Source organism: Halichoerus grypus, chromosome 3, assembly GCF_964656455.1.
Source record: "Halichoerus grypus chromosome 3, mHalGry1.hap1.1, whole genome shotgun sequence".
Classification (NCBI taxonomy): domain Eukaryota; kingdom Metazoa; phylum Chordata; class Mammalia; order Carnivora; family Phocidae; genus Halichoerus; species Halichoerus grypus.
Window position 1 is genome coordinate 59,707,497 of NC_135714.1, and position 144,179 is coordinate 59,851,675.

At 39.1% G+C, this 144,179-nt stretch overlaps 4 protein-coding genes and 2 long non-coding RNA genes across 13 annotated transcripts; 2 read left to right on the forward strand and 4 right to left on the reverse strand.

Moving 5' to 3' along the window:
• Positions 1-19,011: 19,011 nt before the first annotated feature.
• On the reverse strand, positions 19,012-41,679 carry RCHY1 (ring finger and CHY zinc finger domain containing 1). Of its 5 annotated transcripts, XM_036109349.2 has the most exons (9): positions 41,472-41,676; positions 36,166-36,285; positions 35,603-35,718; positions 25,609-25,687; positions 23,587-23,631; positions 22,731-22,789; positions 22,616-22,642; positions 21,159-21,279; positions 19,012-19,687 (listed from the first exon to the last, which is right to left on the reverse strand). In XM_036109349.2, the coding sequence occupies exons 1-9, from the start codon at positions 41,559-41,561 to the stop codon at positions 19,559-19,561; spliced, it is 786 nt and encodes a 261-aa protein (XP_035965242.1). In that variant the 5' UTR covers positions 41,562-41,676; the 3' UTR covers positions 19,012-19,558. The 5 variants fall into 5 exon arrangements, with proteins under 5 accessions (XP_035965242.1, XP_077924897.1, XP_035965245.1 ...); XM_078068771.1 differs by lacking the exon at positions 36,166-36,285 and having other exon boundaries at positions 41,472-41,679; XM_036109352.2 differs by lacking the exons at positions 35,603-35,718; positions 36,166-36,285 and having other exon boundaries at positions 41,472-41,609.
• A 7-nt stretch (positions 41,680-41,686) lies between these two features.
• THAP6 (THAP domain containing 6) lies at positions 41,687-68,346 on the forward strand. Of its 3 annotated transcripts, XR_013446382.1 has the most exons (6): positions 41,687-41,791; positions 42,696-42,798; positions 43,997-44,204; positions 50,922-51,047; positions 62,961-63,618; positions 68,256-68,346. XR_013446382.1 is itself a non-coding variant. In XM_036109354.2 (5 exons), exons 2-5 carry the CDS (start codon positions 42,719-42,721, stop codon positions 63,213-63,215), a joined length of 669 nt encoding a protein of 222 aa, XP_035965247.1. In that variant the 5' UTR covers positions 41,687-41,791; positions 42,696-42,718; the 3' UTR covers positions 63,216-65,752. The 3 variants fall into 3 exon arrangements, 2 of the variants coding, with proteins under 2 accessions (XP_035965247.1, XP_035965249.1); XM_036109354.2 differs by lacking the exon at positions 68,256-68,346 and having other exon boundaries at positions 62,961-65,752; XM_036109356.2 differs by lacking the exons at positions 42,696-42,798; positions 68,256-68,346 and having other exon boundaries at positions 41,696-41,791; positions 62,961-65,752.
• Positions 67,246-76,847, reverse strand: LOC144381352 (uncharacterized). The gene is made up of 3 exons (XR_013446384.1): positions 76,317-76,847; positions 69,368-69,496; positions 67,246-67,486 (listed from the first exon to the last, which is right to left on the reverse strand). It is a non-coding gene; the product is annotated as an uncharacterized LOC144381352 (long non-coding RNA).
• Positions 76,848-83,701: 6,854 nt separating this feature from the next.
• On the forward strand, positions 83,702-93,618 carry ODAPH (odontogenesis associated phosphoprotein). Of its 2 annotated transcripts, none has more exons than XR_013446383.1 (2): positions 83,702-84,313; positions 90,783-90,839. XR_013446383.1 is itself a non-coding variant. In XM_036109357.2 (2 exons), the coding sequence occupies exons 1-2, from the start codon at positions 84,699-84,701 to the stop codon at positions 91,118-91,120; spliced, it is 405 nt and encodes a 134-aa protein (XP_035965250.1). In that variant the 5' UTR covers positions 84,476-84,698; the 3' UTR covers positions 91,121-93,618. The 2 variants fall into 2 exon arrangements, 1 of the variants encoding a protein (XP_035965250.1); XM_036109357.2 differs by lacking the exon at positions 83,702-84,313 and adding an exon at positions 84,476-84,765 and having other exon boundaries at positions 90,783-93,618.
• A 7,976-nt stretch (positions 93,619-101,594) lies between these two features.
• On the reverse strand, positions 101,595-106,920 carry LOC144381353 (uncharacterized). The gene is made up of 2 exons (XR_013446385.1): positions 103,417-106,920; positions 101,595-102,271 (listed from the first exon to the last, which is right to left on the reverse strand). It is a non-coding gene; the product is annotated as an uncharacterized LOC144381353 (long non-coding RNA).
• Positions 106,921-107,645: 725 nt separating this feature from the next.
• On the reverse strand, positions 107,646-130,717 carry CDKL2 (cyclin dependent kinase like 2). Its single transcript, XM_078068772.1, has 12 exons — positions 130,481-130,717; positions 129,779-129,957; positions 128,148-128,260; positions 126,793-126,932; positions 124,047-124,135; positions 121,911-122,046; positions 120,124-120,422; positions 119,428-119,521; positions 117,021-117,144; positions 116,672-116,778; positions 111,080-111,168; positions 107,646-109,764 (listed from the first exon to the last, which is right to left on the reverse strand). The coding sequence occupies exons 1-11, from the start codon at positions 130,700-130,702 to the stop codon at positions 111,103-111,105; spliced, it is 1,569 nt and encodes a 522-aa protein (XP_077924898.1). The 5' UTR covers positions 130,703-130,717; the 3' UTR covers positions 107,646-109,764; positions 111,080-111,102.
• Between the last annotated feature and the right edge of the window lie 13,462 nt (positions 130,718-144,179).

Below are 144,179 nucleotides of genomic sequence, written 5' to 3' on the forward strand. Positions count from 1 at the left end.
GGCAGGACATATTCAGAGCACTAAATGAGAAAAATATGCAGCCAAGAATACTATATCCAGCTAGGCTGTCATTGAAAATTGAAGGAGAGATAAAAAGCTTCCAGGACAAACAAAAACTAAAGGAATTTGCAAACACGAAACCAGCCCTACAACAAATATTGAAAGGGGTCCTCTAAGCAAAGAGAGAGCCTAAAAGCAACATAGACCAGAAAGGAACACAAACAATACACAGTAACAGTCACTTTACAGGCAATACAATGGCACTGAATTCCTATCTTTCAATAGTTACCCTGAATGTAAATGGGCTAAATGCCCCAATCAAAAGACACAGGCTATCAGATTGGATTAAAAAACAAGACCCATCGATATGCTGTCTGCAAGAGATTCATTTTAGACCCAAAGACACCCCCAGATTGAAAGTGAGGGGGTGGAAAACCATTTACCATGCTAATGGACACCAAAAGAAAGCTGGGGTGGCAATCCTTATATCAGACAAATTAGATTTTAAACCAAAGACTGTAATAAGAGATGAGGAAGGACACTATATCATACTTAAAGGGTCTATCCAACAAGAAGATCTAACAATTGTAAATATCTATGCCCCTAACATGGGAGCAGCCAATTATATAAGGCAATTAATAACAAAAGCAAAGAAACACATCGACAACATACAATAATAATGGGGGACTTTAACACCCCCCTCACTGAAATGGACAGATCGTCTAAGCAAAAGATCAACAAGGAAATAAAGACTTTAAATGACACACTGGACCAAATGGACTTCACAGACATATTCAGAACATTCCATCCCAAAGCAACGGAATACACATTCTTCTCTAGTGCCCATGGAACATTCTCCAGAATAGATCACATCCTAGGTCATAAATCAGGTCTCAACCGGTACCAGAAGATTGGGATCATCCCCTGCATATTTTCAGACCACAGTGCTTTGAAACTAGAACTCAATCACAAGAGGAAAGTCGGAAAGAACTCAAATACATGGAGGCTAAAGAGCATCCTACTGAAGAATGAATGGGTCAACCAGGAAATTAAAGAAGAATTAAAAAAATTCATGGAAACCAATGAAAATGAAAACACAACTATTCAAAATCTTTGGGATACAGCAAAGGCAGTCCTAAGAGGAAAGTATATAGCAATACAAGCCTTTCTAAAGAAACAAGAAAGGTCTCAAGTACACAACCTAACCCTACACCTAAAGAAGCTGGAGAAAGAACAGCAAATAAAGCCTAAACCCAGCAGAAGAAGAGAAATAATAAAGATCAGAGCAGAAATCAATGAAATAGAAACCAAAAGAACAGTAGAACAGATCAACGAAACTAGGAGCTGGTTCTTTGAAAGAATTAACAAGATTGATAAGCCCCTGGCCAGACTTATCAAAAAGAAAAGAGAAATGACCCAAATCAACAAAATCATGAATGAAAGAGGAGAGATCACAACCAACACCAAAGAAATACAAACAATTATAAGAACATATTATGAGCAACTCTATGCCAGCAAATTAGATAACCTGGAAGTAATGGATGCATTCCTAGAGATGTATCAACTACCAAAACTGAACCAGGAAGAAATAGAAAACCTGAACAGACCTATAACCACTAAGGAAATAGAAGCAGTAATCAAAAATCTCCCAACAAACAAAAGCCCAGGGCCAGATGGCTTCCCAGGGGAATTCTACCAAACATTTAAAGAAGAATTAATACCTATCCTTCTGAAACTGTTCCAAAAAATAGAAATGGAAGGAAAACTTCCAAACTCATTTTATGAGGCCAGCATTACCTTGATCCCAAAACCAGACAAAGACCCCATCAAAAAGGAGAATTACAGACCAATATCCCTGATGAACATGGATGCAAAAATTCTCACCAAAATACTAGCCAATAGGATCCAACAGTACATTAAAAGGATTATTCACCACGACCAAGTCGGATTTATCCCTGGGCTGCAAGGTTGGTTCAACATCCGCAAATCAATCAACGTGATACAATACATTAACAAAAGAAAGAACAAGAATCATATGATCCTCTCAATAGATGCAGAAAAAGCATTTGACAAAGTACAGCATCCTTTCTTGATCAAAACTCTTCAGAGTATAGGGATAGAGGGTACATACCTCAATATCATAAAAGCCATCTATGAAAAACCCACAGCGAATATCATTCTCAATGGGGAAAAACTGAGAGCTTTCCCCCTAAGGTCAGGAACGCGGCAGGGATGTCCACTATCACCACTGCTATTCAACATAGTATTGGAAGTCCTAGCCACAGCAATCAGACAACAAAAAGAAATCAAAGGCATCCAAATTGGCAAAGAAGAAGTCAAACTCTCACTCTTTGCAGATGATATGATACTTTATGTGGAAAATCCCAAAGACTCCACCCCAAAACTACTAGAACTCATACAGGAATTCAGTCAAGTGGCAGGATATAAAATCAATGCACAGAAGTCAGTGGCATTCCTATACACCAACAACAAGTCAGAAGAAAGAGAAATTAAGGAGTCGATCCCATTTACAATTGCACCCAAAACCATAAGATACCTAGGAATCAATCTAACCAAAGAGGCAAAGGATCTGTACTCAGAAAACTATAAAATACTCATGAAAGAAATTGAGGAAGACACAAAGAAATGGAAAAACGTTCCATGCTCATGGATTGGAAGAACAAATATTGTGAAGATGTCAATCCTACCTAGAGCAATCTACACATTCAATGCAATCCCCATCAAAATACCATCCACTTTCTTCAAAGAAATGGAACAAATAATCCTAAAATTTGTATGGAACCAGAAAAGACCCCGCATAGCCAGAGGAATGTTGAAAAAGAAAAGCAAAGCTGGCGGCATCACAATTCCAGACTTCCAGCTCTACTACAAAGCTGTCATCATCAAGACAGTATGGTACTGGCACAAAAACAGACACATAGATCAATGGAACAGAATAGAGAGCCCAGAAATGGACCCTCAACTCTATGGTCAACTCATCTTTGACAAAGCAGGAAAGAATGTCCAATGGAAAAAAGACAGTCTCTTCAACAAATGGTGTTGGGAAAATTGGACAGCCACATGCAGAAGAATGAAACTGGACCATTTCCTTACACCACACACAAAAATAGACTCCAAATGGTTGAAAGACCTCAATGTGAGGCAGGAGTCCATCAAAATCCTAAAGGAGAACACAGGCAGCAACCTCTTCGACCTCAGCCGCAGCAACTTCTTCCTAGAAACATCGCCAAAGGCAAGGGAAGCAAGGGCAAAAATGAACTATTGGGACTTCATCAAGATAAAAAGCTTTTGCAAAGCAAAGGAAACAGTCAACAAAACCAAAAGACAACTGACAGAATGGGAGAAGATATTTGCAAATGACATATCAGATAAAGGGCTAGTATCCAAAATCTATAAAGAACTCATCAAACTCAACACCAAAAGAACAAAGAATCCAATCAAGAAATGGGCAGAAGACATGAACAGACATTTTTCCAAAGAAGACATCCAAATGGCCAACAGACACATGAAAAAGTGTTCAATATCACTCGGCATCAGGGAAATCCAAATCAAAACCTCAATGAGATACCACCTCACACCAGTCAGAATGGCTAAAATTAACAAGTCAGGAAATGACAGATGTTGGCGGGGATGCGGAGAAAGGGGAACCCTCCTACACTGTTGGTGGGAATGCAAGCTGGTGCAGCCACTCTGGAAAACAGTATGGAGGTTCCTCAAAAAGTTGAAAATAGAGCTACCATATGATCCAGCAATTGCACTACTGGGTATTTACCCCAAAGATACAAAAGTAGGGACCCAAAAGGCTACGTGCACCCCGATGTTTATAGCAGCAATGTCCACAATAGCCAAACTGTGGAAAGAGCCGAGATGTCCATCAACAGATGAATGGATAAAGAAGATGTGGTATATATATACAATGGAATATTATGCAGCCATCAAAAGGAATAAGATCTTGCCATTTGCAACGACGTGGATGGAACTGGAGGGTATTATGCTGAGCGAAATAAGTCAAACAGAGAAAGACATGTATCATATGACCTCACTGATATGAGGAATTCTTAATCTCAGGAAACAAACTGAGGGTTGCTGGAGTGGGGGGTGGGGTGGGAGGGATGGGGTGACTGGGTGTTGGACAATGGGGAGGGTAGGTGTTCTGGTAAGCACTGTGAATTGTGCAAGACTGTTGAATCTCAGATCTGTACCTCTGAAACAAATAATGCAATATATGTTAAGAAAGAAAAAAAGAAGAAGAAGAATGTAGCAGGAGGGGAAGAATGAAGGGGGGGAAATCGGAGGGGGAGAAGAACCATGAGAGACGATGGACTCTGAAAAACAAACTGAGGGTTCTAGAGGGGAGGGGGTTGGGAGGATGGGTTAGCCTGGTGATGGGTATTGAGGAGGGCACGTTCTGCATGGAGCACTGGGTGTTATGCACAAACAATGAATCATGGAACACTATATCTAAAACTAATGATGTAATGTATGGGGATTAACATAACAATAAAAAAATTAAAAAAAAAAAAATGAGGCAACTCTTTCTGCCCACGGGTCCTGTCCCCATGCTTTAATAAAATCACCTTTTTGCATACACACACACACACACACACACACACACACACACACACACAAAACACAAAGGAGTAAAATGAATAGGGAGGTAGGGGGAAGGCTCTTATAGATTAAAAGTAACATAAGAGACATATCAACCAATCACAGTAAATAGATCTCCACTGTCCAATTTGATAGTCACTAGCCATTTGTGGCTAGTCCAAATTGAGGTGTGTAACTCCCTGATTTCAAACTACATTACAAAGCTATAGTAATCAAAGCAGTATGGTACTGGCAAAAACAGAAACAGATCAATGGAATAGAAAACTCAGAAATAAGCCCATGTATGCAGGGGTGGTCAATATTCACGAATCAATCAACATGATACACCACATTAATAAAAGAAAGGATAAGAGCCATATGATCCTGTCAATAGATGTAGAAAAAGCATTTAATACAGCATCTATTCCTTTTTTAAAAAAGATTTATTTATTTATTTTAGAGAGAGAGAAAGAGAGGGGCAGAGGGGCAGAGAGAGAGGGAGAGAATCTCAAGCAGACTCTCACTGAGCACAGAATACAGCATCCATTCTTTTTTTTTTTTTTTTTAAAGATTTTATTTTATTTATTTGACAGAGAGATAGAGAGCACAAGTAGGCAGAGCGGCAGGCAGAGGGAGAGGGAGAAGCAGACTCCTCACCAAGCAGGGAGCCCGACACGGGGCTCGATCCCAGGACCCCGGAATCATGACCCGAGCTGAAGGCAGACGCTCAACTGACTGAGCCACTCAGGCGCCCCTACAGCATCCATTCTTGACCAAAAAAAACTCAACAAAGTAGGGGTAGATGGAACATACTTCAATATCATAATGGCCATATATGAAAGACCCACACTAATAACATCCTCAGTGGGGAAAAATTGAAAGCCTTTCTCCTACAGTCAGGAACAAGACAAGGATGTCCACTCTCACTATTACTATTTAACATAGTACTAGAAGTCCTAGCCTCAGCAATCAGACAACAAAAAGAAATAAAAGGCATCCAAATCAGCAAGGAAAAAGTCAAACTTTCACTATATGCAGGCATGATACTCTATGTAGAAAACCCAAAAGACTCTACCAAAAAATCACTAGAACTCATATATGAATTCAGCAAAATTGCAGGATATAAAATCAATGTGCAGAAATCTGTTGCATTTTTAAAAAGATTTATTTATTTGTTTGTTTTAGAAAGAGAGAGCGCACATGGGGAGAGGGGTAGAGGGAGAGAGAGAGAGAGTTTCAAGCAGACTCCATGCTCGTGTGAAGCCCAACACAGGGCTCAATCTCACAACCCTGAGATCATGACCTGAGCTGAACCAAGAGTTGGACACTTAACTAACTACACCACCCAGGTACCCAGTCAGTTGCATTTCTATACACCAATAACGAAGCAGCAGAAAAAGAAATCAAGGAATCAATCCCATTTGGAATTGCACCAAAAACAATAAGATACCTAGGAATAAGCCTAACCAAAGATGTAAAAGATCTGTACTCTGAAAACTATAGAACACTTATGAAAGAAATTGAAAAGGACACAAAGGGCGCCTGGGTGGCTCAGTTGGTTAAGCCACTGCCTTCGGCTCAGGTCATGATCCTGGAGTCCCGGGATCGAGTCCCGCATCGGACTCCCTGCTCGGCGGGGAGTCTGCTTCTCCCTCTGACCCTCCCCCTTCTCATGCTCTCTCTCTATCTCATTCTCTCTCTCAAATAAATAAATAAAATCTTTAAAAAAAAAAAAAAAAAAAAGAAAAGGACACAAAGAAATGGAAAAGCATTCCATGCTCATGGATTGGAAGAACAAACATCATTAACATGTCTAAACTACACAAAGCAATCTATACATTTAATGCAATCCCTATCAAAATACCAGCAGCATTTTTCACAGAACTAGAACAAACAATCCTAAAATTTGTATGGAACTACAAAAGACCCTGAATAGCCAAAGCAATCCTGAAGAAGCAAAACAAAACTAGAGGCATCACAATTCTGGATTTCAAGCTATATTACAAAGCTGTAGTCATCAAGAGAGTATGGTACTAGCACAAAAATAGACACATAGATCAATGGAACAGAATAGAAACCCCAGAAATGGACCCACAACTATATGGTCAACTAATCTTTGACAAAGCAGAAAAGAATATCCAGTGGAAAAAAAGACAGTCTCTTCAACAAATGGTGTTGGGAAAACTGGACAGCAACATGCAGAATGAAACTGGACCACCTTCTTACATCACACACAAAAATAAATTCAAAATGGATGAAAGACCTAAATCTGAGACAGGAAATCATTAAAATCCTCGAGGAGAACACAGGCAGCAACCTCTTTGACCTCGGCCGCAGCAACTTCTTCCTAGACACATCGCTGGAGGCAAGGGAAACAAAAACAGAAATGAACTATTGGGACTTCATCAAGATAAAAAGCATCTGCACAGCAAAGGAAACAATCAACAAAACTAAAAAGCAGCCTAGAGAATGGGAGTAGATGTTTGCAAATGACATATCTGATAAAGGGTTAGTGTCCAAAATCTTTAAAGAACTTATCAAACTCAACACCCAAAAAACAAATAATGCAGTTAAACAAATGGGCAGAAGACATGAATATACATTTTTCCAAAGAAGACATCCAGATGGCTAACAGACACCTGAAAAGATGCTCAACATCACTCATCATCAGGGAAATACATCAAAACCACAATGAGATATCACCTCACACCTGTCAGAATGGCTAATATTAACAACACAAGAAACAACAGGTGTTGGTGAAGATGTGGAACTTCCCACAAAAGGGGACTTTTCTTGCACTGTTGGTGGGAATGCAAACTGGTACAGCTACTCTGGAGAACAGAATGGAGGTTCCTCAAAAAGTTAAAAACAGAACTACCCTACAATCCAGCAATTGCACTACTGGGTGTTTACCCAAAGGATACAAAAATAGAGATTTGAAGGAATACACGCACCTGATGTTTATAGCAGCATTACCAATAGCCAAACTATGGAGAAAGCCCAAATGTCCATCGACTGATGAATGGATAAATATGTGGTGTATACACACACACACACACACACACACACACACACACAGGAATATTACTTAGCCATCAAAAAGAATGAAATCTTGGGGCGCCTGGGTGGCTCAGTTGGTTAAGCACCTGCCTTAGGCTCAGATCGTGATCCCAGGGTCCTGGTATTGAGTCCTGAGTCAGGCTCCCTGCTCAGTGGGGTGTCTGCTTCTCCCTCTCTCTCTGCCCCTCCCCCTTGCTCGTGCTCTCTCTCTCAAAATAAATAAATAAAATTTTAAAAAAATGAAATCTTGGGGCGCCTGGGTGGTTCAGTCGTTAAGCGTCTGCCTTCGGCTCAGGTCATGATCCCAGGGTCCTGGGATCGAGCCCTGCATCGGGCTCCCTGCTCTGCAGGAAGCCTGCTTCTCCCTCTCCCACTCCCCCTGCTTGTATTCCCTCTCTCACTGTGTCTCTCTCTGTCAAATACATAAATAAAATCTTTTAAAAATTAATTAATTAATTAATTAATTAAAATAAATGAAATCTTGCCATTTGCAACGACATGGATAGAGCTAGAGTATATTGTGCTAAGTGAAATAAGTCAGTCACAGAAAGACAAATACCATATGAGCTCACTCATATGTGGAATTTAAGAAACAAAACAAATGAACATATGGGAAGGGCGGGGAGAGAAACAAACCATAAGAGACTCTTAAAGATAGAGAACAAACTGAGGATTGATGGAGGTGGGTGGGGTATGGGCTAGAAGGGTGATGGGTATTAAGGCGGGCACTTGTTGTGATGAGCACCGGGTGTTGATTGTAAGTAATGAATCACTGAATTCTACTCCAGAAACCAATATTGCACTGTATGTTAACTAACTAAAATTTAAATTAAAAAATAAAATAATAAAAAAAAGAAAAGAAAAGAAATAAGCCCATGTTTGTGGTCAATTAATCTATGACAAAGGAGGCAAATGTATGCAATGCGGAAAAGACAGTCTCTTCAATACATGATATTGGGATAACTAGATTGCTACATGTAAAAAAATGAAACTGGACCACTATTTTCCATCATATACAAAAATAAATTCATAATGGATTAAAGACATGAATGTAAGATCGGAAACCATAAAACATCTAGAAGAAAACATGAGCAGTAAGCACTTTAACATCAGTCTTAACAATATTTTTTTGGACAGATCTCCTCAAGTAAAAGCAACAAAAACTAAAATAAATAAATGAGATTACATCAAACTAAAAAGACCTTGCACAGCCATCAACAAGAACAAAGGAAGCCATCAACAAAACAAAAGGACAACCTACTGAATGGAAGAAGATATTTGAAAACCATATATCCAGTAAGAGATTAACTTCCAAAATATTAACTTACACAATTAATATTTTTTAAGCCCAATTAAAAAATGGGCAGAGTACTTGAACAGACATTTTTCCAAAGAAGACATACAGATTGGCAATAGACACATGAAAAGATGTTCAACATCAGGAAATGCAAATCAAAACCCCAATGCAATACCACCTCACACTGGTCAGATTGGCTATTATCAAAAAGACCAAAAATCCCATATGATTTCATTTATATGTGGAATCTAAAAAACAAAACGAACAAACAAAACAGACTCAGATACAGGAAACCAACTGTTAGTTACCAGAGAGGGGAGGGCTTAGGGGAATGAGCAAAATAGGTGAAAGGGCATTATGAAGTACAAACTTCCAGTTATAAAATAAATAAGTCATGAGGATATCATTTAGAGCATATGGAATATAGTCAATAATATTGTAATTACTGTATGGTGACACACAGTCACTATGGGGATCATCATATATCATAATAATATAAAAATATCAAATCACTATGTACACCTGAGACTAATAGGATATTGTATGTCAATTACACTTCAACAACAAAAAAAGTGTGTAAAATATATGCCAGATTTCAAATACTGAATATGAAAAGAATGTATATCTGATTAAAATATTTTATACTGATAAATATGAAATAATAATGGTAATATTTTTGATAGATTAAATAAAATATTTAATTTCTTTTACTTTTTAAATTATCATTACAAATTCATATATAGATTGCATTATATTTCTATGGTGGTCTGGCATTATTTTTTTTTTTTAAGATTTTATTTATTTATTTGACAGAGAGAGACACAGTGAGAGAGGGAACACAAGCAGGGGGAGAGGGAGAGGGAGAAGCAGGCTTCCCACCAAGCAGGGAGCCCGATGTGGGGCTCGATCCCAGGACCCTGGGATCACGACCTGAGCCGAAGGCAGACGCTTAACGACTGAGCCACCCAGGTGCCCCGGCATTATTGATATTATCCAGATTCTGATTTAAACATAAAAGTTGTTACATAAATATATAATTGTTCATTTGGTCATTGCTTTAGGTGTGATAATAATATTGTGGTTATGGGTGGGTTTTTTTTAATAGTCCTTATCTGTTAGAGCTGTTTCTGAAATATGCAGGGACAGTATGATATTATGACTGGGATTTGCTTTAAAGTAATGTGAAGGGGGAAAGTGAGTAAGGGTATAGATATATAAGGCTGGCCATGAGTTGATCATGTTGAAACTGGGCAGTGAATTTGGAGTTCAGTGCATTAGACTCACCACTTTTGCATATGTTTGACATTGTCCATGATACAAAAAGTTAGAAGGGGCCAGCGTCGGGGTGGAGCTACGACTGTGTGCTTACTTTTAAGAAGAGCAAGATAAGGTGGTGGGGGCATGGGGTAACTGGGTGGTGGACATTAAGGAGGGCACGTGCTGTGATGAGCACTGGGTGTTATACACAACTGATGATGAATCATTGAACACTACATCTAAAAGTAATGATGTACTATATGTTGGCTAATTGAATTTTAAATAGATAGATAAAAAGAAGAGCAAGATAGTAAATAGTGTGCCATGTCACAGAACCCCGACCAGTCATGCTTCGTTAGAGACTCCCTTCATGGCTACCCCATGCTTGATCTCGAGTCCTCCTTCTGTACTCAAACTCCTTTCTGCTTTTAGCTCTTACTTTGGAAATGCATCCTTGACTTAACTCTCTTATCCCAGATCCTCTTGCTGATGGACCTTAATTTTGTATTTCAGTTGCTATTGCTGGGTACAAATCACCCCAAAACTGGATTAAAACAACAACAACAATCATTTTCTCATTATCTCTCATGGATTGAGCGGGTTGAGCCGGGAAGTTCTCAGTCTATCGCGTGGTTACAGTTAGGAGGTGATGGAGACTAAAGCCATCTGAAGGCTTCCTCCTCTCGAGTCTGGCAGTCAGTGCTGGCCGAGGCTGTCAGCCAGCACACCCACATGCGGGCTCTCCATGTGACCTCGTTTCCTAAGAGCATGGTGGCTCCAGCATCCCAGTAGTATCCCAGGTAGGAAGTCTATACGCTTTATGACCAAGTGTAGGAAACGACTTCAACCATAGTCACCAGCCACCCACATTCAAGGGGAGAAAAAGTAGGTCCCACCTCTTGCTGGTAGAAGTGTCAATGTCACATGTAAAATGGACATCTTGTTGCAGCCATCTTAGAAAATTCGGTCAGCCATATTTCGGATTTCCCTTGGTATATACATTTTTTTTTCCTCTGGCGTGACAAGTTTCCAATTATCAGCAAGCCAAAGAGCACTTCTCTGCTTAGAACTATCATCCATCTTGTCTTGCTCAGCTTGCAGAGTCCCCATGGCAAATCATTCCAGCACCAGTGCTGCCTGCTCCCGGACTTCTGGCTCTACCCTTTACCCCTCACCATGCCTCCCTGGTCTTTAACCCATTTCAAAATGTATAAGGACATAACACTGGCATATAATACTGCTCACATGGAACACAGCTCACATACTCTGGAAAATACTCCACCTTTACAAACCTGATCCAAGAAATACAAACAGGCAGATATGAAATATGGTGGTGATAGGCACGCTTAATTAAGTTTTAAAACTATTCAATGACATATTTGTGTCATCATTATATAATGGACAATAAGAGTCCTCAATGTCAGTAATCCCACGAAAGCTCTTACTTTTAAGTACCAGGTTGAAAAAAAAGAAAAAAATCATTCTGCACAGAAGATTCCTATTACCAGAAACATTGTGGCGCCCTCTGCTGTCAGGAAACAAAGTTTAAAGGTACCAGCATCCTTTAACCATAGACTGTCAATCATCTTATCCAGATGTAAAAGCAGAAATCAGAGGCGGTGGGAAATTATGGAGCTTAATTCAGGCAACAAAGTAAAGAATGAAAATCCAATCAGTGTAAGTAGCTTAATGGTAATAAGTAGGAAAGGAGCTAGGTAGAGAATCTCAAGAGGCAGCAGATATCAGACATCACAATATAGCTCTCTTTGTCTAAACCTTTTACATAAGTTAATCTTGACAAATTACCTATGAAACACAGAAAGGTTAAATAAGTTGCCCAAGGTCACAGCAAGTGAATGGCAGAGCCAAGATACAAACCCCAGCAAGCTGTCTCCAGAGCCTGTGACTTTAACCACTCTTCTCTACTGCCTAATAAACAATGATGATTATTAATGGGGAGGAACTTCTTCAAATGTATCAAGAATTATTATTAGGTATTATTGCTCTTACCTAAAAGAAAATGGACTACCAGGAAAATTACTTGCTCCATACTAAGCAGAGAAATTAGGCAGTAATCCAAGTCTCCCATTCACAATTAAGCCATTCTGAAGTTTGGAAGGTTCTTTTCCCTTCTAAATTTAGGAACAAATTCGTTCTTTTGTGAAATCAAAATGTATTACCATGACCCCCAAGGTAATGTCCCTCATCCCAAACTCACGAAAGTCTGTCAGGTGATTTACAAAGAGAATGGATTCCTCCTACAACAAGCTCAAGTCTTACACAACTGGACTGATTCATCCACCACCCAACCAGTCAGCTGAGCAGATAGTCACTCAGATCCAAAGACTGGTTCACTTGCCAAGTGAAACCTGTATGGAGGAAGGAGAGAAAAAGCCTTTCTTCATAAAGGACAGAACAATGGGTTCCTATCCTCCTTCAGGAAAAAGTGAGTCAAACAGATCTGGGCCAGGATGAAAAGTATGTCCAGGGGGTTGGAGAGCTCTGGGCTGCAGGTTAAATAGGACGGGACCAAATTCCTGGTATGGTGCTGGAAGAACCTCACGATCCAAGGCCCTCTAGGCAGAGCAAGGAGCAAGGCCTAATCTGCTTGAGGCCATGTGTCCCTGGGCGGACTCCCAAGCCCCCTTCAGTCAGCACCAAGGTGATAATGGTAGAACCTAGACCCTGTTCCAGTCTTGGAGACTTGGGGACACTGGTACCATTCGCTGGGAGCACATGCTGCATATCACCTAAATGCTGCAAACAAGAAGATTATGAGCCTAATGTCCACTGAGCGCTCAGTGTTTATCTTATTTAAACTTCACAACACAAACCCTATGTGATTATCACTATCCTTATTTTACAGAGTAAAATGTCTGGGTAGTGAAGAACTGACCCAAGGTCACATGCCAGTATGTGTTAGACTGAAAGAATCTGAACTTCCATCTCTGCTTCCAAAGTCCCAAGCTATTTCTATTATATCAAGCAGTTCATGCGACAAACAATTCATAACATTGAGTAACTCTGAGTGGCCCTTCCCTGACATTTTAGACTAGACTAGAAGCCCAAATGTTTGGATCTACAAATACACCTAGATTGCAATGCCCAGCTATGACACTGGGAAGTACAGTTTGGAGGAGATGCCTCTCTAATTCCATTATTTTAAACAAATCTATTAATCTTCACAATGAAATGGCCCTAAAGAAATACATCAACTTACAAAGAAAAAGGTCAAAAGAAAGGGATAGATTAATTCTAACAAATATTGCACTTTGCCTAGGACAACATGATTTGATTTAAAAAAAAAAAAAAAGTACACAGACTTACACCAGCCAGCACTGCTTCCCTCTTAAAATGACAGATGGGAAGGGGGTCTTGCTGGTGCCACAGTTCACACCATCCCTGAAGGTCAGGCCAATTTTACAGTCTGTACCAGAAAGAGGTTATTCACTCATCTCATCCTCTGCAAATTACATTCAGCCCACAGGGGTTCACCGGATCCAGATTATCTTCCATCCAAAGAATGCCAGGAACTAGGGCTGCCTCAGGGTCTCTGAAGGAGGATTTCTCTATATTCTTGCCTCAGCTACACAATTCTGCCCCCTTTGGAAATATTAGGAAGAAAGCCTCCATCCCTCCCTCCACGGCTTCCCCATTCACCCCACCCCACCAGAGGAGAGTCACCTGATAATGTTAAGATCCGAGAAAAAGCCATTGCACCTGTGTGGTCTAAGCCCTTTCTAGGGCTCTAGCCTTGCCCCAGGCAGCTGCAATATTTAGAACTCAATGCTCCTCTCCCTAGGACAGAGCCTCCTCTGGAGAGGGACGCCTGTAGCCTGTGACCTTCTGGGTAAACTCAACTGAGAACAAGGAAGAGCAAGCTCAGTTCGGCCTGGTTCCAAGCCACAATCCCCTTTCCAGCTTTAGCAGCAATATCTGACTCCCATATTTACTTCTCAATTGATTTAAAACTTGATTCAGAACTCTGGAGGAATATAACCCTTTAAAACTTTAAGAGAAAGCACAGATCATATGAAGTTCAATGTCAGACACTGTACGAGACGCTCTAAAGGAAACTGGAATTCGACAAGGGACATTAACATGTAAATAATCTAAGCAAGGCAGACTGGAACAAATGCCAACCAGAGATTTCAAGCAAATGTTGTTGTGATGCCAAGTGGGAGGTGTGGAGAAGGGGGTGGGGACAGTAGCCCAGGGCATTCAGGGCTGGATTTCTAAAAGTCCTTTGATGGATGTTGTAACCATGCCCTGGAAGAAGACCCAGAACCATCCCTGCCTTTCAGGGTTCTTCACGTGCCAGCAGGCAGGCTTAATTCCTCAGGGTCCCCACACACTTGAGGATGAGGAGCCAATGGCCAAGCCCCACCTAAACCCACTCTACCAGCAATGGTTGCAGTTCCAGGAGCCTCTAGACAGGCTAAAGAGCGGTTCACCATACTTAGCTCATTCTGAATTCTGACTCCAGAAAAACAGAACATGTGCACGTGAGACGAGGAAAAGGACAAAGGGTGAAAATGGGACAGAAGTTGGAAGCAGTTTGCTGATTAAGAAAAGTTTTGACTCCAATTTGAATATATGTTGTGTCTAGGGGGAAAAAGTGCAACCAGCCTGAAGCTTTGATCTTGATCAGAGGTTTACAAGAGTAGATGCTTGGCATGCCTAAGCAACATCATCTGGGCAGGGGCAATCCTTAATGAACTGAGGAATGGCAGGCATCCCACCAGGGACCCACCATATCACGTACCACAGACTGAGCCTCTATTAATTGACATCCACAGGAATCGAAGTTTAAATGCCTATTCTTAAAATAGAAGGCATACAAGTCACAGGCTTATGCACACCTCCCAAAGATCCTATTTTTGTGGTCCCTGTGTGGCAGAACCAAGCCAAAAAGTTGTCCTGAAAAGGTTGGTTCTCAGGACTCCCTCCTTATTAAGGCACTGAACAGTCAGGCTAGAATTCAGCCAAGGCACTCCTGCAGCGTGTTCTGTCAGTCACACATCGGCCTCCCCCAGGCCAGGAACAATTCAAGGTCATTTACTGTCTTGCTCATTCTTTTTATAATCCAGCTCTACATACTGTGTCTGGCACATAACCAGTGCAAAATAATTTTTGTTAAATGAGATAAATGAACAGATGGACCTAACAACCAGATTCCAATATGACTTGATTTCTGTCTTCTAGTTTGAGAAAGGTATACCATCACACTTCAATCAGTATGTCCGAGTGTTAAATACTTGGGGGGTGGGGAAGTCTCAACCAATTTTTGTATATTTGTGTACACACACTTCTATCAGATTCTTATGTATGATGAAAACTTAGGAAAAAGATTTTAACCTCACGAGAAATTCAACAAATTCTTATGAGCAAGATATGAGATGAAAACCCTATCACTGTCCTCAGAATGTAATACTCTTTCTCTCACCCTGACCCTGATCAGTTCATTGCTTCCTGTTTTGTCTTGCACGAGTCAACTGCTAGAAAGCTTTCAGTAGCTTTAGTTGTACCCCCACCCAACTTTATAAACTGTTTTATAAACTGAAGTTATAAACTGTTTCATAAACAATGTTGAAATGAGGGGAAAAGAAAAAATTGAACTATAATAAAGGAAATGCTAAGTACTTTAAAACTGGTAAAAAGTGCTTATTGTTTAGAAGAGAGAGAGATTACAAAAGAATTTTGGATATTAATTAGCATTCATGGAAAAGGTAAACTTTGAGCTGGACTATGAAGCAGCAGCAGGCCTTTGACAACTACATTTTTCGAAGAATGATTGTTCCGTGAAGGAACCATATGCGCAAAGGAGCAAAAATTCAGAGGCTGTGTATTTTAAAAATATATGTAAATGAATAATAAAAATAAAACTGAAAAGATAAAATTGGAACAATATTGTAAAGATTTCAAAGTAAAGAATCTGGGCTTAATCAAATGAACATTAGGAAACTTGTACATTACTTTGGCCTAGACTGTAATGAGTCTAAGTTTAGGAAAAGTAATCTGGCAGGATGGATAAATAAGGGGAAACAAAGTGAAATTCAGATGTAAGATAACCAGGTAGGTGTAAGACTATTAAGGGACTGAAAAGGGGTGTGTTAGAACAAATGAAAAAAGCAGACCTGCCCAAAGGTGGCATATAATCTAAAGGATTAATTGGACAAACACAAGGAAAAAAATACACATGAAAATGACAGTAAGAAACAAGTCCACTTAGTAAGACATAGATTCAGTGAATATAAGGCAAACAGCAAAAAGTTTTAAGAGAATTTAAGCAGAGATGATTAAAGAAATGGAATAAAGAATGAACATTTCAAATTAATTAATTGATTTCAAATTAATTTATTCACTACTGACCACCTATTAAGTGCCAGGCACTTATAAAATAGGATCTTGGCTCCACAGTACTCACATTCATTTTGATTCATGACCGAAACTTGAAAAAAATTAAATGAAAATTAAACATGTATACATTATAAAAATGTTTTAGTGGAGAAAAGCTTGGTTTTAAAATCTATGATGCCATAAGCATTCTTCAAACATGAGCACAAGTTAGTATCATACAGAGTTCCCTGTACTAGTTAAGAAGATTCTAAAAGCTACAAGAGATAAAAATAACTTCATACACATTCTTGAGTGATAAAAGGAACCAAATGAGTTTCTGCGCACCAAGAAATTCATAAACGTATTGAATTATGGGCTTTTAAAATAAGTACACACTAGATACAAATTCTGTGGCAGGGCAACCTGACTTATTTCAGGGATGAGTCTGCTATACCTTATTTCGTGGACAATTCTAACATACTTAAAATCAGACTAAGGGTTTAACATTTCTCTAAGCTTTTCTAGTTTCTAAATAGAAAAAGAAAAAACAATGAAGTTATCTGTTAAAATGTTAACATGGAAAATGTTAACCTCTGGAAGATGAGATTTTGAGTTTTTCACCTTTTCTTACATATTTCCTACAATAGATATTTTTGAAATCAGAAAAAGCCAAAAAAAATTAAGATTACCCATTTTAAGTATTACATACTGAATGCTAAGGAGCTTCTAATTGTGAATGAAAACTGTAGGATTTTAAACATGAACTAACACGCCATGGACAAATCTTTGAAGAAATCCTGAGTACTACAGCCTAGAGACTTCATGGGCATCTGAAAACTGCTTCAAGCACATGACTGGATGTAAACAAGCGGTTACATATAAATCCTGCATTATTTTGGACAAATATGGATCCTGAGTTGAAGATTCACGTAATCAGATTTTGAATTAAAGTATCTAAAAATGGACAGTCTATCAAATCATGAGCTCCTCCATGTAGAGGACTTAGCTATTACACAAGTAGTTGAACAAAATGGAAGTCTGAGTGAAAGGCAGGGTGCTACAGGGTGTTTGGGGTCACAGACCTAATCTGATTCCCAGCTCCCAGCATTTAATAACTATCATTTACTCAAGCAGGTCATTTAACCTCTGAACCTCAGCTTTCTCATCTATAAATTGAAGACAACACTTACCCTACAGAATTATGATGATCAATACTAATGCATAAGCCTGGCACATAGCAGATGCTCAAAACATGAAGCTTGGTTACTTTTATACACTCACTCCTACTCAAGATCCAATGATTCTGTGATTAAAAGCAACAGGATTTAAATTAGTTTAACATGGTGAGATAACAGAACTAAAAAGTAGTACGTCTGGAAAATTAGTCTTTCCTTATCTGTATACTGACCGGTAACACCTGGCACGAGAACACATTCCTTCCCCAAATCAAGATCAGCACTGCTGCTCTGCCCGGGCCAAGGAAACCGACAAAGGGAGAGAACACAAGAAGAGTAGAAGACAGAAGACAGGAAGGCAGAAGAGAATAAAGATCTGGGCCCAAAACTGGAAATCAGTACTACTGCCTTTATCCAGGTAAACAGACTTCAACAGAAGAAATAAATGTACCAAAAATGTTAGGATTTCTAGTTTTAAGACAAACTTTATTTGCAGGGGACTCAACTAGTTCAAAATTACAAAACTGGTGTTCAATAAATACCCATCAACTGATATGTACACATTTTACTTCCTAACCTAAAGCTCTTTATAAAACAGGCTAAGTTGGAGACTGGAATACTACTGTAAAAGCTGTACAATCATCAAAGCATTTTTGTGTATTTTGTTCCTGAATTAAGAGGTATATTTAATTCCATTACATGAGCCCAAAAAAGTATTATAAAATCAGAGATCTTACCAGGAATATTCCATGCCCGTTTCACTCATCCATACCTACTCTCAAGCACTTCGGAAAGAAAGAATCCACCCATTTACACCAAAGACAACCATTTCATGCATAAAAAAGGCAAGGAAAAGGCTAGTCATGAGGCATATGAGGAATGAGGCAACACCATGAGGGCAGGGACTTTTGTCTATATTGTTCACTGTTGTCTCCATAGCCATCTAGAACCTTACCCAGCACATAGTAGTTGCTCACTAAATACTTGCTGACCAAATGAATGAATTATTCCTTGAAGAAATAACTTTGGGAAACCAAACCAAAATTATTTTCAGTGTTGTTTTTCTTAAGGCTTGGAAGAGTTCTATTATTTTTTTTCCCCAACTACCCTAACGGAAGAATACTTCAAAAGAAAAAAAAAAAAGGTGTTCTATAGAAATATATATGCACACATATACATGCATGCTTATTTGTATTTATAGAGAAATACATATGACTATATTGCCCAAGTTGAGCCAAAAATAGATAACCCTGAAAAAAACTTCCCATAAAACACTGTTTCAATATAATTTTATTAACAGTTATTACATCAAAATTCACATTTACAGGATCCAAAGGACTGTCTTAGAAAATTCTAAAGTATGTGTAGTAAGATTTCAACAGTAAGACAGAACATATTCTCATTATAGCACAGCCCTTAAAAAGTCAAGAATAATACTGAGAAATAAGTGCAGTTCTATCAAGAACTAGAAATGAACTCTTCGTGCATAGTGTCACTTAAAGCAAAGTCCCATGGAAGTACAATATACTTCTATGGATGTGAATTTCAGTGGCAAACATCATTGGCTTCCAAACAACTGACACTAAAGCAATTTCCAATCAAAACACAAGCACAGTGGCTTTCGTCCAATATAAAGCTATGATAATTCTATAAAGAGACCCTGAATCCTTAAGTACATGTAATATGATTTTATGCTGTGACACTAGTACAAAACACATCAACTCTAATGCATAGTTTCGGACACATTATGACAACAGAATACTAAAGATAGCCTTTTTCTAGATCAGAAGATGCTGTTTTCCAGTGTAGTATACACTGGTCATTGCTGATCTAGTGAAATTCTACATCCTCCAGCTTGAGCAGTATTGTAGGATTCACAAATATTACATTTCATGCCTAATATATGGAACTGGACTGTAGATCTCCCATTGCAATCATTGCAGAGAATCTGAAAAGTGAAGAGATGAATTCAAATTAAGTATATTAAACCTTATAGATGGAAAATGGCATTGTCTGCTCAAAACAATTCCTCAAAAATCATATCGAAGAACTGAAACACATATAGCTAAATCTAAACATTTCCCTAAATAGAAATGCCTTTTCTGAAAACTCTCAGAGACTATTAAGGTAACTTTGAATTTAGAAGATGAAAGTGTAGATTTGAGTCAAGAAGTCTTATTTTAAAACTGTTCCCAAATAGTATAAATAGTACTGAGCATAAAATCTAACATAGGCATAATCTGATTGACACCTATACTTAGAATTCAAAATAACATACATGATTTATTTTTCCTTGACACCTGCAAATTATCTTAGTTAATAAAACAAATCTTTACATAATTTTAATATTTTTGCTTATTCTTTAAGTTTAATATACTAAGTTCTTAATGCCTCAGGAATGAATCAAAGTCCAAAACAGTAGTTCCTAATTTAATAAAAAGAAGCTTTTGGCATATCCCCAAAATGACAATAAGACGTCACTTGGGAATTAATCTCTTCTAGTACTGAGGTCCCGAAAAATAAAAAAGGGGTTAACCTGAAAATAAATCAATGCATTACTATGTGAGAAAAGCATTAGCTTGAGAAGTCATACCCATAATAAATAGAAAACTTCCAAATTTGCTCAAAATTATAATCTGGAAAATTAAGAATACAATCTGAATGTAGAAAGATTAGTGATTGCCTAGAGCTAGGGAATTGGGGAATGGCTGCTAATGGGTATGGGATTTCTTTTGGGGCCAATAAAAATATCCTAAAATTGACGGTGGTGATGTCTGCACAACTCCAAGAATATACTAAATAGCACTAAATTGTACACTTTAAAAGGACAAGTTAACATGGCATATAAATTTTATCTCAATAAAGCTGTTATTTGAAAAAATTATCTACATGGAACATAGCACACTGAAGCCCATAGTAAAACATCACATAATTATCAATTAGTATTCTAAAAGTGATCCTTCATTGACCTTACTAGCAATTCAATTATCCACATGAATAAAAAGGGTAATGAACATTAAAAAAACAAATGTTTTTTTAATCAACAAATACGTATGCCTGAAATAAAATTTAAAATAATTACAAATAAAACATAATTAAAATAAAACATCAAACCAGTAATTCACCTCCACTCAGTTACATTACTGACTGGCTCTGACGAGAAAGGTGTAAATAATTCAGAATAAAGTTTTTGCCTGCCATCTAGTGTTGGGAAGAATTGCATAAAGGTATTCTTAGTATTTTTTTGGTCTGCTCCTGAATTCAAAGTAACTAAAATCAATTTTTGGTCCTTTCCATTAATCATCACATTGGTGTCTATGCCAAAGCAGTAATTTTTAGACAGATTTGAGCAAAAAGGCAAAAATAAACAAGAACATCAACCAGGAACCTAAAAAGTTCTAAGCACGAATTATACTCACATCCACAGTCATGTTCTGATACTCTGATGGCATAGGAGTCTGTGCTACCTCATCATCCAGCTGTCTCCAGTACCGAGTCATATCTAGAGCAGAGTGCATACATAATGGACATCTGTAGCCTCTAGAAGAGATAGAAAGGTTATTTTCCAAACATTAAACAAGGAGTATATCAACTCAGGTATACAAGATGATGCATGCTAACTGGCACATAAACCATCCAAAACAGAGCATTATTCTGTATTTCAAGATGACCTGTTACGAACCTGGGAACTTTTACACTATAAGTTTCTAATTAAATCCTGTAACCTATGGTATTTTTTACACCTTCTTTTTCCTCAGTTCTCTAAAGTGGGAAGGAATTCGTATTCTTTGTAGAATATATTTAATATATTTTTTATATGAAGTTTTTCTTTAAAGATTTTATTTATTTATTTGACAGAGAGAGAGAGAGCAAGAGCAGGAACACAAGCAGGGGAAGTGGGAGAGGGAGAAGCAGGCTTTCCGGCAAGCCGGGAGCCCAATGTGGGACTCGATCCCGGGACCCTGGGATCATGACCTGAGCTGAAGGCAGACGCTTAACGACTGAGCCACCCAGGCGCCCCTTATATGAAGTTTTTTATTTTAAGTAATCTCACACCCAACATGGGGCTCAAACTCACAACCCAAGACCAAGAGTCACATGTTCTTCCAACTGAGTGAGCCAGGCACCCCTATATTTAATATATTTTAAAAACCTGTTCATCATGGAACACTACATCAAAAACTAATGACATAATGTATGGTGACTAACATAATAAAATAAAATTAATTAAAAAAAAACACCTGTTCAGCTCCTTTTTTTAGCTAAATAACCTCAATTTCTTAATATATTCAGGCAATTCAGATTGTATCATTTTCTTTCTAAAAATTCTGAAGAATTCCCTTCTATCTGGCTCTTAAATTAAAAGTTCTGCTTACGAATTTGCAGGACCAAAATACATTTACACAGTCTCTTCTCTCCTATTTTCATTTCATTTTAACATCCTTCCCCCACAATAAAGTCTCTGCTTTAGATAATCTTGTTACCAGCTTTCTTTGCAGATGATTATCCTGGGCCAATGTAATGCTTTAAGAGAATTTTGAGCAACATGCCTCAGCATCTTTACAGCGCTACGGATTGCCTTTGGCAGCGCCTGCGCCCCTGGTAAGCACAGCCAGAGAAGAAGAGGTAGCTCTTGTGAGTTGTGGGATGAAATAAGGCATAATATAAGCATGGGGACAAAGATGCAGTCCTATATCCACAAGACACTTTGCCCAATTTAACACTATTCATTTACCCTACCCATCTCAAGATAAATATCTGCCATGCCAATAAGATGTATCAGCAATGTTAGCCCACTTCCACATCCCCGCGCCAAAAAAAAAAAAAATCAGACATCTTACAATTATAACTTCTAAAAATCCCATCAAACACTCACTCTTTCAACATTTCTTCATAACACGTTCTGAAAAAAATATATGACACTATTTTAGTAAAGCAAAAAGCATCTGCACTATTTTCAAACACTTCTGAGGAAAAAAGAATTACTTTACCTATGTAAAAGATGTCCACATGGCAAGACATGAGCAACAACACGGGATGTGTGAATGTCCTATAAAGGAAATAAATGTTAGTGTTTGCATGAAGACAATATAAACATCCAAGTACTTTAAATTCAAGAGGGAATATTTCCAAAAAAATGAAATCTTGCCATTTGCAACGATGTGGATGGAACTAGAGGGTATTATGCTAAGTGAAATAAGTCAATCAGAGAAAGACAATTATCATATGATCTCACTGATATGTGGAATTTGAGAAACAAGGCAGAGGATCATAGGCGAAGAGAAGAAAAAATGAAACAAGACGAAACCAGAGAGGGAGACAAACCATAAGAGACTCTTCAATCACAGGAAACAAACTGGAGGGGAGAAGGGTGGAGGGACGGGGTAACTGGGTAATGGACATTGGGGAGGGTATGTGATTTAATGAGCACTGGGTATTATACAAGATGAATCACAGACCTGTACCCCTGAAACAAATAATACATTATATGTTAATTAATTGAATTTAAATTTTTAAAAAATTTAATCTTAAAAGATGGAATATGTTTTAAGTTAGTAAGGCCTCACAAATTTGCTACTCCCGAATTTATTTTAATTTTTTAAGTAGGCTCCACGCCCAACATGGGGCTTAAACTCACGACCCTGATATCAAGACTTGCATCTCCACAGACTGAGCCAGCCAGGCACCCCTTTATTGCAATTTCAACATGACTTTTGCTAAGAAAATATTATTTCTCTCTCTTTAGATGTCCTCAGGTTTTCTGGAGAATAAATGGAATGTAATTTAAAAAAAAAAAAGAGAGAGAGAGAGGGAATATTTCCAAAGCAAATAACATTTTAAGCTTACCTCCAAACATATGGGACAATTCTGCCGGGAAACATTTTCAATACACTGTTTAAAAGAGAAACTCAAGTTACTAAAAGCTTAACTAGATGGAAATGACAGTACATATTAATAAAAACCAATGATAACGAAAACAATGATGCTAACTTACTAAAGATAATAATTAACATTAACACATGTCTCTTATATGTCAGATAGGAACTGAACAGTTAACTCACACAACTATTTCAGGCTTTTCATATTACCTGAAACAATGAAATTACTCAAGAAATTATCTTCATTTTACAAGTAAGGAAAATCAGTGAATCAAGATTTACCAAAGATGCAGAGGTAATAACGTTTGGAATCTTTTCAGCTTATATGTGTTTTGTTCCAAAGCTACTTAAGGATATCGACAATGATAACGGTTCATGTTACTGAAGTTTACTACATGCCATATATTAAGTACATTACCTGCATTAGCTCAATCAAGTCCCAAACTATAAATGCAGGGACAATTATTACCCCATTTTACAGATGAGGTATTTGAGGCCTAGAGAAGCTCAATAACTTCAAATGCAGTAGAACTGCATTTGAGCTCCAATAGGCTGCCTCCAGTGCCAGAGCTCTTAACTTGATAAGACAGGGTGATTAAATGCGGGAAGGTAAGGGGAAGCACCAAGCTATAAATGATGCCCAGGTTTTTTAAGTGAGCACCTGAGTATATGATAGGACAATTTACTAAAATACAGACAATAAAAAAATAACTGACAAAGATACCATAAGAGAAAATGTGCATATAGTTTTTGAAAGACCACACAGCTATCACCCCCCAAACTCAAGTCTATAAAACCAAACTCAATCTTTTAATTCCAGCAAATTCACCATCCATTAATCAAGTACTTAAAGCAAGGGCTAAAAACCTTAAGAATCATCTTTACTCAGCCCCATTCTTTTTCCCTTCTACCTTGTCACCATATCCCAAATGCTCATTATTCAATTTCTCTTAACACTTGACTATTTTAGGCCAGCATCTATTTAAAAATCCTCATTAATGTTACCTATATCAAATCAAAATAAAAAATTTAATTTTTTAAATTAAAGGAATGAGGAAAAAAATCCTCATTACTCTCTCTAATCTCTGATGTTTTTTAGATTTTTTCTAAATAATGAAAAATAATTTTAAAGGGCCTGGTATCATGTTATAATTAATAGATCCAAAATTTAAAATATTTCTAACTATGAAAGGAAATATAAAAATATTTTCTGAATTTTCTTGAAGTGCTGTTACATTGCTATTGCTTCTTTATTATGCTATTTTAGTTATTCTTTTTTTTTATGATTTCTTATTTATTTATTTGACAGAGAGTGAGAGAGCACAAGCAGGGGGAGTGGCAGGAGAGGGAGAAGCAGGCTCCCCAATGAGCAAGGAGCCCCATGCGGGGCTCGATCCCAGGATCCTGGGATCATGACCTGAGCCAAAGGCAGATGCTTAACTGACTGAGCCACCCAGGCACCCCTCATTTTTAGTTATTCTTAAAACCAGTACCAATGAAATGAATCCATAAACTTACTTAGAAGTTGTCAACATTATGCTAATAACTGATATAAGGATTCTTACACCCTATGGGGCACCTGGGTGGCTCAGTCAATTAAGCAGCCAACTCTTGATTTCGGCTCAGGTCATGATCTCAGGGTCCTGGCATCAAGCCCCGCATCGAGCCCCATGTCAAGCCCTGTGCTCAGCATAGAGTCTACTTGAAATTCTTCCCCCTCCTTTTACCCCTCCCCCTGCTTGTGTGCTCTTTAAATCTTAAAAAAAAAAAAAAAGTGTTCATATACACTATACAGAAGAAAAAATTGTAGATCAGATATTCTAAGGCATAGGTCTTAGAACACCTACTTAATAATGCTCAAAAATAAAAAGTAACATAGTTGTACTTGGTAATATCTGAAAATTAGCATGCTTCCAAACATATTATGATTTAATCTGGTTTTCAAACACAATATTAATACTTCTTAAATTATGCAAACTTAATTATATACCTTGTGCTTTCCTTGGAGATTCATAGCTAGGCATAAGTTACATTTCAAACAATGGAAAAAGTCTTCCTTTGGACCAATCCTAAAAATATATGTGAAAGCCAAAAAATTAGGTTCATTTTTACTACAATGGCAATTTACTCATTTTTATGTTAAGTTTAGTTTCACCGTAAAGTTAGTTCAAATCACAATGACTAACATGGGGTAAACCCCCACCTCCCCAATGTCACTCCCCAAATGTAAGCACTATGAACAGAATGGTATCTATCCACGTTTTTTCTATAAAAGTATATACACAACACATACACACCTTTTGGGTTTTATTTTTTACATAAATGGATTCTTTCTATATATCCTGTTCTGTGACTTTTTTTCACTGAACAACATATCCTGAAGATTATTCTGTCTATATAGAACCACACTTCATTCCTCTTCATAATTACATAATATTACATGGTATGGACAGATCATAATTTTTAAAAGTATTCCCATATATAATTTACTACCTTGAGTTAATACAATGATATAAAATAAATATGCTTATACAGGGACACCTGGGTGGCTCAGTCGTTAAGTGTCTGCCTTCAGCTCAGGTCATGATCCCAGGGTCCTGGGATCGAGCCCCACACAGGGCTCCCTGCTCAGCGGGGAGCCTGCTTCTCCCTCTCCCTCTGCCCCTGCTTGTGCGCACTCTCTCTCTCTGACAAATAAAAACAAAATCAATCAATCAATATGCTTATACAGACATCACTTAGCCCATCTGTTGATAATTTTTGTAAGATGCCTAAAACTGAAACTATGGGATCAGAGGGTATTACACATCACTGGTTTTGATACTGACAAACTGACCTCCAAAAAGACAATACTAAATTATGCTCCCACTAACAATCTGTGACAACACCTATGTTCCCCACACCACAGTGAACACTGGTTACCTAGATGATAGACAAATAAAAGGCGTCATTTTAATTTGCATTTCTCAGGTTATGAGACAGGAAATATATTTTAATGTTTATGAACTATATGGATTTCTACTGTGGATTGTTCATGTATGCTCTGTTCACTCTAGGGTATCTTTTACCATTTTAAAACAACTGTTTATATATCCTGAATATTAATCTTTTCCATTTGTATATTTACCATATCCTGGTATGTCACATCTTTCTTGATTTATATATTTTGTCATACAGCCATTTTAATTCCTATGTACTAAAAGCCATTGATATTTTCCTTTATGGCTTATGCTTCTGCCTCTTGTTTAGGAAAGACTTTTGAAACCTATAGGTTATAAATATATGTATACCTCTAAGACTTATGATTTTTAATTTTTATATTTTTCTTTCATCCATTTCAAATGTATTATGCATGATAAAGATAAGATAGCTAGTTGTTCCCAAATTTTTATTATTCCTTTCTTTCACCACAACAAAACACTTAGCTAGGCACAAGGGTGTCCTGAATAAAGACTATTTGCAACTTCTCTGGAAGTTGTGAACAAAAGAGATAGTGAAATTTTTGTGTCGTGCCCTTAAAAAGGAAAGCTCAACAAACCCTAAACACAAGCAATATGAAAAAAACCCTATCATGGAACATCATAATCAAACTGCTCAAAACCAAAGATAAAATCTTAAAAGCAGCCAGAAAAAAAAAAAAGGTCTGTACGGAGGAACAAAGATAAGGATGACACCAGACTCCTTACTGCAAACAATGCATAATATATTGTACAGAATACAGTAGCGGAACATCTTTAAAGTATTGAAAGAAAAAACTGTCAGCTTAGAATTCTGTATCCAACAAAATATCTTTCAAAAATGAAAGCAAAATGAAGATGTTTCTAACATACAAAAGCTAGAACGATTCATTAGCAGGAGATGCTGTTTAAACAAATCAGTCAATTTGGCATCAGTACTTGGAAGTCACAGTTAGAGGTGATCTGGCAGGCTCTGCAGCTCTCAAACTTCACCCCAACACACAGTAAATCCTTTTACATCCTAACCCAGTTCTCCCTTCCCCTCTCACACATATATACACATACTCAAAATGCTAATAAAAGTTCCACGGAACAATACTTATCCTTACCATGTATTTATCTATTTTTTAGTATTTTTTTAATGGTGGCAGGACTCACTAGATCCGCTTCAGTTTAAAATTCACTACTCTATATAATACATCCTCTTTACTTCCATCCTCAATTCCAGTCTCTACCTCCACCTCCACTGTCCCTCACTCCGTTCTTTTACTGCCTTCTCTCAGGCTTGGTTATTTATTTACACCCGGGACCATTCTGATCTATTCAGCCTTGGCCTATCTCTGTTAAAACTTTACTCAAACTTTCCTCAAATTAAGACCACTCTAATCCATATAATCTGACAAACACTATAGTAATGACTGCTTATTAAGCCTATTCTTTCACAAACAGAATATAAATTTAAGAACCAGAATCATGCCTTCTATCCAGTCGTGCTCAATACATAACAAAGATTTGTCTGATGCTTATTTAATAACCTGCAGAAATGTGAAAACACATCCTTCCCTTAAAGTATCATTTTATCAGATGTTTTATTTCCCCACTGTAGTTACAAATTTATATAACTTTTTCAATTTTAAAAGTAATACTCATTCATTATTTAAAATGTGTAAAACCAGGGCACCAGGGTGACTCAGTTAAGTGTCTGCCTTCAGCTCAGGCGATGATCCCAGAATCCTGGGATCAAGCCCCACATGGGGCTCCCTGCTCAGAGAAGAGTCTGCTTCTCCCTCCCCACCACTCGTGCAGCATGCACGCTCTCTCTCTCCCTCTCAAATAAGACCTTTAAAAAAAAAAAATGTGTAAAACCCAGAAGAACATGAACCAACAAATATACCAACAAATACCAAATTTAATCATGATCCCACCACTCATGGGTAACTACTGCTACTATTTTGGTATGTATGATATCCTGACAGACATTTTGTACCAATCATTCTCTCGATTCCCAAATATTATTTAAGAACTTACTTTTAATATGGGTTTGTAAATTTAACAATCTTCCAAGATACAGGCTGGTTCTCATTTTTCATTATTATATTTTTGTTCTATCGGTACAAGACATAACACGATATATTCTACACACAATTCTTGGTACATATCTCAACTTCCTTGGGATAATCTAAAAATGGAATTATACAAAGGGCTGAAACATTTTTTAAGATCAGAAATCAGAACACCAAAACCACATCTGCCATAGCATACTCTCATAAGTATCCTGGTGCTTATTTTATAACAATAAGAAATTGTATTTCCCCATTTAAAAAAAAAGAAAAAAGCTCATTCCAGTACATTTCAGTAAGGATATATACACCCACTGCCAAAAATTCAGTGTCTGCCTGAACACTGTCTGCCTCTAATTAAAGAAAAACTGAAATCCTATCTTTAGGGCACATCACACTTGGAGAGACTTACTGCCATAGTCAAAAGATTATCTATCATGGAGCTATTTTAAAATATAAAATCAGGAATAACATACTACTAAACTCTGTTAAGAAGCACTGATTTCCTTATAGTGATTATTGCCTAAAGATAACAATTTTCAAGCCCAGAGACCAGAGTCAAGCTTAGAGGTGTTTTAAGTACCAAGCACCAGTAGGAGAAATCTGATTACCTTTACCTTGCAGATGTTTAATGGACTAAAAGCAATAACTAAGTTTCATAATATACTTAAGACAAAAAACCTGTCTTTAATATCCAAAAAAGGGCTCACTGTAAAAGAGTATCAAAGAAGGTTCAACTACAAAATAAGAAGACTGATATTTTAGCAAAAATATAATAATTCATGCATTCAAATGACATGAGATTTTTTAAAATGTCATCATGACAGGGTAAAGAGTTTCCAACAACACTGCTATTGCAAAAACATTTTTTAACTTTAACTCTTTTGATATTTTTATTGTTTAAAAAAATTGTCATTATCTGATGGCCATGTCATTTCTTTTTTTTTTTTTTAAGATTTTATTTATTTGACAGAGAGAGAGAGAACACAAGTAGGCAGAGTGGCAGGCAGAGGGAAAGGGAGAAGCAGGCTCTCTGCTGAGCAGGAAGCCGGATGTGGGGCTCGATCCCAAGACCCCAGGATCATGACCTGAGCCAAAGGCAGCCGCTTAACCGACTGAGCCACCCAGGCGCCCCTGGCCATGTCATCTCTGACTAAACACAGTATTTGCCAATCTTATTTAATAAAAGATTTTGCTCCCAATATCTTTTTCTTTTTTGGAGTGGGAGGGGGAACTGGAGAGTGGCAGAGGGAGAGAGAGAATCTTAAGACAGCTCCACACCCAGCATGGAGACTGACTCAAGGCTTGATCTCACAGCCCTGAGCTGAAATCCAGAGGTGGATGCCTGGGGCGCCTGGGTGGCTCAGATGGTTGAGCGTCCGCCTTCGGCTCAGGTCATGATCCCAGGGTCCTGAAATCGAGCCCCACATCGGGCTCCCTGCTTGGCAGGGAGCCTGCTTCTCCCTCTCCCTCTACTGCTCCCCCTGCTTGTGCTCCCTCGCTGTCAAATAAATAAAATCTTAAAAAAAAAAAAAAAAAGAGCTGGATGCTTAACCGACTGAGCCACCCAGGCACCCCTACTCCCAACATCTTTTAGCAAGTTTTAAAAAAATAAAAATGAATACCTCTGAAAATCCCCAAGGGGAGTGAATTTTCAGTGTGCCATAGGCACTCTGAAGAACTGTAAAAAGACATTCCAAAGATTTTTGAACAATGACAACAGACATAACGCCACCTAAAATACCTACCTGAAGTGATCATAATCATCTGTCTATAACACATACCCTAGATGAATGACCCCACAAGAAAATGAATGAACAATGTATTTTTTTTAAGATTTACTTATTTTTATTTGAGAGAGAGCGAGAGAGCAAGCGAGTGTGGGGGGAGGTGCAGAGGGAGAGGGAGAGAGAGAATATCCAGCAGACTCCCGCTGAGCATGGAGCCTGACGCAGGACTCGATCTCCTGACCCTGAGATCATGACCTGAGCCAAAATCAAGAGTTGGATGTTCAACCAACTGAGCCACCCAGGTGCCCCTGAACAATGTATTTCTAAGGAAAAAAAAAATGGATTCCTCACCTAGTTATTTAATAGGAGGGACTTCAATTCACAGTATTTTGTTACATGAAACCAGACCATCCCATTTTGCTCAAAGGATCTAACAGCATTCTTCCATCTTTTATGTTGTTTATACACCAAAATTTACTTGGTATGACTCCTAAATGGAGAAATGTTGAAAGGGAAGTATGTGTATAAAGTATGTGGAAGAGGGGCATGTGGGTGGCTCAGTCCATTAAGCGCCTGCCTTCAGCTCAGGTCATGGTACCGGGGTCCTGGGATCAAGCCCCTCATCGGGCTCCCAGCTCAGCAAGGAATCTGCTTCTCCCTCTCCCTTTGCCCCTCCTCCCACTTGTGTTCTCTCTCTTGCTCACTCTCCCTCTCAAATAAATAAAAATCTTAAAAAAAAAAAAAGTATCTTAAAGAAAACAGATGATGTAAAAATTGAAAAAATTTACAGGATTGATCATCCTAAATAAGGTGTTTATAAATCTAAAAATAAAAAATATTTTGTTATATTGAAACTAAAAAGTCACCTTTAAATACAATTATGAGCTCTAAAGGTTTCAAAAACATTGAATTTGACAATGCATAGACAGAAGTAATGATAAGCCAGAATCTATTAGTGATGTATTTGAGATCTGGAATCAATATTATATTTTGATGGTATGAGTGCAGGAACTGAATAAATTTACAGGACTGTAAATTAATTACAAGCTAGAACCTACTAGAATTGTATCTAAAACCTGGAATCAGTTATTAACAAGATGGACATGTGCCAGACATTCAAAGGATATTGTCAAATGTCGTACATATCCCTTTAGAACTAGAAAAATATGGAATCAAAATTTAGATTTGCAACATTTAAATTCTTATTAAAATTTCTAATGAAGTTGTTTTTCACTGCCTTTATTCTTCTGTCATTCACAATAAATATATAAATTATATAAATAATAAAAAATATTGTTATTTGTAAAAGGATTTAAAAATAGACGTTAAATGTTGATGACAAATTTTCTTCATATACAAACAGAAATCATAACACCAAAAACATTGTGCTAAAGATACACAACCTACACATTACTAAGTACCTACTGTATACATGGCACTCCCAGGTATACAAATTTAAAGTTTGAAAATACCTTGATCTCACGAAGCTTAATATTTACCAGGTAGAGGAATTTAAAATTTGAAAACATCTTAATTTCATGAAGCTTAATATATACAGGGTAAGATGAAATGTCTATTCTGCAGTCTCAACAACTTGAAAGTCAATAAATTAAACATAAAATGTATTGATTCCTTTGTTATAATAGTGGTAATTAAAAACTGTGTGCAGATCTGACATACAAAATAACTCAATATAACAGTGAAAATGAATTGGAGCTCATGAATCAAATAGGATGAACCCTAGAAACGAAGTTCCGTTAAAAAAAAATAGACAAATATATAGAACATGAGTTTAAAAATAAGCAAACCTAAACATGTATTGTAAACTTCCACTCCACAAAGATAAAGTAGCTTGTATAGGACCAAAGCTCCCACTGACAACTACAGAGGCTAGATTCAAAAAAAACAAACAAGCTATTTAATAGCAGTAAAGAACAACTAAGGGCTTAAAGGGTCAATACCCCAGAGAGAAGGGAAATACCCTGAGGCAAAGCCAACATTCCCTGCTTCTTCCTCCTTAGGGAACTTGCAGTCCCTACACTATTCTATTAGAAGCTAAGAAGCTAAGCAGTAAGCAGTAGGTAAGAGGATAGGAAACCAAGTAAACCCTCTGGCAATTTCTCTGCTAGGGAGGCAAAAAACTGAAGGCCAGGTCCCACCACAAGAGATGCCCTGGTAAACACCCCTGGCTTTAAGTCAAGCCCCCTGAGGAACCATGTGCTAGGAGCCTGAGTGTTAGGGAAAACAAAATAGAACAGGACTTAATAAATGAAACTTGGCCTCTAATCATCTCAATCTTTAATTGGATCAATGGGATCTGTCTCTAATTAACTGCTTGCCAAAAGAAAATCTCTTTGGAAAAAATTAGCATCCAGAGCTTATACAATTTTGTCCAACAACCAACTAAAAAAAAATATGAAGCATGCCAAAAGGCAAGACTAAAGAACCAAACACCAAAGGAAAAAAAATACAGAAATCAGAACTGACCCACAGATAATCAAGATAGTGGATTTCTCAGACACTGCCTTTAAATTACCAGTGATTAATATGTTGAAAGAAAAAAAAAAAAGGTGAAGAATTTCACCTAAAAAATGGAAGGTACAGAGAGTGGGGGAGGATTAAATGTAAACTCTATAATTTTAAGAAAAAAAAAAAAAAACCTAAAATGAAAAACTCAATAGATTAAATAGAAGATTCAACACAGTACGAGAGACCTGGAAGATAAATCAGTAGGAACTACGCAATTTAAGCATGAAGGGGTGGGGGGGAAGATAAATACAGAAAAAAAAAGAGACATATGGGACACAGTGAAAAGGTCTATACCTAAAGTCTCAGAAGAGGCAAAAGCAGGGGGCAGAAATACTGTCTGAAGAGATACTGGCCAAGAATATTTCAAAACTGACAGAAAACATCAAGCCACGGATTCAAGAAATTCTACAAACTGCAAGCTGGGTAAGTATTTCACAAACCTGTACACATCATGGAAAAACTGCTAAAAACCAATGACTTGAAAACATCGAGAGGGATAAAAGACAGAATATCTTCAAAGAAGCAATAATAATCCTGTTAGGTGACTCTAAAACAGAAACCATGGCACTAGAGTATCTTTAAAATGCTAAAAGTATTTCTATACCTAACAAAGATAAAAATCTTAAAAATGAAGGCAAATGAAGACATTTTCAAGAGACAAAAAACTGACAGAATTTGTCACCAGCAGAGCCTCACTAAAATAATGAAAATAACTTTAATTATGTTATGTTAATCACCATACATTACATCATTAGTTTTTGATGTAGTGTTCCATGATTGTTTGTGCATAACACCCAGTGCTCCATGCAAAACGTGCCCTCTTTAATACCCATCACCAGGCTAACCCAACCCCCCACTCTCCTCCCATCTAGAACCCTCAGTTTGTTTTTCAGAGTCCATAGTCTCTCATGGTTCGTCTCCCCCTCCAATTTCCCCCCTTCATTCTTCCCCTCCTGCCATCTTCTTAATGGAAAGAATTCTTGAAACTGAAGGAAAATAATCCTGAAGACAAAGGAGATGCAGAAAGGCAAGAGCAACAGAAATGGTAAATATGTGGGTAAATCTAAGAGAATATTGGCTGTTCAAAACAATGTCTGTAGAGTTTAAAATATACAGATTAAAAAACATGACAACAATTGCATGTAAATCCTCTTAGTTAAGGTTCTTGCACTGCCCAGAAATAATAAATACATTACTCTAGTAAACCAAGGATGTATGTTATAATTTCTAAGATAACTGCTAAGAGAATAATAGAAGACTGTATCTCTAACAAGTTTATAGAGAATAAAAACAAAATAGAAAAATTGCTGATTAATCCAAAAGAAGGCAAGCAAGGAGAAAAAAAGGACAAATAGACAAATACTAAGGGAATAGAAAATACTAAAATTGTAGATTGAGTTGGAAAATTGTACATTGTAGAGTTATATATGTATATTTATAAAATTATATTAATAAGTACACTAAATATGCTAATTAAAAGACAAGAGTTTTCATCAAACTCCATTAAAAAAAAATCAACTATATTCTACTTACAAGATAAATGCCTTAAATATAAGTATACAGAATGTTTGGAATAAAAAAAAGGGATACACATGCAAAAACTAATCAAATGAAAGCTGATCTAGATATAGTAGCTCTTAAGACAGGAAATACTGCTAAAGATAAAAAGAGACATTTTATAATGATAAATGGGTCAATCATAAAGGAATACAGAACAATTCTATGTAAACACCTAATGATATTGCCTTAAAATATATAAAAACACAAAATATATAAAAACACAAAAAAGCATATACTATATGATCCCATTTACAAAAGTTCAGGAGAGTGGTTACCTTTGGACTAGTGTATTGACTTGAAGGGGGCATAAGAGAGGCTACCACATTGATATAAACATTCCACTCTTTGATCTGGGTGGTGATTAAAAGAATGTTTTCCTAAGTAAATTCATAAGATAGTTTATGATTTCTGCATCTTTTGGAATGTTTGTTATCCTTCCTTAAAAACAAACTACATAAAAGCTAGAAAGTGATTTAAAATATTCAAGACTGGTTATCTCCAATGGGAAAGAGGAGAAAAGACTAAGGTGGAACACTTGGAGCTTCAACAGTATTGGTAACATTCTATTTCTTAAACTGAGTGACTTATTGTATCAGTATACTTTATAACATATGTTACATATGTGCTTTTGAATATATATCTATTACTTCAGAATTTTTAGAAAGAAAAAATTCCTATATATGGCATGTCGAGAACAGCTTATCAGTGAGAGACTGGACTGTAGGTTATTTTTATTCTTTCTTTTTCCAATTTTTACAAAATCAGCCTATACTTTGAGAATTTTTTTTAAAAACTAATTTTTAAAAAAGAAAAGTCCACCTTAATTTTCCACTTCAGTTGCCAACAAAACACTTCAAAAGCATATTTTATATCCAAACGTTAGAATTTTAAATAGCTACACAATAAGTGATGGGCTAATTAAATTATTACTACAAAAGAGGCATGAAAATTTTTTTTAGAATAACGGAAATGTTTATCTTGATCAGGTTGGTAGTAACACAGTTATATATATTTGTCACACTAAACTGGACACTTAAAATGAATGCATTTTATTAGATAAAATTATATCCCAACAAAGTTGATTTTAAAAACTATTATTGCCCAGGTAAATTAAAAGTAATTAGAAAAGAACATTTTACATACAGTACCTACAAATTCCACAGTTTTCACAATGATACTGCTTCTTGTCTTTGTCAAAGAGATGGCATATACTGCAATAATATTCCCCAAACAATGTGCTACATTCTTCGCAAGTCTGTTGGGCCTAAAACAGACACGTGTAATTAAAAATTAGATTAAATTTACCAAAACAGGGCGCCTGGGTGGCTCAGTTGGTTAAGCGACTGCCTTCAGCTCAGGTCATGATCCTGGAGTCCCGGGATCGAGTCCCGCATCGGGCTCCCTGCTCAGCAGGGAGTCTGCTTCTCCCTCTGACCCTCCCCCCTCTCATGCTCTCTCTCAAATAAATAAATAAAATCTTTAAAAAAAATAAAAATAAAAAAAAATAAATTTACCAAAACATTTTGTATTATTATTTGAATATCCACAATTTATGTTACAATATATGCAGATTTTTACAAGGTTTTAAACATTTAAATCAAAGATATTGCTTAGAGTTAAAGAAGTCTTATTTGCAATACTCGATTAAATTTTGTAAACCACCTTAACAAACATTTTTTAAAAAGAAAATAGAAATGTGATAAAATCTTACGTGTTGAATTTTTTCACAGTTTATGCACTGCACTTCCTTTACTTTAAAGCGATCTAGCTGATGATCTTCATTGTTATCATGACACAACCGACAAGTATAAAGTTTGTCACAGCAAGGTGCCTAATGCCCAGGGGGAAAAAGAGGTATAAGAAGAGAAAAACAAGTTTACAAGTTTACAATGCAAAAAAAAATTTTCTTCCTCCTCCTTCTGGAACAAAGTCAAAGAATACAACCAATGGATGAGTTTGTAAACTGATCCTAAACATAACTTTTCACTGTTTCTTAGCATATTTTAACTATTCCCCCTCAATATCTATGTCTTTATCAAGCTGAACATAATCTAGTCCTTAAAGACTAAAGAATTATGAAAAATGGACATCCTCAGACAGAAGAACTAATCCCACAACACCCTAAACTCATCCTCAGCCTAAATGGCAGGCAGGCAACTTCTTCTGAGACATTTCCAGATAAATTCATTTACCTACTTCAACACTTAAACATTAACTATAATAAAGATTATATTTTAATTCACTCGTATTTATTAATCATCAACTATATCCTTGATATTTTAGAGGATACAATAAGTGTAAGAAGAGATAGTCCTTGTTTTCAAGAGTGGCAGACTACCAAAATCTTCTCTCCTTCCTGGACACATGACTGCCCAGCTATACTACAGTTCCCAGCCTTCTTTGATTTCAGCTGTGGCCAAATGACTAAGTTCTTACCAAAATTACCTCAATTGTGACTAAGTTCAGAAGAAATCAGTGCCACTCCTGGGCCTGAGTATTAAGAAACTGGGCATGCCTCCTCCTCCACGCTCCCTTTCCCCTTTCCATCAGACGAAACCTGGACATGGCAGCAACCCAGCTGATGACTGAATTCCCTAAAACATGGCAAAATAATACAATGGGAAAAATTTGTCCCTGGAGTGATCATGTGGGTCAGCCTCATCGCCAAACTGGGTAATTCACCTTGAAATTGTTAGGTGGGAAAAAATAAACTCTTAATTCTTTAACCCACATTACTGTTGGCTTTTCTGTTACCCTTAGTAACTTAGCCTTATCCTAACTTGTACATCAAGAAGTTTCCAAGCCAGTAAGTTAACCCAGTACTTTCCAGTATACTGTGACCTTCCAGATCCACTCATTTCTGAAAATTTCTGATGATTTACCACAACACAGTTCATTCCTTAAAGATTTTAATGCTCAACTGGTACCCTTTCTCTCCCAATACTACTCTTGTCCTAAATCTTAGTGATCTGCACATCCATCATGATGGATACTCTGAACTCTGAACTCTCAATTCCTTGACTTTCTTTCTTTCTTCCAATGGTCTTGTCCTCCAACCCTCCTCAGCCACATATTCTCACAGTCATACCACAGAACAGTAGTTCTCAAATGTTTTGGTCTCAGGACCCCTTTACACTCTTAAAAATTGTTGAGGATCTCAAAGAGCTTTTGATTATGTGAATTATCTCTACTGACACCATACTATAAAATAAAACTAAGTTTTTAAAAATATTACTTCTTTTAAAAATAACAGTAACGAACCTATTACGTTAACGTAAATGACATATATTAACGAAAAATAACTAGTTTCCCCCAAAATAGCTGGATTCTCATTTCTGCTTCAAATTCTGTATTCAATCATTTTAGTTGAAGTATATGAAGAAACTCTGTACTCCCACAAATATATAGTTGGAAAAGGGAGGAGTATTTTAATAGACTTTACAGAGAATTATGGATACTCTTCTCTGATACTACACCAAAACTCAACAACTCTAGTTGTAACATGGGCTCTGAAATTGTATCGGTGAACTTTTCTCCCTCTGTTACATCAAAATCCATTGCTCTATCTTGCACTTTGAATCAATCTTTTACCCACACATTAGTCATTTGGAAAATATCAGTTCACTGAGTTCTATAGCTCTTCCAAATGTTCACACATTTTCCAAGCAATATAAAAAAATCCTATTTGTTAACATCACTACTGATCTCATCAGCAAAGTCTTTAGGTACTGGGACCCTTTTAAACTCACAGAGGCTTATATAAGTGTTTCAAAATTCTAATTTTTTTTTTAAGATTTTATTTATTTGACAGAGAGAGACACAGCGAGAGAGGGAACACAAGCAGGGGGGAGCTCCCTGTCGAGCAGGGAGCCCGATGTGGGGCTCGATCCCAGGACCCTGAGTTCATGACCTGAGCCTAAGGCAGACGCTTAACGACTGAGCCACCCAGGCACCCCTCAAAATTCTAATTTTTATGTGAAAGCTTGAATTTACCACTGTCGATTGTTTTCCTTGTAATGACAGTGTCTTTTCAACAGTTCACTTTTCAAGGAAGTGTCCACCAAATACACAAGTCTGAATAATCAGATTTCAAGTAAAAACTGTTATACGAGAAACTAGTTCAGTTCACAATCCAACTGCATAAGAACTTTCCTCACAATGACCGTTTAATTTTAGTATGCAAAAGTGCTTGGGGAAAACATCCCATTTCATCAAACATGTAAAAAGACACGTATTCAAGAGTTGAGATTTTATAAAATTAGTATTTTATTGCTTTAATTTTATCAATGACATTCTTAAGTGAGACTTTTTTTTAAAAAAAACTATAGGTGTAGTACAGGTCAGATGCCAGCAGTTTTAATAACTGCTTTTGCACACACTGAAAAAGACAACATCTTAGTATCAGAAAGTAGTTTTGACCCCAAGGATCCCCCAAAAGGGCCTCAGGAATCACCAAGGGGGTCCATTCACCACACTTTGAGAACCACTGCTCTAAAACAAGAACTGAATCCTGTTTATATCATAATTTCAAGCATGAAATTCTCTAACCACTACCTCCTCTTTCCAACTCACTTCAATGTTTCCCTTGCACATACTCTAGTTCCTTCCTTCTCTCTTCCTCTACATACTCTCCTAACCAAAACCCCAAATCTGGTTAAATCCAATTTTCTCCTATATAAGGAATATCCAGATATAGCTGAAGAAAAACACACTGGTCTCACTTCTAAGTCATGATCACTAATAAAAAGTGGGTTTTTATTCATTTCCCTAGTCGATTCCCTCACTCTTCTACAGTCTAGGGCCTAAAATCTAGATGATTATTTCACATTACTTCACATATTCTCTCTTTAAACCTTTAAACCTTTTCCTCCACCCTTACACTCCACTCATAATCTTGATTATTAAAACAGAAATAATCAAAGAGGGGCGCCTGGGTGGCTCAGTTGTTAAGCGTCTGCCTTCGGCTCAGATCAAGATCCCTGGGTCCTAGGATCGAGCCCCACATCAGGCTCCCTGCTCAGCGGGAGCAGGGAGCCTGCTTCTCCCTCTCCCACTCCCCCTGCTTGTGTTCCTTCTCTCGCTGTCTGTCAAATAAATAAAATCTTAAAAAAAAAAAATAGAAATAATCAAAGAAAACATTTTCTCACAAACTCTATCAACCTACTTGCAAATGTACCTAATACTTGGTCTTCCCTTCTGTTATGTTTTTCTCTAAGGCAACTGCTCCACTTGTGCACTGGATCCCATCTTTGATTATTCAAGAGCAGTAAATGCTCCTACAGTTTTTCCTCTCCCTCCTGCATTATAAAAAATGTTATCACTTCATGGGATGCCTGGGTGGCTCAGTCAGTTAAGCATCTGCCTTCAGCTCAGGTCATGATCCCAGGGTCCTGGGATCAAGCCCCACATCCGGCTCCTTGCTGAGCGGGGAGCCTGCTTCTCCCTCTGCCTGCAGCTCCCGCTGCTTATGCACTCACACTCTCTCTCTCTGACAAATAAATAAATAAAATGTTCTCACTTCACTGGGTCATTTCCAATATGCAAACATGCTGCAATACCTCCCATTTTAAAGGGAAAAAAAATCTCATGATCCCACATCGCTCAGCAACCACAGACTTTTTTTTTTGCTCTCTTTCACAACATAACTCCAAGAATTGTCCATGAAGGCTATTTCCAGTTTCACTACTCTCATTCTCTCTCAAATCCACTCCAGTCAGGCTCTGTCCCAATCTCTCCACTGAAACTTCTCTTGTCAAGATCACAAGTGACCTCCTCACCAAATTTAAAAGTCAATTTTCAGTTCTTATCTTACTCAAACAGCAGCATTTGATTTAGTTGATTACTTCCTCCTTAAAATTCTTCACTTGGCTCTGGTATTTAAGGAAGAAGGAGGGGGAAGGCAAAAAAGTATTTGATACTCAGGGTCAAGCATCTCAGCGCTATGAAACACAGACATATTTATGTGGTTTCTTGGGGGAAAGGGCCAACATGCTGAATTCAGTTCTAGTCATCAAGTTTCAAAGAGTAACAGTACATATCCGCGGAAATGGAATCAGAAGGATAGCATTCGATTTGCTTACACAACACTTGGTGAACAACTAACTTTGAAAGAGCTTCACCCAGTGCACTGAAGGAATGTTCACCAAGCCTGGCCTACAAGAAGGCTCTAAATTGTCCTTACAAGCCTCATACTTCTTTTTTTTTTTTTTAATGAAACAGGAACTTCTATCACCTCTATTTTACAAATGGAGCACTTGCTCAAAAGCACGGATCTATCAAGGGTCAGAGCTAGATTTGGGGGTAGGGCTGTGGAACGCCAAAGCTCAAACTTTCTAAGTAAAATCTTTAAACTGCTGCTTGCAGCAACAACAACAAAAATCAGGCAACTTTAATTGAATGGGTGCCAATTTTAAAAGTTCTAGATTGACTAGCAATTTTCCTCAAAGTAAACAACAAATATAACATATGCATACTGGGCACTTTCCTACACATAATCTATTTAATGGCAATTACACGGCTGTCTTTCTATTTCACAGAAACATTTTCTTGGCAGGCTTAGGCATATTCACTGACTCTAAAATGAAGCCGGCAAGCTGTAAAAGTTACTACAGGAGCTGAAATCGTATTCCGATTCTCCACTTACTTATCCCTCTTCCATTATTTCACTACACACCTGGAAGTCACCCTGGCGAAAAGCCAGCTCAGGCCCGGGGCTGCCTCAGTCTACTTACAGTAGCAAAAGACTAAATAAACCCATTGATAAAGTGACTGATGTGCACGCCCAGGCCCTTCCCAAGCAGAGAGCTTTGCTTACAAAGTGTTAAGCAGGAGAAAAGGTGGGGCCTGTGGTGGCCCTGCCAAAACGTTCTCCACGGCAGGAACCCAATTCGAGATGGAGAAGGTACCCTGACAAACGGCTTAGCCTCTAACTTAAGCCCAAACCTAACCGCCTTGCCCACTCCGCCCCCGCCCGGCCCGGCGGAAGCCTGTAAAGGAAGAGCCCATTGAAGTCGTCACCTTCAGGAGACATCCTCTGTCATAGTGCTCGCAGCCCCGCCGCCCTTGCTTTTGGCCGCGGGCGCCATCTTCCCACGCCGAGGCCGCCATCTCCTCCACCTCCCCTCAAACTCCACGGACCCTTCCCCCAGAATGAAAACCACGCCCAGAGTAGCGTCACTAGCACACCCCCTCCCGGCCACAGCAGCCAGCCGAGCTGATATGGCGGCTGAGCACGTGACCCGGGGCAGCCGGATTTCCGGTTCCCGGGGCTACGGGGCGGAAGTGAAGGGAAATGCAATCTCTGTCTTCGACGTTAGTCGCTGACTTCGCTGCTAACGGTAATAACTCTTAGGTTGCTTCTTCCCCCCCCCACCCCCATCGCTACTCGCCCAAACTCTGGGCGTGGTTCGGGGCGAGGTGGACCTTAGCGGCGCGGAGACGCCCGGTGGGCCCCCCCACCCCCAGGAAGGGACGCTCTCCGGCCGCATCCGCACCTGTGACAGGGCGGCCCCTCCTTTTCTCCCTGCGGCGGCCCGGAGCCTCGAGAAAGGGGCGGAGCTCCGCGGGCCCCTGGGATCTGAGCCAGTTACCTGCGCGCGCTGCTCCTGCAGCTGCTAGGCGCCAGGGTCCTCGCCGACCGTTCGAGCTGCTGCTTTTACTCGTTTTTCATTCCTTCCAAATATGCATTGACGTTTACTATGTGCCAGTCACCAATTAATCATGGGGACAAAAAGCGAGAAAAAACACAAGCCCCACCATGCCCTCTTGGAACTCACCACGCTAGTAAGGGAGAAAGACATTAATCAGAGAATCACTGAAATAAGATTACAACTTTGAGAAGTGCTAGGTAGAAGTGTGTGTTCTATGAGAGCTAATGCTAGATGGGATCTGATTGAATCTGAGTGTCAAGGAAGGTTTCCCTGGGGAAGCAACACGTAGCTAAAAGATGAGTAGAAGTTAGTGTGCAAAGGCCTTGTGGCACGGTGCCTGTAAGAAGCCGCGGAAGGGCAATGTACAAGACTGCAGGATTGAGTCAGACACCTCAGAATGCGTAGTGAAATACGAATTGCCTTATAAAGAGCCAAGCCCCTGGAAAATTTTTAAAGCTGCCGGTGTTGAAGAAAATATTTGCCTTTGGCTTTCTAGCACGGTTTCACAGTACCTAAAAACATGCTGGGAAAAGTAAATATGTTACCCTTAGCTTTGAAGTTACTAACTCTTACCGTTTTAATTTTCTTTCAGTTCTGTTATGAGTTGCTAAAATCATGGTGAAATGTTGCTCGGCCATTGGATGTGCTTCCCGCTGTTTGCCAAATTCCAAGTTAAAAGGACTGACATTTCATGTGTAAGATTTTGCTGTAGTTAAGCCAAGTACTTCTGATTGTTATAAAAAGCCAAAGACAGTTCCACTTAAATCTTCAGTTTTGATCTTTAGTTCCCAAATCTGTAAATAGCTTTTTTAGCTAAATTTGAAGTGACAGTGATAATTTACATTTTTATAATTTAGTTTAAAAGTTTAAGATACCTGCCAAGGTATCAGAGGCTAGTAAACAAAAATATCAAGCTCATTTTTGCTAATATTATTACTTTGCATTTTAACATACCTTCAAAGAAATTCAGTTTTGTTTACATGGAGTTTATAACCTGAAGCAAGAAAGGATCTTTGCCCAAATATGTCCTGTCCTTTCCATTTAGAAATAGATCAAACTTATGTTGTAGAGAAAAAAATATAAATTACAAGCTCAGACCAAGGGTTCTTTAGCAGTATTACCAATAAATCAAGATGTTCCAAATTTTCTATTTTAGCCATTCTTCTGACAGCAAAGGAAAGGAGTAATAAGATTTAATAATTATTCATTTGCTAAAGGTTTATTTTGCTGCTTTTGCGCCAGGCACTGTGCTACGTGCTAGAGAAAGATCTGTTAACTACTTTGCTAGGTATGAGGAAACAAAAAATGAGTACGTGTACCCTACCTTTTCCAAAAAAGATTTGAATCAGCTTGGAAAATTGAAAAGATACGGTTATTGGTTTCCAGATCTCTCAAAATAGTTCTTATCTCTAGAACTTCAAACTCTGCAGCAGTTCTTTGCCTCATTCACTAAGCATTTAAAGGCCTGTTGTGTATTAAATGCTCTACTAAACAACTTTCTGATGCTGACAGAAGAATGAAAGTACAAGGTACTCTATTCATCTGGGATAAATTCTGGATATCGCATCATGTAGGAAAAGGCCGAAGTGATATTATCACGTATAGATGAAGAAAAATCTCCAGTTGTGGGTCTTCCTATAAGGTTGAAATATCCATTGAAACTTTTCTTCTTTATAATATGAAGAAAATTGAAATGAGGGCTGTATTTCTGCAGCATGATTGGTAGAAAAATCTATTAAAACTGAAAGTTCTGAAAGCATGCTTCATGATGGCTTCCTGAATATTCCATTTCCCAAGAGTAATAACAAACTCATCAATGAACCAGTTTAGTCCAGCCTTAAGTATCTATCAATAGTGTTCAATTTTAAAATACTTTTTGTATTTTTTTTCTAGATTCCCCACAGATGAAAACGTCAAAAGAAAATGGGTATTAGCAATGAAAAGACTTGATGTGAATGCTGCAGGCATTTGGGAGCCTAAAAAAGGAGACGTGTTGTGTTCAAGGCACTTTAAGAAGACAGATTTTGACAGAAGTGCTCCAAACATTAAACTGAAACCTGGAGTCATACCTTCTATCTTTGATTCCCCATCTCACTTACAGGTTTGTTTATGAGACACTGCTTACCATCATTACTCATTTTTTATGGTACTGTTGAAGAACCTTTACCACTCAGGCTAACATTTTATTGTTTGCTTATTCCTCTGAAATCCATTTTTTGAGTTTTTGTATTTGTAAGCTACTGCTTCAGCTTTCGTAATATGTAGTAGGAGTATTTTACCAGTAACCACTCAGAAATATTTGTATGTTACTAAGATTTGTTGAAGGAGACTGACTTTAGCAGTTAACATAACTCAGGATTTGTATCTAAACAATGGAGGAAAATAAGAGGGTTGAACTGAAGTTCCAAGTTGCCAGTCCTCCTCATACTGGAGCAAAAGTCAAGAGCAGAGCCACTAACAGGACCAAAGCATACTTTAGAGCTACATAGATTCAAGCTTAAAGCCTAGGTAGAACTAAAAGGAAGAAAAGCAAAACAGATGAGAACAGGAGAATGAAAGGAGAGAAAAGGTGAGAAAAAGAAAATAAAAGGATTGTATAAGTAAAATCTAATTGAATTTTGTGTTTTTTCTCAGTGGTATTAGTGTTATAGATTGACTGCCTTGCCTTTAGTATCTCTCTTAATATACGGTAAAGTGTTTCTAGTAACCATAGAGTAACTGATTCCAGTGTAGAAAATTCAGGGAGAGCCTGTGAGTTCCCAGAACAACAGTAATGAACCTCCACTGAAAGGTACCTCCTTCCCAACAGCTGAAAACAAGGGAAGTATAGAAGGTCTTTGACTTAATGACTTTTCAACTTTATGATGGTGCGAAAGCAATATGCATTCAATAGAAACCATACTTTGAATTTTTAATTTTCATCTTTTTCTGGGCTAGTGATACGCAGTATGCAATACCATACTCCTATGGTGCTAGGCAGTGGGAATGAGCTGCAGCCACGTGGTCACAAGGTGACCTTGGTCACAAGGATAAACAACCAATACACTAACAACTATTCTGTACCCATACAACCAGTCTGTTTTTCAGTTTCAGTACAATATTCAGTAAATCACATGAGATATCAATACTTCATTATAAAATAGGCTTGGGGCACCTAGGGGCTCAGTTGGTTAAGCATCCAACTCTTGATTTTTTTTTTCTTTTTTTTTTAATGTGTTAACTAAGTTTATTATGGTAATCATTTACAGTATAAACATGTCAAATCATCACACTGTACACCTTAAACTTATACGTTTCATGTCAATTATATACATATTTTTTAATTTTATTTTATTTTATGATGTTATGTTAGTCACCATATAGTACATCATTAGTTTATGATTAGTAGTGTTCCATGATTCATTGTTTGCATATAACACCCAGTGCTCCATGCAATACGTGCCCTCCTTAATACCCATCACCGGGCTAACCCATCCCCCCACCCCCCTCCCCTCTAAAACCCTCAGTTTGTTTCTTGGAGTCCATAGTCTCTCATGGTTCATCTCCCCCCTCCGATTCCCCCCTGCCCAACTCCTGATTTATGCTCAGGTCATGATCTCAGGGTTGTGAGATCGAGCCGTGTGTTGGACTCCATGCTGGGCGTGGAGCCTGCTTAAGATTCTCCCCCTCCCTCTCCTTGCTCTCACTCTTGCTCCCTCTCTCTCTAAAAAAATAAAAGAGGCTTTGTGTTAGATAACTTTGCTCAACTGTAGGCTAATGTAAGTGTTCTGAGCATGTTTACAGTAGGCTAGGCTAACTATTCTGTTTAGTAGGTTAGGTATATCAAATGCTTTTTCAATTTACAGTATTTTACATTTACATAACCCCATCATAAGTCAAGGAAGATCTGTAATCCACAAGTGTACCTGCTCCTGTATGGTCTTGGCCACTATACCACTGTCTTTACTTGGTCATATTCCAATGCCTGAGTGATCAAGTAGAGACTGCCTCACTCTCTCCCATATTAATAAATGTACAATATCTTGTGCAATTTGTTGTGAAGGTTTTTTTTCCCTTATAGCAAGTGTCATCTAGCTTTAATGTTGAGAACCTTAAGAAATGTGGGCATAATTAAATAAACCATAAGTTACTGACTTTCAAAAACTATTTATATCCTTGTAACAAAAGAAGTTTTTCATTATAGGAAATTAGATGATGTAAGCAAAAAGAAAATAAAAATTAACAATCATCAGGGGCGCCTGGCTGGCTTAGTTGGTGGAGCATGCAACTCTTAAATCTCAGGGTCCTCTGTTCAAGCCCCATATTGGGCATGGAGCCTACTGTTAAAAAAAAAAAAAGTGGGCGCCTGGGTGGCTCAGTCATTAAGCGTCTGCCGTTGGCTCAGGTCATGATCCCAGGGTCCTGGGATCGAGCCCTGTATCGAGCAGGAAGCCTGCTTCTCCCTCTCCCACTCCCCCTGCTTGTGTTCCCTCTCTCACTATGTATCTCTCTGTCAAATAAATAAGTAAAATCTTTTAAAATATATATATATATTAAAAAATTAACAGTAATCACATCCGAAGATAATATTTTTAACACTTCAGTGTGTATCTTTCCAGTCATTTGTTTGTGTATGTTTGTATATAAATTCATCTATAAATATTCTTACAAAAATATAAGTACACTGTAGATTTGAACCTGCAGCAACAGAGTTTGAATGCATGGGTCCCTTTATACACAGATTTTTTTCAATAAACAACAGTATAGTACTATAAACATATTTTTTCTTCCTTAGGATTTTAATAACATTTTCTCTAGTTTACTTTATTGTAAGAATACAGTATAGAATACATATACAAAATATGTGTTAATCAACTATTTGTGTTGTCAGTAAAGCTTCCAGTCTACAAACAATAGGTAATTAAGTTTTGGGAGAGTCAAAAGTTATACACGGATTTTCAACTGTGCAGGGGAGTTGGTGCCTTTAACCCTGCATTGTTCAAGAATTAACTGTATATCCTTTCTTAATTTGCTTCCATATCTCTCCCCCCCCGCTCTCTCTCTCTCTCTCGCTCTCATCTCAACATTTATATAGTGTTTACTATGTGCCAGGCACTATTCTAAGCACCTTATATGTAAACTCATTTAGTCTTCTTAACAGCCATGTGAAATAAATACTATTATTACTCTCATTTTACTACTTGAGGAAACTTAGGTCCAGAGAGCTGGAATACCTTCCCCAGGGTGGCACAGCTATTAAATGGTGGAGGCTGAATTTGAACCCAGTCATTTTGGCTCCAGAGTCCACTGTTAACTACTACTTTCCAGGATGTTAAATGTTTTTCCATAACAATGGCTTTCAAACTTTAGTCTATATAAGAATTATCCAAGGAGCTTGTTTAAAATGGAGAATCCAGGACACCTGGGTGGCTCAGTCGGTTGAGCAACCTACTCCTGGTTTGGCTCAGGTCATGATCTCTAGGTCATGAGATGAAGCCCTGCATAGGGCTCCATGCTCAGCAGGGAGTTTACTTGAAGATTCTCTCCCTCTGCCCCTCCCCCTGCTCACACTCTCTCTCTCTCTAATTTTAAAAAATAAAATAAAATGGAGAATCCTGTGCCCCAGAGAATTTGATTCACTAAGTTTGGGCTAGAGTCCAGAAAGCTGCACATTTTAACAAGCATCCCACACAATTGTATTGCAGATCTACAGACAATATTTTTAAGAGAAACCTATATAGACATGAATTTTTTAAACTAAACTTTATACTAAAATATACATATGGGAAAGTGCACACATCATAAATGTACCTGGCAATAAATTGTCATAAAGTGAATTAACTCCCTTTAAACCAAGATATAAAATATTACCAGCACCCCAGAAACCTCCTTCATGCTCTTTTCTAGTCGCTCTACCCCCAAAGGTAAATACTATCCTGACTTTTATCACTGTCTCTCATATAAATCGAGTCAGTATGTACTCTTCTTTAGCTCAACATTTTGTATGTGTGATTCGCCCATTTTTTTTTTTTTTCAAGATTTTATTTATTTGAGAGAGCACGAGAGGGGGCAGGGTCAGAGGGAGAAGCAGACTCCCCGCTGAGCGGGGAGCCCAGTGCGGGACTCGATCCTGGGACTCCAGGATTATGACCTGAGTGGAAGGCAGATGCTTAACCAACTGAGCCACCCAGGCACCCAGTGTTGTAGTATGTGATAATAGTCCATTTACTTTCTTTGCAATATAGTATTCTATTATCTAAATAAACTATAATTTTGCCTTTCTACTGTTGATAAACATTTGGGTTTTCACTTCAGGTCTATTATGAATGATGCAACTCTGAGTGTTTTTGTCCATGTGCCTTTGGGTGCACATAGGTTCACATTTCTGCTGAAATGAAACTTCTTCTGAAGTGGAACTGCTGGGTCCTAGGGTTGTGTATGTCCAGCTCGAGCAGATATTGCCATCATTTTCCAAAGTGGTTTTGCCAATTTGTAGTCTCACCATCCACATATAAATGTTCCTCTGGTTCCATATCCTTGTCAGTACCTGGTGGTATCAGTTTTACAAAACATATTTAGTGACCATGTAGCAATTGATTTGATGTAGGAACAACAGTTTATGTAACCAATTACTATTGTATATAGGTTATCATCACTTACTATTTTAAACAGTGCTGTGATGAACATTATTCTAGCCGAATCTTTGTACATATCCTTATTGTCTCAAACTAAATTCCTGGAAATAAAATTGTTGCATCAAAGATTACACACATTTTTAAAGCCTTTGCTTTTGATACAGATCCCCAAAGGCCCACCAGAAAGCTTATACCAATCTACTCCCCTATTACCTTTGCATGAAAGTATCCATCCACCCTAGTCCTCAGAGTAAGTTGTGTTTTTAACCTTTGTTAAAATTGATAGGCAAAAATGGCATTTTAATTTATTTTTAATTTATTTTTGAATATTGGTCTCTACATTTTTTATGCATTTATTAGACATTTATATTTTTTCTTTTGTGGGTTACTTATTGAGGTCCTTTTCTGTCTTCATCTTTTTCTAAACTACATGTAAAAACACTACATATTGAAGTTACGGATTATTTAACTGACATCTGTGTTGCAATTACTTTTTGTTGTTTTTAGTACTAATTATCAGGTTGGTTTCAGTTTTCTGTTTTGTTTGAAATTCAGATGTCTCTTTTAAATAGTCAGTTCTATATTTTCTATTGAATTATCTGCCTTTAGCCTTCCCCACCTTAAGATAATATAAATATTCCCTATTTTTTTCTACTTCCTAAGGATTTTCATTTTTCCATAAATTTTCAGTGCTAGAATTTCAACATGATTTATTACATATTAAGGATATAACTTTTTCTTAATTCATTTTTACATGATTTATAGCCTTTCTCTTTTTTTAAGTATTTTTTTTAAGATTTTATTTATTTATTCGAGAGAGAGCAAGAGGGAGAGCACAGAGAGAGACTGAGAGGGAGAAGCGGACTCCCTGCCAAGCAGAGAGCCTGATGCAGGACTCAATCCCAGGACCCCGAGATCATGACCTGAGCCAAGGCAGACGCTTAACCGACTGAGCTACCCAGGCGCCCCTATAGCCTTTCTTCACTTATTTTTTTTAAAGATTTTATTTGAGAGAGAGAGAGAGAGAGAGAAAATGGGCGCACGCGCATGTGCGTCTGAGGTGGGGGGAGGGGCAGAGAGACAGAAGCAGGCTCCCCACTGAGCGCAGAGCCAGAGGCAGGGCTTGATCTCAAAACCCTGAGATCATGACCTGAGCTGAAACCAAAAGTCAGATGCTTAACCAACTGAGCCACCCAGGCACCGCAGCCTTTCTCCACTTATTTAGACTGCAATTTTTTTTCCTAAAGCCTTTTATCTACTTGATCTATTTCTAGATTTTCCTGTCTCATCTTTAAGAGGATAGCACATTCTATTAACTATTGTTATTGAGTAATGTATCTTTAATAAGTGGTAGGACATATTCTTTCTCAATAGCACTCTTATTTTTTTTAGGAAAATTTGTGTTTCTAAATGAACTTTAGAGTTATTTTCAGGAAATTCCTTTAAACTAATCTCAGAGATTAAACTCGTACTGTTGTTGCTATGTTATATGTGGACCAATATTGCCTGTAAAAAGATTTTATATATAAAAAAGGGCAATATTGGTCTATACACTACAGAATACCATATAATACATACTAGTTCATATGCTAGAACATCAGCTCTAATCTCCTAGTGGCCAATAAAAAGAATAGAATACATTGGGTTACCTGGATTGCACGGTCAATACATTTTCTTAAAACTCATGCTCTCTGTTAAGGAGAAGCAAAACATTTTTCAGCAATAGCTATGAAAAGAATGTTTCTCTTGAGGCCTCTTAAAGGAGACATTGCCTAATGTAGTGGACAAGACCTCAGTAACATCCTTAAAGTAAACATGACAGCCAATTTCGTATTAAAAATGCTGTCTCTTTTACAAGCTGAGTGCATACCACCAGAAAACAATTTAAAATAAAATTTGAGAGTGGATGTAAGCACTTCAGACCAAATCTGCCTCTCTATGGTGGCCTCTCTTGACCTGGGGCTGGGGATGGGGAAAGGGGATATCTAGGTTATTTGGAGGATTGTATGAATGGCAAATTATTTTTTAATAAATACTAGTTTGTATTAAAAAAATAATCTCAAAGGAATTTAAAATTTACTGAGTTTTTCAAGCAGTTTCCATGAAAAGAAATACTGTATTCCACTACACAAATTTAAGAAGGAATAAAAATTTTTAAAAGGACAGAAGTATCTACAATGATTGTTATTAACTCTTCTTAACAGGGGAAAAGAGAAAAACTTCATTGTAGAAAAAACTTCACCCTCAAAACCCTTCCAGTCACAAACCACAATCATCAGCTTGTTGGTGCTTCCTCATGTACTGAAGAATTCCAATCCCAGTTCATTTTTGTAAGTAAAATTACTTAATGACCTAATGCTGATGTTTTTAAGATAATATGTCTTCTCCATTAGGATTAGAGTAGAGGTTTAGGTGTTTGAGATATAGATATAGATATAGATATCATGTCCAAAAATAATATTGCTTCCCAGGGCCATTATAATTTTTATATATGCAGTAATAATATAGAAGTAGTTAATCCTTTGGTTACATATTTAGTTGAAAGAATGCTTTCACACAGATATGTTTACCAAGAAAAATGCAATAATTAATTCCTCCCTTTAGGTACTGTATCTTCTACATGAAAATATCTAATAAAAAATATAGTTACCTCTTTAGGTTTTCTTAAAGAACAGTCATACAGATACAGAGTTTTCAAGCTTGCATTATTATTCATCTCATTGTGTATTCCTGTTAGAGCCATACCTGGAATCCAGATCTGTTTTACTTTCTTGATTACTATAGCTTTATAATAATTCTTGAAATCAGGCAGTGTTTGTCTTCCAACTTTGTTACTTTTCAAAGTTGTTTTGAATATTCTAGATCTTTTGCATTTTCATATGAATTTTAGAATCACTTTATAAGGATTTCTACAAACATTCCTGCTGGAATTTTAACTGGGATTGTGTTGAATCTACAGATTCCATTTGGGAAGAATTGACATCTTAATGAAACTGTTTTAAGTCTTTGAACATGTGAACTCAATTGTATCTCTACATTTATTTATGTTTTGAACTTCTCTCAGCAACATTTTGTAGTTTTCAACGTACCAGTCTTTCACTTTGTCAGATTTATCCCTAAGTATTGTATGTGGTTGGATGCTATTATAAATGGTGTTGTTTTGTTTTGTTTTTACTGATAGTATATGGAAGTTGATTTTTGTATGCTGATCTTGTATTTGGCAAACTTGCTAAACTCACATATTAATTATAAAAGCTTTTTATAGAGGCTAATAGATTTTCTACATAATCATATTGTCTGTCTTTAAAGACAGTTTTAATTCTTCCCTTCCAATACAAGGCCTTTTATTTTTTTCTTGCTTTATTGTACTGCTTTGAACTTCCAGGGCTATGCTGAATAGAAGTATTTAGAGCTGATCTCCAGGCTTTCTCCTAAAATCAGGCTTTGTTCCTGATTTTAGAAAGCAGGCATTCAGTCTTTCACCACCAAATATGATGTTAACTGTAGGTTTTTCATAAATGCCTTTTATCAGGTTAAGGAAGTGCCTTTCTGTTCTAGTTTGGTGAGAGTTTTTATCAGAAGTGAATGTTAGTTTTGTCAAATGCTTTTTCTGTATCTATTGAGATCATGTGGTTTTCTTTTGTAGTTTGTTAATATGATTAGTTATATCAATTGATGTTTGAATATTAAACCAGCCTCATAATAAACTCTACTTCATGGTGTGTTATCATTTTTATATATTGTTGGATTAGATTTGTTAAAATTTTGTTTAGAATCTTTCCTTGTATGTTCAGTCAGGATATTGGGCTGTAGTTTTCTTTCCTTGTAATGTCTTTGTCTGGTTTTAGAATCAAAATAATGCTGACCTCAATGAATAAGTTAGAAAATATTGCCTCCTTTTTTGATTTTCTGGAAGAGTTTGTATAGATTCGTTATTATTTCTTCCATAAGTATTTGATAGAATACCCCAGTAAAACTATCTGAGCATGTGGTGGGAAAAGTTTTTTTGGTAGCTTGTATCTTCCAAGGGATTTGTCCATTTTATCTCAGTTGTCAAGTTTATTAGTTTAAAATTGTTCATAATATTTCCTTATTATCCTTTTAACATATATAGAATCTGTAGGGATATTATCTCTCCCATTTCTGATATTGGCAGTTTGTTTCTGTTCTCTTTTATTGCTGATCAGTCTGCCTAGAGATTTCTCAATTTTACTGATCTTGTCAAAAAACTAGCTCTCATTGATTTTCTTGCTTTTTTGTTTTTGTTTTCTACTTGACTAGATTTCCATTCATCTTTATTATTTTATTTTTTCTACTTCAGTAAAATTTGCTCATCTTTTTCTAGTTTCTTAAAATGAAAGCTAAGGTCATTGACTTGAGGCTTCTTCCTTTCTAATATAGGCATTTAGTGATATTAATTGCTTCCTAAGTATTGCTTTAACAACCCTCCATAAATGTTTTCATTTTCATTAGTTCAGGATATTTCCAAATTCCATTTGGATTTGTTCTTTGACCCATGAATTATTTAGAAGTGTGTGCCATATAGTTTTCAAATATTGGGGAATTTTCCAGTTATCTTTCTATTAATTTCTAATTTAATTCTATTGTAGTCAGAGAATATAGGTTGTATGGCTTGAAATATTTTTACATTTATTGAGACTTGTAGTCTAGAATATGGTCTATCTTGGCAAATGTTCTGTGTGCATTTGCAAAGAATGTACATTCTGCTGATGTTGGCTAGAATGTCTTAGAAATATCCATTAAGTCAAATTGTTTATAGTGTTGTTCAACTTTTCATCCTTACTAAACTTCTGTCTGCTTGCTCTATTATTGAGAGAGGAATTTAATCTTCTGGTAATCTTCTAATTCTCCTTGAAGTTGTCAGTTTTTACTTATGTTTTACAGCACTGTTATTGGGTACTAAATATTTAGGATTGTTATGCCTTGATAATTTAATCCTATTATTATTAGGAAATGGCCTTCTTTTTTTTTTTTAATTTAATTTTATTATGTTATGTTAATCACCATACATTACATCATTAGTTTCTGATATAGGGTTTCCTGATTCATTGTTTGCGTATAACACCCAGTGCTCCATTCAATACGTGCCCTCTTTAATACCCATCATCAGGCTAACCCACCCCCCCACCCCCTCCCCTCTAGAACCCTCAGTTTGTTTCTCAGAGTCCATAGTCTCTCATGGTTCGTCTCCCCCTCCGATTTCTGCCCCCTTCATTTTTCCCTTCCTACTATCTTCTTTTTTTTTTTTTTTTAACATATAATGTAGTATTTGTTTCAGAGGTACAGGTCTGTGATTAATCAGTCTTACACAATTCACAGCACTCGCCATAGCACATACCCTCCCCAGTGTCTATCACCCAGCCACCCCATCCCTCCCACCCCCCACCACTCCAGCAACCCTCAGTTTGTTTCCTGAGATTAAGAATGCCACATATCAGTGAGATCGTATGATACTTGTCTTTTTCTGATTGACTTATTTCACTTAGCATAATACCCTCTAGTTCCATCCACATCATTGCAAATGGCAAGATTTTGGGTTTTTTGATAGCTGCGTAATATTCCATTGTGTGTATATATGTTTGTGTGTGTGTGTGTGTGTGTGTGTATATATACCACATCTTCTTTGTCCATTCATCTGTTGATGGACATCTTGGCTCTTTCCATAGTTTGGCTATTGTGGACACTGCTGCTATAAACATTGGCGGCACGTACCCCTTCGGATCACTACACTTGTATCCTTGGGGTAAATACCCAGTAGTGCAATTGCTGGGTCGTATGGTAGCTCTATTTTCAACTTTTTGAGGAACCTCCATACTGTTTTCCAGAGTGGCTGCACCAGCTTGCATTCCCACCAACAGTGTAGGAGGGTTCCCCTTTCTCCACATCCCCACCAATATCTGTCGTTTCCTGACTTGTTAATTTTAGCCATTCTGACTGGTGTGAGGTGGTATCTCATTGAGGTTTTGATTTGGATTTCCCTGATGCCGAGCGATGTTGAGCACTTTTTCATGATTCTGTTGGCCATTTGGATGTCTTCTTTGGAAAAATGTCTGTTCATGTCTTCTGCCCATTTCTTGATTGGATCATTTGTTCTTTGGGTGTTGAGTTTAATAAGTTCTTTATAGATTTTGGGTACTAGCCCTTTATCTGATATGTCATTTGCAAATATCTTCTCCTATTCTGTTGGTTGCCTTTTGGTTTCGTTGACTGTTACCTTTGCCGTGCAAAAGCTTTTTATCTTGATGAAGTCCCAATAGTTCATTTTTGCCTTTGTTTCCCTTGCCTTTCGTGATATTTCTAGGAAGAAGTTGCTGCGGCTGAGGTCGAAGAGGTGCTGCCTGTGTTCTTCTCCAGGATTTTGATGAACTCCTGTCTCACATTTAGGTCTTTCATCCATTTTGAATCTATTTTTGTGTGTGGTGTAAGGAAATGGTCCAGTTTCATTCTGCATGTGGCTATCCACTTTTCCCAACACCATTTGTTGCAGAGACTGTCTTTTTTCCATTGGACATTCTTTCCTGCTTTGTTGAAGATTAGTTGACCATAGAGTTGAGAGTCCATTTCTGGGCTCTCCATTCTGTTCCCTTGATTTTTGTGTCTGTTTTTGTGCCAGTCCCATACTGTCTTGATGATGACAGCTTTGTAATGGAGCTGGAAGTCCGGAATTGTGATGCCACCAGCTTTGCTTTTCTTTTTCAACATCCCTCTGGCTATTTGGGGTCTTTTCTGGTTCCATACAAATTTTAGGATTATTTGTTCCATTTCTTTGAAAAAAGTGGATGGTATTTTGATAGGGATTGCATTAAATGTCTAGATTGCTCTAGGTAGCATTGACATCTTCACAATATTAGTTCTTCCAATCCATGAGCATGGAACGTTTTTCCACTTCTTTGTGTCTTCCTCAATTTCTTTCATGAGTATTTTATAGTTTTCTGAGTACAGATTGTTTGCCTCTTTACTTAGATTTATTCCTAGGTATCTTACGGTTTTGGGTGCAATTGTAAATGGGATCAACTCCTTAATTTCTCTTTTTTCTGTCTTGTTGTTGGTGTAGAGAAATGCCACTGATTTCTGTGTATTGATTTTATATCCTGCCACTTTACTGAATTCCTGTATGAGTTCTAGCAGTTTTGGGGTGGAGTCTTTTGGGTTTTCCACATAAAGTATCATACCATCTGCAAAGAGTGAGTTTGACTTCTTCTTTGCTGATTCGGATGCCTTTTCTTTTTGTTATCTGATTGCTGTGGCTAGGACTTCTAGTACTATGTTGAATAGCAGTGGTGATAGTGGACATCCCTGCCATGTTCCTGACCTTAGGGGAAAAGCTCTCAGTTTTTCCCCATTGAGAATGATATTCACTGTGGGTTTTTCATAGATGGTTTTTATGATATTGAGGTACGTACCCTCTATCCCTACACTCTGAAGAGTTTTAATCAAGAAAGGATGCTGTACTTTGTCAAATGCTTTTTCTGCATCTATTGAGAGGATCATATGGTTCTTGTTCTTTCTTTTATTAATGCATTGTATCACGTTGATTGATTTGCAGATGTTGAACCAACCTTGCAGCCCAGGAATAAATCCCACTTGGTCGTGGTGAATAATCCTTTTAATGTACTGTTGGATCCTATTGGCTAGTATTTTGGTGAGAATTTTTGCATCCATGTTCATTAGGGATATTAGTCTGTAGTTCTCCTTTTTGATGGGGTCTTTGTCTGGTTTTGGGATCAAGGTAATGCTGGCCTCATAAAATGAGTTTGGAAGTTTTCCTTCCATTTCTGTTCTTTGAAACAGCTTCAGAAGAAAAGGTATTAATTCTTCTTTAAATGTTTGTAGAATTCGCCTGGGAAGCCATCTGGCCCTGGGCTCTTGTTTGTTGGGAGATTTTTGATTACTGCTTCAGTTTCCTTAGTGGTTATCGGCCTCTTCAGGTTTTCTATTTCTTCCTGGTTCAGTTTTGGTAGTTGATACATCTCTAGGAATGCATCTATTTCTTCCAGATTATCTAATTTGCTGGCATATAGTTGCTCATAATATGTTCTTGTTGTGATCTCTCCTCTTTCATTCATGATTTTATTTATTTGGGTCCTTTCTCTTTTCTTTTTGATAAGTCTGGCCAGGGGTTTATCAATCTTGTTAATTCTTTCAAAGAACCACCTCCTAGTTTCGCTGATCTGTTCTACTGTTCTTTTGATTTCTATTTCATTGATTTCTGCTCTGATCTTTACTATTTCTTTTCTGTTGGGTTTAGGCTTTATTTGCTGTTCTTTCTCCAGCTCCTTTAGGTGTAGGGTTAGGTTGTGTATTTGAGACCTTTCTTGTTTCTTGAGAAAGGCTTGTATTGCTATATACTTTCCTCTTAGGACCACCTTTGCTGCATCCCAAAGATTTTGAATAGTTGTGTTTTCATTTTCATTTGTTTCCATGAATTTTTAGAATTTTTCTTTAATTTTCTGGTTGACCCATTCATTCTTTAGTAGGATGCTCTTTAGCCTCCCTGTATTTGAGTTCTTTCCAACTTTCCTCTTGTGATCGAGTTTTAGTTTCAAAGCATTGTGGTCCGAAAATATGCAAGGAATGATCCCAGTCTTTTGGTACCAGTTGAGACCTGATTTGTGACCTAGGTTGTGATCTGTTCTGGAGAATGTTCCATGGGCACTAGAGAAGAATGTGTATTCTGTTGTTTTGGGATAGAATGTTCTGAATATATCTGTGAAGTCCATTTGGTCCAGTGTGTCATTTAAAGCCTTTATTTCCTTATTGATCTTTTGCTTAGATGATCTGTCCATTTCAGTGAAGGGGGGTGTTAAAGTCCCCTATTATTATTGTATTGTTGTCGATGTGTTTCTTTGATTTTGTTATTAATTGGCTTATATAATTGGCTGCTCCCATGTTAGGGGCATAGACATTTACAATTATTAGATCTTCTTGTTGGATAGACCCTTTAAGTATGATATAGTGTCCTTCCTCATCTCTTATTATAGTCTTTGGTTTAAAATCTAATTTGTCTGATATAAGGATTGCCACCCCACCTTTCTTTTGATGTCCATTAGCATGGTAAATGGTTTTCCACCCCCTCACTTTCAATCTGGAGGTGTCTTTGGGTCTAAAATGAGTCTCTTGTAGTCAGCATATCAATGGGTCTTGTTTTTTTATCCAATCTGATAGCCTGTGTCTTTTGATTGGGGCATTTAGCCCATTTACATTCAGGGTAACTATTGAAAGACATGAATTTAGTGCCATTGTATTCCTGTAAGGTGGCTGTTTCTGTATATTGTCTGTGTACCTTTCTGGTCAATGTTACTTTTAGGCTCTCTCTTTGCTTTGAGGACTCCTTTAAATATTTCGTGTAGGGCTGTTTGGTGTTCGCAGATTCTTTTAGTTTTTGTTTGTCCTGGAAGCTTTTTATCTCTCCTTCTATTTTCAATGACAGCCTAGCTGGTTATAGTATTCTTGGCTGCATATTTTTCTCGTTTAGTGCTCTGAATATATCATGCCAGTCCTTTCTGGCCTGCCAGGTCTCTGTGGATAGGTCTGTTGCTAATCTAATGTTTCTAGGTTACAGACCTCTTGTCCCGAGCTGCTTTCAGGATTTTCTCTTTGTCTCTGAGACTTGTAAGTTTTACTATTAGATGTCAGGGTGTGGACCTATTTTTATTGATTTTGAGGGGGGTTCCCTGTGCCTCCTGGATTTTGATGCCTGTTTCCTTCCCCAAATTAGGGAAGTTCTCTGCTATAATTTGCTCCAATATACCTTCTGCCCCTCTCACTCTTTCTTCTTCTTCTGGGATCCCAATTATTCTAATATTGTTTCATCTTATGGTATCACTTATCTCTCGAATTCTGCCTTCGTGATCCAGTAGTTTATCTCTCTTTTGCTCAGCTTCTTTATTCTCCATCATTTGGTCTTCTATATCACAAATTCTCTCTTCTACCTCATTTATCCTAGCAGTTAGAGCCTCCATTTTTTATTGCACCTCATTAATAGCCTTTTTGATTTCCACTTGATTAGATTTTAGTTCTTTTATTTCTCCAGAAAGGGTTTCTCTAGTATCTTCCATGCTTTTTTCAAGCCCAGCTAGTATCTTTATAATCGTCATTCTGAACTCTAGTTCAGACATCTTACTAATGTCCGTATTGATTAGGTCCCTGGCAGTCGGTACTGCCTCTTGTTCTTTTTTTTTGAGGTGAGTTTTTCCTTCTTGTCATTTTGTCCAGAGGAGAATAGATGAATAAGAGACAAAATGCTAACAGGGCAACAACGACCCCAGAAAAATATACACTAAACAAATCAGAAGTGACCTTCCAGAAAGTGGTCACTTTTCTGTTCAGAGAGTTGCTGCTATTCTTTTCTTCGATCTCCTGTTGAGTTCTTAGGTGTTCAGAATGGTTTGATACCTATCTAGCTGAATTGCTAGGACCAGATGAAATTTAGGTCTCCTACTCCCCTGCTCTCTTGCTTTCAATCTGGAGGTGTCTTTGGGTCTAAAATGAGTCTCTTGTAGTCAGCATATCAATGGGTCTTGTTTTTTTATCCAATCTGATAGCCTGTGTCTTTTGATTGGGGCATTTAGCCCATTTACATTCAGGGTAACTATTGAAAGACATGAATTTAGTGCCATTGTATTCCTGTAAGGTGGCTGTTTCTGTATATTGTCTGTGTACCTTTCTGGTCAATGTTACTTTTAGGCTCTCTCTTTGCTTAGAGGACTCCTTTAAATATTTCGTGTAGGGCTGTTTGGTGTTCACAGATTCTTTTAGTTTTTGTTTGTCCTGGAAGCTTTTTATCTCTCCTTCTATTTTCAATGACAGCCTAGCTGGTTATAGTATTCTTGGCTGCATATTTTTCTCGTTTAGTGCTCTGAATATATCATGCCAGTCCTTTCTGGCCTGCTTTATCCCTGGTAATGTTCTTTTGCTCTGAAATCTATTTTCTCTGATAGCAGTATACCCACTTTTTTTCTTTTTCATTAGTGTTATATATTGGTAATCGTTCCCAACTTATGGTGATTCAACTCATGATTTTTCAACTTTACGATGGTGCAAAATCAATGGACTTTCAATAGAAACCGTATTTCATGTTTTTAATTTTCATCTTTTCCTGGGCCAGTGATATGTGTCACTATACTCTTTTATGATGCTGGGCAGTGGCAGCAAGCCAGTCAGCCACACGATCACAAGGGTGAACAATCAGTACACTTAGAACCATTCTGTGGCCATACAACCATTGTGTTTTTCACTCCCAATAATAGTTTTCAATTAATTACATGAGATATTAAACACTTTATTATAAAATAGGCCTTGTGAAACCCATCATAGGTGGAGGAAGGTCTGTATCTTTTTCCGCTTTTTACTTTCAACCTATTTGGTTTGTTTGAAGTGCATTTTTTTTAGGTAGCTTATACTTTTGGGTCTTGATTTTTTTAATCTAATCTGATAATTTCAGCCTTTTACTTGGGTTATTCAGACCATTTACACTTAATGTGTTTATTGATATTGTTCGGTTTAGTTAAATCTGTCATCATATTTGTCTCCTACTTGTTCCATTTGTTCTTTGTTCCCATTTTCTTCTTTTTCTGCCTTTTTTTGGACTAATTGAATTTTTTTGGTTCCATTTTATATCCTTTTTTTGACTCATTGGCTGTAACTTTTTGTTTCATTTTAGTGGTTGCTTTTGAGTCTATAGCATTCATCTTTAAATTATCAAAGGCTATACCCAAGTGATATTATTCTACTTAACACATATTATAAGAATCTTGAAATAGTCTACTTTCATTTCCCTTCTCCCAATTTTTGTGTTACTGCTATCATACATTTCACTTTTACATATGCTATAAACCCCACACTACATTGTTAGAATTTTTGTTTTAACAATAAATTATCTTTTAAAGAGATATAAATAATAAGAAAAAAAGTCTTATACCTTACCCATGTAGTGGCCATTGCCAGGGCTTTTCATTCCTTGGGATAAGTCTGTATTTCCCTCTGGTTTCATTCTGTCTGAAGGACTTTAATTTCTTACAGTGCAGCTATGCTGGTGATGAATTCTTTCAGCTTTTATATTTCTGGAGAAAAATCATTACTTAGTCTCTGTTTTTGAAAGATTTTTTCATTAGGTATCAAATCCTAGGTTGATAGTTTTGGAGATTGTTTTTAGTTCTTCAAAGATGTTGCTCCACTGTATCCTCACAGGCATTGTTTCTAATGCAAAATCTGTCATCTTTATCCTCTATATATCTAATGTTTCTTGTTTTCCTTGCTTTTAAGAATTTTTCTTTCCCAGTGGCTTGAATAATTTGATTATGATTTACCTTAGTTTAGTTTTCTTCATATTTCTCATGCTTGGGATTTTTGAGCTTCTTTATCTGTGGGTTTATAGTTTTCATCAAACTTGGACAAATTTTGGCCAAGGTTTCTTCAGATATTTCATTCTACCTCAACATTTCTTTCCATTCCTTCAGGGATTCTGATTGCATGTATATTAGGCTATGTGAGTCACACTACCACTCACTGATGCTCTCCTAATTTTTTGGTTTTTTCTAGTTTTGTTTTTCAATATTCCATTTTCTCTCTGTAGTCTATTCTGGATAGTTCATATTGCTGAGCCTTCACCTTCACTAATCTGCCATTAATTCCCTCCAATGTATTTTTCACCTCACACACTGTAGATTTTATCTCTAGATGTTCTATTTGTTTCTTTTTTATATCTTTCATGTCTCTGCCTAACTTTTTGAATATATAGAATACAATTTTAATAACCTTCTTAATTCCCTTATGTGCTAATTCCAACATTTGTGGCAGTTCTGGGTTAGTTTTCATTGACTGGTTTATTTCTTATTATGGCTCACGTTGTCCTATTTCTTTGCATACCTGATAAATGTTGTGTGCTGCACATTGTGGATTTTACTTTGCTGGATGCTGGATATTTTTGTACCCTGTATTCTTGAGCTTTGTTCTGGGATACCGCAAAATTATTTGGAAACAGTTTGATCCTTTCAGGTTTTGTTTGTTAGGCAGGACTAGAAGAGTGTTCTGTCTAGGGCTATTTGTTCTCCACCACTGCGGCGAGACCGTTCTGTATACTCTACTCAATGCCCCGTGAATCCTGGAATTTTCTAATCTGGCAGGAGTGGGAATAGTGGCCACGCCCTCTGAACACAGAGCACTGCTGGTCCTTTCTGGTCATTCTTTCCTCAGCCTTGAGCAGTTCCCTACCTGTGTGCACTGAATACTAGAAGGGGAGCCTGTCAGGATCTTCAGAGTTCTCTCTCCTCTCTAGTATTTTCTCCTGTGAATGGTAGCCACTTTGGTCTTCCTGGACGCTCTGCACAATCTTCTCAGTCTCCCGAGCTCTGCAGCATACGCACTCTCCCAAGGCAGTAAGCTGGGGCAGTCGGCCATAGGGCTCACCTCTTAGTTTCCCATCCCTCCAGGATTGCTGCCTTCCTTGCCTGATATCAGTTACCTTCGTAACCTTTTTTTATGCCTTTTAGCCACGTGTTGGGTTTTTTAGATAGGAATCCATCCAGTCTCTGTTATTTCATGTTGGCTACAAGCAAAAGTCCTCTTTGCTAATTTTAATATTAAATAACAATTTTTCAAGATTATTTTATAGTGCCTTTTTAAGATATGTCACTGTTACTTTCCCTATATTCAAATGAAAAAAAAGTATACCCGGCAAACTTAAGCATAGCCATAATAAATATCAAGAGAGCTTAAATTCTCTCTCTAAAAACCGCAAACCAGAGTCCTCTCTAAATATATAACACTCAGCCTGAGGACCTGCTCAAGTGCTCCTTTTCTGTCATCTCCTTTAACATGAATATTCATCAATATAAAATAAAATAGTTGAAAGTGTAATGATTGAAGATTTGTTGGTAGGTAAAACATAAACTTAGCAGCCCCACACCTAGGGAATGAAAGCTGGATAGTCATTACAAGTGTCATGTTCATAGCAGATACTTACCCCCCAAGGAGCAGTGCCTCCCCTCCATAGATTCTGTACCCCTCATGTTACGCCTAGCCTTAGATAAAGGAGGGAGGCGCTAGGCACCCAAAATACTGCTTTTACCTGCATCTTCTTCCTGTGTTCTTTAAACCTCTAAGTATCGCCAACTTAAAGATATCTAAGCATTGTGAATGGAAGAACAGCTGAGGCCTAGCTATAAACTTTTATGTTAACTACTTGTCTCTCTGGTTTAATAACTTGGTGTTTATGTTTTTAGGAACATAGCTACAGTGTAATGGACAGTCCAAAGAAACTTAAGCATAAATTAGATCATGTGATCAGCGAGCTAGAGGATACCAAGAAAAGCCTGCGGAATGTTTTAGACCGAGAAAAACGTTTCCAAAAATCATTGAGGAAGACAATCAGGGAATTAAAAGATGAATGTCTCATCAGCCAAGAAACAGCAAATAGACTGGAAGCTTTCTGTTGGGAGTGTTGTCAGGAGAGCATAGAAAGAGACTATATTTCATGAAATAATTCCATGTTATGTTCTACCTAAAATTAACATTGGTACAGCTTTTTAGAAAATAATTCTCATTTGCCATCATTAAATATTATCCATCATTTAGAGTGCTTCTTTGGATCTCCAATAGCATTATGCATTTAGTTGTTACCCAAAGATTTTTTTTGAAGATGTACAGAAATGTGTGCTAGTTATCATGTTTTTGTGTGATTTGTGACAATTATGTTTTTATAGACCTAAACTAGTGCCAGGTCACTATCGTAAGATGTTAAAAGATCAAGAAGATTCCACAGGACTTAGGAAATGATATCAAATTAGTCACATTCAGCAATGGTAGTAGGAACTGGACTCTGCTTCAGCAGCATCAGATTTTTGGCTTCAAAAGAGTACCTTTACTTATGTATGCTTTATGGTAAGTATGTTGAATTATACTTTAAATGTATTTTACTATAAAGTAGAATTCATTTATAACACATGTCTATCTTGGATCCAATCCAAGGTGCTTTTGTTATTTGTAATACCAAAAGATTTTTTTTACATAGCATCCCATAGTCCTGACCCTGAGAATAGCATATGGTACAGATCTGTTGGCTTTTAAAGTTGTTCAGAACCAGGTTGAGAAGACCTCTGACAAGGTCTCAGTTTTTCAGTACGGTACATCATTCCTCCCCTCTAGGAACACTTTGATATAAGCCCACATCAGTTTAAAAAGCGAAAAAGGGTACTAAATCTGATTTTTAAAGGTTGGTTGTGGACAGTTGTTCTGAACATTTTGTTTCATTATAAAGGAATGTCTTCAAAATATACACGCTAGTACTAGCTGAATATTTTTAATGCTCCTTTTTATTTTACATAAAGTAATATTGCTGACATTTCTAAAATACAAAATATAGGTGAAATCATTAAAAAATAATGATTACAGCTCTTCCAATTGCGATGGGATTTGGAGAAAGGGTTAGAATATTTTCCTGTAATTAGGAGAGTATACTATCCAAAGACTTTTATTTAAAGAAAGAAGGTAAAGCAGCAGCTTTAGAATAGCTTCTAACTGAATATACAAAAGAAGAACCCTTAGCTAATTTTTGATCTAAGTGTCAGAAATTTAGCTTTTCTTCTAATTTCTTATTAAGAACAACTGAAATTAAGAGTCAAAAATACTGTGGATTAGAATAAAAATTACCAGCCCACAGCCAAATTCTACTTTGAAACGCATGTACATATTCAAACCTCGTTCAGATGTCTATGCTATAGTAGTTAGAATTTGAGTATCAATTGTTTCATTGTGTCAACTAGAAGTGAATTGCATTTTGTGCTAAAATGTTCATGGAAATGTTGTGTTATATTAATATCAGTAAGGATATGGTCACTTGAATTTTCTTTGTATTCAAGAATTTTCTACGTGTTAATGCATGTTATATTTTTATGTAGGATTCCAAACCTTCCCTCTAAATGGGAACCTTCCCACATTTCAGAGGTCAGAATTATATTAAGAAGAAACACTGAGGTCATATCTTTTCACTACCTAGAAAAAAAATCTCATTAGCTACCCATTATTTATTTTAGTTATTTAACTTTGAATTAATAACGGACATTCGAAGGGGAAGTTTGGGTATGATCTTAGGTTTTATAGAGATACTGTGATAGAGATGGAGACTATTTTTGAGTATAAAAAATTAAAGTCAGTGGACAGTGAAGAAAAGTAGGATCGATCCAAACACAGTACATCCAAATTCTGGCTCTCTACTGGCTGCTTAGAATGACTCCAGCCTGAGAGACCTTTCCAAGAGTCAAAGCCCAGTTTGAGCCTCGGTCACAGTCGCCACAGTCACTTTTACCACTTGTGTTCACAGTGAACTCAGCCCTTGTCTTCTTTGTCATTGGGCTTAGTATCACTAGAGATAGGTGACTGAGAACAAAATATTGGTATCATCAAAGACCCGGAGCTACCCATTTGCTCTTTATTCTTATGGAGAAATGATTACCAATAAAAATCGGACATAAGAAATAGGGTTCTCCTCACCCGCCACCCCAAACAAATGCCTAGCCTAGACACAGTAAATACCTCAGTCCTCTGTTCCAGATATTCCAGCCTAGCCCAGGGAGAAACGGTCCTGTGCAGGGCAAACCAGTCACCCCATCCAGAGATGCCTCGAGCAGCTGAGGCCAGCCTAAGGGTTTCACTTTGCTTTAAAGCTTAGAGTAGCCTCTGGATCCTGGAACAAACCAATACACCAGTTAAACCTCAGCACCAGATCAGGTACAAAGGACTTGACATGGCATTTTTCTCCATATCAAGTTTAAATAGCTAGAAATAGACTTTGGTTGCTAAAGATAATCACAATTATACCACAGTCTTTGAGAAAAGGTGAAGTGTATTAAAATATATATTTAGTTTTTAAAAAGGGTAAAATATTACAGAAATAATTGAGGAGTGAAGAATGCATTATTCATTTGAAAAATAAAATATTTTCTCCCGTAATGTATGTGGGTTTTATACAGTTACCCAATAAAATGAGCAGAGAAAAATAAAGAGTATATATACTGTGGTTTTGCTTTCATTTCTTCTGTACTTTTTCCCTGCACCAATACCTCTAATATCGTAGGGTCTCCTACGTTAGATGACCCAAGTGGCAGACCTGCTTTTACCACAATATGGATGTGCCATATTAGAGCCCTTTCCTGCTTGGGTTTCACTCAAAACTGGCAGCCTTTCGTGTCACCCAGTGTAACAGCTGAGAGCAGTATTTTTAGGTGTGAAATGTGCTCCCTTCTTTATAGTGGGAGATGTAGGTCATAATAATTTGTCTTTTACTTCGGAGGGGATATTTTAGCATGCCCCTGCTCCCTGGACACTCCTCCCCCCAAATTTTACTGATACGGTAGGCTTTGGAATGCATGGGTTTTTTTTTTTTAAGATTTTATTTATTTATTTGACAGAGAGATAGAGAGAGAGCACAGGTAGGCAGAGTGGCAGGCAGAGGGAGAGGGAGAAGCAGGCTCTCCGCTGAGCAGGAAGCTGGATGTGGGGCTCGATCCCAGGACCCCGGGATCATGACCTGAGCTGCAGGCAGCCACTTAACCGACTGAGCCACCCAGGTGCCCCGAGTGCATGGTTTTTATCTCACCCTCTAGAGCACATGTACTTTATCAAAGCCTCAGATTTACAAGTCACATCTTGCTCGTGCCATTGGATTAATATAATCCATCAGTTTGGTGACCTCAGTGACTCTCTGTAGAATGTCTACCTGGTCTGGGTCTCTTTCTATTATATTAATAGAAGCCAGAGAGTTACATGGCCTTGTTGTTCATTCCATGTGAGTGTGAACTGTTCGTGATCCTGTTTTACAGGGATGGAAAAACATGTGCCCGCCAGATAGGTAGTTACGTACGACGTACCCATAGCCATGTTAACCTGCTCTAGCAGGATGTCACATCTGGCGTAGCATCTGTAGTCGGGGCTCCTCCTCCATTGAATTTGCCTTAGTCCGCTGTCATCTTGCAGGCTCTGTCTAAATTTTGCGGAATAAATAGAGCTATGATGAAGACTACCACTCCTGCATCCGGTATGTAGGGCTGTCAGGGTGGCACCTTAGCCAACTCCACAGAAAAATCTGAAGCTGAGCTGGTGAGGAGAAGGAGTTGACATAGCAGACCCGAGACTGCTGTCCTTAGAAAGGCCTGCCTACAGGGTTGGCTCTTGGCCGGCATCTGGTGGCTTCAATTTCGAGAGGATTCCCACCCTTCCAAACTGAGAAGAAGCTCACTGTGCCTAAACTGTTTGTAGAAACAGTATGGTTTATAGTGAACACCTGCTTTCCTTCTGGGAGTCTGGAATTTGGGAATGTGTCAAGCAGGGCCCCTGCCTGTATGACGAGCCACCAATAAAACCTTAGACACTGAATCTTTAATGAGCTTCCCTGGTGGACAACATGTCATACCTGTTGTCCAATTCAGTGCTTGTTGAGGGCCTGAGTCTGCATCCAAAGAAAGAACTGCTCTATCCGTAGGAAGATCAAAGGTGTAATTGGCTCCTCCATTGGAGCAATGGGGGGAATGTGCTAGGCAGTAGCTGAGCGGAGCCAGGTTCCAGCTCCTGGAGGCAAGCCTGGGTGGGGCGTGGGCTGTCTGCACCCATTGCCTGCCTTCTCATAGGCCTCACGGCCTTCCTTTCATATCGCTTCCTCACCCTTCAGCACAGTTCTAACCATTGTTGCAGCATCTCTCACCTTCCTCCCCGCTGTGCTTCTGGTCGTGGAATTGGGCCTGACGCAAGACAGGAGCTGGCAGAGGCAGAAAAGGAAGAAAAAAAGGTCAGATCAAGACCAGGAGATCCAGGAGCAGAAGAAGATACACTTTGTAATCAAAGAACCACATGGGAATTAGTAGCACTAGCAACAGCAGTTTAAGAGCAAGTGCTGAACTGAGCACATTCAGTAATTCTACGCATTTCTCAAGTGCCAGGAACTGTGTGTCAGGGAGTGTGCTGGGCACTGCAGAAACAACAAAGACCCAGTTCCTGTCCTCAAGGAGGTTACAGACTAGTAACAAGTTCCAGACCCCGAAATCCGGGGACAGCAAGGAGGGCGTGTTAGGAGAAGAATGGGCTGTCTGAGGCCTTTCTCCGAACCGCTGTGCACTACTTTGTAGGACCACACACACGCTCGGATTCACATCACAACTTCTTAAAGCATCAGTCCAGGAGTCTCATTCTCAGTCGTCTAATATTTGTCTTTGGCACATAGAGAAGTTTATAGACTAATAACATTCAGTGCAAAAACCCATCACATGTATGGCTTTTAAAGCCCCATACCCTATCGTGAGGGATACAAAAATGATAAGATGAAGCTATTCACAACCTACAGGGACACAAAGTATCTAACAAATGCAGAGAAGTGGCCAGTGTGGCAGGACTGTGGCAATTAAGGTGCCAGGACTGGGAGACTAATGGAACCTCCAAGTTCCAAAATGGAACATTAGTGTGTCAATGTGGGCGTTTTTCAATTCTGTCCCAGGACCTGGATTCTCTCTCTTTTTTTTTTTTTTTAATAGAGAGCAAGAGCACAAGCAGGGGCAGCGGCAGGCAGGAGGAGAAGCAGGCTCCCCGCCGAGCAGGGAGCCCGATGCGGGGCTCAGTCCCAGGACCCTGGGATCATGACCTGAGCCGAAGGCAGACGCTTAACCGACTGAGCCACCCAGGTGTCCTGGACCTGGATTCTCTTTGTACCTCTTCGGATATGAGAGTAGAAGACCAAACCACCTGGGAGAGAACCAAACAGACCTAGGTTCAAGGCCCAAGCCTGCCACTTTATTACATGTAGGACCAAGTTACTGAAACTCTCTGAGCATTTACAAAGTAGTAATATACCCAGTTGTGGTGAGAATTGTATTTAATTGTGTGCAAAATATAAAACATACAATGAGCTTTCATATATTGTTTTTCTTTCTTTAAATCCCATGCCAAACGCATGGAAAAAGAAGATTAGAACAAGGAGAAGGGCAGAAGCAAGAGGGGAAATGCATTTCATAGTGAACTGATGATGGTACAGGCGACGGTGGCCTTAAATAAGCTTCTCTCTGTAGGGTAGCTCAGAAGCAGTCCCTCTGAAAGAGAAAACTGTCATCACCATTCTCCTCTCCATCCTCCCACCTCAGCCCTGAAAAAGCCATTCAATCCAGATTAAATGTCTCATTTGTTCATTTGTTCCTTCAGTTTCATATAGCATCTTAGTGCTGCTCAAAATGTGGTTCACGGACCAGCGTACAAAGTAAGGAGCGCGCACCAGAATATAAATCAACTATGTCACGAAGCACAGTTCAGTTAACATTTGTTTTAAAGATTTTCATATATTTATTTGAAAGAGAGAGTACAAAGGGAGAAGCAGACTCCCCACTGAGCAGGGAGCCCGACACTGGGTTCGATCCCAGGACCCTGAGACCATGACCTGAGCCAAAGGCAGACGCTTAACCGACTGAGCCACCCATGTGCCCCTTCAGTTAACATTTTCAGACCTTTTCCCATGAATGAAACAGTATAATGCTTTACGTTCTGGACCAAGTGCATTATCATCTCATTCTGGACCAGTAAAAAAGAGTTCCGAGGCTAGCAGCTTGGAGGAGCACTGCGTCAGAGTATCAAGTCCCCAAATAGTCTTTGAACTAACCTTCGCTCCTTTGTGGTAGTCAGCAGCCGAGGAGTCCCGACAGATTTGTGTCCGATGATAAACTTCCCAAATCCCTGTGGTGGAGCTTGTGCAGTTGAAAGATATCGCATCTGACTCAGCGGATCTGACCTGGGGTTTTTTAAAACAGAAAGGTTTTATTAAACAACGCTAGTGAAGTGTCTAGGCGGGGCCGGCCGCTGACCACAAACACAGATGAGCACCTTGTGGAGACGGGCATTCAGCTACAGACCTGCCAGCAAAGTGTACTCAGCAGACAAGTTAAAATGGATGGTCCTGGTGCTTATAAAAGAGGTTGATTTTATAATGGTCCAAAATGTTGCCAGGCTACACACAGTTGAAGGAAATTACCTCTGAAATCATGAGGATTTCAACAAACGTTTTGGTTGCCACTCTCACTATCACGCACTGGTAGATGGGTCTTAAGAGTAGAGAATGTCTTACTAAGATGTACATTTCACCTTTCTGTGGCCATCAACGTGATCTGGCCATATTTTGTTGAAAAAATGGGAAACAGTTTTAACCAGCAATAAAATAAGGCTATCGAAAGGCTCAAACCCACTAAGGCCCCCATAGCTACTGGGAAATTTTAGAGTGAAATGAAAATGCATTCTATAAATCTAAAAACAGTTTCAGCAAGTTATTTTTAAATGTGCCCTATGGCAAAAAAGCTCTGCGTGTGCCCAGAGAGGGCTACTGAAGGACTGCAAGAGCAAAAAATGGAAAGCAGCTCAAATTCTATCAAGTGATGATAAACTATGGTGCACCCAGATAATGCAATAATAAGCAATAATTGAAAAGAAAGAGATCAATCTATATGTATTGGCATGGAATGAAAAGGCATTTTAAGTGGAAAGAAATAATTTAGGGGGACCTGAATGACTCAGTCGGTTGAGTGTCCAACTCTTGGTTTCAGCTCAGGTCATGGTCTCAGGGTCCTGGGATGGAGCCCCACGTTGGGCTCTGCGCTCAGCGTGGAGCCTGCTTGTCCCTCTCCCTCCCTCTCTGCTCCTCCTTGTGCGCTCTCTCTCTCACTCTCACTCTCTCTCTCAAATAAATAATCTTTAAAGAGAAATAATTTAGATGGCAACTCAAAATAGCCCATTTATAAAAAATTTTTAAAAACCCTTTACAAACAGTTTCTAAGTGTGTGTGCAAACATACAGAAAAAGGAATCAATATATGTCAAACTGGTAAAAGTGGTTATTTCTGGAGAGGGGAGCATATATTTCTGTGACACACAGAGAGAAAGGGAGAAGACGAAGGAAAAAAGGGAGGGGAAAAAATTCTAACAGCATTCTACAAATGTAAATCAAAACCGTTTCATCTCTGAAAACCTAAGGGTTGCTTGCTATCAGCCCTCATCATCTCCTTGAGACATTGGCTAATGTTGGATCCAAGTCTTGAATTACTACCACTTCCTGTGCCACCTGGATATTTCAAAGAACTCTCTCAAACCCCTACCAGCTTAACTATTGAGATGTACAGAAACCACTCTCTGGGTAGGTGTGGTTACAAGATCATAGTTAGCTTGCCTGTGATTGGTCACCTAGCAGAACCCTAGGGGAAAACAAAAAAAACAAAAAAAAAAAAACAAAAAAAATGTCTTCATCCCCTGTTAAGAAACTTCCAATGAAGGGGCGCCTGGGTGGCTCAGTCAGTTAAGCGTCTGTCCTCGGCTCAGGTCATGATCTCAGGGTCCTGGGATCAAGCCCCACCTCAGGCTCTCTGCTTAGCAGGGAGTCTGCTTCTCCGTCTCATTCTCCCTCTGTGCTCGCTCTCTGTCTTTTCAAATAAATAAAATCTTTAAAAAAAAAAGAAACTTCCAGTCAAGCTTTCCAACTGACTCAATACCTCAGAAAACTAAAACACATGACTTCAAAGTCTTATACCTGGAAAGTGTTGCACACTCTCACAGAGTATTTCACAATTTTCATAAATCCTCATATTTTTGCCTTTTCTTTGTCTTGTTTCAGATATCCAGGTTCTAGAGGAAATATCTGTCTGAGGCAGAAAATTATTATTTTTCAGTAATAATGATAGTTAACATTTACAAGGTGCCACTTTCAATTCAAAGTCCTTAAAGGTAATAACTTATTTAACCTCACAACAACCCTATGAGGTAGGTACTATTATTATTCTCATTTTATAAAAGGGTGAGGGAATTAAACAGAAAAGTTCAGTAACTTGCCCAAGGTCTCACAGCTGGTATAATGATACATATTCTCATCATTATACAAAGAGACACGTTGTCAACCGTGATCTATAACACCAAGCCCAGAGATTTGGATTCACTAAATGTGAATTACTATTGAACATTCCCAGGACCCACAGGCTAGGCTTCAAGCATTCCATTCAGATGCTCTGTGTGGGGCATTTAGAGGCTGAAGGATAAAATGTGACCTCGTCCTGTGTCTGAAGCTGGGGAAAGCCCAGAGTTACTCATCACCACAATCTGGATCTGTCTGATGCCACCACCAAGCATAAACCAGGCAGCCGAGCACTCAGGGTGAAGTCACCTTCCCACACACAGGGGCAAGACGTTCAAGCATCCTTGGGTTTCACCTGCTCAGGAGTCTGTCTAGTCACCTGGTTGCCCTCAGCGCTTGGGAAGAATGCATGGGATGATAAATACATTGATCCTCATCTCTGTCAGTGCCTTATCTAACCACTGGAATGGAGACAATTTTCTACTCTGTCTACACCTATAGTTTATAAATAAATACAAGAGAATAAAAGTTAATGGTTCTTTCCTAGCAACACTAGGCTTAAAATAGAATCTTCATTCCATATGTGCTTTGCTACTATGAGATTGTGTAGGTTATATTTCAGAGTTTTAGCAAACCACATGCAGTCCACTGTATGGCTTCAGGTACAGCTGGACCCAGGGGTTCAAATTGCTGTCCTCATAATCTGGTATCTCTCCACTCTGCTTTATCAGGGAGGCCCTCCCTTCAGGTAGGCATATCTCTTCCCAACTTCAAGTTCAAAGGCAAGGTATGTGCCTCTTTTCCAGTCACTCATAACGAAAGTCCCAGGATTCATTTTTACTGGGCCTGATTGACTTGGCGTCAAATGCCCATCCTGAAACAATTGCTGTGGCCACAGGAATGCTATGTTAGGACTGGCAGGCACAGGTTACAAATAATCCCGGAGCCAGGCGAGTAATGATATTGGTTCCTCAGAGGGAACTCAAGGTTAGATAATCAGAAGAATTGGGATGATTCTGGGATGGGCAAGCAAAACATGGCACTAGAGCTCAGAGCAGAGCATGGGCTCTGAGAGGTGTGGTGATGGGGACATCACTCCAGAGTGAAGATTTTTGTGTTAGTAAATCTCTTCGTGTGTGTTTGTCTACCAGGATAAAGGGGAACGGTGGAGGAGTATTTTTAGTCCTTATTATGATTGTAGTAGATAAAGCTGCCCTTAAGTACACAATTTCATTAAATGGGAAGCATACAGAATCATTTTATCATTATATTTGGCCCTGAAGTTAGATCCTCTTCCTGATCTCAGGACAGAATCATCCTCTAACTCACTGTACACCAGTCATTCCCATTCATTCATTCATATGCTCATGCATTCATGCAGTCTGGAAGAATCTACTAAGTATCTGCCACATGGACAGCACTGGGGGTCATCTTCAAATAAATGACACTCTTCTAAGCAGCGTTCCACCCATTCTCTCCCTATGGACTGGTATTCTTCCCACTAGTCCTGTGAAGTAGGTGCTTTCAACATTTCTGAGAGAATATAACAAACATTCAAACAGGGTGATTGTTTTAACTTTTTACAATGGGAAGTTCCAAACAAAAGTGGAGAGTATAATGAACTCAAATGCAGTCGTCATCCAGCTTCAACTATTATTAAACATGGGTGATCTTGTTCTATTTATATCCCCACTCACTTCCCATCCTCTTGATTATTTTGAAGCAAATCTCAGACAGCATATAATCTGTAAATATATCAGCATCTATCTCTCTAAAAGGTAAGCATTCTATTTTTTTTTCTTTTGGACAAGGCCATGTATCATTATTACACCTACAATAATCCCTTAATATTAGAAAAAAATGCAGTTCACATTTTCCTAATTGTCTTTTTTTTAGTTTATTTGAAATAGGACTCAAAGTCCAAACATTATAATTGACTTTAATCTTTTAACCTGTTGATTCTCCTCTTCCTCTTTATTTATTTTGCCTTGAAAAACAGTTGTTTTAAAGAGGGGCAAACCAGAAATCAGACTCTTAACTACACAGAACAAACTGATGGTTACCAGAGGGGAGGTGGGTTAAATGGGTGATGGGGATTAAGGAAGGCACTTGTGATCAGCACCGGGTGTTGTATGGAAGTGATGAATCACAAAATTCTACACCTGAAACTAATATTACACTAGATGTTAACTAACTGGAATTTAAATAAAAACTTGAAAAAGAAAAAAAAAAAAACAATTGTTTTAACAAATAAGTCTTTTGTCCTACACTACCTGGATGAATTTTAAGGATACTGTCACACAGCTTTCCCATCAATAAGTTGACAACCAGGTCTCAGGGCACACCTAGCCCAGTGATTAAGAATAAGAGTTCTGGAGCTGAACTGCCTGGGTTTCTATCTTGGCTCTACTACTTATTAGCCACAGGACCACCTCTCTGTGCCTCAGTTTTCTCATCTTTAAAATGGGGGTGAGAGGCACCTGGGTGGCTCAGTCAGTTAAGTGTCTGACTCTTGATTTCAGCTCAGGTCATGATCTCAGGGTCGTGAGATCAAGCCCCGCATCAGGCTCCACGCTGGGCATGGAGTCTGCTTAGGATTCTCTCTCTCCCTCTCCCTCTGCTCCTTCCCACCCTCCCACCCACTCATGCCCTCTCTCTCTCTCTCTAAAAAAAATAAAATGGGGGGATAAATTGTTTTGAAGATTCAATGGCTTGATGTATGTGCAATGATTAGAACAGTGATGCTTAGAATACGGCAAATGATAGATGAGGAAACTGAGGGTCCGTGAGGCAGAGTGGTCCTAGCTGTGGCTGCTAATTGGTGGCAGGGCAGGGGCTAGAACACAGATTTATCCCACTGCTTTAACACTGTTTCAAACCATTGACGAATAGGCGCTCTCTGCCCTTGATCAGGATGTTACTGCTATTCTGTTGTCAAATCACTAGGATGACTTTAGGAACCTTCTCCAGGCCTCAGTCTCCTACTCTGCAAAAATGGAGGAACTGGAGATGTGCCTGAAACTTGTTTTAGGAGAAATCCCAGCAGAAGACACCCTAGGCAGGCGTGCATGGCAGCCAGGCAGGCCCCACGGAGCAGCATCTTCAAATCAGTGCCAAGCACAGAAGCTTTCGATTCCCCACAGGAGCATCTGCCCCGCTCCTGACAGAGAACCCTGAGCCACCCCCAGGCCTCCGGGAGATAGTCCTCACAGCTAGGCCCTCAGCCTGACTCCGCCAGCACCCCTCAGGCTGCCTGACACGCATGAGCCCGCGGCACCGCACCCCTAATGGCGGCCTCCCGGATCCCTCACGGGCCGTGTGAGGGGAATGGCTCCCCACACAGCGTCGGCAGTTCCTGCTGCGGGAGACCAGCCTCACTGGGCATAACTGTAGCTTGCCTTTGCTTCTCCCAGTCTGTGCAACAGACAGGGCCTTTAGCCCGACGGGACTGCAAAGATGAGGGAGACCAGGGGCCGCCGGCCCGTCCCTCAGGCAGGCATCCTGCTGGGTCCTTGGCAGTGTGAACGGGTTCCGCAGAGCAGCCCACAAAGCCACAGGTGGACCAGAACAGTCCGGCCTTCTGAACATCGCTGGTCCAAACTGCTGCTGATGGTGGTGGTGGTTTGTTTGTTTTCCCTCTCAGACTTCCATTTCAATTAATATAGAAGGCTGGTTGATATTGTCTCCGTTTGAACTCTAAAACCAAAAACCATTTTCATTGTAGCCAAACCCAGTATCTTCAGAGTTTGAGCTCCTTGAAATTCTAAACACATTTTTAAACCACCAAGAAGAAGGGCAAAGGAGACCGCGGTCGGGGGGGGTGGGGGGTGGCAAAGCAGGGAGGTCCCCACTCTGAGAGTCTCCCCAAAATAAAGAGGTTCGACCTAAGTTAAAAGACAGGCTGCCCTGAGCCCAGGAGGGGCTGCTCTCCTCACGGGCATCTTGCTGAAGGATACGCGTTAGAAGCAGTGCAATGCTCACAAACCAGCCAGAAATTCCTCAAGTCATCCCACACATGTCTGGTCAAGGAGCACTTGGCCGTGCCTTTCATTATCCACCAACACTAAGGTTCTGCTTTAGAAGCATTTGGCTTCAGTCTCTTCACCTGTACTTGTCCCCTCAACCCTCAGGGCAGCAGGAATACATGTGAACGTGAGAGAGAGAGAGAATACGGTGTGTATTCATCAGGGTCCTCTGAAGAAACAGAATAGGATGTGTATGTAGAGAGGGGAAGATGTATTTTGAGGAACCGGCTCAGGTAATTACAGAGGCAAGACCAGAATCTGCAGGCTGGGCGGGCAGGCTGGACCCCTAGGGAAGAGCCCATGTTGCCGCTCAAGTCCCCAGGCCATCTGCTGCAGGATCCGCTCTTGCTCCCGCTCACGGGAAGTCAGTCTTTTGTGCTCTTCAGGCCTCCAGCCGATTGGCAGAGGCCCACTCCCAGTATGCCCGGCAACCTGCTTTACTCAACATCCACCAATTTAAGTGTTCATCTCATCCAAAAAACATCCTCACAGAATCATTATTTGACTAAACATCCAGGCACCACGTCCCGGCCAGGTTGGCAGGTAAAAGTAAGCCTCACAGGGTGCAAGTGGGAAGAAAAAGGAGATTAAATAGCCCCTGAGCTCAGATCCGAAAAGCAGGGCATGGCAGAGAGCTGAGACCCTGGGCAAAGCCACCTTCCTGCCCTCGCACCCCCTTCCCTGACCAGGACTCACCAGCCAACGAGGTGCTCGAGCACCTGTACACCAGCAGACCGCCTTGTCCCGCTCCCTCCCAGGCATCTGTCTGTGGTTGATTCTGGAACAGTTTACTGAGTGCTCACCATGTGCCAGGCACTGTGGCTCCAAGTGTAATCACGGCTCAGGTCTTCTGTATCCTTAAAAATAATTAAAATGGTAATCTTTATGTTGTCCATTTTATCATAATTAAAAAAAAAAAAAAAGACGGAGTCCTTGCCATCAAGGGTCTCAAAGTCCGGAGAGAGTGGACAGACAGAAAGCACAGTTTCAGTGTAGGCGTTACCCATGGTGAGAGAAAGCATCCAGAGACCCAGACCCACATCGGTACAGAAACTGCCCCTCCCTTCTGCTCATCCTGTCCTTCCTCTCCACTTTGGGCGGAGCTGCTCTGGACATGATTATCTCCTGGCCACCACCACCAATCGGGCTCCAAGCAGATCCTTCTTACTACCTAAATATGAAAAGCTCACTTCTCCAGTCCTGCAGCTTCGAGGTAGCACTCCACAGACTAATAACTTGGTACCAATGTATTTTTACTGTCCCAATTTTTCTTTATGGAAGAAGCAATAGTATAATAACTTTTTAAAACTCACTACAATCTCACCAGCTGATCATCCCCAATCTCAGCAGTCAAACGCTCAGACCAAAGGTGTGGTGTTGTCCAGGACTCCCGCGTCACTCATAACCTCCTTCCAATTCACCAGGAAATCCTATCAAGTCTACCTTCAAAATATGTCCAGAATCTCCCTATTTTGTTCACCTCCACTGCTGCCTCCCCAACCCATGTCACCATCATCTCCTCCCTATACTACTGGTATTTTAAGTTCTCCCCTTTTCCCCCAACAGTCTATTCTCTACAGAGTGGTCAGAGTCATCCTTTCAAAATGTACGTAAGATCGTGTCATGCCCCTCCGTACAATCTTCCAATGGCTTCCCATTTCCCTCAGGGTAATGATCTGGCCTCCATTTCTACTTGACCTCATCCCCTAGTCTGCTCCGGCAATCATGGCCTCCTTGCTGTTGTAGGTTACACACCATGCCTACTTCTGTCTCAGGGCCTTTGCACTGGCTGTACCCTCTGCCTGATACACTCTTCTCCAGATAGCTACATGGATAACTTCCCTAGCTCCCTCAAGCCCTTGGTCAAACATCATCTTCTACTTAAAAATGCAACACCGTCCAACATTTCTTACCCTGATTATCTTTTTATTTTTCTATACCACGTATTACAGAATCTTTTAACATTCTAACGTATTCTAACATGTTATATAATTTACTCCTTTTTTTTGTTTGTTGTTTATGCTCTGTCTCCATCCTAGTAGAATGTTAACTCAAGTAGGGCAGGTATTTTTGTCTGTTCTGCTCACAGATGTACCCCAAGCCCCTGGAATGGTATCTGCCACATACTGGGCGCCCAAGACATAGTTGTCGAGTGAATGATGAGGGCAAAGTGCACCTCCCAAAGCAACACTCCCCAGTCCCAAATGCCCTGCTTCTCTGGGCTCCAAACCAGGGAGGGGGAAGACATGAGGAACTTCCCTCTAAAAACGTCACAAAGCCTTCTTAGACTAGTGCTCCTTCTGTGACAACACATGTCACTACTGTATATTGGAAATTTTTTATCAGGGCAACCTGAACCCAGACAGTGGACAGAATGAGACATGCAAGTAATTCCATCTTGGTTGACATGTGGTGGGGACAAGTTCACGTGCCAAGATGCAACTGAACCATACGACCCTTCAGGCACCAACAACTATTTCCTGACAAAAAAAAAAAGGCATTATAAATATTACTATCTTTGTCGTAGTCTCAGGCATTTAGTAATAGAAAGTTGTTCTCTTATTTTTCACAGGAACATTGATTAGCTTCCGTCTGGTTTGTTGTTGTTTTTTTTTTTTTAAGATTTTATTTATTTATTTGACAGAGAGAGGCACAGCGAGAGAGGGAACACAAGCAGGGGGAGTGGGAGAGGGAGAAGCAGGCTTCCCGCGGAGCAGGGAGCCTGATGCGGGGCTCGATCCCAGGACCCTGGGATCATGACCTGAGCCCAAGGCAGATGCTTAATGACCGAGCCACCCAGGCGCCCCCAAACCTCCGTCTGTTAACAGACATTCTGTTTAAGTGACACATACGGGAGATTGACTGTGGGGCGGGAAGGTCATGTGGCACCACAGGAGTAATAGACACAAATGAAGGTAGTAACATCTCCAGTGGCCCAGGCCCCATGACCCCCACCTCTCTTCTTCTAGTAACTGTGCCCACCTGCCCTTCCCCAGCCACCTGACCCACAGGCTGGGCCACCCAGAGTTCTTCCCTGGGTTGTTTCTAAGTGGGGCTATCAGGGAAGAGCCTCTTTCCTCACAGACTGTTAAACCAGAAGGATATAAAACAAAAGATGCCATTAAAAGAAGAACATAAATGCACTAATGAGTTACTGAGTAAACGAATGAATTTCTGAAGCAATGTAAATACACTGAATTAGAAGAAAGAACATGAATTTTGAAGTTGGGAAAGTCCCAGTTCTGAATCTCTACCTTACCACTTAATATTTTTGAGTCTATGAGAAAGAAATGTAACTCCTCTTGAGTCCTACATCACCTCCTCATAAAATTATTGGGGGGGGGGGAACAACACCTAACACAAACCAGCTACATGGGCCCTTCCCCTTAAGTCAGTGTATTATGGAACCCTGAAATCAGACTCATGTTCCCAAAACACAGTGAGCCAATCTCTGAGTCAGCAGGTCTGATCCACAGAAAGCTTTATTACCAGAAGGGCAGCCCAACAGGAAGGCAGGGAATCAGTCCTAAGTCTGCCGTGCCCTGTTGGGCCTAGGAACAGTTTATGTATGATTAGCAAAGTATGCAGTGGTTAGGGCAGGAACCAAATGGGCCTGGAAACTTCTTGAGGAGGTGGTTGAAACTTCTCCAGGTTACATGCCCCTCCACATCCTGGCACCATCCAGGGGTCCTAGTTCCTTACCTGTTAACCTCATGTCTGATATCGGTTCTGCAAGACGGACGTTATCAACCTGCATCCCTCCCCTGGTCCTTGTAATTTACTTCAGAAAAAAGAACAAAAATGGGGCGCCTGAGTGGCTCAGTCAGTTAAGTGTCTGCCTTCAGCTCAGGTCATGATCCCAGGGCCCTGGGATCGAGCCCCGCATCAGGCTCTCTGCTCAGCGGAGAGCCTGCTTCTCCCTCTGCCTGCCACTCTGCCTATCTGTGCTCTCTCTCTATCTCTCTGTCAAATAAATAAATAAAATCTTTAAAAAAAAAAAAAAAGAACAAAAGGATGAGATTAATAATTCTTGCAAGGTGGCCAAGGAATGTGCCAACGTGCAGCATGTGAACTTACTATGGAGGGAGAAACTAGTACAGGCTCAAGCGAGAAAAACATACCTGGGTGCAAATGGATCAAGAGCAGTGACCCAGAGCCCTGAGAGCTTTCCTGATGTTGAGAATATGGACATTAGAATCTCACTGATTAGCCTTCAACTAAATGAAAAAGTGATGATTTGTAGATTTTTTGAAGTATATGACTGCAAAGATTTTTACCAAAATCACCACGTTTGAAATAAGTTTTCAGAAATATTTCCTTTTTTTAAGGTAAATAAAGACTTTTTGCAAATTAAGCTAACCTCACAACAGCTTCACTGATTTTACGTGTTGTTGAACACTTGGTTCCACTCAGTATATAGCATCCAAATAAAATATGGCAAGACTTAGTAACTATATACATCACCAATAAAGAAGTAAGTTAGAATTTTGTCATGGGACACCTGGGTGGCTCAGTCGGTTAAGCGTCTGCCTTCGGCTCAGGTCATGATCTCAGGGTCCTGGGGTCGAGCCCCACATGGGGCTCCCTGCTTCTCCCTCTGACCCTCCCCCTGCTCGTGCTCTCTCGCTCACTCTCTCTCAAATAAATAAAATCTTTAAAAAAATTCCTGTCAAATAAGAATACTATGAAATTTTTTAAAAATTCTGTTCCTTTTGATCTATCAGCTATTGGGTGCTACCGGAGATCTTAAGGTCCCTAATTTGGTCTCCTGACCCTGTAGTTTTGGTCTTGAAGCAACAGGACTGGAGGTTTGGCCCATCCTCCTAGGTCTCCATCAAAGCATTTCTATGTTAGTACTGGCTCGAGAAGCTTGAAAAATTAAACTGGTGAGGAGAGGCAGAGCAGATGCCTTTCAACCCTACTTCAGCTACCTGTGCTTCAGGATGAGAGCAGTCTTACTTGTGTCGAGCAGAGGGTGGGACCCGGCTCCTTGTGAATATACTCATTCCTACTTCTCGAACTCACTTTGACCGAAGGGAGAAAATTGGCTTTGCAGGTTGGCAAGATTTTGAAACTGATTTGATCACCCATGGCGGGCAAAAAGTCTTTCTCTTAATAAATCTGTTTCCATTGTGGTGTTCTTTTTAAACTGAAACTTGGTCCTCCTCTGTAGCAGTTTTCTAAAGGCTCAAAGAAATGATCAACCCGCTTCAGATGAGGTTGCACTATACGTTATTTTTTTTAACAGCAACACTCTTGGCTCTTGGGGCCAGAGATGACTTTGTCGTGGGGCACTGTGACAACAAAAAAATATCTCTAAACATTGCCCGATGTCCTCCGCGAGAGGAGGGAGCAAAATCCCCTCCAGCTGAGAACCACTGACCTATACAGATATTTTCATTCATTCCTTGGAAGAGCAAGACAAGGTTGAGGATTAGAAGCAGAGAGATACGGTTGTGGTTGGGATCTAAGTTAGAGACTGATGGAAGATAGAGTAAAGCCATTGATGAAAATAAATCAGTAATACAATTTTGGATATTCACCTAAGGAATTTGGATTTTGTTTTTTAGGCAACAGAGTATCATGAAAGGATTTTTAGAAAGAGAGTGGTACCATCGGATTTTTGTGTAAAGAACATTTTCTTGATCTTAGAATGAGAGAGGATTGAAACGACAATGGCTATCACAAAACTCTGACATGGTAACCATGTGAAATCCAGCCTCGGAGGTGGAAAGGAAGTGACAGCCCCGCCTGCTGATGGAGCTGACAGGGAGGCTCTCAGGACGCGTCATGCCCACCTCTTCTGTATGCTTTGAGTAGTTCTTTGGTTTCCATATCAACATCACCATGTGTGGCTTCCTTTGCAGGTTACCTTTTCAGGGTATTTTCACTTTATATATCCTGAGTTTGTTTGGTTTTTAGTCTTATTTGCCACCGGCTCTAGCACACACCACACCTTTCTTTGCCTGTTTCCTCTTCACACGGGTTTACGCGTTCAAAGGAACATCAGGGAATCTGATCCGCCAGCTCCAGGGCAGACCTAGCAGGGGAGCTTAGCCCCATTTGCATGAGTATCTTTTAAGTCTCCCAGAAAAATAATAGAACAAATTTAGGGTCTGGTGGTTAGATGCCATGCATTCGGAATTAATATTTTCTCAAAGAGAAGGGGGCAGAGTCAGCAGCCTAGGTCCACCTCTCCATAGCTTGTTCCCGGTGGGCAGGAAATTCATCCAAACAGAAGAATAATCTATAGTGTAGAGCACTACCTGAGACACTGGGTGATTATGTGATAGATAAATCTACCTGTCGGCTCTTCTCTCACTCCACTTCTCTCTCGTTCCTTTTGATATTATCAACAGAACAAAGGTTTTGTTATATACTTGAAAAAAAATTTGTTCCTTTTGAAGCTTCATTACTTCATAAATTGTAGGACAATAGATGCAAACAGGGGAAAAAATTACACCATTTTGCTTTTGTTATTTATTTTCATGAACATTTAAATGGAAAGCTCATCAGATATCCAATACAGAAAAGAAAGAGGATCGGAAGAAATAACACAAATCTCCATCAACTAAAAGTTTGGTTAGTGGCACCTGGGAGGCTCAGTCAGTTAAACGTCTGCCTTCAACTCAGGTCATGATCCCAGGGCCCTGGATCAAGCCCCACATCGGGCTCCCTGCTTCTCCCTCTCCCTCTGCTCCCCAAACCATGCTCTCTCTCACTCTGTCTCTCTCTCTCTCTCAAATAAATAAATATTTTTTAAAATAAATAAAAGTTTGATTAAATAATTTACAATAAATCCATAAAACGGAACACTAGGCAGTAGGTAAAGAGATTACATGGATCTAATTTGATTGGCAAGGCAATGTGTTTCCAGTGCAGGGGGCAAAGTAGCATATGACATGGGGCTATGAGCAAACGCCAAAAAAGATTTCTTGAGACGTTTTTGGTGCAAAAAGGTGGTTTTATCATAGCACTGGGACAGGACCCGTGGGCAGGAAGAGGTGCACTTTTGCTGTGTGAAGCTGGTGGTTATATGCTTCATGCTCAAGGGGGAGGGGACATGCAGGGAGTATTAGATCATAGATGTCTTCTTCGAGTTTCTACTTGTAAAACTACTTTCGCAAGATTTCTCTGGAGTTTATCATTCAGCTGGGTATTAGCTATCAGTGAGATGTGCAGACAGTCATGAGACCCTTTAAGAACGTAGCAGCCAGCAATATTTGATCCTTATCAGAACGATGCAGGCTATAGGTCAGCTTTCTGGGCTAAAGATGAACATTTTTCTGCCTCTGTCCCTCATCAATATATGTAATACTCACTCACGTAAAATTATAGATGTTTCTCTGCTTCATAACCTCCAGTACTTCCTCTCCCTTAATCCTCAAAACCCCTTATTGTTATTCCCTAGTTAATATTTGATGTCCCTGCCAGACCATAAGCTCCATGAGAGCAGAACCCCATCTTTTAGCCCTGGCACCGAGACCAGTGTCTGGGATGTGATGAATGCCTTGAGCTAAGGAACTGAGCTTGTTCTCCATGATCCCTGCTTCCTTTCCAAACTGCTGACGAACGGTCCATCTGTCCTAGAATTTTGCCTAGGATCATCATCAGGCCTGTACGATTTACCACTTTCTAGTTTGTGATTCTTTGCATTCTTACTCATTTTGGTCCTCAGTTTGCATTTTATTTCTCCCCCGTTAGATTGTTAGCCCTTCGGAGCCAGGGACTGGCTTCTGTTTTGTTCTTCCTGCAATGCCCAGGAAAATGTTCTGCTCAAAGTGAGGCCTTTTGAGTGACTGAATGATTGGACAAGTCTAACCTCCTAAGAGAGCAAATTAAGAATTGGAGTCACTATAATTTAATCACAGCCATAACCTCTCCCTTCCATGGGCCAGGCACTGTGGTTGGAGCTGTAGGTCAATCACTTCTTTTATTCAGCACAACAATCCTCTGAGGGAAATACCCATTTTACAGATGAGGCACCTGCGGCTTCAAGTCTCAGAGACTCACTCTTGGTCACGCCACAGGAAGAAAAGGCATCCAGATTGGAGCCAGTTATGGGGCGCCCAGGTGGCTCAGTCGTTAAGCGTCTGCCTTCAGCTCAGGTCATGATCCCAGGGTCCTGGGATGGAGCCCCACATCGGGCTCCCTGCTCCGCGGGAGGCCTGCTTCTCCCTCTCCCACTCCCCCTGCTTGTGTTCCCTCCCTCGCTGTGTCTCTCTCTGTCAAATAAATAAATAAAATCTTTAAAAAAAAGAAAAAAGAAAAAAGACTTCTTAAAAAAAAAAAAAGACTGGAGCCAATTTTTCCAACTCCAAGATCCATGCTCTTACTCACCTGTGGCCATCCCCTCCCATTCCCTCCAGACAGACAAGAGTTCTTCCCTCAAGAAACAAACCAGGCACAGATGTATCACGTCCATCATAGGGGCAATATGATGAATCAGAAGGAGCCCTGGAAGGACAACTCAGTTAATCTCCCAAATGATTCCTGTTTGTGTAGACAGCGACCATGGCGGCTACTCGACAAGATAGCTTTCTGACACCGCTGCCCTTGGTTCCTCGACAAAAGCAGAGAAGAGAAGAAACAGCCGTAAGCTCTGATCCGAAGCCTGAGAACAGCGTCTTCAAGCCACCCGGGGCCGGAAGCCTTTGGATAATGTCCTCCCCATCCTGTTCGGCTTTTTTTGAGTAAGTAAACTACACAGAGGGAAGCACTGTTGAGTATTTCCTAGAGAGACTCTTTCTCTTGCAGAGGGAGGCCCATAGAGCAAGTAAAGAGAAGACGCTAACGGGAGAGAAGATTTGAGGGGATTAAAAGGATAGTGAGGGCGCGGTTCTCCACAATCTGACTCCAAGGACAGAGGAATGATGTTTGGCTGTCATTGCAAGAAGCTTCTGGTTGATAAATACTGTCTGGAATTTCCTTGCTGATTTCTCACCCTCACACCGCAGGCCCCGATCCCTGTGGTCCACTATGCAAATGCAAATTACCTGAATCAGGCTGCGGGTGACTCACCGACCCCCCTTTAAAGCAACCTTGGGTCCGGGGCAGAGACTGTGCAGGGTGGAAGTCATGGCTCGCAGACTCTGCTTCTCCTACTTGCTGTTGGTCTGCTGGGTGGTGGTAACTGTGGCAGAAGGTAAGGGTTTTGTGTTTATGATCCTGTGGGTCCCTAATTAATAAGTTGTGTGAAAAGACAAGATTTGGCTCCGTGACTATATCCATATCCATAAATTGGAAATCATTTTGTCAGCTTCCATTAGCTTGTGTGATTAAAGGAGAAAGAAGCTAAAATTTATCATCTGAAGACCTTGATCCTACTCTCAGCCCTAACTATGTGACGTTAGACGTACTAAACCTTTCTGGTATCAGTCCCCTTGTATGTGAAGTGACGGATAAGGATAATCATTATGGGGGTTATGAGGACCAAATGAGCTGTCATGCCAGAAAAGCTCTTCAAGCTTAAAACACTATACTAGTTATTACTGTTGTAGAGGTAACAATTTCCACCCTGAATTACAGCAACATCCTTCGTGTTATCCCCAGCAGCACAGTAATTTGCATATGGTGGCTGTTCAGTCTCTGTTTGTTAAGTGATTTAATTAATCGCAACTAGTCAGCTGAATCTTGGTGCTACTAAAGTGAGCATAGATTTCTTTCTCTAAGATTATATTAGATTCTATCTCTTCACTGCTCCTATTCTCTTTCCTTTCCCCCATGACGAAAATTCCCAGGTGTCCTGAACTTTAAAATTGGTCTGCAAACCCCTGGGGGAAGGAGAGAAAAGGCTAGGGAGGAGAGGATAAGGAGGAAGGAGGGGGAAAAATGCTGGGGGACCTGGGTCTAATGTTGTTTCACAGCTCACCTTAGTTCCAGAACTAGATACTGTTCAGGGAGGCGAGACCCAGGATCAACCCAAGTCCCTGAGGGCTCTGCAGGGGCTCAGCCACACCCTGCTCATCCCCCAACACGTTCTTTGCTCCCCTCCCCCAAGGCTGGGGGTGAGACCACCAGAGATCACCTTGCCCAACCTCTGCCCGAACTCTGGCGATCAGAGGGCGATCACACCGCCCTGCTCCCAAGACCAGACCCCCAAGCACCACCTGCGGAATGTGACATCTAAAAGAGGCTTCGTAAAATAGCACTAGCCACCTGACATCTTTCCAGAAAGTGAAGCACTCTTCAGGAACCTTTGTAAATATACAGCTGAACAAGTTCTAATGGGATTATAGGTTTGTTCACATCTAAAAAGCACCAATTAAAAGGTGAGATTTGACTTCTGGATTTGGCTCATGCTTCCCCACCGTCCGGCAGACTGGCATGGGAATCCTTCAAATGTAGCTTCGCTCTATCCAAGCAGCCTCGGTGCCAGTTCGCCGCTCGCTTACCCGGGCTGCGGCGCCGCCCCGTCGGGCCGTGTGCGGGTGTCCAGACTCGCCCTGTCGTCCTCTCCCTCCTCCACGGCGGCTCTGGCCGCTCCCTCTTGCCGCTCTCACCTGTTCATTGCAATTCGGCTTCGTGTGCTGGCGTTTAAACGTCACCATGGTGTTGCCCTCGCAAAGACTTTCTTAAGACACATAAATGAAAACTTGCAATCTCTCTCCCTCTCTCTGTGACATCTGGGAATTCTTACAGCCGTTTGTACATCACCCGTGACCCGTACCGCATTCTGCTCTGTGTCACAGACCCGTGTATCCGCGCGTCTGCGCGCCTCTCGAGTGCCGCCCTGGGTCTTTCCATCTCTGCATTTGCCATAGCACCTAGCACAGTAGCCTGCGCGCTGGAGAAATGAGATGTGAGCACGGAATTGAAATAGGACTTGGTGACACTTTCTGGGCTCCAGATTCTTTCTCTGTAGAATTAGAGATTTGACCAAAATAGCCAATCATTCTGTGAGTCTACAAAATGAACTCAGTTACAGTTATTGTGAGTAAATTCATCATAGGACCTATATTCCTTTCTGGTTCAACTCTGAAAGCCCATTAGAATTTTTCTATGATTCCATGAGCCATATAAAGGAAGAACTGCATACTCGAACATCATGTATAAAGATTACTTCTCTTAAAAATCAGTACTGTTCATTACAAACCATTTATTGTCTGCCCAAATAACCACAGACTACAGGTAATTGTGTTTTTTTTTAAAGAAAAGGAACTTCTCATCCTTACTTAAAAAAAAAAAAGTATTAGCTATTGGTATGCTATGCATTTCATGTCTAGACTATAATAAACCCACTTAAAATTGATTTCCAAACTTCAAGCAATATTTTGGCTTGATTTTTTATTACACTCTAAGTTTAAATGTAAGTTATTATTGAAAATTTTCTGGGACTGGAATTAAGTACTCACTGAGCTTCACAAAAATCTACAGAGAGGAACCCTCAACATCTGCCTGCCCATTCATTCAATTTCTTGACTATGTCCTGAGCACCACTCTAAGCCAGGGACCGCTGTGGGTGCTAGGGACAGAGCCGTGACCAACAGGATCAACAGTCTCTGCTCTCATGCAGGTCCTGTTCTAATACATCTGTAGGCTTTAGTCCTATCAGTAGTGTACAGATTTTATATATAAAGTGTAACAAGATGGGCCCAAGAAAATGGGGCTTGTATTGATAGAATCTTTCCATAACATTCAAGATGAATAATAACACTAGGAAACACCTACTAAATGCATACCGTGAGTCAGACATGTTCTGAGCACTTTACATATCTTATTTCAGATAACACAAAAAGCCAATGAGATAGGTAGTATTATTTTCTTCATTTTATAAATAAGGATAAGGAAACTCAGAAAAGTTGAGGAACCTGTCAATGGTCACAGTTACTAAACGGCAGAGCTCAGGGAACCCAGTTCTAGAGTCCATGCTTTTAAACACTATGCTCTTCTGCCGCTCAAAGTGTTTTCAATCTGCGTGGAAATATTTGACCTACTTTGGTCTGATCAAGGTCGCAGAAGTGTTCTCATCTTTGGCCTTCCGTGCCTTTGGTGGCATGTCAGTATGCTACATACTGAAAAACATTTATTTATAATGATCAGATTATCCCTGAGAGGTGGAAAGATGGTAACTTTTGCAATTACAGAAACAGAGATTTCTCTCAATCAGTTCAATTCCGCTGCAGGCCCTAGAGATGAGGAGACAGCGGTCTACAGGATGGTCATGTGGATGTTTCAGTGGAGGAGGAATATAACCACGAATAGTAATGACATGACTGATGAGTATTCCAAAAGTGGACCCCCAGGGTGGTATGGAAATATACTGCCAAGGGCCTTAAGCCAGCCTCAGGGTAGGAAAGGCTCCCTGAGGAAATGAGGCATGAAATCTGTGTAGGAGTTAGCCAGGCAAAAAAGACAGGAAATGGTCCTTAGGCTTCTGGAACCAACTTGGTAAAAGCTCAGGACCATTGATGACTTTGCCAAAGTAGTTTTTGTGGAGTAGAGAAAGCACAGTCAGATTCCAGTAGATTAAAGGTGGGGGGGAGGCGTGAGAATCGAGCTGGAACTGTGTAGACTTCTCTCTGGAGAGACATAGGAACCAAGGAAGTTCATTAGCAGATCACTGAAGTTTTCTTTCTGAAATATGAAGCTAGGTAGTCTACTTAGAAAGGTAGAGAGACTTCTGAAGAGAATTCTTCAAATGAATGAAGAAGAATGAGAATTTTGAAGAGGCTTTGAGGAGAATGTCAAAGGTTTAGAAGACAGCGGGACTGGAGAACAAGGAGAAACAAAGAATGGATGAGCAGTGTCAACTCAGCCAGAGTTGGAGACCATGAATGGCATCAACCTCCTTACCCAAATGTGTGGCCTTACCCTGTGACAGTTTCCCAAATCAATCCCTGTGGTTCCCACATTTTACAACACTTGTGCTGGCCAATCAGTGACCTGAAATAGTCATCATGTGTCTAGTTCACCGGAAGAATGTAGTTTTATGTGGTCCTGCCCACATTCTTGGGTTGGTTACTGGGACAAGCTTGTATCTTGATCTGGAGACCTTGGAAATTCCCAGAAGAGAGCGCTGAACACTGCAGGACATCCCAGAATTAGAGAAAAGCTGCCTAGCAGGTTCTAACACCCCGTAGTCAGCAGGAGGATTTGGTGAGTAGCCTCAGGTTTAAGAAATGAGATGAGCACAAGGGGTGGGTAGTTGGTTTGTTTTTAACATCTGGAATACAGCCTGAGTAGCAGAGCTCAGGCCTAGCTAAGTCTGATCTGATAACAAAAATGTCAAGATGGAGCTTAAGAATAAAGCTAGCTTCTCCGCTAAGGACTGGATTCTCATCTTACAGAAAGTTTTCATGTTACAAAGGTTCAGAACTGATCTGTGTAGGAGTAAAGAATGAGTGATGTGGGATTTAATCATCTTCTGTGGTTTGAAACGTCTTAATCTAGTTTTAATCATAGGATTTCAATACTCAGTAGCCTGGGTGGGTATGGAAGAAAGGGTCAGTATTTCATTCAGAGTAGACACCCATTCAACTAACTTAAGAAAAGAGTAGAGTAGAGCTGGAGGTAGAGTGATTACTAAAAGGATATCTCCATGAACCTTGAGCACATCCAGGCTTCAGAGGGATCAGCCCTGGAAAGTCAAGAACCAATGCTTCTCTCATCACCATTCTGTTACCACATAGTCTCTTGTCTCTCTTTTTCGGGCCTTCCCATGTTATAGCTTCTTTGGAAAGACTGGCTTCTCTACTTACTCAGCATTCAACTAGCCAAAACCTAATACTCCAGTCCCTGCCCTGCACTTTCTACTAACATCTTCCACCAACTGAGTCTCTTTGTTGAAATTCTCAAATGAGAATCTGATTGGTACTGGTCAGCCAATGAATGAGCTGAGTGTCTATCAGCAGGCCAATCAGCCATAGCCAAGGATATGTAGGACTGACCTTTCCAGAGGTTGTGGGTAAAACAGAATCTCCAGAAGGAGCTATGAACACAAGCAGGCAATAGGCATATCCTATACAACCAAGAAATCTGGATTAGGTTGTTCCAAAATTAAAGGGAACCTAGCTCTTTTGAAGCACTTCAGTACTCTCAGCTTCCTGTAGGAGTTTGTTTTTTCATCGTTCACACTCAGCAGCCCATTCCAGGCCTGTATTGTAAGCCTCCAAGAAAGTGAAGGAATAAGTTTCTGAAGGAAGCTTACTATTTCACAGCCAAGTCAATTGCATGATATAGAGAAGGGTCTTCTCTCTAGAGAAGACCTTGAGACCTTGACACTTGAGCTTGATCCAAATTTCTTCTCAGAAACAAATTTCATCCTGGTTCTCAGTGCTTGTTCCCCTTCCTCTTTAGGGAATGATTTCACTGCTAGGTCAAGTGAAGCGCACCTCTGGGATTAACAGCCCTCAGGAAGGGCAGTTATTTTTATTTTCTTAACATTAACTCTTTTTCTCTACTGAATTTTCTTTATTCAGTTATAATTTATGAACAATAACATAGACAAATCTTAAAGGTACAGACTGATCACATTTTACATATACACATATATGTATGTTATATACATACACGTGTGTAAATATAAATATGTGTGTGTGCATGTGAGTGTGTGTGTGTGTGTGTACCTCCATATCCATGTGACAACCCTCTGGATCAAGATCTAAAGAATTCTACTTTTTCCACAAAATAAAACCTACCCTAACTGTAAATTAGTTACTTTTTTTGCAATTTTTTTAACCGTAGATCAGTTTTTTCCTTGAACTTACGTAAGTGGGATCTTACAGTCTGTACTCTTCTGTGTCTAACTCCCTCTGCTCAGCGGAACACCCATGGGATGCCCCCGTGTTGTTGTAGTATCTCTTTCTTCTCGTGGCTTCCTTTTCATTGTGTATACAGTTTGGTTAACCATTCTCCTACTGATGGACACTTGCCCTGTTTCCAAGTTTAAGCTAATATGAATCGGGCTGCTATGAACATTCCTGAAGTAGTCTTTTGTAGATATATGCACCCGTTTCTCTTGGATTCATTCCCCAGTGTGGGACTGCTGGGTCATGAGGTGTGTCATGTTTCATTCTGTTGGACCTTGGCGGTTTTTTCAAACACACTTTGAGACTTCTCTAGTTCTCTCTCCTAGTCTTTCTGCCCTGCTACCACCTAAAGGATTTCCCTTCTGCTTCTGTGATCAGGCCTGTTTCCTGACTTGCACGTTTCTCTCCGCAGGACAAAAAGAGGGAGCCACCCCTCCTGGAGGCTCACAAGATAATGGAGGTCCTACAGACTGCCAGATCTTTACGCTCAGCCCTCCACCCCCCAGGAGGAATCCGGTGACAAGGATCCAGCTCGTCACAAGGACACCCAAGTGTCCCTTTCATTTTTTTCCATGGCAAGGGCCTAGAGTCCACTTTAGGTTTCCACACAGACCTTTCCTTCCTCAGAAGTGCAACCACCGGTTTCTGTTTCGTCCATTTTTTTGGCCACACGGTCGCCTTACTCCTCATTATAAATATTTTCCCAGGGGAAGACTCTGGAGAGGAAGCTCATCTGAGGAAAGCAGATAGAAAAGAGAAGCCCCAAATATGCTGAAGCAAAAGCAGCCAGTGCCTCAGAGAAGACTATAAACAGATTTCTGCTTTCTTCTTCCAAACTAAAACAACTGGACTTGAAGTACCTTCAACACCACAGACTAGAAATTGTTCTTCTTGTCAGCAGGGAAGATATCGGTTTAGAGGTTATTCAGGTTTGCAAAATGGGAGCAATAACTGCATTACCCTTATCCCCAATTTTTTAAGATCACAGGATATTGATGCAAATAAAATCCTAAAATGGGTAGTTCCAAGAATTCCTCTACATACTGAGATGCCAGAAGAATCAGCTCTGTCTTCTAAATTCAAGTGAAAAGCATTTAAATAAATTGATATAAACCAATGAAGACAATAATGACACCCTTTTTACTCACTGGAAAACTTACAGAGCAGGGTGCATTTACAAAGTAAACTTTAAAGGAAATTGTAGAAAACTGATAGTTTTATTCTCTATTTGGCAATGGTGTAGCTGGTGGTTATTCATTTACTGTTTCACTGAGGTGTAACTGACATTATATTATATTAGTTTCAGATGTGCAATGTGATGATTCCACATTTGTATATATTGCAAAATAATCACCGCAATAAGTCCAGTTAGCAACCATTACCATACATAGTTACAATTTTTTTTCTTGTGAGAACTTTCTAGATCCACTCAGTTTTCTTTTTTTTTTAAGATTTTATTTTATTTTTTGAGAGAGAGAGACAGCGAGAGAGGGAACACAGTGGGCGGAGTGGGAGAGGGAGAAGCAGGCCTCCCGCGGAGCAGGGAGCCCAATGTGGGACTCGATCCTAGGACCCTGGGATCATGACCTGAGCCAAGGCAGACGCTTAATGACTGAGCCACCCAGGTGCCCCTCTACTCAGTTTTCTAACAACAACAACAAAAGAATTATAAACATTAAAGCAAACTTACAGGGAGTCTGAGAGAATACCTTGAAGATATCATAAACCAAACTACCTACCTTAAAAAACTATTTTTAACTGTAATATCTAAAGTTACCTTAATGGTGACTTTTTAAGCAACCCCCTCCTCTCTCACTGTTTCTCCCATTATCATCGTATGGATACTAGCTTAGATTACATAGTTCCCCTAAAACTTTCGACACGGGTCTAGGCCCAACAGTCTGATTAAAAGTTTACATGGATGTTCTGGTAACTCTAGAGCTCCACAGACGTAAGTTCACTCAGCTATAGGAACCCGAGGGTGCAACAGAAAGAATAAATCCCACTGACTGCATTTGTTGGCTATCACTGTAGCCATTCCGTAAAATGCTGCCTCCTGCTTGTGCCGCTCCCCTTGCCTGTAACACAGAAACGGGGCTTTTGCGTATGGGGGTCAGTGGTTACACCTGTCCCTCCCAGGTGCAAAAGTTGCTGCGGTGCAGGTACTTCGACAAAGGGAAAAAGGGGACACAAAGGCGTGAGGGCGCTGGGAGTGTTGTCTGGGGAATGGAGGGACCAAGAACACCATGCTGTTCTGCTTTATGAAAAGATAAAAAGGAAGAAAATAAATTATTTCCTTCACTCACTTCATAGCAAACTTGCTTATAAGGACAGATATTTGCTGCAAAATTACAAGCTTAAATAAAACCTGTATTTGAAATCCTCGCTAAAAAACTCGTATTTTGTAATGTATTTGCTCTCTCATTTGCTTTCTTTCTGAGTAGTGGGGCATAACCAGAAAAGGACCAATCTAGGGGCGCCTGGGTGGCTCAGTCGGTTGAGCATCCAACTCTTGATTTCGGCTCAGGTCATGATTTCGGGGTTGTGGGACTGAGCCCCAGGTCAGGCTCCACACTCAGCATGGAGTCTGCTTAAGATTCTTTCCCTCAAAAAAAAAAAAAAAAGATTCTTTCCCTCTCCCTCTGCCCCTCCCCCCACTCATGCAGGTGTGCTCGTTCTCTCAAATAAATAAAATCTTTAAAAAAGAAAGAAAGAGAGGGAGGGAGGGGGGAGAGAGAGAAAGAAGGAAGGAAGGAAGGAAGGATGAAAAGGGCCAACCTTGGGCAAACTTGAAGACAGGGAAAGGTTCGTGTTTGAATCTCACCTCCCTTTCTGGACCCCCTCTATTCCAGCATGCTCCCCGCCTCCACCGCTCGCTGCTCACCTAGGTACTCCATGTGCTCACAGGGCCACCAGCTGCCCAAACGAATTTGCTTGGATGGGGCTTTCTCTCCCCAGACATTAGAACTTCTGCAATCCAAGACTCAACTGCTCTGAAATCTAGTCCATGAAGACCTCACTGGTTGATAATATAAACCTCAGGAAACCAAGACAAACTGAAGCTTAGCAGCTTCAGTCCTTCACTCACTGCATCTGTTATAGAAAGCAGGCTGCTCCTGTAGGGTTTTGTAACAAGGACTGTTTTCAAAATAAGTCTGGGTATAATTGCATCATTCCTCACCCTTGAACATGCATAGAGTTGCCTATATGAGAAGTAGCCTACACCTGTAATTAAAAACACATGCCTCATGACTTTAAAAAAATGCATCCTTTTGCCTAATAAATTGTTCTTTAAAAATACAGTGATGGGGCGCCTGGGTGGCTCAGTTGGTTAAGCGTCTGCCTTCAGCTCAGGTCATGATCCCAGGGTCCTGGAATAGAGTCCCTGCTTCAGGCTCCCTGCTCAGTAGGGAGTCTGCTTCTCCCACCCCCACTGACCCTCCCCCCATGCTCTTTCTCTCAAATAAATAAAAAAATCTTAAAAAAAAAAATTATAGTGACGCCGGGGCATGGGCTCTGCCCTCCACAGGGAGTATGCTTAGGATTTTCTCTTCCTCTCCCTCTGCCCCTCCGCGCACTCCCCCACTCCTTCCCCACCCCCCAATAAATAAATAAATCTTTAAAAAAAATAGTGATGCCTAGCAGGTGTATTGACTCGGGGAGAATACTCTTCATCACTAATACTTCAAAGTGAATTTATTTATCAGATATGTTCCTCTTAGGGGCGCCTGGGTGGCTCAGTCGGTTAAGCGTCTGCCTTTGGCTCAGGTCATGATCCCGGAGTCCTGGGATCGAGTCCCACTTTGGGCTCCCTGTTCAGCGGGGAGCCTGCTTCCCCACCCCCTCTGCTGCTCCCCTTGCTCGTGCTTGCTTGCTCTCTCTGTCAAATAAATAAATAAAACCTTTAAAAAATATATATGTTCCTCTTAGTATGTAGGTGGTATTTGCTGCTTTTGAAGCAGTGGAAGGGTGTGATAACTCTTGCATGCATCTTTGCTTTGTGGTGTGAACAGCTAGCTATGCAAGTCTAAAGTTCCAATTATGCTAAAGAGGCATAACCTGAACCTAATCATCAGACAAACCCAGACTGAGGAACATTTACAAAACACCTGCTGTGTAATTGTTAAAAATGTAGATGTCATGGTAGACAAAGTTTAAAGGAGATTAAAGAGATATGAGGGGCACCTGGCTGGCCCAGTTGGAAGAGCATGTGACTCTGGATCTCAAGGTAGTGAGTTCAAGCCACATGTTGGGTGTAGAGGTTACTTACTTAAAATAAATAAACAAACAAACAAGATTAAAGAGACAAGATAATTAAATGAAACATGTGGTCCTAGAAGTGGGAAGGAGAGGAGAGATTGCCAGAAAAGAAATTATTGGGACAACTGGCACAATTTTAATGTGGACCATGTGTTAGGTAATAGCCTATGTCAGTGTTAAATTTTCTGAATTTGACAATTATGTAAGAGAACATTCTTACATAAAAATATGAAGTATTTGAAGGTAAAGGAGTATGATTTCTGCAACTAAATCTCAAATTATTCAGGAGGCAGCCAAACCAGGAAAGGAAGAACACGCAGGCTGCACGGTGTTCGCTACTGAATGATTCGTTTGTGGCACATTGAAACGCTGGGGTTTGCTAAGCTCCTGATTAAAAATGAAAAATTTTCTGCTCTCTTTCAGAGAGCTGACTTATTTTATAAATGTTACCTTATGGCATCCGGAAACTCACTCGAGGAGGCGTGTTAGTTTGCCGGCACCGCTATCACGAAATGCCACCGCCTGGGAGGCTTAAGCAACGTGAATTTACTTTCTCACAGTTCTGGAGGCTGGAAGTCCGGAATCAAGGTGTCAAGAGGATAGGCTTCCTCTGAGGCCTCTCTCCTCGGCTTGCAGACGGCTGCCCTCTGCTGTCTCTTCACATGGTCTTTCCTCTGGGCATGTGTGCCTCGTGTCTTTCCCGTGTACGCAAATTCTCTCTCATTTTTTTTTTTTAAGATTTTATTTGTCAGAGAGAGAACATAAGCAGGGAAAGTGGCAGAGGCAGAGGGAGAAGCAGACTCCCCGCCAAGCGGGGAGCCCAAGGTGGGGCTCGATCCCAGGACCCTGGGATCATGACCTGAGCCGAAGGCAGACGCTTAACCGACTGAGCCACCCAGGTGTCCCCAAATTTTCTCTTCTTAATAAGGATACCAATCAGATTGGATTGGGGCCCACTCTAAAGTCCTCATTTTAACTTAAATCACCTCTCTAAAGGCCCTATCTCCAAACAGAGTCACAGTCTGAGGTATTGGGGGTTAGCACTTCAACATATGAATGTCAGGGGATAAATTCAGCCCCTACAGGAAGTATCCAATTTTGATAACAGTTAACTACTAAACTCCCAGAACAGCTGCATGATCTAGAGAAAGCTGGCTTTGATTCTAAAGAAAAGAGTATTACAATGCTCAAGCACTTTTAGACATAAAGAAAAAAAAAGAGAGAGAGAATCAGCACTTTCCTGTTTTAAGCACAGAGCATATATTTGACTTATTTTTATGATAAAATGTAAGTAAATATCAGGTTCCTACTAGAACCTCCAACCTTGTTCTAAACAGCAGAGAGACGAAGGAACCCAGGACGGGAGGTCCGTTGCAAGAGGAGACACAGCTGAAGCAATGTACTGGGGCCGTCAGTTGTATAGACCTCAGCAAGTCCTAGGGTCAGCCAAGTAAATCCGCCGAGTCATCGTGAAAGAGCTCTAAACTGGAAACACAAAGTCCATCCACAGTAGAATGGCTGGATAAATTGTTATTGTATCGTATACCGCACAGCAAGGCAAAACCATGGATTACGGCTTCACACAACAACATAAATGAATCTCACAAGTTCATGTTGAGTGAAAGAAGTCAAAGGTAAGAGGGAGCCTGCTGGGAGCTGGAAATATTCCAGGTCTGTACATTTATGAAGATTTATCAAGCTCTGTGCTTAAGGTTTATGTATCTTACTATATGTAAGTTATCAATTAAAAATCTTTAGTGCTGTAGTGTAAAGGAAATCTGTAAATATATGCTCATTATAATTGTAGATTTATCAAACAAGCACGCAAATATTCTATTGACTGGTAGTTGGCAAGGTTATATAAAATAATACTTAACTGGGGCGCCTGGGTGGCTCAGTCGTTAAGCGTCTGCCTTCCGCTCAGGTCATGATCCCAGAGTCCTGGGATCGAGTCCCACATCAGGCTCCCTGCTCGGCAGGAGGCCTGCTTCTACCTCTCCCACTCCCCCTGCTTGTGTTCCTGCTCTTGCTGTCTCTCTCTCTCTGTCAAATAAAAAAAAAAAAAAATCTTTAAAAAATAATAATAATAATAATACTTAACTGATAAGTCAGACAAAGAAAGACAAATACGGGGGCGCCTGGGTGGCTCAGTCGGTTAAGCGTCTGCCTTTGGCTCAGGTCATGATCCCAGGGTCCTGGAATCGAATCCCACATCGCGCTCCCTGCTCAGTGGGGAGCCTGCTTCTCCCTCTCCCTCTGCTGCTCCCCCTACTTTTGCTCTTTCTCTCTCTCTGTCAAATACATAAATAAAAATCTTCAAAAAAAAGACAAATACTGTATAATATCACTTATATGTGGAATCTAAAAAAGCTAAACTCTGAGACACGGAGAGTAGAGTGGTGGTTACCAGGGGCTGAGGGTAACCTGGGAAATGGGGAAATACTGGTCAAACTTACAGTCATAAGATTAACACGTTCTGAGCATCTAACATGAAGTATGGTGTTTATAGTTAATAATACTGTATTATAGACTTGAAAGTCGCTAAGAGAGTAGATCTTAAATAATCTCACCACGAAAACAGAACTGGTAATTATGTGACAGGTTGGAGATGTTAACAAACACGACAGTGGTAATCATACCGCAATATGTAAGTATGTCAAATCACCATGTTGTACACCTTAAACTTACACAGTGATACATGTCAATTGTTTCTCAATAAATTGGGGGGAGCAATATTTCACTGGAACATCAGCTCATAACAGTAAGCAGAAGACTGCATAGTATGTACCAATAAGCGTTTGTCTTTCCCAGCTAAGGCAAATTTAAACCAGAGTAGTTTGAATAGCCTCAAATATAACCCTATACTTCATACAGTTGGTGAGCCAAAGAACGACACAAAGAGATTAATACACATTCCACACAGAAAATCTCTCTCACAATTTCAACATTGGAAATGTGCGATAAGTGGGGCGCCTGGGTGGCTCAGTCGTTAAGCGTCTGCTTTCGGCTCAGGTCATGATCCCAGGGTCCTGGAATCGAATCCCACATCGCACTCCCTGCTCAGTGGGGAGCCTGCTTCTCCCTCTCCCTCTGCTGCTCCCCCTACTTGTGCTCTTTCTCTCTCTCTGTCAAATACATAAATAAAAATCTTCAAAAAAAAGACAAATACCGTATAATATCACTTATATGTGGAATCTAAAAAAGCTAAACTCTGAGACACAGAGAGTAGAGTGGTGGTTACCAGGGGCTGAGGGTAACCTGGGAAATGGGGAAATACTGGTCAAACTTACAGTCATAAGATTAACACGTTCTGAGCATCTAACATGAAGTATGGTGTTTATAGTTAATAATACTGTATTATAGACTTGAAAGTCGCTAAGAGAGTAGATCTTAAATAATCTCACCACGAAAACAGAACTGGTAATTATGTGACAGGATGGAGATGTTAACAAACACGACAGTGGTAATCATACCGCAATATGTAAGTATGTCAAATCACCATGTTGTACACCTTAAACTTACACAGTGATACATGTCAATTGTTTCTCAATAAATTGGGGGGAGCAATATTTCACTGGAACATCAGCTCATAACAGTAAGCAGAAGACTGCATAGTATGTACCAATAAGTGTTTGTCTTTCCCAGCTAAGGCAAATTTAAACCAGAGTAGTTTGAATAGCCTCAAATATAACCCTATACTTCATACAGTTGGTGAGCCAAAGAACGACACAAAGAGATTAATACACATTCCAAACAGAAAATCTCTCTCACAATTTCAACATTGGAAATGTGCGATAAGTGGGGCGCCTGGGTGGCTCAGTCGTTAAGCGTCTGCTTTCGGCTCAGGTTGTGATCCCAGGGTCCTGGGATCGAGTCCCGCATCGGGCTCCCTGCTGGGCGGGAAGCCTGCTTCTCCCTCTCCCACTCCCCCTGCTTGTGTTCTCACTCTTGCTGTCTCTCTCCATCAAATAAATAAAAATCTAAAAAAAAAGGAAATGTACGATAAGCATTATTACTACGACAGTAGCAGTTCAATGATTCGTACGGAAGGAACCATAACAAGTGTTAGATCTGAAACCCCCTGACACAGGTGTCAGGTCCTTACAGTGACCTACATGACCTGGCCTCCCCCCTCCCCATCCCCAGCCTCTCTCGCTCTGACCTCATCTCCTACTATTCTCTTCCTTTCTCACTCCACTCAGACACACTGCATTCCTCGCCGATCCTCAAACAAACCAAACACACTCCCTCCTCAGGGTTCTACCCTGGCCGGTGCCTCCTTCGGCAATGCCCCAGATAGCCGCATTCTCCACCGGGGTCCTCCCCTCACTTCTTTCAGGACATTCATAAAATACCACCTCTCCTTTCCCTGGCAACCCAATCTAAATATGCAGGCACAGATGCTCTTCCTCACCCAGTTCCCAGCTGTGTTTCTATCCCTAGCATGTATCACATTCAATTACTCTAAATGTATTCCTAGTTATCTTTTTATTATTTGTCTTTCATATCAGAAAATAAGTTCCTTAAAGGCAGTGATTTGTACCTATTGCGTTCACTCCCTTATGTCTAGGACTTAAAACAATACCTGCATATAGTCGGGACTCAATAAATATTTGTTAATGAACTTTTAAACTTCCTGATATTCAACCCCTAATTGCTTCCAAATCAGTTTCCACATATCATGGGAAACCTCAGGATTTTAAAATCTCCAGAAAAAAGGAATTTCTATTGAGGAGAAGAAAAGAAGGCACATACATTCCTCTCAAAAAAAAAAAAAAAAATTACTGCCACCCATGCATATCTTTGACCTTCTTTTAGGAATTTCAACATGAATATTCCTCTGTTTCACTGCATATAACATTTCTCTCTTTTGGTAGTTTGTTCGAGAACAGGTCGGAATGGCAACCAGAGATAGAGAATCCACCAATTTAATTGCTCACTCATTTTGTAATTTTTTTCAGGCTTTTACTAGCAACATCTATATCTTAAAAAAAAAAATCTGAGTCCAGTCCTCTTTGTAAAGTTTTCCTCCATGCTAAGGCAAGACATATAGGTTTCCTGGGAGGGCTAATTATCTGAGATGTCTCTTCAAACTGTTATTCTTTAAATATCTGTTCACCAGGCAAGAGAAACTGATTTTCTGGCAACAAAATTAATAACACATCTTGGTTCATGTTCTAAACAGAAGGCTTATTACATGTTCTGTACATAGTAAATTCTTTAATTTCTTTAGAAAGGTCTTTTAGAGGCGAGGGGGTGGGGGGATGGGTGAGCCTGGTGATGGGTATTAAGGAGGGCACATTCTGCATGGAGCACTGGGTGTTATGCACAAAGAATGAATCATGGAACACTACATCAAAAACTAATGATGTAATGTATGGTGATTAACATAATATAATAAAATAAAAAAAATAAATAAAATTATTATCATAAAAAAAATTTCCTTCACTTGCCAACCTTCATTCAGAATAGAGGTAGAGTTCATACAGTAATTATAATAAAATTGTGTTCAAAATGTGTTTGAAAGTTCTGCTCCCATATTGGCAAAGTATTTCTTGTTTTCTATAGTTCCTTTTCAGTTTTGCTTGGTGATACTTTTCTCAAATCATCATGTTGAGAAGTACATTAAGGGCTTAAATTTTAGAGACAAAATGGATCGCTTATTTCCCCTCAACAACATGCTCTACACTATTTCAAGTTCCGAGTTCTAGTGGACTGACGGCCGACGTACACATACGAGCCCGCGGACACCAAGGTCGCGAGTGTCTGGGCTGTACCAGGCAAACGCCCCAGGCTGCACGCCAACAGAAACAGCCAGTGTCAGCGCAGACCTTCAAACTGCCATTCATCGTGAGCATCGGCTTACATTCTGCTGCTTGTACAGAAACCGCACGTGAGAATCATGCTTCCAGTGACTCACAAAATGTCCCGAGCCCTCTTTGGATTAGCACTCTTGGAAGGGGCCGGATCGGAACCTCCTGCAGCTCTGCTTTTGCTCTTCTGCTCACATTTCATCACCGTGAGGCAAACTTCCTTTCATAATTCTCCAACTACTTTTTCTTTTACTCGGGATTTTCGGTGAAGTCCACAGGCTTCCCCACCCCACCCGGACTCCCGCCAGCCTAGCCCTCCTCCAGCCACTGCTTCTGCCTTCTGACCTCTGAGTCACTAGCCACCTGACCTCAAGGCAGCGCGGACGCAATCTCAGAGACCAGGGCCATCTGCGCAGGTCTCTTCTGCTCCCCTGGTGCTTCTTAAACCCCTGGGACGGGATCCACCGGAGTGTTTAACTACCAATGTCCACTAGAGGGCGCCACTCCGCGGGTTGTACCCTGTGACGGACCATGGATCACAGTTCTCCCTTGCCACCCCTTCGGTTCAAATAGATTAAGAACTCATCAACACTGAGCCCTTAAAATGGAAAAAGACCATGGGCAAAAGGAGCGGATCATACCCCTCAGGTAAAGTTCATCTCTGGTTTTAGTACTTTGGCCCTTGTGGAGGATATGGCTTACAGGAAGTGCTGAGCACAGTGAGTGGGGCTTTACTGCCACCTCCTGGATCATGGCGTGGCAGCACTGGGCTACCCGGGGCAGAGCCAAAGGAGTGGGCTGTCATCTTAGTGACAAGGATTTAAAGCCAACTGTGGCAACCCCCAAGCTCAGAATTTTCACAATTCTTAAATAATTCCTGTCCGCCCAAACAGAACTGACTTCTCCTTCAACCTCTACCCGAGAAGGGAGAAGTGCTTATCTCTTACCGATTTATTTCTTCTCAGAACCCAACAGAAGAATGAGAACATGACCACCTTATTTAAAAAGACAAGTGTATTTAAAAATACTTTCTGCTGGCTAGCACTGTGGAAGACAAGCATGGCGGTTCCTCAAAAAATTAAAAAGAGAACTACCATATGATCCAGTAATTCCACTACTGGATATTTACCCAAAAAATACAAAAACACTAATTCAAAGGGATACATGCACCCCAATGTTTATTGCAAGCATTATTTACAATAGCCAAATTATGGAAGCAACTTAATTGTCCATCAATAAATGAATAGATAAAGAAGATATGGTGTATATATACATAATGGAATATTATTCAGCCATAAAAAGAATGAAATCTTGCTGGGGTGCCTGGGTGACTCAGTCGCTGGGCGTCTGCCTCCGGCTCAGGTCATGGTCCCAGGCTCCTGGGATCCAGCCCCGTACTGGGCTCCCTGCTTGGTGAGCCTGCTTCTCCCTCTCCCTCTGCTGCTCCCCCCGCTTGTGCGCTCTCTCTCTCTCTCTCTGTCAAATAAATAAATAAAATCTTTAAAAAAAAAAAAAAAGAATGAAATCTTGCCATTTGCAACAACATGGATGGATCTAGAGAGTAGCATTAGCTAAGCGAAATAAGCCAGTCAGAGAAAGACAAATACCATATGATTTCACTCATATGTGGAATTTAAAAAAAAACAAAACAAATGAATGGGGGGGCGGGAGAAACAAACCAAAAAACAGACCCTTAAATAGAGAACCAACAGAGGATTGCTAGAAAGGAAGGGGGGGGTGGATGAAATAGATAAAGGGGATTAAGAGTGCACTTACCTTGATGAGCACTGAGTAATACATAGAAGTGTTGAATCACTATACTGTACACCTGAAATGAATATAACACTGTATGGTAACTACATGGAATTAAAATAACATTTAAAAAATAAACAAATACATTCTGGGCGCCTGGGTGGCTCAGTTGGTTAAGCGACTGCCTTCGGCTCAGGTCATGATCCTGGAGTCCCGGGATCGAGTCCCGCATCGGGCTCCCTGCTCGACAGGGAGTCTGCTTCTCCCTCTGACCCTCCTCCCTCTCATGCTCTTTGTCTCTCATTCTCTCTCTCTCAAATAAATAAATAAAATCTAAAAAAAAAAAAAAAAAAAAAAAAAAACAAATACATTCTGCTGGCTGGGTTGCATTTCCCAGTACAAAATAATTTTGATCTAAAATATAGCTTGAGGGGCACCTGGGTGGCTCAGTCCGTTGAGCATCTGACTTGATTTCGGCTCGGGTCATGATCTCGGGGTCCTGGGGATCAAGCCCTGTGTCGGGCTCCCCACTCAGCTCAGAGTCTGCTTGCCCCTCTCCTGCTCCTACCCCTGCTCTCTCTCTCAAATAAATAAATATAAAACATAGCTTGAGCCAAATTATATTATCTAAATCTGGTGCTTGCCTTTGTTTTCAGTAGATAGGAAAAACATTTATAAAGGAAAATCTCCAAAACTCAAGCTATAATCTACCTTCTTTTAAAGACCTTTAATATCTTTTATTTACAGGAGGAACCCAAATGACTGATAAATATACAAAAAGAAAAAATACATAAAAATACATGTAACTGGGGCGGCTGGGTGGCTCAGTCGGTTAGGCGTCTGCCTTCAGCTCAGGTCATGATCCCAGGGTCCTGGGATCGAGCCTGCATCGGGCTCCCGGCTCAGTGGAGAGTCTGATTCTCCCTCTGCCCCTCCCCCTGCTTGTGTGCTTGCTTTCTCACTCTCTCTCTGTCAAATAAATAAATAAAATCTTAAAAAAAAAAAATACATGTAACTTCAGTAGTAAACAAGAAAATATAAACTAAAGCAAGATAATTTTCACCCATCAGACTGGTCAAAATGGAATTATTAGTAATATCTAATATGGTCTGGGTGTGGGGAAATAGATTTTCTTACACACTGTGGGTATAAATATAAACTGGTACAGCATTTTTGGAATACAGTTTGGCAGAATCAGTCAAAATCTAAAATGAAGCATACCTGGGGCACCTGGGTGGCTCAATGGGTTAAGCGTCTGACTCTTGGTTTTGGCTCAGGTCCTGATCTCGGGTCCTGAGATCGAGCCCTGTGTTGGGCTCCATGCGTAGCAGGAATCTGCTTGGATATTCTCTTCCTCTGTCCCTTCCCCTACTTGTGCTCTCTCTCTAAAATAAATAAATAAATCTTCAAAAAATAAAAATAAAGTGTGCCTGGGTGCTTCAGTCAGTTGAGCATGTGCCTTCGGCTCAGGTCGTGATCTAGGGGTCCTGGGATGGAGCCCCACGTTGGGCTCCCTGCTCAGTGGGGAGTCTGCTTCTCCCTCTACCCTTCCTCCCTGGTCATGATCTCTCTCCCTCCCACACTCAAATAAATGAATAAAATCTTTAAAAATAATTAAAATAATTAAAATAAAATGAAGCATACCTTTTGCCGCTTCAACTGTCCATCTCTGGTGAGCATTGTGATTTTTTTCTCCAGCATCCTTTCCACATATATTTCCCTAGCTTTGTAGAAGCCAGGTGGTTCCACAGGTAAACTGTCATTGGCCTAAACCAATCAGCACCATCCTGTTTCCTTTTGCTCCCATTATTAATTCCGACAAAGGAATTTAACAAAGGCCCAAGCCAATAAGTACATACCATTCCCTTGGCTACAGTGCTTGATTCACAGTGAGCAATATCCAAATTCAGCTTAGGATGAAGTGAAGTTTTGTCTGATGGCTAGAGAAACACACGTCCTCCTCCATAAGTGAATGAAGAAGCACGTGGCTCCAGGAGTCAAATCTCCCAAACTGTATATTATCTAAACAAAAATTTTAAAATTCATTCCAGATCTAAAGAATCATACTCCTGTATTTAACAAACACACATCTCTACCATTTATTGAGTGACGCTGTGCACGTTCCTTAAACCTTCTAAGCCAAGTACCTTGCCTATAAAATATGATTTACATTCTTTCCTTTGTAGGATTATTATTACTATTGTCACAAAGAAATCACTGTGTTGGGGGCACCTGGATGGCTCAGACAGAAAAGCATGTGACTCCTGATCTTGGGGTTGTGAGTTTGAGCCCTATGTTGAGTGTAGAGATTACTTAAAGAAGGGGTGGGAGGAGAGGAGGGAGGAGGAGGAGGAGGAGGAGGAGGAAGGAGAAGAAATCAATGTGTGAGATGGTGTGGAACTGAAATAGATAAATAACTTATGATTCCCAATCTTTAGAGACACAGAGAATTTAGTGGGGGTGGTGACACTGGATTATTGTTCTTGCCCATGTGACTTCAGACTCAGGGCCTGACTCTTCTGGAGGGTCTAGGAACAACTTAATTAACAGCTTTTCTACTAAAAATATATATATAGTGGGGGCAGGAGGAGGACAGATAGTAGGTTTACACGTAAGCAAAAGGAATGATGATCCAAGGAAGAGGCTAAAAACACGTTGCGGAGGGAAGTAGCCAATTAGAACACTATTGTCATGGGGTGGAGGGAGAGTTTTCAATTCTAGCAGCTACATTAATAGAGATCATTTTCTAGATCTAGAGACATGGAGATAGCCAAATGGAAATTAACTGACAAAAAAACCTATTCTCTTGACTGATAGGAGATCCTCCCATGAACTAGGGACAGAAAAACATGCTGAATTAAGATATTTTTGTTCCATTTCCCTTATTCTTTCTTATTTTAATTCATCTTAACCAATAATACATTTTCTAAAATTTTGCTAGAACCTTCCTCACTTCTACAGGAGATGACCCTGCATGCCAAAGTAGAACATAAAGGATTGAATAAGACTATGCAATGGGGGGAAAATAAAATTTCACTGAAAGCAAAAGAAAATGACATTTTGTGGATGGGCTGGTAGAGAAAATTTTCTGTGTTTATACATTCAACATTAGATATCCACAAACATCGATAAACACAAGGCTCTAAATCACAAGTTACTTACAAGTGCTGACAAGTGATGTCAAGGTTTGTGGTAAGATACTTCTCCAAAGGACATGTTAAGAAACAAAATGTATGTTAATTACAGTTTCAATTTTTCTCATGTCTGAAGCTATCAAGAGGAAAAATAAGGCCCTCAAAAAGCAGTGAATGAAAAACATAATTTTTCATTCACATAGAGGAGTGTTAAGAGTCCATTACCAATGTAAAAACACAACACAAAACAATAAAGAAAAATCCATTTAGTCCAGTTAATGAGGACCAGCCTTAAAGCCTTAGGAGCAGTGACCCTGCTGTTTCTAATTCCCTGCCAGTGGTTCATTTATATTGAGGAGGGCTTAGAAAACAAGTCAATCACATTTTTCAGTCTAGTCTGATTCAGAGTTCACTACAGATTTAGACTTCTACTGTTGCACAACTCAGATAAAAGAACCAATAATGAGCGGCGCCTGGGTGGCTCAGTCGTTAAGCGTCTGTCTTCAGCTCAGGTCGTGGTCCCGGGGTCCTGGGATCGAGCCCCGCATTGGGCTCCCTGCTCCGAGGGAAGCCTGCTTCTCCCTCTCCCAGTCCCCCTGCTCATGTTCCCTCTCTCACTGTGTATCTCTCTCTGTCAAATAAATAAAATCTTTAAAAAAAAAAAAAAAAAGAACCAATAATGAGAGAGTCACATAAGGAAACCCATCTTCTTTGTTTCCATTTCAATAGGAAGTCAGCTATTCCAAACAAGCAAGGGATTCTCAATCAGGAGACCCAAGTTCTAAGCCTCAGTCTGTCACAACTTTGACCAGGTAGTCTTTACAAGACATGTTTCTTTATGACCAGGCTGCTTGTATCATGTGCTGTACAGGAAAATTAACTCAGCAACACCCCCAAAACAAATAATCTGATTAAAATGAGAAGACATGAACAGACATTTCTCCAAAGAAGACATCCAGATGGCTAACAGACACATGAAAAGATGCTCAACATCACTCATCATCAGGGAAATGCAAATCAAAACTACAACAAGATATCACCTCAAACATATCGGCAAGGATATGGAGAAGGAACCCTCATGCACTGTTGGTGGGAATGCAAACTGATGTAGCCACTGTGGAAAACAGTATGAAGGTTCCTCAGAAAATTAAAACCAGAACTACCGTATGATCCAGTAATTCCACTACTGGATAGTGGAATACAAATATACTAATTGTATTGAATACAATACAAAGAATACAAAAATACTAATTCAAAAAGATACATGCGCCCCTTTGTTTATAGCAGCATTATTTACTATAGCCAAATTATGGAAGCAGCACAAGTGTCCATCTATAGATGAATGGGTAAAGAAGTGGTATATATATATACAAATGGAATATTATTCAGCCATCAAAAAGAATGAAATCTTGGGCGCCTGGGTGGCTCAGTCGTTAAGCGTCTGCCTTCGGCTCAGGTCATGGTCCCAGCGTCCTGGGATCGAGTCCCACATCGGGCTCCCTGCTCTGCGGGAAGCCTGCTTCTCCCTCTCCCACTCCCCCTGCTTGTGTTCCTGCTCTCGCTATGTCTCTCTCTGTCAAGAAAATAAATAAAATCTTTAAAAAAAAAAAAGAATGAAATCTTGCCATTTGCAACAACATGGATGGATCTAGAGAGTAGCATTCGCTAAGAGAAATAAGCCAGTCAAAGACAAATACCATATGATTTCACTCATGTGGAATTTAAGAAACAAAACAAACAAACAAAGGGGAAAAAAAGACAAGCCAAAAAACCCCCTTTTTTTTTTAAAGGTTTTATTTATTTATTTGTTAGAGAGAGAGAGAGAGAGAACAGGTGGGAGGAGGGGCAGGAGAGGGTGAAGTAGACTTCCCACTGAGCAGGGAGCCCAATATGGGGCTCGATCCCAGGATCCCGAGATCATGACCTGAGCCGAAAGCAGACGCTTAACCAAATGAGCCACCCTGGTGCCTCAAAACAGACCCTTAAATAGAGAGCAAATAGAGGGTTACCAGAGGGGAGGTAGGTGGGGGGGTGGGAGAAATAGGTGAAGGGGATTAAGAGTACACTTACCATGTACTGAGTAATGTATAGAATTGTTGAATCACTATATTGTACACCTGAAACTAACATAACACTATGTTAACTATACTGGAATTAAAATTAAAAACTTAATTTAAAAAAAGACAACTTGCCACCCCTGTATCCAAAGTTTCCAAAAAAGAATTAACAGATTATTTCAAATTTATTTGTTGAATTCCATACAATGTTGTATACATTATTTGTATGCTCTTAAATAAATGCAAATAAAACCATCTGTGGAGCTCAGTAAGATATAATATTTATTAATTGTAAAACATACATCCACACAGCAAGCCCATTTCTCTCCACCAGGACGTACACATATTTCCTATTAGGTTTAATCGCATCCTTGTAAGGAGAGCAAAGTAATCTTAAACTGAAAGAATTATTTTTGGTTCCGTATCTATAGCTCCAGTTTGCAAAATCTTCTTTTTCAAGTAGTTCTGCCAAGGTTCTAACCACATATGATCCTCCAGTCTCAGCTTGCACTTACAGTAAATTATATTTAGTTCCTTAATTCTAAAGTTCACAAACTGTTTTCATAGACAAAAGATACCAAAAGCAAATATAGAAATGAAAAGGTAATTGATCTTAGATCCTCAGACATTGAGGTGATATGGTCACACTGATCTTTAAATAAAAACAACACCAAAATAAGCTGGAAAGCCACTTGGCTTTTAAGTACTGTCTGCTTCCCACGCTGTACAGTCCGTTGGCAACACTTCTTAAAGTAAAAATAAAACAATACCTCAGTGTGAAGCCTATTCATGCCTACACATTACTTTTGTCTAGCACGTTAGTCATACCAATCTAGTCAAACACCTGGTCAGAGGTTAAAAATAGAGCTTCAAAATCAAGACCAAATTTTAATTGAACCACCTACAGACTTCTACTTTGGAATCCCTCAATTTGCCTCCTCCTGAATGTCCTGCTCTTCTGAGGACCAAGTATCTAAAGTCAGAATTTCAATATTAAGCTCCGCAGAGTAATAGAGAAAAGTGCTAGTTAAATTCTTGGGCTAAGTTCTAGTCAGTGCCTTTTGGAAAAAAACAACACGTTGTTAACTGGTTAAGGCAAAAATCCCACACAAATTCTGGTCCCCTTAACAACCATTCTCTAAAACAATAAATGCCAAGTATGACCAGCACACTAGAAATCAAAAACCTAGAGCCAAACTGGCTTAAGCTTCCCACCTGAAAGTCGTGGACTGGGGCCCGAGAAAAGATGTGTGGACTGTAGGTAGATAGTTTTGCCTGTTGATGAAGAACTTTCGGGAAGGCCTAAGTGTTTGAGGAAACAAGAAGACAGGAACACCTCTGGGTGCTGTCTGCTATCACCTTCAAACTATCAGCAGACAGGAGTGAAGTCCATAACAGTGGACATTTCCTTCCCAAAGCCTCTTCAGGGTGGAGTTCAACAGTAATTGGCCAAGAGAAAAGTAATCAGTCCAAGTCGGTCGGTAAGCCAGCTTCCCATCTCCTAATTCTGTATGTATATACTTCCTTTCTCAATGACAAGCATAGTCCTCAACTCGAAAGATTACCTACAAAATTCTCCTTTACCATTCTTATTTCAATCCTGTTCCTGCATGCAGGAACACTGGCACCAGAATCTTACAATAAAGAGGACTATCTAAGGTCGGAGTCACACTTAATCATTAGACATAAAAGGTTTCTTTGAGAAATTTGCATTAGTGTGGTTCTTAGAAAATCAGCAGAGAGGTCAGATTCCCATAATATAATGATCAAACATCAACAATAATCACAGAAACCAAAGACATACGTCTATCTATAGAGAGCAATTACATATCTCCTTAAGCCTAGAAACAAGCAAGCTTTTTAAATGTATATTTATAGTTAAATTAGGGTAAAGGAAACATTTTCTCTTACTGATCCTAATTTTTTCATTTCTTCAACAGATCTTAGTTTTTATCACCTCCTCCACCAAACCCATTCCTAAATAAATGTACACGTTTACACAGATAACACAGAAAGTTCATATAACATGACCATTATAATGTTTCTTTGTCCCTTTTTAAACTCATTTTTAATCTTGGGTAATTTTAAATGCACAATCTACTAATAGTAAATACACATTCATGTAACAAGAACCATATCACTATTCTTCCATCGGATATATCTTGAAATAGCAACAGTGGACTTGAAAGGTGACAGGATATCAGTCGGGGAGGGGCTTCCTGGGAAACACTTGGAAGTCTTTGTCTTTTTTCTTCTGCAAGGCCTTTCTCAGAAAATGCAGGCAGTTCCGAAGTAAAGGACAAACCCACGAATCTCTCTTTGTAGGATATCAGCACTTTTGTGGCAAGACGATGTCATCTCAAGGGCTAAAGCAGCATCTAAAATCACAGGGGGACATATGCCCAAATGGTCTACATAAAATCTTCCTAGAAATGGATTTCTATCTCACTTGCTTTCTCACATTGAATATATTTGTAATATTGTAAGTATTACACAGTCTAAGAAAACTTTAGACCATATATATCAAAAACAAGATTTTAAAGGCAATCTTTAGGACAATTATCAACCGAAACTGTCATGTATAGCACACCATCTCCTTGTATGTAAATAATGACTAGTTTTGACAACATAGATCCAAGTTTCATAGGGGCTACAGTTTATAGAGTATGTGTAATGAGTGCATTGCAAAGACTTCTCCCAGGGCCTGGGAAGGGACCCGTAGCAGCGAGGAACTGAAACTTAAGACTTGTTCACTTCACAGTAAATTCACATATGATGTCACAGACTTTCCAAAGGCTTTGTGGAGGTTAAAAGATTAATTCCAACAACACATTTATGAGAATGTGGGATTTTATTATCATCACATTTTACAGAGTTAATAAGATACTAAACATTGGATGACTTGTCACATAGTAAATTACCACTCAAAAGGTCCGATTTTTGTTTTTCGGTTTTTTAGTACTAAACAGTTATACTTAAAAGGAAGGCAATCCTGTTACCATTTAAAATTGACATTTAATTTTTCAAATCACTGTTGGTGTCTAGTCACTTAAGTTATTAATTTATTCTGTTTTCTTTAAAAAAAAATGTGTGACATGTGTTTATCCTGCGAGTAGGTCCACAGTGGGGTGGGAAAGTGTTCCAGTGGGCCCTGTTTTCACTGTGGTGACACATGGTACAGGCCTGGAGCTTGCGGGGCCCTTTTTACTGTGGTGTTGGAGCAGGACAGTGATAAAGTCCATTAGAAGCAAAAAATAAAAAACAAAAATAAAAATAAATAAAAGGAAGGCAATCATCTATTATAGTGCTGATCCTTCTTTATTGGGAAAAAGATTACCAAGCAATCATTTTGTCTTTCTTGCTTTAAAAGCCCAAAGGGACAAATGACTGATAATGGAGATAAGTATATATCCTTCCACAGCACTTGTCACTGTAAATTCACATTACTGTAGCCAATAAAATACAGGAGATTAGTTTAAGAGCAAGAGATGCAAGCTCTATGAAAAGGGATTTCATCCCATAAACAAATGCCACTTCTAGTTTTTTTTAAGTGGCACATCTCTTTCTCTATCAGGAGTTCTCATGGAATCAATCACTGGAGAATGCTTTAGCTGCAGAATTTGAACTTCAGCAAGCTATAAAATATTTCCCATGGAGGGTTACTTTGCTTTAAGTATGAGAAACCAGACATACCCAGTTCAGAACCAAAATGACTCTCAGTGCTGGTGTTCCATTCGACGCAAATCAGCCTCCGAATCATCTGACAGGGGAGATCCTGATACCTATAAGTTAATAGTCAAGCATTACAGATTCTCAATGATTGTGAAAGTCCCAATCCTCCCCAAATCCAAATTCTTGTTGTTCAAATATCAGATGTTTAGAATTAACTACTCATAGCTCAAGTTGTTGGCACAGAAGAGGATGATGAAGTAAAGAGATGTTATTCTTTGGCCTCTTTGTTGATACATGTGTTACAAGATACTTCTGAGGTGCAGAGGTAGTACAAACCCGCTGCAACCCATCTCTCCTACTGAACGAACAAATAAAACCCTTTAAGAAAAATATAAAAAACAACTGAAGATTAAGGAGAGGAGTCAAAAGTTGGCAATGTGGTCCTTCACATGGGGGTCAGTTTCCAATTTTGTCTGTTTTTTACTCCTATGCCTTTGCCCAAAAAGCAGGCCTTAGTCTCAGAGTAATGAAGAAGTACAAGAGGCCAAAAGTCTGAAAGAAACTCCCTTGTTATCCCAGAGAAACCAGGAAAAAGGGTCCCTGCAAGCCAGGAAGTACGGGGGGAGAGGGATGGTCCTGGAGGGAAGCGAATTAGAGGAGGGGACGCTCTAATTCTGTGTATAGACCCACAGGAGTCTCAGCCCAGCTCCTGAAGCATGCATGCATGGGAGAGCCCCACCAGCACAGCAGAGGCTTGGGAGGACTGAACTGAGATTTGAATTACCTTCACAAGTCTCTAGCTAACCCCGGAGCCACATAAGCACAGGACAGATGCAAACTAGGATATCAAAGACTTAGAGAACTGAGGTTTGAAAACACTTCTCACAGGAGATAAGGCAGAATTTATAGGGTGAACAAAACTTGGATGACTGCCTGCTAAAACAAAAATTTCAATATTCTCCAGAAGATTATAAATGATTAGAACAGGACCCAGAGACTACACAACATAACATTCACGGTTTCCAAGATACAATCAAAATTATTGGCCATAAAAAGATCCAGCGGGGCACCAGGGTAGCTCAGTCGGTTAAGCATCTGCCCTCGGCTCAGGTCATGATCCCAGGGCTCCGGGATCAAGCCACTCGTCGGGCTCCCTGCTAAGCCAGGAGCCTTCTTCTCCCTCTCCCTCTGCCTGCTGCTCCCCCTACTTGTGCTCTCTCTCTCTCTCTGTGTAAAATAAATAAATAAAATCTTAAAAAAAAAAAAAATCCAGGAATGTGTGATCAATTCTCAAGGGAAAAGGCAATCAACAGATACCAATCCTGAAATGGCCCAGATGTTGGGACTTTATAAACTTAGATAAGTTATATAGATAGATAGGGAGAGGGAGAGAGAGAGACTTTAAAGAAGTAATATAACTATGTTACATGAGGTAAAGGAAAACAAACCTGAAATGAATGAAGAAACAGGAATTCCTAGCAGAGAAATACAAGCCCTAAAAAAGAACCAAGTAGACTTTTAGGACTTAAAAATACAGTATCTGAAATTTTAAAACTTCTCTGGACAGGCTTAAATAGCAGAATGAAAATGACAAAGTGAAGAGTCAAAGAACTTGAAGATAAATCAATAGAAACTACCCAATCTGAACAGCAGAGATTAAAAAAAAAAAAAAAGATGAAGGAAAGCAGAGTCTCAGGAACCTGTAGAAAATACCAAAAGGTCTCATATCTATGTCATTGGACTCTCAGAAAAAAAAGAGACAGAAATATTATGGCACAAAAAAATATTTGAAAAAATAATGACCAAAAACTTCCCAAATTTGGTAAAAGAGGTAAGTTTATAAATCAAGAAGTTCAGCAAATGCCAAACAGTACACATTCAACGAAAACTATGCTTAGTGCATCATATCCAAGCTAATGAACACAAAAAGATAAAGATAAAATCTTGAAAAGAGCTAGACAAAAATGAAACATTACATACAGGCAAAAAATTCAAATGCCTAAAAATGTCCCACCAGAAATCAGAGAGATCATAAGATAAAGGAATGATGTCTCGTAGTCCTGGAAGAAAAATTTTTAAAAAGCAACCTACCAACTCAAATTCTTTATCCATTGAAAATATATTTAAGGAATGAAGGCAAAATAAAGTTATTATCAAATGAAGTAAAACTAAAAGAGTTTGTCACTCATCAAACCTGCTCTGGAAGGAATGCTAAAGAAAGTTTTTCAAGCTGAAGAAAAATGATATCAGAAAACAAAACTGTAATCTTTAAGAAAGAAGGTAAGAACAACAGAAACGGTAAGTGGTTAGGTAAATATAGAAGACTACTTTTCTCCCTTAATTGCTTAAAATATTTATGACTGTTTACAGCAAAATGTATGACCTAGTATAGTTTTCAATGTATGTAAATAAGAGACATATAATTCTAACATAAAGTCCAGGTTGAAGTAAAAGGAAATATGTTTGCAAGTTTTCTACATTTTATAAGTGGTACAATATTTACCCTAAGTACACTGTGAAAGATTAGTTATGTACATTGCAAAACCTAAAGCAATCACTAAAAAAAATCATACCAAGAAATATCCCCAAAAAGCTAATACTAAAAATATTCAAATACAAAAGAAGACTGGAAAGGGAAAACAAGGGAACAAACAAACAAATAATATAAAGAGCTAGATCTTATATCTATATAAGATATATATTATATATATTGTATCTATATAATATATAGACCTAGATCCAGATATATCAATAATCACATTAAATGTTAATGGCCTAAGTATTCACTAGCAGGCAGAATTCTGAAACTATCCCCCTAAGATTCCTGCCCCTGCTTAGTCAATCAAACTAATTTAGCTCCTGCTATGAAGCAGCTTTGCACAAGGAATTAATGTTACTAATAAGCTGACCCTCAGATAGAAAGATTATTCTGGCAGGCCCAGGATAGGCCTGGCAAACCAATCACGGGCACTCCTAAAAGCAGAAGAGTAAGTCAGAGATGAGACAGAAGGGGAGGCAAGAGAGGATCAAAGAGTCAGAAGGACTTGACCACTATTGCTAGCTTTGTAGATGGGAGAAGTAGGCCACAAGGCAAGGAATGTGGGTAGTCTCTAGAAGCTGACAACAACCCCCAAGGGTCAGCCAGCAAAGAAACAGGGACCTCAGTCCCACAACCTCATGGAACTAAATTCTGCCAACAATCTGAGTGGGCCTGGAAATAGATTCTCCCCTAGAGCCTCCAGAAAGAAATGCAGCTCTGCTGACATCTTGATTTCGACCTGTGAGACTCAAGGAGAGAAGCAGCTATGCCCGGGCTTCTGACCCACGGAAACTGTGAGATAGGAAGTATTTTAAGTTGGTAGCAGTATATTAGCAGCAAGAGAACACCAATACACATTTCAATTAAAAGAACTGAACTGACAGAATGGATACAAAAGAAAGACCCTACTTATAGGAAACACTGTAAATTTTAAAAACAGACTGTATGAAAGTAAAAAGATACACCATGGAAACAAATAAGTATAAGTAGGCTGGAGTGGCTATCTTAATCTCAGATAAAATTAACTTCATGGCACAGAGCACTACAAGAGATAAAGTGAGACATTTCATAATGATAAAAGGAACAGTGTATCAGGAAGACAAAAACAATTATAAGTGTATATGTACCTAATAATAGAGATTTAAAATACATGAAACAAAAATAAACAGATATAAGAGAAAAATAAGTAATTCCACAGTCAGTAAAAGATTTTGACAGCACTCTTTCAGAAACTGATAGGACCAAACAAACAAAAAAATCATTAAGGACACAGAAGATCTGAAGAACACTATTACCACCTTACTCTAATTTCACATTTATAGTAGGGTATGTCCGACAACTGAAGAATATATACATTATTTTCAAGGGAACAGGTTCATTCACCAAGATAGGCCATATGCTGGGCCATAAAACATATCTCAGTGAATCAAAAACAATCAAAATCATACACAGTATATTCCCTGACCACATGGAATTAAATTACAAATCAATAATAATAAAATACTAGGGAAACCTCAAATATCTAACTATAAGACAACACATTTCTAAATAATTCCTGGGTTAAACAAGAAATTACAAGGGAACTAAGAAAATGTTTGGACTGAGTATAATGAAAATACAACATATCAAAATTTGTGGGATGAAGCTTCACCACTGCTAAGAGAAAAAAACGTGTAGCTACGTGCATAGAAAAGTACATAACGGGTGTAAGTGTGTAGGAAGTGGGCGAGTGGAGACAGATTCCATGGATTATGCCATACTTTACTTACAAAGATCTATCTTACAGATGTTCCACAAGTCTATAAAAATAGACTTTTATAAATATGAAAATGTTTGTGTTAGGCACAGAAACAAAATTTGGTTCAACGTATTGATCCATACCATGAAAAGCGCAAGGCAAGTCACAGCTTCCGCCAGAAAGCCTCTTGCTTTCAGTCTCCTGTTGTTTCTCTTCCCATTCAGATTTTCCACACACACACATTCATCTTATTTTGGTATTAATTTGTGTTTTTCACTACACTTACTTTCTCCTTTAGTGTATTTTAAATACAACTGGGAAATGAACAAGTAAACTAAGAATAAAAATGCAGAACCAGTTTATAAATACAAGAGGATTAGTTCAAAGGAACAAATAAAAATTTGAAGTATGAAGGCCGCCAAAGCTTTTCTTCCATTTCATGAAACTAGATTTGGTTATGTAATAGCAGTCAATAAACCTGTTTCTCAGTATCGCTGGGTAACTGTCTCTGTAATTTGTTCCCCTCAACAATATTATTCCCCTTGTTTGTAGAGCTCTACAAAATTATTTAAGGAGTAGTGGTAGAAAAAAACATCCACATAGAGACAGAGGCAACATACAGGTGCTTCCTAGGGAACAGAAATGCTTCAATAATGAGGATGCAGAATTAAATTCCAAAACAAAAGTTGTCCAGCGTCAAGGAGAGGTGAGAAATCTGTAAGTGCAATGATACATATCCAAAGTTTATAACTAGTTATGGTTGGCTCAGGAAATTTAAAAGTCTGCCTGTTTTCTTAATGTGAAAATGAGTGATATGACTGTTGTTGAAGCAGCAGAAACGTAAGTATTCTGAAGAATTAAGAGAAATTACAGAAAAATAATTATATATGGAAGAACCAGTCTTTAACATGCATGGAGTGGATTGTCTTGGGGGAAAATGTCAAATAGATGATACATTTTAAAAGAATAAAAACAATTCAAGGAATGAAATATGGGTTATAACATTGGGGTTAATGCAGTGAAATACTATAAATTACCACAAAAGTTATATAAAAGCCATAGTTAAGCTTTATACACACACACACACATACACACACACACACATGCATTTTTAATCTATAAAAAAGTGATGACTGCAAGCTGGAAAATGTCTATATAAATATATATGTAATAAAGGTACTGAGGACAATGAACAGTAAGAAAAAATTTAACAAACAAAATGGTATAGATCCTACCAATAAATGTGCCCAATCCTTAAAAGCAAACTTTCCCTAAGCTAGTTTAATAAGGAATTATGAGACCCAAGTTCTATCCAACCAGGAGAGGATTTCCGTACCTGATGTAACGCGATACTGGGCGTGTGCAAGTCAATAGTGGCCAGAGAAGGAATTCGAGATTCTGAAAGATTTTTGTTCTCTTTCCTTATTAACCTGGAATTTCGAGCTAAATAAAAATAACCATAAACACAGTGAAAAAATTAGACATTTTTTTAGCTTTTCCACATTCTGAATCTGTCCCTCAGTGTGTACTCAGTGTACATATTTACTTATATACATCTGGACATATTTACATAAATATGTAAAGTTACTCTAATTTTTATATTTAGTATTTTGTTAGTTTATTTAACATACATTTTCAATAATGTATACAAAAAGGCTGAAAAAGTAAAAGCATTATAAACATACCTATGCCTTCCAAGGCTCTTAGTTCAGGGAGATGATTATAGTTTAGTTCAGGCAAACGGACATCTGTCTTAGAGTATTCCCTTCTTTTCTTATTTGCCTGAAGTAGGCTCTTTTCACTAGTGACCTAATATCAGAATGATTAACACAAGTGAATTAGCTCCCAGGTAAGCTTGGCTTCCCCTTTTGTAACTAATATATTGATATCCTAAACTTCAGGAATTTAAGAATAACACAAAACTTCAGAAGTCCTGCAATGAGCTTTTGAGTTTCTTTAATTGGATGTTTCTTCTTGTTCTCTGAATAGAGTAAGTGTTAAGGCTCTTGGTTCAAATCAGTTATAAAATAATTAGTTCAAAAGAACTATCTGTAAGTACAAAAAAAATAATGAGTTCAAACTACTAGATTTACATATTCAAAGAGTGACAAATAAAATATATAAGAGATGCTTATAATAATACATTATTCACATCTCAGAATTAGAGCATGAGGCAGGGGAGAGGGGTATTGGTCTTCAACCCAGATGTTGAAGAAAGTTTAGGCTTAACTCTGCCTCCATTAATTTTCATCAAGAAGAGACTCAAGTGTGTCTTCTCCCCACTAATCCCTACCTCCTCTCTTGACTGCCTCTTAAAAATAAGGATAAACAGAAATAAGATCTAAAATTAACAGACAGCCTTGATTATGCAATGCCTGAAAGAAGGCCGATATCAATTCCAGCAACGTGGTATTGAGCCAGCTACTCTGAAAAGCCTTGCTGATCAAAGTAATCTGCCAAAGCAGACCAAGAATGTAAAACACAAAAATATCTACAGAGAAATCAGTAGGGTGTGGAAGAAAAGGGAAGTACTATGGTTATAGAAATTGTGGGCCAAGAATAATAAAAAGAAAAACAAATGCAATGCCCAAATCATGAGAGATATGAAAAGAAGACTATATTTTTCAGACTGAGGATAATGAGAAGGGTAGAGGAGGGAAATCTGGGAGAAAAATACTCCTTTGGGAACACATCCACACCTCCCATTCCCTGGCAGAAGAATTAATTCACCACATTCCTCAAACATCTTCTATGTGCTAGACACTGTATTAGGTATAGGGTAGAGCTGTAAGGAAGGAAACAAACAAAACACATATTTCTGCCTCAGAAACTTACATTCTAGTTGGGAGAGACAGACAATATATAAATAAGTGAATATAGAGGCTGTTAGGTGTATGCAATGGGAAAAAATTAAGCAAGGAGAGAGGATAGAGAGTAATGGGAGACAAAATGAGTTCAAATATTAGAGAGGACCTCACAATAAGGCTTCATGTAAGCCAAGGAGGAGAAAAAGCAAATTCTTTGGATTATCGGGGGAAACAATGTTCTAAAGCAGAGGAAATAACAAGTGCAAAAGCCCAAATGTAGGAGCATGTCTGGTCACGTTCGATGAATACAAGGAAATCAGTGGGTTGGAATGGATTGATCAAGAGAGTAGCCGGAATGGAATAAAGGGATGAGGAAGTCAATCAGGGATTTACAGGCCCTGTCAAGGACTTTGGTCTTTATTCAGAGATGACAAGACAATGGAGGGTTTTGAGTGGAAGAATAATGATGATTTAAGTTAACTTTAAAAAGAAGCATTCTGGGGGCGCCTGGGTGGCTCAGTCGTTAAGCGTCTGCCTTCGGCTCAGGTCATGATCCCAGGGTCCTGGGATCGAGCCCCGCATCGGGCTCCCTGCTCCGCGGGAAGCCTGCTTCTCCCTTTCCCACTCCCCCTGCTTGTGTTCCCTCTCTTGCTGTGTCTCTCTCTGTCAAATAAATAAATAAAATCTTTAAAAAAAAAAAAAAAAAAAAAAAAAAGAAGCATTCTGGCAGCTATGTTGAGCATAATAACACTCCTCTGAATCTTCAGAAGACCTCTGAACCTTGTACATGATTCCACTATTATAATCTGACACTGTTTGAATCTGTTGATCCTAAACTAGACCATGAGCTCCTTGAAGAGAGGGATTTGATTTATCCATCTCCAGTGTCTCATATATAATACATAATAAATTTTTGTAAATGAATAAATAGAATACTTTCACCAAAAATCTGGCATGAGTGAGGTACAATTTATCTTGTCACCTACTCTACAAAAGAACCTATCACCAAGTATTAAGAAAATGTACTGTTACCAAAAAAATTAAAGCAGATGTCATTTAAATAATATCTTATATTTAAACTTCTAGACTTGCAAAACTTACTTAAACTTTAAGACTTTCACATTTCTGATTATGACAGGTTGGGCTGATATACATATAATTAAGGTTCCACTTTATGATATGTCTCCAAATAAAAGACTCAGTTCTTCGCTATTATATTTAAAATGAGTGGAAGTCTAGAAATGACTAATGCTTGCTCTTCTACCACTGGGAATAGTTCACTTACTGATGAGGTCACATTAATATTATAAATGCCTGATGGAGAATGTTTATTTGGTTTAACAAATGGAATACAATACTTCTTGGTTTTCTCATCCACTCTGTAACAACAACAAAAAATTTAAGTTAGAACCAGCGGTAATTATTTTTCAAGCACAAAACCAAAACCAAATGACACAAAACCAAGCGACCTGCAGTTTAATCAGCATTTAATGCCTGTTCTTAAATACACAATGAATATAGATCTGGTGAAACATTCTGTCCTTTGCCGCTACCCTCATGCCTCCCACCTAGCTCCCAACTCCAACCAAATAAATTACTTTCCTTCCAGCAAAATTTCCAAAATGAGCTTCTTTGGACCACCAAACGCCCACAGCCATACCATGTAGCAGCAGACCCTTAAAACCAATTACTGCTTTTATTATGATAACCTCCTTTCACGTTTTTAGACTAAATAGTTGTAAAGCTTCTTCACCTTAAACAGTACACAATCCTTCTTTCTTAATACTCAGGTGAATTTTTTTTAATCAAATGCTAGTAATTTTCATCACGTAGGCCAAAAGGCTTTTGAAACAGAATCCTGACAAGAAAGAAGAGCACCCAGAAGCCTGAAACTAACATAATATGGCTGAATTGACAAACACTTGCAGTTTGCAAACATACCCTTTAAACAACTCTTTGTTCTTATTTTCCTAATTCATACCTGTAACTCGGAACTCCTGGGATAGTCACCATTCCAGAATTAATACCGGGAGCCACCCCAGCAAGGCTGTGCGCAAGGCGAGGGATTGCCACACCCGGACTTCTAGAGTGGTCCACACTGCCATCGCTGCAATCTCGGAGGCTGGTAGGAGGCACCGTTCTGAGGTGGCTCATCCCATGGTCAGGGAGACAGCTCGTATTTGAAGCTCGACTGACTTTTTCAACCTTTTCTCCATCCATTTTTGACCCTTTTATTTTAAATACTTTAGAATCCTTAATTTTGGGATCAGCATTGGTATCCTGACCAGTAATAAAAATGTTAATAACAGTATGTCAAATATACTGCAATAAACAAAATATATTGCCTTTGCTAAAAAAAAAAAGTTAAAAACATTAATGATCTGAGGAGAATGAAAAATCATCTCTTCCTATAAAGAATTTGTCAACCAAAGCAAAATTCCATAAATACCACCTTACTGTGCTCCTGTTTTCTTTACTCTATCTATAGAATTAAAATTAAACCCAGGATTCTTGGTCAGACATGTATTTTGAATAAAAATGCAGGGGCGCCTGGGTGGCTCAGTCGTTGGGCGTCTGCCTTCGGCTCAGGTCATGATCCCAGGGCCCTGGGATCGAGCCCCGCATCGGGCTCCCTGCTCCGCAGGAAGCCTGCTTCTCCCTCTCCCGCTCTCCCTGCTTGTGTTCTCTCTCTCTCGCTGTGTCTCTCTCTGTCAAATAAATAAATAAAATCTTTAAAAAAATTTAAAAAATAAAAAATAATAAAAAATAATGCAATTCACGGGGCACCTGGCTGGCTCAGCCAGTAGAGCATGCAACTCTTGATTTCAGGATTGTAAGTTCGAGCCCCACGGTGGGTGCAGAGATTACTTAAAAATAAAAAATCTCTAAAAGAAAAAGAAATGCAATTCACACTAGCATCAGATTAATATGATACATACATATAGCAAATTTATATATATATTTCAGTAGAAAAAAATGTGAAAGAGGAACAAAGTATGCCCACTTTTGTTCTTATATATCTAAAGTACAAATTGAAATATAAAATTGAGAACTCCTTCTTCTTTCAGTTCACTTGAGAAACTGGGAGTGGGTTGGCAGTGGACTTGAATTACCTCACCAAGAACAGATTCTGGATAACCTACCTGCAAAAGTAAACTTCAAATAATTTGAATATCAATTTTAAAATGCTCTATACAAAATTTTTAAAGTGATATTTTTCTCTCCTATCACTTAAGGAAAAAAATGGTTTGTGTCCATGTGTTTACACGTGAGCACGAGTATCTAAATGTTCTTAGATGAATATGATTTCCTGACAAGACCTATTGCACAGTCTGATACACAGTAGGCACTCAATACATGATATGTTAAGACAGTTTTTTAAAAGGGAATGTCTAAAAAGAAGATAACATTTTCACAACTAACCTAAAAGTTAACGTGTTCACCACTCAGAAAACCTTTCTTCATCTTCATTTTTTAACTCCAAAAATTTAAGGATAAACTAAATCTAAAACTGAATATACACTGAAGCACCTGGGAGGATCAGTTGGTTAAGCGTCTGCCTTCGGCTCAGGTCATGATCCCGGGGTCCTGTTATCGAGTCCTGTGTCGGGCTCCCTGCTCAGCAGGGAGTCTGCTTCTCTCTCTGCCCCTTCCAACCCCCGCCCCTTGTGCTCTTTCTCTCTCTCTCTCTCTCTCTCTCAAATAAATAAATAAATAAATAATCTTAAAAAAAAAAAAACTTAATACACATTAAGACATGGTCATTACCTGTACCACAAGTGTTTTTCTCTCTTCACATAAGGAATCATCTTTTTCCTTTTCCTTCTTTCTGTTTTGGGATTTTTTAGATAAAGAAATATTTCTGGCATCTTTCTGTACTTTTAATTGTAGTTCCTGAGAAAATCTACATAAAAATACATTTGTCAATGCAATAAAATTGCATAAAACAGATAAATCTAGAAAAAAATTCATTTTCAAGGTATTTATTTTTAAAAATTAAGTATTAAGGGACACCTGGGTGACTCAGTCAGTTAAGCATCTGTCTTCAGCTCAGGTCATGATCCTGGAGTCCCAGCCCCACATCTGGCTCCCTGCTCAGCGGGGAGTCTGCTTCTCCCTGTCCCTCTGCCCCTCCCCCTGCTCCTTCTCTCTCTCTCTCTCTCACTCACCCTCTCTCTCAAATAAATAAATAAAATCTTTTTTAAAATTGAATATTAAACTAGACTATGGGGGCACCTAGGTGGCTCAGTTGGTTAAGCGGCTGATCTTTGGCTCAGGTCATGACCCCAAGGTCCTTCGTTCAAGCCCAGCATTGGGCTCCCTGCTCAGCAGGGAGTCTGCTTCTCCCTTTCCCTCTGCCCCTCCCCCCTGCTCCTACACTCTCTCCCTCAAATAAATTAAATCTTTAAAAATAAAAAAAAGAAAAGGAATTGTGTGAGTATTTGAAATACAAACTATACTAGCCACTTTTTTCATGGAATATTTTTACTTAAAAACTGACAGAAAACTACTACAGTTATTCAGACTTGGGGTATTCTGCAGACATTTTTTTTTTTTTAATGAAGAAGGGAAAGCAACAGATAATATTTGTGTTAATGATAAAATTCAAATTTTATGCAAAATTAGAATTCTGTTAAACTTGTGTCCACTACTGTGACCTTAACAGATTCCCAATACTTAAAAAGACTTTTCTGATGACAGAGAATGTGGCTTTTTGATACCATATAATGAAATATGTTATCATTTTAAAGATCTACATTATTTAACAAAACAATATTTTCCAAATGACTCATAATGATGTTACAAAAGCATGCATGGGTAAAAGATCTACTCAAAGTGCAAGTTAGAGGGGCGCCTGGGTGGCTCAGTCATTAAGCGTCTGCCTTCGGCTCAGGTAATGATCCCAGGGTTCTGGGATCGAGCCCTGCCTCGAGCTCCCTGCTCGGCAGGAAGCCAGCTTCTCCCTCTCCCACTCCCCCTGCTTGTGTTCCCTCTCTCGCTGTGTCTCTAATCTGTCAAATAAATAAATAAAATCTTTAAAAAAAAAAAAAGTGCAAGTTAGACAAATGGATTTTAATGTAACAGGGTAAGAAAAGTTCACTGATAGGTTTCAGATTCCACAACGCAACCAGCCTTTAAGAAATTACCAGTGTCAAGTTTTGGTATAGTATCACAGTTTTGGGTATGGAATCGATAAAGAATACTCACAATTATCTAAAAGGGCTATTAAAATACTCTTCCATTTTGCAACTATATATTTGTGTGAGGCCAAAGTTTCTTCATACATCTCAATCGAAAGAACATATCACAACTAATTGAATGCAAATGCAAATATGAGAGCCGGGGTATCTTTTATTAAGCTAAAGATTAAATCGAGTTGCCAAAATATAAAGCACTGTCATTGCCCCTCATCTCACTATCTTTGGTTTTGTCAGCTGCACGGATGCCAGCAGCTGGGGCAGCACAAGAGCCCACGCCGGCAGCTCTGGCGCACCCAGGTTGGGCCCAGCAAGGTCCCAGCACAGCAGTGGCAACAGCGTCGTAGGACTGGCTGTGGTGTGAGGTCAGGGGCAACGGGAGACGGCACCTTTGCAAATGCATCAGTACCCAAGATGATGGCATCTCACAGCTGGCAGCAACATACAAATCAGTGACCTGAGGGGTAGATGTCTCCAGTGGGAAACAGAAAGAAAAGCACGAAGTGACTGCTTCGTGAAAACCAAGATCCCTAATTTAGTGAATTCAGGGGGCCACTTCTAAGCACTGCATAATTGCTAAGGGTGAATAGAGGTAGGGTTGTAAATATTTGAGATCCTATAAAAGCAGGTGGGTAGAGAAGTAAGAGAATACCCTTACTTTAACTCTAGGATGGGGTGCCCCAGAAAACATGAGTCGGTACTATACCTCTCAGCAAATCCATCCATATGAAAGAAATCATGATGGAGGAGCTCAGCACAGAAGGGTCTTTTGTCTGGGTCAATATGTAAGCATTTCTGGAAAACCAAGGAATATACACAGCTCATATCAATGAAAAACTGCCTACATTTAGATTTCTAAATATAGAAAAATAGAAAATTGGGGTGCCTGGGTGGCTCAGTTGGTTAAGCATCTGCCTTCAGCTCAGGTCATGATCCCAGGGTCCTGGGATCGAGTCCTGCATCGGGCTCCCTGCTTAGCGGGGAGCCTGCTTCTCCCTCTGCCCCTCCCCCCTCCCCCCTGCTCATGCTCTCCCTTTCTCTCTCTCTCTCAAATAAATAAATAAAATCTTTGAAAGAAAAATAGAAAATTGCTCTTTATGGTCAATGAATTTTAAAAGCACATAATAAATGATAAAGAATAAAGAACAGGGCGCCTGGGTGGCTCAGTTGGTTAAGCGACTGCCTTCGGCTCAGGTCATGATCCTGGAGTCCCTGGATCGAGTCCCGCATCGGGCTCCCCTCGGCAGGGAGTCTGCTTCTCCCTCTGACCCTCCCGACCCTCCCCCCTCTCATGCGCGCTCTCTCTCTCAAATAAATAAATAAAATCTTAAAAAAAAGAAAAAGAAAGAACAAATCTAGACCATGACCACCAATGGTTGCTAATATCACAAAAAGAAAGACCACCAGATGTAGTCTTGCCAAAAATCAACCTGATTCAGATCAAGCTCTAGTTCTATTATGAGTTTATAAGAAATACAGGACAGGGAGGAACATAAAACCTATACTATGTGGAAAATTCTAAGGGTCAAACCGCCTATTTTCTTTATCAAATAAATGGCAAGGTTTAAACAAAAAAGAAAGAGACGAATATGAGCTTATAAATTAAGATATATCAACCAATTGTGATCTACAGATGTCATGTAGATCCTAATTCAAACTATAAAAAGAAATTATGAGAAAATCAATGAAACTTTGAGCATTGGCTAGAAGTTTTATAATATTAGGGAATTATCATGAATTTTTAAAATTTAAAGCCCTTGCAGAATGGAAGGGAAAGGGCCTATTCTGTATATATTACTGTACCGGATACTTTACATTATTTTATTTTAATGCAGGTCTTGTTCTGATTTATTGGAACCACTCAATGCCAATAAAAATAGAAGGAACTCAATAAATAGCTTTAAGTGAACAAGAAAAGTTCTACAAATAATTAAGGTATTTATAAGTGAAATAATATAGTATCTGGGATTTGGTTCAAAATACTACAGAAAACAAAGTTGAGGAGGGTGAAGATAGGTAAAAGATTGTCAAAAGGTTGTTAATTGCTGTAGCTAGATGATAAGTACACAAGGGTTCATTATACTACTATATTCTTTCTTTTCTATATTTGAAATTTTCCATTATAAAATGTTTAAAAGTTATATAATTCTGTTATAAGGGACATAAATTGGATAATAGTTTTACCTTAATTCCCTTTAAATCTCTATAGACATCATAAAGCTGGTCTCAATAAAAAATATTTGAATCTGTTAGAAGATTATGTAGAAAAGTAGACATATATTCTTCTAAGAACTTGTTATAATTTTTTATAAGCTTACTAAATTTTTTTTAACAACTCGTTTAAAAATTTTAAAAAGCAAAAAACATCTTGCGAAAATGTCATATGATCCTGGTGTTTCAGATATACTGTACTTATTTTATCAATACTTCAAGAGAGTCCAAATTAATAAGAATTTTTTTTATTTTATTATGTTACGTTATTCACCATACATTATATCATTAGTTTTTGATGTAGTGTTCCATGATTACAATTCCAAAGGTCCAGTAAGAATTTCCCTAATATCTTCCTCAAAGACAAGGCAAAGGTGATGATCTTTTATTTGTTAAGTTCACTTAGTGAATCCAGTGGCTAAGCAACAGCCTCTTTAACAAGATAGTACAGCTCATGATCTTATGCCCTGTATTTTAATATTTTGCTACTTCTTTTCCTTTCTTTTTATTTCCTTATCCTACTTGTCTTCTCTTTTCCACTTGCATAGGCTTACATCTTAAGTGTTAAACATATTGTTGTGAGGATATTTTCACACTTAAAACATGCTAGATAACAACAGTAAATGGTTTCTTAAAACAAGTAAATTTTTCAGGCCTTTCTCTCTGAAGATCCCCCTGCCAAATTATTTAAACTCTTTCTTTATGTACAAAAATTAAAATCAGGGGCGCCTGGGTGGCTCAGTCAATTAAGCCTTCGGCTCAGGTCATGATCGCAGGGTCCTGGGATCAGAGTCTTACATCAGGCTCCCAAGGAGCCTGCTTTTCCCTCTCCCTCTGCCACTACCCCTGCTTGTGCTCTCTCTCAAATAAATAAAATCTTTAAAAAAAAATTAAAATAAACAGAAGGGTGTCTGGCTGGCTCAGTCAGTGGAGCATGCAACTCTCGATCTGCGGGTTGTGAGTTTAAGCTCCAAGTTGGGCTTAGAGCCCACCGGCCAAAAAAAAAGGCGGCGGGGGTGGGGGACCTCCTGGCTGGTTCAGTCGGTAGAGCATCGACTCTTGATCTCAGGGTCGTGAGTTTGAGCCCCATGTCAGGGGTAGAGTTTACTTAAAATTAATTAATTTAATTTAATTAAATCAATATTGAAATTGTTGACCTAAAAGATCAACTAGACAAGAAAAAGAGAAAACCAAGTCTCTATAATATAAATTCACTATAAGAAAGTAAACAGTATGATTACCTTTGCTAAATCTATCACAACTTCAGAGAGCTTGGGATAGCGTCTTTCAAGAGGTTCTGTTTCCTTGATTTCCGGCAACCTTACTCCAGCAAACACAGGATTTTTATAAAACAGCTCCTGATGTCTTGGAATTAGATTACCTGGAAGTGAGAATAGCACATATCTCTGTCATTATACATCATGATAGAAAGAGCAAAGAAATGGGTAAAGTGGATTGGACAAAAGAGTGGAATACTACTTATGGACTCGGGGCTCTCTCAGCATGCAAAATCAACCAAAACAGTGTTCTTATGGTGGTGGCATCCAGCAATCTTCATAGTGGTGTTAATGCAAGTTAACTCAAGAAAATTAACATTCTTATCTCAACCTACTCATTTAGAAAATTCACAAGCCACTATATATAGAAGTGAAATCGTAAGGGAGCACAGATAAAGGACAAGCAAAGAACATTTTATAATTTTTTAGATATAAGTACCAACACTTCATTTCTAACAACAAAGCGTAAAGTGCTGTCCAAAACAATGAAAATATCATTAGTCATATGATCCAAATCTAATCTAGATAAATCAGTTCCACCCTTTAAGAATTTAATTCTAAAATTAAGATTAAATTGTTTTAATTTTTTTAAATTAAAATTGTTTAAAAAATTCTTAAATCTACTGATTTTGTACCTGTGTCTAAGGTCTGATTTGAGCACTTCTATCTTTTTCTTCAATTTTAGTACCTAATCTAGTGTAAAATATGAAAATTCTGCTGTAAGAACCTATTGAATTGTTTATTGAATTTTTACCCTGGAAACTTAAAATCCAATAGTTAAATAACTCAAGTATTTTCCCATTATTTCCATTTTCCAAGTCCCATCTATGAACATGAAGTTGATATTTCAACAAATGTAAGAAGACTTCGATAGTCTAGCTTTAAAATTCTGTCCAAAGCACTAAGATTAAACTACCTAGGAAGTCTCTGTGTCTCTCAGTTTGAAGGAGAGGATGAGGGTAATAGTCATATTACACCAAACGCTTGCTAACCCAAGGAAAATAAATCATCATTTGCATCCTCTACATGTGATTTACTGAGTGCAAAAGTACAGAAAAAATTTACAGTCTTTGCTCTTTTCTTTGTGGGGAGTGAGACAGGAGGGTGGATGAGAGCATGAATAAGACCATACGTCAGACAAGCCAAAGCCAGACTGAGAATGAATTAATATAGACAGATAGATGAGATTTTCCTATCTGCTCCCTACTGCCACTTAAAACACATACCATCTTTAACATACCAACAACTTGTAAAACCAAGACGAGCAAAAACATAAGGGAAAAACCTCTAAAATTTAAAATGCAGATGTATAATCTTACCTAAACACATCATAATATGATATAGCTGATCAATATCAGAATCTCCAGGAAAAAGGGGTTCCCCCATGAGCATTTCAGTCACCAGACAACCAATGGCCCACACATCAACAGCCCTGGAATAGAAGAAATGTGGTATAAAATCTGGCATCCTACTATGTTTATTGTCACTGAGTCTGTTCTGCATATTACTACTTGGTATTTTGGGTATTGAGAACAGTAGTAGAAGCAAGCTTTAAATTACCCATAAAAATACATTTCCCTATAAACTTCAAGTACTAATTCCCAATTTTACCCAAGTCAAATTTTCAGGAACTTCAATTATGTGACATAAGTGGGAAAAGGCTTCTGAAAAGTCAAAATCTTTATTATGTGTACTTTATTCTGGAAATAAGCCTTTTGGGTTTCCATTCAGAGCCTATTTGTTCTTTGTTTACACGTAACTCTAACAAGGTTGATCAGTCTATCCCACCATACACTGAAAACAGCATACCAGGGGTTGTCGGAGACACATTCAGTAACAACAAGGAGAACTGATAGTAACAGGGGAAAAAAATAGAAGAACCGTCTTAAAAATCAGTCACAAGAATTTAATGTGCTGGTGTCATTAGCATAGGGACAACTACCTTGAAATTTCTCTCTCTTTTTTTTTTAAGATTTTATTTATTTATTTAACAGAGAGAGAGAGAGAGAGCACAAGCAGGGGGAGCAGCAGGCAGAGGGAGAGGGAGGAGACTCTCCGCTGAGCAGAGAGCCCAACGACAAGGGGCTCTATCCCAGGACTCGGGGATCATGACCTGAGCTGAAGGCAGACGCTTAACCAACTGAGCCACCCAGGCACCCCTACCTTGAAATTTCTTAAGGTCATAGCTGAATTATAAAATGGTACAGGGGCGCCTGAGTGACGCAGTAAGTTAGGAGTCCAACTCTTGGTTTCGGCTCAGGTCATGATCTCAGGGTCGTGAGATCCAGCCCTGCATTAGACTCCATGCTCTGCACAGAGCCTGCTTAAGACTCTCCCTCTGCCCCTGCCCCCTCTCTGAAGTAAATAATTTTTCAAAAAAATAAAATGGTACAAAACTTACAGTATAACAATAAAATGAGAACTGAGAGTAATCAAGAAAATATTAAATGATGTGTGCACTGAAAACACAGAAAATACAGAAAACATTTTAGAAAGATTTCTACCCAAAGCAGTAGAAGTTACCATCCCTTCTCTGAAGAATTCATTCATGCAGATAATTCATGTTTTAAAAACACTTCACTCAATTATGTTTCCACCCCAATTTGCCAGCTCCACCTTGCCTCATTCCAACAGTGTCAGACTTATCCAACGTTCCCTCTCTTTACAAGTGATAAACATATCTATTTCCGACCCATCGTAAAACACAGACCACTTACTTACCTTGATTTCCCTACCTTTAAAATAAGTATGCTTTCCCAACTCATTGCACAAAAAAAACCTTTAAAGGAGAAGCACCAAAAAGAACAAGTCACCTTATAAATCTCCCTAAATGCAAAACTTCCTTTCAGTGTTACAGGGATCTTTTATTATATTAGAAACATTCCATTTTATCAAGAAAAAAGTATTAAATCTGCCCTCCCTGCCCTCCACCCCCTTGTTGATATCTTACTTGCCATACTTGACATCACCAACCAATAGTTCTGGAGCTCTGTACCATCGGGTTGCCACATAATCAGTATAAACTTCCCCAGGGGCTGCCAATGTTCGCGCAAATCCAAAATCACACAACTTGACAACGCCAGACTGGGAGACTAATATATTCTCTGGCTTTATATCTCTGTGTATGATCTAAGAAAAAAAAACAGAATATGACACATATGGGCACATCAAGTTAGGCAAATTATTTTTTGAGCGCCTGCCATGTGCAGGGTACTGTTTTTGTCCCTATGATGAATACAAATAAAAGCATATAAAATTGTTCCTGGCTTTAAAGTAACTGGGACCTGGCTAGGCAAGAAAGGACACTTATGCCTGAAATTTCACTTAAACAATCAAAGATATTGGATGAAATATATATTACTAAATACCAAATCAATTGTTCTATTAATGACTACTCTCAAGACTAATGGAGTAAGGCTATCACTGAACACTAGAGTGGTCATGGAAAATTTTTATGAAAGGGGTGCCTTCTAATATAGGTCTCTAATACTACGTGCGACCTGGATAAATATAGAAATGGAAGGACAATCCGAGTGAAGGAGAGTAAAAGAGCGAAGCCTGGTCCAAACTTCAGGCTAGGCAAGTGTCTCATTAAGTATGGTATCTGGTAAGTTAATCATTGGCAAAATAATTATTTAAACTAAATACTTACATTGTGACTGTGACAAAATCCAATTCCATTAATAATCTGAAACAAATACTTTTGAACCAGTTGGTAGTCTAATCCATTGGGAAAGAGCTCCAAGTCATCAAGAATTGTATGGTCAACAAATTCAAAGACTAGGTACCATCGTTTTTTTTTCTTACACACTTCCAACAGATTCACCAGATTTTCATGCCTCAGTTGCTGTTGTAAAAAAAAATGCAAAATCATTTTTACAACATTGAATTATTTAGCAATCAGTCACAATCTAAAATCTTAGCATAAGAAAAACATATAAATAAAATTCATGAACAGTATAAATTGTTAAAAGAATATTCTTGTTTTTCAATTATAGTCAAAAGACCATACTGCCCTATTCTCCTCTCAAAGAACACAATAAAACCAATGAGAAAAAAAAATGTAGCTCCATCTTTGATGAAACTAAGCAGGATCTATGACCCCTACCCACAACAAATGAGGTGGGACTGCCAAATGTAGTCAAGGTCAAAACAGAAGTTTAGGAAGCTACCAAGAGATGGCCTGTGGCTAAAAAGCTGGGAGAGCAGAGTAATCCAAAATTGGTGACATACCCTGAAAAGGAAAAACAAAAAAACAAAAAACTCCTTTGATAAAATAGGAACAAGATTCATGGGCTGTCAGTGAAAGCAACCCTAGAACTGAATGGTACCAAGGAACAGCAGGGAAGTGAGGCCTGAATAATCACACAGAAACTCCTCCGCTGGAAGCAATCTCTTGGTGAGGCCAAATGGATGGCAAAATAACTCATTATGAACAAACCAGCAAATGCAAGGATAACAGAAGTCAATCCCACAAATCAGGCTTGCATTGTAAGGAACATTGTGAACCATGGTGGATTCCTGCTAGCCTGGAACAAGATCACAGCTTCTCCCCCAAATGAACCTTCTACAGATAGCTAGTCCAGGAAGGGCTTACTTTGTTACAAGATAAGAAACAATCAAAAAGAAATCAATCCAGGATCTATTCAAAGATACTATAAGAAAAGAGGAAGAAAGGGGAAGGAAACAGAAATGGTGGATGAATACTCATCAGATAATGTCGCCATCATTAAAGGGAAAGAAACTACTAGAACACAGCCCTGAAAACCTTCAATGAAATAATGATCCAGGAAATTTATACCCAACAAAACTGTCATTCATATAAAAGATGACAATGAAAATTCTGAATATAAACAGTGAATCCATTAGTGAGGGACTAAGTCTTAGACAAATGTGGGCATCATGGTCACAAAACAGAAAGTGAATATTTAAAACCTAACAAGGCACAAATGATATTACTAACAAATTTTGAAGAAAGAAGAAAAGATGCAAACAAGAGTGTATGTGTGCTGATTTCCTTGTCAATGGGTCAAAATTATATTTTCAAACTGAAATTTTAAATTACAAGGCCTAATTATAGGTTTCATGGTAAACACTAAGATAAATAAGATGTTTTTGAAAATCAGATGAGTGGCAGAGAAAAGGAAATAGAAACATAATAATTACAAAGGATTAAGTATATATATAATTCTATAGTTATAAAAGTAACAAATAGTAAAAAAAATAGGAAAAAACTAGGAAAAAGTAAAAAAATCCTAACAAATAATTACAAAAGGTAATTTCCAAATTATCAAAGGAAACATATCCAATATTTTAAACATAATTCAGAGATTATATAGAAAAATATTTTTAAAGGTGTACTAAAACAGCATATTATAAATAATGATAACCAATATTTACATACTCCTTACTATGTTCCAGACACTATTCAAGCACAAAAACCCTATGAAATAGATACCATCATTATTCTATTTTATAGATGAGGAAACTAAAGCACACAGAAGTTAAGTAACCCGTCCAAGGTCACAAAGCAATAACTGCTAGAGGCAGGATTAGAACCCAGTCACTGTGACCTCTGTCTTTTCCTGAAAACATTTCATTTTTGTTTAGTTCCTCCTCCATGTCTAGAATGTCTGCAATATAAGCACACCCAGACCTGCAGCTGACTTGAATGCAAAATATTTAGATTTCTTATTCTTCACCACTAAGCCATACTGACATTTTTTTTAAGATTTTATTTATTTATTTGATAGAAAGAGAGCAGGAGGAGGGAGAGGGAGAAACAGACTCCTCACTGAACAGGGAGCCTGATGTGGGGCTTGATCCTGGGACTCCGGGATCATGACCTGAGCTGAAGGCAGACGCTTAACCGACTGAGCCACCCAGGCACTCCCATACTGACTCTTAAAGTGAAAACTAAGACTGCACTTATCTGTTACATCATAACTATAAATGGGCTAAACTCACCTATTAAAATAAAAGATTCCAGATTGAATCACAAAGCACTTTCCAAATATATCACTGGTTAAGGGAATTAAGGGGTATCCATACAACGAAATAAACCGCAGCAATTAAAAAGAAAAAGGTAGAGGCAGCTGGGTGGCTCAGTCCATTAAGCGTCTGCCTTCGGCTCAGGTCATGATCCTAGGGTCCTGGGATCGAGCCCCACATCGGGCTCTCTGCTCAGTGAGGAGTCTGCCTCTCCCTCCTCTTGTGCTCTCTCTCACGCTCTCTCTCTCTCAAATAAATAAACACAATCTTAAAAAAAAAAAAGAAAAAGAAAAAGGCAGTTTTATGTCTACTGATATGCAATAATCACTAAGATATATTAAGAGAAAAAAGCAAGATGCAGGTCAGTGTGCAGAGTATGTTGTCATTTGATACACACACACACACACACACACACTGCTCCATATACATCCATATTTGTGTATATGAATAAAATCCCTCTGATGGATATAGTTGTTTATAGAAGATATCACTAGTCAGCATACAAAGGTGGCAGGGAAACTCAATCAAATTTTATAGCATATCATGCGTTACCTTTTCAAAAATCAAGGTAAGTAGATAAATAAAATATGTATCAGTGTGTGAAAAGAGAAACTGAAGCACATTAAAATTTATGTGAGCTTATTTGATCAAACGTCAATTTGCACAAGGCATCATCAAACTGAAAGAGGTTAAGAGTACTCTAGTGGTAGAAGCTAAGGGAAAGGATTTTATAGAGCAGACGTGGAAGCAAAGTGAGGAAATTATTTGGTTGGCTGTCCTGTATGTGGTTGCATTACTGGGAAAAGCCTAGTTTGCTGTTTGTGAGTGGTTGTTTTTAAGTTCCAATATCTGAACTGGAGCAGACTCACAAGTGGAAACCTTTGCAGGAACCAATGCCAAGGCAGGAAAACCTGAACTGCAATTGACAAATTACTGGAGGCTCAGCGTGGACAAATCTAAAAGTTAAAAACTCCAGAAGAACCCAATCACAGAGGGGCCCCCACAACATTGTGAGATTTATCTCCAGGAGCTTAGCCAGATTCCCACAGTCAATTTTGGAGAAAACTTTCCTCCTTCCACAGGAGGAGGAGAAAGGAACCATTCTGAGATATGCCAGAGCTGTGTTCTTAACAAGGCCTGCCCTCAGCAAAAACTAGTTAAGCAGAGTCTAAGCAGCTGTGGTATTATCAGAGCCTAACTGGCCTGAGGAAGGGAAATACTCAACTTCATCCTACTCTAGCCATCCTGTCCCACCTAAGGAAGGGAGAAAAAACTGAGAAACACTTGCAAAGTTCACTGTCCAGAAGTATAGGCAGACTAAAAGACTGAGACCTACCATAAGACTATAAAGCTCTTTGCCTCCCCCTTACCTCACCTCCACATTACTAAAGCCTATTTACAGCAGTTCCTTCTACCCAGGACATCATGCCCAGCTATCAAGAAAATATTACAAGAGGGACGCCTGGGTGGCTCAGTCGGTTAAGCGTCTGCCTTCAGCTCAGGTCATGATCCCAGGGTCCTGGGATGGAGCCCTGCATCGGGCTCCCTGCTCAGCGGGGAGTCTGCTCCTCCCTCTGCCTGCCACTCCCCCTACTTGTGTTCACTCTCTCTCTCTCTGACAAATAAATAAATTTTTTAAAAAGAATAAAAAAAAGAAAATATTACAAGATATGCCAAAAGGCAAAAAACAAGAGACAGAACAAGTATCAAAACCAGACATGGCAGGGATGCAGGAATTTAAAGCAATTATGATTGATCTGCTAAGGGCTGTAATGGGTAAAGTTGACAGCATGCAATAACGGATGGGCAATGGAAGCAGACAGATGAAAATCCTAAGAGCCAAAAAGAAACGCTGGAGAGAGGCGCCTGGGTGGCTCAGTTGTTAAGCGTCTGCCTTCAGCTCAGGTCATGATCCCAGGGTCCTGGGATCAAGCCCCGCATCGGGCTCCTTGCTTGGCGGGAAGCCTGCTTCTCCCTCTGCCACTCCCCCTGCTTGTGTTCCCTCTCTCGCTGTGTCTCTATCTTCAAATAAATTAATAAAATCTTTAAAAAAAAAAAAAAAGAAACGCTGGAGATAAAAAACACTAATGAAGAATGTCTTTGATGGGTTTATTTGTAGACTAGACACACCTGAGGAAATAATCTCTAAGCTAGAGGATATGTCAATAGAATTCTCAAAAAACAAAAATAAAAGAGAACAGGGACAAGAAAAGAAAAATACCCAAAGACTGTAGGACAACTATAAAAGGTATAACATACATGTAATGGGAATACCAGAAGAAGAAGGAAGAGAGAAAGGAACAAAGAAAATATTTGAGGGGCGCCTGGGTGGCTCAGTCGTTAAGCATCGGCCTTCGGCTCAGGTCATGATCCCGGGGTCCTGGGATCAAGCCCCACATCAGGCTCCCTGCTCCGCGGGAAGCCTGCTTCTCCCTCTCCCACTCCCCCTGCTTGTGTTCCCTCTCTCACTGTGTCTCTCTCTGTCAAATAAATAAAATCTTAAAAAAAAAAAAAAGAAAATATTTGAAACAATAATGATTGACAATTCCTCAAAATTGATATCAGATACCAGACCACAGATCCAGGAAGCTCAGAGAACACCAAGCAGGATAAATTCCAGGGAAAAAACAAACAAAAAACCTACACATAGGCATATCATTTTCAAAATATAGAAAATAAAAGATGATGAAAAAAATCCTGAAAGAAGCCAGAGGACAGAAACATCTTACCTACCCAGAAACAAAATAAGAATTACATCCACCTTCTCCTCAGAAACCACACAAGCAAGGAGAGTGGAGAGAAATATTTAAAGTTTTGAGAGAAAAAACCACCAACCTAGATTTCTGTATCCTGCAAAATAATACTTCAAAAGTAAAGGAAAAATAGAGTTTTGAGACAAACAGAAATTGGGGAAATGTGTTGCCAGTGGACCTACCTTGCAAGAAATGTTAAAAGAAATTCTTTAGAGAGAAGGAAAATAATATAGGCCAAAAAATCTGGTCTACATAAAGGAAGGAAGAGCATCAAAGGAGTAAGTGAAAGTAATATAAAAACTTTATTTTCCTTATTCTTTTTTTTTTTAAAGATTTTATTTATTTATTTGACAGAGAGAGAGATAGCGAGAGCAGGAACACAAGCAGGGGGAGTGGGAGAGGGAGAAGCAGGCTTCCCGCAGAGCAGGGAACCCGATGCAGGGCTGGATCCCAGGACCCTGGGATCATGACCTGAGCCAAAGGCAGACGCTTAATGACTGAGCCACCCAGGCGCCCTATTTTTCTTATTCTTAATTGATATAACAGATAAGTTTGTTCAAAATAATAAGAGCAATAATGTATTTGATCATATATGCTTATGAATATATCTTATGTATATATATGCTTAGGTATGCTTAAATATAAGTGAGATGTGTGGCAGCAATGATACAAGAGACAGGATTAAGGAATTAGGATTACTTTATTATTAAACATTACTCATACACACGGGAAGTGGTATAGTGTGTATCTGAAAGTGGATTTGGATTAGTTGCAAATGTATGTTGCAAATTGTAGGGCAACCACTAAAAAAAAAAAAATTTAAAAAGAACTCTAACTGATAAGCTAAGAAAGGAGGAAAAAAATGGAATCATATTAAATACTCAATTACAACCACAAAAGGCAGAAAAAGAGTGGAAGACAAAAACAGAAACAAAGAACAAGGGCAACAAATTGAAAATAGTAACAAATATGGTAGATATTAACCCAACTATATCACAAAACAGTCACTTTGAATATCAATGATCCAAATGTACCAATTAAAAGAAGCAGATTGTCAGAATGTGGATCAAAACAAACTTACTATATGTTATCTATAAGAAATACACATTAAGTATAAAAATACATATAAATTAAAAGTAAATGGATAGAGGGGCACCTGGCTGGTTCAGTCAGTAGAGCATGCAACTCTTGATCTCAGGGTTATGAGTTCGAGCCCCATGTTGGGTGTAGAGATAACTTAAAAATAAAATCTTTAAGATAAATAAATAAGGTAAATTAAATGGATGAAGAAAATATACCACACTAATCAAAAGAAAGCAGGAGCAGTTATTCCAGACTAAACCAACCTGCAAAGTAAGAAAAGTTATCAAAGATAAAGAGGGCATTACATAATTAAAAGGTGTCAATTCTCCAAGGAGACATAATAATTCTTAACATGTATGTGCCTAACAACAGAGCATCAAACTATATGAGGTAAAAACTATATGAGGATAGAACTGCAGGGAGAAATAAACAAATCCACTATCATAGTTGGAAATGTCAACCATTCCTCTCAGAAATAGATAGATCCAACAGGTAGAAAATCAGTAAGGACACACAGTTAAATTCAACAACACCATCAACCAACTTGTTATAGCTGACATCTATAGACTACCCAACAGCAGAATTCACGTTTTTCTCAAGTTCAAATGGAACATTCACCAAGATAGACCACATTATAGGCCACAAAACACACCTTAACAAATTTAAAATAATAGAAATCATGGGGCGCCTGGGTGGCTCAGTCGTTAAGCGTCTGCCTTCGGCTCAGGTCATGATCCCAGGGTCCTGGGATAGAGCCCCACATTGGGCTCCCTGCCCTGCGGGAAGCCTGCTTCTCCTTCTCCCACTCCCCCTGCTTGTGTTCCCTCTCCCACTGTGTCTCTCTCTGTCAAGTAAATAAATAAAATCTTTAAAAAAAAAAGAAAGAAAAAAAAGAAACCACACAATGTCTGCTCTTGTACCATAATGGAATTAAACTAGAAATCAATAACAAGAGGATAACTAGAAAATTCCAAAATTTTGGAGTGTGGAGATTAAACAACACACTTCTAAAATGAAAACATAGACTATCAGTTCCACCTTTCTCTTTCTCTCTCTCTCACTTTCTCTGTGCTTTTATTTTTAACAGCTGGTGACTACCACATTTGGTAGGGGTAGATAACTCAGACCGACTCTCCTATTGAGAATTCTTAAAAAGTTGGACAAAATATTTTAAAATCTTCTTAAACATATAAAAGACCCAAGAAGACAGTGAGGAATTACTGGGCCAAAATCAAGAACAGGAGAACTCAGAGAGTTAATTCCAGTACTTAAGCTGATTTTGCCATCAAGTAACAGGTGTGTAACTGAGTTTGGAGTTTTGTGGCTTGTTGAGGCTAAGAAGGAAGGAAATGTAAAAGTCTTCCTTCCAAATGCCTTCCAAAGGTGGGGTCTCTGAAGCCCAGTTTAAACTGGGACCCTAAAAACCTTCTCCAGTAAAAATGGACAGAAATTCTGAACCAGTCCTCAGTAGACTTCACTTTAGCCTCAAATTAGTCCTAAAAAAATACTATTTCAATACAAACAATGTCCAGTGAAAAATCAAAGACATACAGAGAAATACGATACCACAAATAAAAACTATTGGAACATAAAGAAAACCAAAGCAGATACAGAATGAGTTCAGATATTGGGGAATTATGCTTAAAAAGAAAAAAGTCAACCTCAAAAAACTGAGGGAACTTGAGGCGCCTGGCTGGCTCAGTTGGTAGAACACGGGGCTTATGATCTCTGGGTTGTGAGTTGGAGCCCTATGTTGGGGGTGGAGTTTAAGTAAGTAAGTAAATAAATAAATAAATACTAAAACAAAAAAGCAAAGCTTAAAAAAAAAATGGGGCTCCTGGCTGGCCCAGTTGACAGAGCATATGACTCTTGATCTCTGAATTGAGTATAGAGCTTACTTAAAAAAAAATGTTTTGAGGGAACTTGAAATCAGAAAAAGTGATATAGCAGATTTAGAACCAAATAAAAATTTAGAACAGAATAGTATAATCATTTCTGTTTACCATAACAGTAGACTAGGTAATTTATAACAACTCTCATACTGAGTACAAGTAGAAAAGCTGGACAAAATTATAAAACCACTATTCTAAGGGACAAGAGAGATAAGATAATAAAGAATATCTAGATAAGATCTTGAAGATGGAGACCCAGGAAGTGAGCCAAGCAATTAGAGCTATTTTTTTTAAACCCTGGAAACAGGGGCGCCTGGGTGGCTCAGTCGGTTGGGCGGCTGCCTTCAGCTCAGGTCATGATCCTGGGGTCCTGGGATCGAGCCCCACGTCCGGCTCCCTGCTCAGCGGAGAGCCTGCTTCTCCCTCTCCCTCTGCCTGCCACTCTGCCTACTTGTGCTCTCTCTCTCTCTGTCAAATAAATAAATAAAATCTTTAAAAAATAAATAAATAAATAAACCCTGGAAACATACCAATTCAGAGAGAAGATTAAGAGTCTGAGTGGCACTTTTGACAGTCTTGTGGCCTAACGTAATAGTGATTGGTGTCTGGGGACCATCAAGGTAGAAAGAAGGGGTACAGCCTGATGAGACACTTTCACTTTGGGTTGGCCCTAAAAGTCCACAAACTGTGGTAAGGGTGAATAATAACTAGGCATTCTCACGGACTACAATTCAAATTCAAATAATCTTAATTCCTCAAATTGGATTAAGATGATGGCACAATGTTAGGTTTCCTTGTGTACCCTCAAGAGTGCCCTCAAGAGGGGTGCCTGGGTGGCTCAGTCGTTAAGCGTCTGCCTTCAGCTCAGGTCATGATCCCTGGATCCTGGGATTGAGCCCCACATCGAGCTCCCTGCTCGGCAGGAAGCCTGCTTCTCCCTTTCCCACTTCCCCTGCTTGTGTTCCCTCTCTCTGTGTCTCTATCAAATAAATAAATACAATATTAAAAAAAAAAAAGTGCCCTCAAGAGCCTCATAGAAACAAATACAACTCCTCTCAGGGGAAAGATATCATCCAGAGACTCAAGCTATGTATACAATTTTTAAAAATTAATACAGGCATATCAAAAAGTTAACTTAATAAAAAACCAGGAGAAAAAAACCAAACAATAGAAATAAACATATGAGAGATCCAGATAATAGGTACTAGATAAAGACTTTAGAAAAGCCTAGGGGCGCCTGGGTGGCTCAGTCGTTAAGTGTCTGCCTTCGGCTCAGGTCATGATCCCAGGGTCCTGGGATCGAGCCCCACATCGGGCTCCCTGCTCTGCGGGAAGCCTGCTTCTCCCTCTCCCACTGCCCCTGCTTGTGTTCCCTCTCTCACTGTCTCTCTATCTGTCAGATAAATAAATAAAATCTTTAAAAGAAAAGCCTAATTTAAGTAGTCAAGAAAGAACAATAGTTTTGGCAGCAAAATGGAAACTATAAAAAAAAAAAATCCAATGGAAATACCAGAATTGAAAAATATATCTTTAATTAAGAATTTAATGCTTAATTATAAAAGTTGATTGGAAATAGTTGAAACAGAGCTACTGAATTGGAGGATAGGTCAGAAGAAAATATCTAGAATGAAGCAGGGAAAAATGAAAGGTTGAAAAACACAGTATAAGAGACATATGGGGAAGGTCTAATATATGAAACTGAATTCTTTTTTTTTTTTTAAGATTTTATTTATTTATCTGAGAGAGAATGAGATAGAGAGCATGAGAGGGGGGAGGGTCAGAGGGAGAAGCAGACTCCCTGCTGAGCAGGGAGCCCGATGCAGGACTTGATCCCGGGACTCCAGGATCATGACCTGAGCCAAAGGCAGTCGCTCAACCAACTGAGCCACCCAGGCGCCCCTGAAACTGAATTCTTAAATGGAGAAGAGAGAATAAGACAGTAGCAATACATGAAACAATAATAGCTGGGAATTTTCTAAAAGTGACAAATGACATTATTTTACAGATGCAAGAGACATAAATTCAAAGTAAATAAATATAAAGAAACCCACATCGAGGCACATTATTGTAAAATTGCTGAAAATCAAAGAGAAAACCTTAATACATCCAAAAGAAAAAAAGACATACTAAGAAATATCTGACATTTCAATAGAAGCAATGAAAACCAGAGGAACAGTGGAATGATACCTTGAACACACTGAATGTAATGAACTGCCAACTTAGAATCCTATATCCTTTGGAAATAGTCTTTTAAGCAGAAAGTAAAATAAAGACTTTTTTTCAGACAAACAAAAGTGGACAGCATTTCTTACCAGTGGATCTGCTTTAAAGAAAATAAAGGATATGTTTTAAATACAAGGGAAATGACCCTAGATGGGAGCTCAGAAGTATAAGAATGATTGATGAGTAATGGGAAGGGTAAATATCAGATATGTCCTAATAAATACTGACTGAACATTTGGGAAGGGATTTAACTATATGTAGAATTAAAATACATAGCAGGGATATCACATATATCTGTAGTGATTCACTAGAATGAATATGACTGTGAGATACTGGCACAAACTCAGACAAACAGACCAATGGGACAGAATAAAGAGTAGAAAAGTCACCCCTACATATAAGGAAATATGGCAAATGAGGAATTCAGAGCAGTGGAGAAAAGATGGTATTTTCAGTAAATGTTTCTGGGACAACTGGACATCAATAAAGGAAAAATAAGACTTGACTGTGCCATACACCATAGTTAAGATCAATTCTAGGTGTATTGAAATATAAATACGAAAACCAAAGCTATTAAGCTTCTAAATGATAATATAGAAGGATACCCGAATCTCTTAAGTAGTAAAAGACTTCTTAAGCAGATATAAATGGCACTAACCATAAAAGAAAATATTAAAAACTTGACTACATTGAAATTGACTACTGTTGAGTAAAAGATGACACTAAGAGAGTGAAAAAAAAAGCTTTTTATGAGGATGATAAGTAAAATTAAACTATAGTGGTTAGGAATGCTTGTTTATTTGGTAAATGTGGGGGAAAAATCATGGCAGTGATTAACATACAAGTCAGGATAGTGTTTACCTTAAAGGAGAAGGAAGGGGCTAGAGTGACTGGGATAGTACAAGAAAAGCATTGTTGACACTGTTTGATTTCTTGACCTGGTGGTGGTTCTATGAATGTTTGCTTTCCAATAATTCATTAAGCTATAATTATATTTTTGTGCACTATCTATATATTGGTTATATTTCATAATAAAAAGTCATTTAAAAATACAATACTCAAAATTAACAATTCAGTGATGGGGATTAATCATAATGAGGAGAAAATTAGTGAACTAAATGATGAATCAGAATAAATTATGCAGAACAGTGCATAGAGAGACAAATAGATGAAAAGAAAAACAGGTAAAAGACAGATAATTCAACAAGAAGATTTATGTTAACTGAAGCCCAAAAACAGAAGAAAGGGAATGAGTTGAAATAATATTTGAAGAAATAATAAGTGAGAATTTTCTGGAATTAATGGAAGAAATCATATCATAGATTCATAAAGACTTCAATGAAGCAAGATAAATTAAAAGATACCCAAACTAGACACACTATAGTGAAATTTCAGAAAAACAAGATCAAAGAGAAAATTTTAAGTAGCCAGAAAACAAAACTAACTTATGCTGATTAGAATTAGGATAGTTGTGCAGCACCTGGGTGGCTCAGTCAGCTGAGTATCTGACTCTTGGTTTTGGCTCAGGTCATGATTTCTGGGTTGTAGGACTGAGCCCTGCATCAGGCTCCACACTCAGCACGGAGTCTGCTTGAGATTCTCTCCCTCTGTCCCTCCCCCCTCAAATAAATAAATAAAATCTTAAAAAAAAAAAGAAAAACGTGGGGCGCCTGGGTGCCTCAGTTGGTTAGGTGTTTGCCTTCAGCTCAGGTCATGGTCCCAGGGTCCTGGGATCAAGCCCCGCATCGGGCTCTCCACTCAGTTGGGGGTCTGCTTCTCCCTCTGCCTCTGTGATCTCTCTTGCTTTCACTCTCTCTCAAATAAATAAATAAAATCTTTAAAAAAAAAAAAAAAGAATTAAATACTTGTGACCTGGATAGAGAAGGAAGGAAGTAGTGCCTGGAGGAGACATAAGGGGAGCTTATGAAGTGATTTTAATGTTCTCTCTCTTGACTTACATGGTGGTAACATGGAGTTGTTTAATTTTTTAAAATACACAGAGATGTATTCTTATGAGATATACACTTTTCTATATGTCCATTTTATGTCAATAAAAAGCTGAATGGAAAAAAAAAGATGCAGAAATAAAAAAATAAGTGTATAAAAGAGCAGCAACTGGACTGACACCTGACTTCCCAGGAGCACAATGGAAGCCAGAGGGCAAAGCAATGTTACTTTCATTTTGTTGGAAGAAAACAACTGCCAACCTAAATTCCATACACAGCAAAAATATCTTTCAGGGATGACAGCAAAAAAGACACTTTCATGCAAACTAAAAATGAAATGTTTTGTCTACAGTAGATCCTCACAAAAGGAAATCCTAAATAATACACTCCAAGAAGAGAAGAGATCCCAGATAAATGGCCAGGTTTGCAGAAGAAAAGGAAGAACAAAGAAAGTTATAGGTAAATATAAACCTAAATGAACACTGAACAATAATTATGTCTTGTGATGTTTAAAAAATATATAAAAATAAATAAATGAATAAATAAATAAAAATATGTAAGAGTTAATATACAACAATGTTAGCATATAAGATAGAAGGGAATAACCAGAGATAAGTATTGTAAGGATGTGTACTACCTAGAAGAAGAATACAAGTATCAGATAATGTTAGACTTCAACAAATGTCTATGATAACCACTAAAAAGTGAGAAATACGATGTATAATTTTAAATTATTAGAGGGAAATAAAGAAAGGATAAATGTAATTAATCCAAAGAAAGAAAAGAAAAAGAAAGACAAAAGCAGTAAGACAAATGGCACATATTAAGATGGTAGATTTAGGGCGCCTGGGTGGCTCAGTCATTAAGCATCTGCCTTCAGCTCACGTCATGATCCCAGAAGTCCTGGGATCAAGCCCCACAACGGGCTCCCTGCTCAGCGGGGAACCTACTTCTCCCTCTCCAGCTCCCCTCTGCTTGTGTTCCCTCTCTTGCTGTCTCTCTCTGTCAAATAAATAAATAAAATCTTAAAAAAAAAAAAAAAGATGGTAGATTTATACTGAAATATACCAGAAATTGCATTATGTGTAAATAGACTAAATATTCCAATTAAAAGGCAAAGGTTGTCAAACAAGATGAAAAGCAAAATGTGACCATATGATGTTTACAGGAGACACATTTAAACAAGAATTGAGAAACTTCCAAGCAAAAATGTATAAAAAGACATGCTATGCAAACACTAACCAAAATTAAATAGTGTAGCTTTAATAGTTTCACACAAAACAGACTGTAAGACAAAACATTAATAATTTATTTCATGATGCTAAAACATTTGATTCAACATGTATAATAATTCTAACTTTAATGCACTAATAACATAGCTTTTCTGTTTGTAAGGTTAAACATGAAATGAACTACCATGAAAACAGACAAATCAATAAACTCAGAGGAAGTTTTTTTTTTAA

Coding starts and splice junctions, on each gene's coding strand:
- RCHY1 (XM_036109349.2), bottom strand. CDS start 41,561: ATGGCGGCCTCGGCGTGGGAAGATGGCGCCCGCGGCCAAAAGCAAGGG. Junction 35,719..36,165: donor ACTGTGAAAAAATTCAACAC/GTAAGATTTTAT, acceptor TGTCTGTTTTAG/GCCCAACAGACTTGCGAAGA. Junction 23,632..25,608: donor ATCTCCAAGGAAAGCACAAG/GTATATAATTAA, acceptor TCTTTTAAACAG/TGTATTGAAAATGTTTCCCG.
- THAP6 (XM_036109354.2), top strand. CDS start 42,719: ATGGTGAAATGTTGCTCGGCCATTGGATGTGCTTCCCGCTGTTTGCCA. Junction 42,799..43,996: donor AAAGGACTGACATTTCATGT/GTAAGATTTTGC, acceptor TTTTTTTTCTAG/ATTCCCCACAGATGAAAACG. Junction 51,048..62,960: donor TCCAATCCCAGTTCATTTTT/GTAAGTAAAATT, acceptor TTATGTTTTTAG/GAACATAGCTACAGTGTAAT.
- ODAPH (XM_036109357.2), top strand. CDS start 84,699: ATGGCTCGCAGACTCTGCTTCTCCTACTTGCTGTTGGTCTGCTGGGTG. Junction 84,766..90,782: donor GGTGGTAACTGTGGCAGAAG/GTAAGGGTTTTG, acceptor TTCTCTCCGCAG/GACAAAAAGAGGGAGCCACC.
- CDKL2 (XM_078068772.1), bottom strand. CDS start 130,702: ATGATTTTGCATTTTTTTTTACAACAGCAACTGAGGCATGAAAATCTG. Junction 122,047..124,046: donor ATGGATGGATTTGCTGAGAG/GTATAGTACCGA, acceptor ATTTTTATGTAG/ATTTTCTCAGGAACTACAAT. Junction 111,169..116,671: donor CCAGTATCGCGTTACATCAG/GTACGGAAATCC, acceptor ATTAACTTATAG/GTATCAGGATCTCCCCTGTC.